General features: G+C 49.4%; 1 protein-coding gene across 4 annotated transcripts; it reads right to left on the bottom strand.

Annotated features, from left to right (window-relative positions):
- Positions 1-1,284: 1,284 nt before the first annotated feature.
- Positions 1,285-89,730, bottom strand: PTP4A3 (protein tyrosine phosphatase 4A3). 4 transcript variants are annotated; one of them, XM_066578731.1, is made up of 7 exons: positions 89,637-89,730; positions 55,144-55,176; positions 19,896-20,518; positions 13,363-13,455; positions 8,280-8,410; positions 4,518-4,592; positions 1,285-2,887 (listed from the first exon to the last, which is right to left on the bottom strand). In XM_066578731.1, the coding sequence occupies exons 3-7, from the start codon at positions 19,998-20,000 to the stop codon at positions 2,770-2,772; spliced, it is 522 nt and encodes a 173-aa protein (XP_066434828.1). In that variant the 5' UTR covers positions 20,001-20,518; positions 55,144-55,176; positions 89,637-89,730; the 3' UTR covers positions 1,285-2,769. The 4 variants fall into 4 exon arrangements, with proteins under 4 accessions (XP_066434828.1, XP_066434831.1, XP_066434830.1 ...); XM_066578734.1 differs by lacking the exon at positions 55,144-55,176 and having other exon boundaries at positions 89,637-89,658; XM_066578733.1 differs by lacking the exons at positions 55,144-55,176; positions 89,637-89,730 and adding an exon at positions 33,930-34,069.
- Positions 89,731-121,896: the final 32,166 nt, after the last annotated feature.

Raw genomic sequence — 121,896 nt, 5'->3', positions numbered from 1 at the left:
ACCCCAGCGATGGCGGCTGCACAAACTCTACAACAAGCTGATGGCTACGCTGTTGTGGAAATCTGTTTACAACCAAATCCTGCCTGTTTATGGCGTCCTCCGTGGGGAAAAAGGAAACAAAAACACAAGTCGCCCCTCCGTCAGATAAGATGTTTTTGCAGCAAACAGATTCAAGGTGGTAATTTGTATGTTGTAAATGTGTGATGAGAACGTATCGAACCCCCCGCCCTCCGCGATGTCAGACATGTGACCGCGCTATTGGGAGTTTTTTTCCCAATATGTACATTTTTTCGTCTCAGTTTAAAATATTTAAAGAATTAGTCAAACAAAATGATTTTTACCGAAATTCTCATCCAGGTCTTATTACCACTGAACGGCCCCCTTTATTAGACCCCGACCCTCTCACGATTGGCGCTTCCCTGTATGGGAATTCTCCCCGTGACCCTGGAGCATAAAATCAGTGACAAGTTTTCCGTGGATCAGTTTCAAAGTGAAATTAGATGGGAAAATCCAGCGATCGGAGCGACTTCCAACGAGGCCGGACATCGGTGCTGGACTAGCCGGGGCTTCACTGCCAACCGCGGGGGGGTTCTCTCATGTAACAGTGTGAAGAGTATACAGGGAATGGCGTGATCAAGGAAAACATCCAGTGAAAGGAGATCCTGTGGATTGGATCAACTTGTCACTGAAAGGGGTCAGAGGAGGATGTCAGGAATCGTTCTGCCCAACAGGCTGCACAGTCAGGAGCAGCCAAATATAATGCTAGAGCTCCAACTGACGTGTCCAAATGCACAACTCGCCGTTCCTCCGCACATATGGGCTATAACAGCGGACGACCAGTTCCAGCGCCATTGTGTCTAAGAGAAACAAAGACGAGACTCCAGCGGGCAAAAGAGCGCAAAACTTGTGTCACTGAGAAGCAGAAATCTTGCTCCACCTGACCAGGAGATGTTTTTCTGTTGCATCATGCTGATGGGAGGGCAGAATTTGGTGCAGCAGCATGAATCGCTGACCCCTTCCTGTCAGCTGGTCAGAACATGTCAGCACCTCCATCTAAACTGTGGCAACAAGGAGCGTCCTGTCCGCAGGAGCCGATATTCCAGCAGAACGGTTTCATCATCTAGTGGAATCTACACCACGACGAACTGCTGCGGACCTGAAGTCCAACGCCACCAGATAGGGGCCGATACAGGGGCGGTCGGGGGCCGATACAGGGGCGGTCGGCGTCCTGTTAGTCACATCCTCACACACAAGAAATTGCTAAATAAAGACAAAACGCGGCGGTTCAGTTTAATAATAAACTCCAGTGCCATTTATTTTATTCCGAAATCTTCCATATACGGGCATAATTCAACAAGGTAAAGACATAAACTCCATGATTGGACTGAGCCGCCTGGTAACGCCCGCCCACCACACCTCCGCTCCGCCATCGCTTCAGAATAAACCTGTCAGCCATCTTTGTGGAACACGTGACGTGTATAAAAGCGATTCCGTTACATACGGCTTCACGACTACTTGACTTATTTATAACTCAACGCTAAAAATAAAAAGATTCAGCGCCGAGCTCTCCGACACGCCTGCGAATCGCGTGCGCGGTGCTCAGACCTGCGTGCGCTGACGGCTGCTGCATAACCCTCTGCAGGAAGAGGTAGATTCGTCAAGTGCTATAAAAGCAGGTGCTGCAGACGTTACAGCTATGGAACCGCCGTCAGAAGAGCTTTTTTTTTTTTTTTTTTTTTATACTTTCGTAAGAAAAGAGATCGCTTTAAGTTAACCCTTCGAGTTCATACAGTCATTAAGAATTCATATTTCAAAAAAGTAGTTCAATAAGAGACACGAAAAAACCCAAAAATAATTCTGTAACAGACATTTGTACATCTGAGTCACAATCGCATCATTTTGTTTTTCGTGTTTTTTTTCCTTCCTTTATACTCTCCGGAGAGGTCATCACAGATATTTAAAAAAAAAATCAGACCTTCCACCGTTCGCCCCTTCCCGCCTGTGACTTCAAGGCTACTGTGACCCACTAAAAAAAACAAAAAACCAAACGTGTACCAATAAAACGCTCCGTCAGCTAGCACAGATACTTGTACATGATGTGAGAAGACAAAAAGAAAATGAGAAAAAAAAACGTGAAAAACCCAAAAATCTGCTCTTATTTTACAAGTAACTTGTTGGAAATCCCAAGTCTTCTAGAAACGGTTACATGATACCAGAGACGCGGGTTGAGCAGACGCCAGATCCACATTCTCGTCTCCCCGCTGTGGTTGCTGGCGGCACTTACAAAAATTCTTAAATGAAGCTTATGAAATGATCGTCCGGTGATAATCGAAGCGGCAGAGTAAGGCTTGTATGTGTCGTTATACGCTTCCTATATGTGTCGCGCACACTGTCCTATGTGCAGATGGGAAGCGCTTATTAACAAACGCACCCCTTTTTTTTCCCACAAGGGGGCAGCAAAAACAAAAAACCACACCTATATAAATGTACCAGAAGTCAAAAAAAATAATCTGAATGTCGTAACGGTTACTCTTCATATAGTCCTAGTCTCCCATCTGCGGCGGGCGGTCTCCGGTAGCCTAATCTGGCCCTTCTCTGCCCGCTGTAACCCGCCTGTTATTGCTGGAACTTCTAGTACAGATTAGGTTTCTGTAGACGAGAAAAATAATAAACAAGGATATAGTCGGTGTCTGTGGGAGAAGCTGCTGACTTCATATAGAAGCTTGTGTTACGGAGGGGGGCGCTGTGCTTTGGCAAGAGGTCTCGGCATTACATGATGCAGCACTTGTTCTTGTGGTTATGGGGGTCTTTGAATCGTAGTCTCTGCTTTGGCCGGTATTTCTCCAAGTAGGTCAGCTGTTTGCTGTTGATGGCGCCCCGGCGTTTCCTGCAAGTGAAACACAGAAGAGGTCAGCAGATGCGGGTTAGGAATATCGCACACGAGAGCGAAGATGGAGATTGTGCGCATAATGTACGAGGCCGGAGGCTCCTGACGAGCCATGCATTGGTGGACAGAGGCCCCCCCCACCCCCCTCGGCAGGAAAGGGGAACCGCCAGAGGGCCCCCCCGGGCCCCCCCCCCCCACCCCCCTCGGCAGGAAAGGGGAACCGCCAGAGGGCCCCCCCCCTGGGCCCCCCCCCACCCCCCTCGGCAGGAAAGGGGAACCGCCAGAGGGCCCCCCCCCCACCCCCCTCGGCAGGAAAGGGGAACCGCCAGAGGGCCCCCCCCCCCCCCCCTCGGCAGGAAAGGGGAACCGCCAGAGGGCCCACCCCCCTCGGCAGGAAAGGGGAACCGCCAGAGGGCCCCCCCCACCCCCCTCGGCAGGAAAGGGGAACCGCCAGAGGGCCCCCCCCACCCCCCTCGGCAGGAAAGGGGAACCGCCAGAGGGCCCACCCCCCTCGGCAGGAAAGGGGAACCGCCAGAGGGCCCCCCCCCCTCCCCCTCGGCAGGGAAGGGGAACCGCCAGAGGGCCCCCCCCCCACCCCCCTCGGCAGGGAAGGGGAACCGCCAGAGGCCCCCCCCCCCCCCCCCTCGGCAGGGAAGGGGAACCGCCAGAGGGCCCCCCCCCCACCCCCCTCGGCAGGGAAGGGGAACCGCCAGAGGCCCCCCCCCCCCACCCCCCTCGGCAGGGAAGGGGAACCGCCAGAGGGCCCCCCCCCCACCCCCCTCGGCAGGGAAGGGGAACCGCCAGAGGGCCCCCCCCCCCCACCCCCCTCGGCAGGAAAGGGGAACCGCCAGAGGGCCCCCCCCCCCACCCCCCTCGGCAGGAAAGGGGAACCGCCAGAGGGCCCCCCCCCCCACCCCCCTCGGCAGGAAAGGGGAACCGCCAGAGGGCCCCCCCCCCCACCCCCCTCGGCAGGAAAGGGGAACCGCCAGAGGGCCCACCCCCCACCCCCCTCGGCAGGAAAGGGGAACCGCCAGAGGGCCCACCCCCCACCCCCCTCGGCAGGAAAGGGGAACCGCCAGAGGGCCCCCCCCCACCCCCCTCGGCAGGAAAGGGGAACCGCCAGAGGGCCCCCCCCCCACCCCCCTCGGCAGGAAAGGGGAACCGCCAGAGGGCCCACCCCCCTCGGCAGGAAAGGGGAACCGCCAGAGGGCCCCCCCCCCCCACCCCCCTCGGCAGGGAAGGGGAACCGCCAGAGGGCCCCCCCCCCACCCCCCTCGGCAGGGAAGGGGAACCGCCAGAGGGCCCCCCCCCCCTGGGCCCCCCCCCACCCCCCTCGGCAGGGAAGGGGAACCGCCAGAGGCCCCCCCCCCCCACCCCCCTCGGCAGGGAAGGGGAACCGCCAAAGGCCCCCCCCCCCCACCCCCCTCGGCAGGGAAGGGGAACCGCCAAAGGCCCCCCCCCCCCTCGGGAGGGAAAGGGAACCGACAAAGGGCCCCCCCCCCTCGGGAGGGAAGGGGAACCGACAAAGGGCCCCCCCCCCCTCGGGAGGGAAAGTGGACGGATGAACAGAGGCAAGTTCAGCAGGGAGAAAAAGCATAGTGCAAGAAAAAAAATAAGGAAAATCACTTACTGTCGAATAAACTGAATGGCATCTTCATATTTCATCCCGCTCTCAATGAGTGCCAGCGCAACGAGGACGGGAGCCCTGGGGAGAAAAGGACGCATCATAATGTGACTTGTGCCGGGCGAGGTCATCCATGCTTCCAGCCTAAAGCTACTATTGTTAGCGATATCGCCACATCTGATCACCAGCACAGATCATTATTATATCCTTACTAAAGGCCCCTTTACACCAGCCGATGAGCGCTAAAAGTGAAAAAAAAATTGCTAATCGCCGATCGTTTTAGCGATAATCGGTGCGTGTAAATGTGCGCCCATCGTGTGCTTTTCAGGCACTGCTGGCTGATCGTTAAATTCAGTCCAACCTAAAAATCGTCCTTCAGCCTCATCAGCAGTTCCCCGCGGGTAGTGCTGATAGCATTGTTTCCCTGTGGAAAACAAAGGAACTGAAAGCAGATAAGAGCCTAGGGCGTTCAGGGACGGCTTCATTTGCACACTTGATTGGTGCTTAAGAAGCTGCGTAGCTACCTAATAGTTTATGCAAAATGATGGCTCAAACGACAGTTTATTGACAGCTTTGAGCGATCATTGGCCCGTGTAAATGGGTCTAAAGCGTTTGTCCATTCTACACAACTTACTGTACTTGGTCCTACAGCCTGCAACCAATTTAGGTGGAAAGACCCCATTTCAGTATGAAAGCAGTAGGATGGCCTATAAGACCCTGCTAGTAAGTCCCACTTCGAGGTGTATTCACTTTGGCCCACAAGCCCGGTGTGGATGGAGCCGGAGGATCTCCGCGGGGAGCACCGTGACCTCATCTACGCTATCCGGCTCTAATTCCCAGATGTTGTGGCACAGCGCCCAAGTATCGCAGTCCTCTGCCGGCCGGAGCGCCACACCCCATAGGAGAATCCCCTCTGCCGAGCCCCAGGCTTGAAAAATGGACCCCAAAGGGATCATTCATTATCCTCTCACGCTGATCTCCGGTCCGACGTGTCGCTGAGTACAGTCTGGATAATGGAGGTTTGTGGGTCAGTAGATAAGCCCTTCTTCTGGCAAGCCTCCACACCACACAGTACTTTCCCACATCCTACACGCTGGCAGGGCCGCGGGCGATGCTCAGACGGGAGGCACAGGTCAACTTCCTCAAATATTTTTACATAAAAGTCTCAATGACCTGCTTCCTAGATTTCCACCCAAAACAAAAATGTTAAAAAAACAGCAAGCAAAAAGTGAAGGAAATCACAAAGCTGCCAAAAACTTCTGCTAAGTGTACTGATAGATGCTAAGGGGTTAAAGTCAAATACGACAACCAATATGGCTGCACCTCCACTGCAGCTTCCAAAAAAACCACAAACGTTTCACACTAACAGATGCAAAAGACTGACAGATCGGCCAACATCTGCCTGCTTGCTGATGGGGTCCAGGTCGGAATAAATGAGCAAAACCCTCACAGAAGACGGTTCCAGCAACTGCACAGCAGGCGTGTATATTGTATATATTCTCCAGGCTGGACACCATCAGCAAGCAGGGAGAGGTTGGCAGATCTATTATTTTCTTCAGTCTGTTACAGTACATATACATAGTCCAAAAAAAACACACGTCTGAAGAAGTTGTCGTTCTGCTGCAAAACTCGGTATGTCGTTCCATCTCAGGCAGATATTCCAATGATGCGCAGTACAACAGGGTACTAGAACCTCCATACCCCTCGTATCACATCTTGTATCCAAGCTAGAGGAGGTACAACAGGGTACTAGAGCCTCCATACCCCTCGTATCACATCTTGTATACAAGCTAGAGGTGGTACAACAGGGTACTAGAGCCTCCATACCCCTCGTATCACATCTTGTATACAAGCTAGAGGTGGTACAACAGGGTACTAGAGCCTCCATACCCCTCGTATCACATCTTGTATCCAAGCTAGAGGCGGTACAACAGGGTACTAGAGCCTCCATACCCCTCGTATCACATCTTGTATACAAGCTAGAGGTGGTACAACAGGGTACTAGAGCCTCCATACCCCTCGTATCACATCTTGTATACAAGCTAGAGGTGGTACAACAGGGTACTAGAGCCTCCATACCCCTCGTATCACATCTTGTATCCAAGCTAGAGGCGGTACAACAGGGTACTAGAGCCTCCATACCCCTCGTATCACATCTTGTATCCAAGCTAGAGGTGACAAAACTGGGTACTAGAGCCTCCATTGCTAACCCGTGTCACATCTTGTATCCAAGCTAGAGGCGGTACAACAGGGTACTAGAGCCTCCATGCCCCCCGTATCACATCTTGTATCCAAGCTAGAGGCGGTACAACAGGGTAATAGAACCTCCATGCCCCCCGTATCACATCTTGTATCCAAGCTAAAGGTGGTACAACAGGGTACTAGAGCCTCCATGTCTGCTAGCATCACATCTTGTATCCAAGCTAAAGGTGGTACAACAGGGTACTAGAGCCTCCATGTCTGCTAGCATCACATCTTGTATCCAAGCTAAAGGCGGTACAACAGGGTACTAGAGCCTCCATGCCCACCTGTATCACATCTTGTATCCAAGCTAGAGGTCATACAACAGGGTACTAGAGCCTCCATGCCCACCCGTATCACATCTTGTATCCAAGCTAGAGGCGGTACAACAGGGTACTAGAGCCTCCATGCCCCCCGTATCACATCTTGTATCCAAGCTAGAGGCGGTACAACAGGGTACTAGAACCTCCATGCCCCCCGTATCACATCTTGTATCCAAGCTAAAGGTGGTACAACAGGGTACTAGAGCCTCCATGTCTGCTAGCATCACATCTTGTATCCAAGCTAAAGGTGGTACAACAGGGTACTAGAGCCTCCATGTCTGCTAGCATCACATCTTGTATCCAAGCTAAAGGCGGTACAACAGGGTACTAGAGCCTCCATGCCCACCTGTATCACATCTTGTATCCAAGCTAGAGGTCATACAACAGGGTACTAGAGCCTCCATGCCCACCCGTATCACATCTTGTATCCAAGCTAGAGGTGGTACAACAGGGTACTAGAGCCTCTATGCCCACCCGTATCACATCTTGTACCCAAGCTAGAGGCGGTACAACAGGGTACTAGAGCCTCCATGCCCGTCCGTATTACATCTTGTACCCAAGCTAGAGGCGGTACAACAGGGTACTAGAGCCTCCATGCCCACCCGTATCACATCTTGTATCCAAGCTAGAGGTGGTACAACAGGGTACTAGAGCCTCTATGCCCACCCGTATCACATCTTGTATGTACCCAAGCTAGAGGCGGTACAACAGGGTACTAGAGCCTCTAGGCCCACCCGTATCACATCTTGTACCCAAGCTAGAGGCGGTACAACAGGGTACTAGAGCCTCCATGCCCACCCGTATCACATCTTGTATCCAAGCTAGAGGTGGTACAACAGGGTACTAGAGCCTCTATGCCCACCCGTATCACATCTTGTATCCAAGCTAGAGGCGGTACAACAGGGTACTAGAGCCTCCATGCTGCCCGTATCAGATCTTGTATCCAAGCTAGAGATGGTACAACAGGGTACTAGAGCCTCCCTACAAGGGGTCGGTTCTCCACAATAAATGATGCTTTTGCTCTGATATTGGAATCACGGTTCAATCACACAGAGAAAGTGTCATCCGATCCGACAACTTCTAAGGGAGGGGCGCTACGGACGATGAGTGTATAATATGTATAGCACACACTCCTGGCTGCATTTCCCTAACTGCCAGGAATGTTTGTCAGAGTGATCCCCCACAATCCCACGCTGCCCCTCACCTGCCCAGTCCGGCCACGCAGTGCACGGCCACGCAGCAACCTGGATCTTCACAGAACTTGGCTTTCAGCAAGTTGAGCCAATCGTCCACAATCTTGTTGGGAGGTGGGGCGCCATCATCGAAAGGCCAATCCTGGAAAGCAGAAGAAACGGTCAGTGCAAGAGATCATCTCCGGCGACGAGACTCGGTCTGCGACAAGCTGGAGGTACGGCTGAAAAGATGGATTGACTGCGTTATACAGGCGGTGCTATTTGTACGACGGACGTATCTAGGCGGCACTAAAGAAAATAACGTTATGCACCGCATTGTCTTCAACCTATTGATACTATCTGACAGCAGGCCATTACCTCTTAATTCTATCCATATGGCTACGGAGAAAGGGGCTTCTGGGTAAGAGCTGCCACAGACACATTATATCGCATCTACTGATTAGGCGGCTCGTCCAACTGCGGGGTCAGCTGTGCGACCAAATATCTACCAAGAGCGCTTTCTCCCCTCTCACAGCATGCAGTCTCAGAAAGCAAAAAACCGACTGCATCCCCATCCATGTCTTCAAATTTAGCGCAGTATTCTAGGAGGCGGCGGCTCTGAACATTTATAGAAAGCCAGTAAACTGGAAAGAGGATCCAGATGACGAACACAATGGGCACCAACGCGTTTAGGGTTTTGTAGATTTTTCAGCCTTGTTTCCATTTCCATTGCCGCACTGCGTGACTTAAAAGAAAAACTCTTTGCATCTAGCAGATGTGCGATTGCTAGGTATGTCAGCTAGATGGAGCCCCGCCTCTGACGCACGCTGCCCCGCCTAGAGCAGGAGCGCGCTAGTTGCCCTATGACACTGCTCTGTTCGTTAATATGAGCCGAGTCCACAGCGGCTCCTGTCCGTGTGATTGTGGGGCTCCTTACATTTTAAGATGGGTTTCTCACAAAAAACGTTTAGGAGGAAGAAAAATTTAACCCCCCTTTTCTGGCGGCTCGCTGTCCAGCACTGAAGAACCCGGAAGAAGTGGTGGGCGGTCATGTGACATACATTGTGCATGTGATCGCTCGGTAGTCACTCACAGGCTTTACCAGCCGTAGAAGAATCACCAATGAGGCCTGTGAGTGGCTGAAGGGTCTCGGGCACAACTTACGGCACGTGACCGCCAGCAGCTTCTTACAGGTTTCATGCGGCAGGCACTGGGGCTGCAGCGCTGGACGGGGGAGCTGCCGGAATAGAAGAGGATTTTTTTTAATGTCCCGTAAGATCCCTTTAAGGGAGTTCTCCAGGAGAGGAGAAAAGTGGCAGTGGAACTAGCCCCACAATTACATGGACAAGAGCCGCTGGCGAGGTCTTCTACAGCCTACATGTCAAGCAAAAAGAGCCTCTTGGACTAGACCCCCCCCCCCCCCCCCCCACCTCCCTCTAATTTATCGGAGTACTGTCACTTTAAATATATGATTTCTGATAAGGCCAATCTCCCGATAGAGCACATCTGGTTAAGACTGCCGATAAAAAGCCATCATCGATGGGTGCACCTCAAAGGGGTGAGCAAAGCTGAAAGGGGTGTGAGGGATTAGAAGAGTCTTGCAAAGACAGCGCCACAGTTGTTCATGGGTTGTGTGTGGTACTGCAGCTGAGCCCCATTCACGTCAATACTACTAAGCTGCAATACCAAACCACCCAATGACAGCTGGGGTCCAAGAGGGGAAAATAAGTGGCTCACGAGAAAATGTATTTTTCTTGTTTGCATTGGAGATTTAGAAGCGAAATGAGACGTCCGGCCGATGCGGAGATTACGGGTTAAATTGAGCCAACCGAACCGGCGCAAATGTCAGAAGCAGAGTTCTACAGAACAGCAAAAGGAACTTTGGATTCTGCACGTGGCCCTGAAGTTAGCATTTATAGTGCAGCACAAATGTATGCGGAAGCAGCGAGACACGGCGCAGCCGGCGCAGCGAGACACGGCGCAGGGAGGAGGCGAAAGCTGAAAGAAACATTACTGCAATTCTACCCGCATACCCGGACCGCCCCTTTATCAGCCCCGTCTAGGAGCGTTTGACCTCTCGTGGCCTTCAGATCCGCAGCAGATCATCGTGGTGTAGATTCCACTCAGTGATGAGAATGTTCTGCAGGAATATCGGCCCCTGCGGACAGGAAGCTTCTTCTAGTTGCCGCAGATTAGATGGCGATGCTGACATGTTCTGACCAGCTGACAGGAAGGGGTCAGCGATTCATGCTGCTTGTGCCAAATTCTGACCTCCCATCGGCACGCGGCATCAGAAATCTGGATCCATCTGACCAGGAGATTTCTCCGCTGCTCAGTGATACAATTGCACTCTCTTGCCCGCTGGAGTCTCGCCTTTCTGTTTCTCAAGGACGCTGAAACTAGTCATCTGCTGTTCTAGCCATCTGTGTTAAGTAACGGTGAGTTGTGCGTTCGGACACGTTAGTTAGAGCTCCATCGTTGTATTCAGCTGACTATGCAGCCTGTTGGTCAGAAAGATTCCGGACATCCTCCTCCGACCCCTTTCAGAACGATTCCGGACATCCTCCTCCGACCCCTTTCAGTGACAAGTTGATCCAATCCACAGAGCCCCTTTCACTGGATGTTTTCCTTGATCGCGCCATTCTCAGTATACCCTCCACACCGTTACATGAGAAACCCCCCCGCGATTGGCAGTGAAGCCCCGGCTAGTCCAGCACCGATGTCCGGCCTCGTTGGAAGTCGCTCCAATCGCTGGATTTCCCCATCTTATTTCACGCTGTAACTGAACCACGGGAAACTTGTTTTTTTTTGTGATTTTATGCTCCGGTGTCACGGTGGTAATTACCATACAGGGAAGCGCCAATCGTGAGAGCGACGGGGGTCTAATAAAGGGGCCGTTCCGTGTACTATGAAACATGCGGACTCTCCTGGATTACAGGTCAGCCTTTACATTTGTTCATGTGGATAATCCATCCATCTACACGCACACGTATGTACAGAAGCGTCCCCCTCACGGGTCCCATGCAGAGCCTTGCTGACAGCCCCCAGGCCTCTGCACCCTCCTTGTGTACTAGCGCCTGCAGGCTGGGTGCACCCAGTATAATGGCCCCCACTGTGCAGCGCTCTCATTAGCACGACAAATATAGCCGGGATATCAGGCGCCGCGGCACGGTCGGCTATTTATAGCACGCTGTAAACACGAGCGGCTGAGGAGGAGATAAGCCATCTTATGCAGAGCTGACAGCCGCCTCGTCAGACGCACAAACGGGTTTTCTTTTCGCCCGATGAGGTTTTTTTGGGCTTCATCGGAATATTTGATGTTCTGGGACAGTTTGTCGGTAAAGAGAAGATCTGGAGGATTAACGAGCGACGGCGAAAAACCAACAAAGGCTCACAGAGCGCCCGCTCCACTCCGCCTGGAACTCTGAGAGGCAACAGACTGGAAAATCGCCCATCAGCACACAGGCTGGCACTGCCAAGTATGCCATCCAGGAATTCCTGCGGAGCATGGTACTGGTGGATTCAGCTGCTCTAACTTAATAAACCGGCACAAGGACATCAGTCTCTGTCCTTCATCCCAGCGCTAGTTGGCACAGGCACCCAGCTTTTCTAGGGCCCTGAAAGGCTAATCTACCGAGGAATAGATATGGGAATGGGGGTGGGGGTGAACTGTTAATGCCAAACTGTGACAAACCTTGAGAGCAAAGCCCAAGCAATTGCTATGGGGCCCTTGGAGTCAGGGGCCCAGCGCTCTTTCCTACTAGCTGGCAAGAAGTTGTTCGGAGCAGTATTGTGGCGTTGGGAATGGGCACGAGGGTGAAGGGAATGAAGGAGTAAAGGCTTCTGACCTGGATGGCAAAGATCAGCAGTGTACGTGGGTCACACTTGGAGCTTGGCTATGGCGCCCCCTCTGTCACCCAGAAACAATATATACAGACACCAGAGCAGTTCATACGTGTATTAATGGCGCCATTTCTTGCTACAATTATATAACTTAAAGCGTAATGACTTTTAGCAAGATTTCTACAAGTTCTCCTCACTCTCACTCGCTGCTTTTTGAACGCGGTTTCACGTCTAAGTTCTGATTTTCAGACGGTCTCCCACATTTTCTTCTGTTTGCTATTCACTTTCATGAAGGGGGAGGGTAGCAAGCCTAGCATTCTGCCAGAAGTTCACTGTCCTGCACTTCCTTGCCCTGTCTCGTACTGCAGTCTGTGGTCCAATCCGCAGGGGGGGGGGGGGCAGTACCTGAATGCCCACCCCTCTGCTTTCCCATGAAAATTCAGGCATTCTGGACAAAAGGTAAGTGAGCCCAATATAATGTGTTCTCACCCCCACGAGTAGAGGCAGAGATTGTGGAGATCATGATCACAGTGTCTGCAGATCTGTCAGCCTGCAGCCTCTGAGTGAAGGGTATCAGTCTATGAAGATGGCCTCTGTTGCTAAGGAAAAGGTCAACGTGTCCTTGGTACTACAGAAGCTCTGTACCCAACGACAAACAGTGGATTGCAAAGAAGCTAGAAGAGCTATTTACATGTTTATTGTAATTATATTGCAGAAATGATGAGACTAACGAGCCAGTAGAGGAGCAGACGTGAGGGAGAGACACTGAGGGAGAGCGGTATATCTGCACGGCGATGTCCTTCAGGACTCTAAGAACAAGTTATCTGAGCTCTGATACAACCGCTAGAAAGTACAGAAATACTGGTGCTTGTGCGCAGTGTGACTTATGAACGCCATTCACCGCGTATCACGTGGCTGTGCATCGCACAGATAAGACGCAGTGAAAAAAAAAAACACGAGCACGAGGCCTAAAAAGGGGGAAAACCTAATATTTCTAGGTTAAAAAAAAAAAAAAAAAAAAAAAGGAAAAAAAAATTATAAAAAAACAGATGCATAAAATATAAAGAAGAGATAAAATAAAAAGTATAAAAAAAAATAAAATGTATACAACAAAAAAGTAAACAAAAAACAAACAAGGAGTTTCCCGCGTTCCTTGGACATCCTCCACCGCTCAGTTGGTACTTGAGTTTATGTCCTACATCTCCAGTGCAGAAAGCATGTGCCTATCTGATTTTAAGGTTACTGTCCCTTTAAGACATAGGATGCTCTTACCATGACAGTGATTCCATCTTTCTCCAGAGGGGTCTTGTCGTAGGTCACTTCGCACACTCTCACCACCGTGGTGGCGCCGTACTTCTTCAGATCCTAGGAGGAACGCAGAAAGAGGGTGAGAAGAAAGGAGGCGGCAGGAACATTCTCTGCACGGACTCCTCGCAGGCGCCGATCGGCACTCGGTACCTAAAACCACCCATAGCACATTCCTTCTATTACAAGCTGATACAGATGTAGCAGAGCCGAGCCGGTCATGCAGCTCCATGATGTTTTATGTGGAGTGTTACATAGGACTGCATGTAAATAATGACATTTAAGGGTCCAGGCGCCTTCTAACATCTTGTATAAGGACATTGAGACTCCGTGTCAGCGAGGGTAAAGACTGTCATGAAGTAATCCGGGTGCTCCGCCGCCCCCTACATGCAGCACAGAGGAAGCGGCTGACGGGTCCCATTATATTTACTATCCAGAACATTATAGCTATCAGCACAAGTCCCACAACATTCACCAGCAGAATAGTGAGTGCAGCTCTGGAGTATAATACAGGATGTAACTCAGCATCAGTACAGGATAAGTAATGTATGTACACAGTGACTCCAGCAGCAGAATAGTGAGTGCAGCTCTGGGGTATAATACAGGATGTAACTCAGGATCAGTACAGGATAAGTAATGTATGTACACAGTGACTCCACCAGCAGAATAGTGAGTGCAGCTCTGGAGTATAATACTGGATGTATCTCAGGAGCAGTACAGGATAAATAATGTATGTACACAGTGACTTCCCCAGCAGAATAGTGAGTGCAGCTCTGGAGTATAATACCAGATGTAACTCAGGATCAGTACAGGATAAGTAATGTATGTACACAGTGACTCCACCAGCAGAATAGTGACCGCAGCTCTGGAGTATAATACTGGATGTAACTCAGGATCAGTACAGGATAAGTAATGTATGTACACAGTGACTCCACCAGCAGAATAGTGAGTGCAGCTCTGGAGTATTATACATGATATAACTCAGGATCAGTACAGGATAAATAATGCATGTACACAGTGATTCCACCAGCAGAATAGTGAGTGCAGCTCTGGAGTATAATACAGGATGTAACAGGAGCAGTACAGGATAAGTAATGTATGTACACAGTGACTTCACCTGCAGAATAGTGAGTGCAGCTCTGGAGTATAATACAGGATGTAACTCAGGATCAGTACAGGATAAGTAATGCATGTACACAGTGACTCCACCAGCAGAATAGTGAGTGCAGCTCTGGAGTATAATACAGGATGTAACTCAGTATCAGTACAGGATAAGTAATGTATGTACACAGTGACTCCACCAGCAGAATAGGGAGCACAGCTCTGGAGTATAATACAGGACATTATTCTGTAGGCTGTTGATAGGGGGTAACCCCCCCCCCCCAGGGGGTGAACCCCCCCTCCCCCTTCCCCAAAATCATCTTTGATCCCATGCATCTTTCTGTATCTGCCCTTCACAGGACATGATTGTTCTATACCTTCTAACATGCACTCTATAGACGCCTATATGATGCTCATTAGGTCCCGAGACGGAATACCCTTCCCTGGCGCACATCCTATTGGTTCAGCCATTCTGCGCTTGCTTGACTTTGTCATATGCACCTTAGTAAATCCCCAACAGGGAAGGGGATCTCCGGCGCCCGTCGCCTTCATTCCCTGAACATATCCCTCTTGTGTATAGGCACATAAATGCTGGGGCAGCGGTCGTGTCTAGAAAGACCCCAAGTTACCCTTGAACCCTAACCTTTCCCTCCCGTCCCCAAGACTTCTCTGGAGCTGCACCAGCTCTCCGGCCTGCGATACCCAGACGATCGGCTTCATCTCCAACGTCCGCAGTTTTAAATTCCCTTAAAAACACATTTCTTCAGGGAGGCCGATGCAGTGCTTGTTCTAGGTCTCTTTATACTCCTCCTCAAAACATCGCACGATATCCCCCACACCCCATAAGATGTACATATGGTGTTTACATACAAGACGGCTGACCATTGTACAGAACGTGCACTCCGATGTCCTCGTAGATCGTAAGCTCTTGTGAGCAAGCCCTCACCCCCGTTAGTCTCCCAGCAGCGTTTTACCCATTTTGCAGCCAGGCGCTGCCAGCAAAGACCGCATATGGCTGCGTGTGCACTGCGCCTGACGGCGAATCCCAGGCACGCGGTCCTGTGCAGCGGGACTTATCTTTGTTTCAGAGCAGGATGTGTCTGAGAACGCCGGCCGTATGTGATGCATCGTGTACTGCCAGCGTATACCAGTATATAGGGCTCAGAGACAGAGCGCACTGCCATTCGTTTCTACTGCGTATCGATACGCAGCGTCTACACGCCGGTGAGCAGGGATCAGTCACTGCCCACTGACTGCATACGCCGCCTACGACGTCCGTGCAACGCACGCGTAATACGCTGTGAAGCTATAGTGGCGGGTGTGAGCTTCCCGTATGAGCAGACGAATGCTAGCGGTAGTCCTGCACGCCGCGTGTGACGGGATCGGACCGGAGTCAGCTCCATCACGTGTTCAAACTATAAATTTGGATTCACGGTTCTCTGAAGTTACAAGACTAATGGCAGACTGGAGGAAACGACTGCGGCGCCGTCACACGGGCTGCGATCCATCTACTGCGCAGGGAAGGACAGGACGGGCGCGCAATATTTGCATGTACAAAAAACAAAAACTACATATGCAAATCACCGATACCGCCTGGCAGCGCAGTGACTGAGCCATCCTGTTGGCATCCTGAAGACACGGGGGGAGGGGCTGGTATATACGCTCCCTCCATAAGGGGTCTTGTGGTACCCCTGCAGTAAGTGCCCTGCAGACTCTCTCTCCTGTGCCGGTAGTCAGGGATCGGAGGTGCAGCACACCGAGTCTCCTCCGGCCTCCCGTCTCCATTCACTGCCAACAGGCAGTCCCTAGATTATCGGCCGTGTAAACAGGCAGTTGTCGCTTGGTTCTCCGTAACGCCAAGACACTCCGACAAGTGAGCGATTTGTCGTTGTGTGCGCCGGCGGGATGGTCGTCCTCCTTCCAGGGGTAATCGCCGTGTAAAGGGGTAATAGCCGTGTAAAGGGGCCGCTTCAGGAGGATGGAGCTAAAGAAACATTCGGCAACTTTCTAGTAGATCTAGAGTTTGAATTCATCATTTTCACAACCTCTGCTTGCTGTCAGTGATTATATACAGACACACTAGCGCAGACATGAGGGCTGTTTCACGCCGGCGTTTCCGTCCCGTTTTACAGCGGAACACAAGTGCAGACTGACGCCATTTTGTTTCCAGTTTAAAAAAAAAAAAACGACAAAAAGGGAAAATTTTTTCTAGCCAACAATAGAGGGAAAATAACGGAAAGCGTTCTGCTCACCCATTTTCGTACCGGTTCCATTTCTGAGCGCGCCGAGGGGAGGAGACAACGCAGACCAAAACGGATGCGTCGAAATGCTGAAACAGAAGTCAGGAGAAAGCGCTTTATATAATCGGATCGGTTTCATCGAGCCGCTAAAAACGGAAACACTCAGCTCTGTAAGAGCAGGATCCGCGAAGGCGCCAACACACGGGCGAGACGCACAAATATGAACCCACTCTTGTTAATGGGGTCACATACATGAGCGATTGTTGTCCACAGGTCTGTGTTTGGGCGATCCCTCGGAACGCATCGCCCATTGCGCAAAAACAAACCCCTCAAGGTGGTCTCATTCATTTCTCTGCCTTCTTCTGCGACTATCATGCATCGCGTGTGTTCACCGCATCTATACGATATCCCGCAGACTATGATGGCGACACGGAGCAAATCGGAGACGCTGCGAGGTTTTACACGCTTAAAATACACACATGAAAACCACGTCCGAATCCCCCAACGCCCGGCGATGCGGTTTATTCTGACCGGATTACATGCTTCATACGGAGAGCACATCTGCCCGTGTGATAACGGCCGAACGCACGGAGAGGACTGGATGGTAGATACAATTGTAGCAAATCACAGGTCTGCACAAGTCTCCGCCGCGGCGGCTGCAGAGATCTTGATACATTGTTTCCATCTCTCACAATGTAAGAACACAGAAAGCGGCAGAACTTCAGGAACCGCTGGAGAGGAAGCAGAAGCCCGGGGTGTCGCCGCCGCGTACACAGCACCTCCCGCGGTTCTGCACTTGTACAAAACTAACGGCAGCTCCGTCTCCCGCGCTTCGGACTGCAAGAGCCGCGCTGAACTTTACCAACATGGTGCAGACCGCTTAATCTGCGGCAGCACTGCGAAGGAAGCTTTGGCGTTCGGCCGCGAGCTCTAAGGCGAATCCACCCGAAGGAACCGGATGTGGATTTTGCGTAAAAAAAACTGCGCTCAGAACGGACAGCATGAACTATGGCGCGGATTTCCAATAGAATGCTAAAGCGGTGCGGATTGGGGCACATAACGCTTGTATAATGTCACCGTGTGAACGAGGGGCAACCAGTTCAGGACCACCGACCGCACAAACATTCTGCGGGAGCCAAGTCCGCTCCACTACAAGCGATCACAGGATGAATGGTTCAAGCCCCCCGTGGGGAAGAAATTCAAGTTGTCACTCCACCACGGGAACCGCCACATGACGAACACTAATGGTGCCCCCGACTTATAATGATAATTGGGAAATCAGACGGCCTCTGCGCTGGACCTCGAGCGGCCCGTCTGCTGTTGGGTTTCCTTTGTCCGTGCGCTGGGCTGCGCAGGGTTAATATGACCGATTGATTGCCCAACGTCCCGCCACGGTCGGATGACTCCGGCTCTCCTTGCGCTCTCCAAATCCAGGTTATTTTTAGTCCTCATCAGTTTAGGTTCCCAAACATCCAATAAAGAGGAGCGCGGCGCTTGGCCGGCGTCCACCGCTGGTGACTGCTGCTCGGGGATTTCACATGATGGCGGTTTACGCAGGTTCACCAAAAATAGCACAACGCTGCCCGCTGCCAAGTCCCCGGCCGTACACATGGCGACAAGTGCTTGGAGCAGCGCGGTAAACAATAGCGCTCGCAGGACCGCGCTTACCTCCGCTACTAGGAATCTCACAGCATTTACCTACCTATGTAGAAGCCTTACACTCCAGTCACAGCCAGAGCTGCATTCTAAAACCCGCTGGCTGCTACATAATGGTCTGGCGGTCAGCACAGAATCTAACAGCTCAGCTGGGAGCCTATAAATACATCTGCAGCCTGGAGACATACTGTAGCACGTTCTGTTTTAGAGTACTGAGGAAAGCTCGTACCACAGGGGCGCCCCCCAGTCCCCAAACCAGCAAGGGCAGCAGTGATGCACAAGACAGAGGTAACTAATCAAATTCAGAACGCAGCTCAGGATGTGACTGGAGCATAAGCCTGATATAGCTCCAGAGAATCACTGTGTACATACATTATTATCCTGTACTGATCCTGAGTTACATCCTGTATTATACCCCAGAGCTGCACTCACTATTCTGCTGCTGGAGTCACTGTGTACATACATTACTTATCCTGTACTGATCCTGAGTTACATCCTGTATTATACTCCAGAGCTGCACTCACTATTCTGCTGGTGGAGTCACTGTGTACATATATTACTTATCCTGTACTGATCCTGAGTTACATCCTGTATTATACTCCAGAGCTGCACTCACTATTCTGCTGGTGGAGTCACTGTGTACATACATTACTTATCCTGTACTGATCCTGAGCTACATCCTGTATTATACTCCAGAGCAGCACTCACTATTCTGCTGGTGGAGTCACTGTGTACATACATTACTTATCCTGTACTGCTCCTGAGTTATATCCTGTATTATATTCCAGAGCTGCACTCACTATTCTGCTGGTGGGGTCACTGTGTACATACATTACTTATCCTGTACTGATCCTGAGCTACATCCTGTATTATACCCCAGAGCTGCACTCACTATTCTGCTGGTGGGGTCACTGTATACATACATTACTTATCCTGTACTGATCCGGAGTTACATCCAGTATTATACTCCAGAGCTGCACTCACTATTCTGCTGGTGGAGTCACTGTGTACATACATTACTTATCCTATACTGATCCTGAGTTACATCCTGTATTATACCTCAGAGCTGTACTCACTATTCTGCTGGTGGGGTCACTGTGTACATACATTACTTATCCTGTACTGCTCCTCAGTTACATCCTGTATTATACTCCAGAGCTGCACTCACTATTCTGCTGGTGGAGTCACTGTGTACATACATTACTTATCCTGTACTGATCCTGAGTTATATCCTGTATTATGCTCCAGAGCTGCACTCACTATTCTGCTGGTGGAGTCACTGTGTACATACATTACTTATCCTGTACTGATCCTAAGTTACATCCTGTATTATACTCCAGAGCTGCACTCACTTTTCTGTTGGTGGAGTCAGATACGTAAACCATTCACTCATCGGCCTCATTGATGCCGAATTAAAGGCGTTTCCCTGTAGTCCACCCCATCCACCACACACGACACCACAGCCTGCTATACAACAAGGTGCGGCCTCCGGTCTCCACTCACCTCTATGAAGGTGTTCATCGTAGCGTTTGTTGGGTTGTGGGTGATCAGGAAGCGCATGTTTTTATAGCAGACTTCGACTGGAGCTGGGCGATTAATCCGAGCCATGGCGAGACGCTCACGAGATACAAAGATAAAAACGTACAAAAAACTCAACACAAATATTGTGCAAAATATGTAAAAAACCCAAACCAGTAAAGGGGTCGGGAGGCTGTACGGCAGCGGGTCGGTATCCAAAAGGACGCGGACAGAAACTTCCAAATGTTCTTAACACTTAAAGTTGCAAGACTTTTCCTTCCATATAGTAGAAAAAAAATCTCCTTGTGAAGAGTCCTGGCAGCTCAGAGGTTAAACCGATGATCCTATTGGACCAATCACGTTACCCCATCTGGATAAACTGTGAATTTTCCAGCCGGGACGGACTGCGACAGGAGAACAGGGCTCCGTGGACACAAGAGTCTCTTGCTGGAGGAGATGTGCACACAGAGGCGTCTAATGGTGTGCGCTGACCGCGAGCCGGCTCCGGAGCGACGGGCAAAGTGTGCAATTCATGCGGAGAGATGGTGTTGGGCGTGACAGTATTCAAAGGTGTTTTTCAGCAGCTCCATATATCTCCGACGTCAGAACTGCAGGAGAGAAGAGAAAACATACGTTAGGGACGCATCATTGTAACTAGTGGGAAAACTTTACAGCAGCCTGGAAAGTGAGATGCAAAATAAGAGCATGTTTGTTATACTGACATCTAGTGGTCAATACAGAAAGTCAAGTTAAAGTGGTATTCCAGGTGCATGGTCGCACAGCGCTGAGTGGTAAGGAATATTAGGCAGCATGACCCCCTTGTGTCACCCTCCGTAGTCACCTGATCTCGTTCTGGGCAATTTTTTCCCCCCCCAAGACCTTTGAACAGTAGAAAAGGAAACGAAATCTCACAGCGGCACGTTACTGGAGAAAACCGGAGCCGAACGCAACCTTGCCGATGGCTGGCGTACCGCCGCAGAAGGGTTCTGCATACATTCACCTAGCAACAGAAGCCGGTAGTAGTAACACCCCGCCCACCGGTAGAAGAGTCCCGTTTCTTTTGGGTCCCCCTTCGTATGTATCCACTTCTGTATCACAGCGAGGTTTCAGGTGTAACAAGACCCTTTTCAAGCTCTTTTGGGCACAGTTGAAACTGAAAGCGACAATCTCCATGGCACTCTATGGCGGTACAGTACTGATGTAATACGTGAACCCCTATAGCCACGCCCTAAAATAGGTCTTCCCAGTATAATGGGGGCTATCCTAGTGATAAAGTAGTCGATCACCTCCATATTAGTGTCTGCGGCGTTGGTATGTACGACTAAAGGCTGATTTACGATGGCTTTTGAGCCATAGCCGTTGCGTGTAAACGTGCGCCCATCGTGCGCTCTTCGTTTATCGCCGAGTTCAGCTCAGCATAAAAGCCATCGCCCCTGATAAGAACAAAAGTGATGTATTTAGAGAACAGGCCACCCGATGTTCTCTAAATACGTCCAAGTGAAGCTCGTTAGCTACTAGTGGGCTGAATAACCTATTAGGACCTAACGATCGCTCAGAACTGTCCGTTTCTGATGAATTTTGAGCGATCATCTTTGCGTGTAAATGGAACTGAAGGCGCATGTAGTGTGTTTGGTCACATGACATGAAGACTGCAGGGAGCTTGAAGTAGGTGAGAGAAGACTTCTAGGACCCTCGTCTGGTAATTGGGTATGTGAACGGTGCGATACCTTTGCAGCGCCACTTACTGGAAAGGAGCCTTCTTACAAGCGGACAGGCCTCCGCCGCTGCATCTAATGACTCTCATGCAGTCGTGTCGCCACCTGATGCAACCCTTACAGTTCAAAAACAAGTCCCAAACTGGTGGATTTTTGGTTGCCAGCGGCGCGCAAATTTGGCATCACTGACAGCGATATAAATTGCGCGTGACTGCGCCCTGTCCGAAATGTAGGCATTTACCAGCCGAACTGCTGCGCTAAGGCATTCCAGGACGCAGAACATTTACGTCTGCCCGGCGGCGGCGCTCTGCGGGGCTTGTTTTTATGGCGACCGTTTGCAGCACGTGAAATCTGGCAATCGTTTTCTCAAATTATTTTTACGGCGTTCACCATGCAAACCCCCCAAACTAATCGCAGTCCGGGGCGCTCTGCACGCGGTCACACATTAGGGGCGGCTTTTGTTTTTTTTTAAATTGTTTTGGTAACTTTTCTATTTAAAAAAAGGGTTTTGTGAAGAAAATGCGTCTCATTTAACGGGACTTTGTTTCACTTTTAAATTAAATTTCCCTGAACTTTGATGCCATTTGTTAGTCCCTGAAGGGACTCAAAGACGTGATGGTTTGATCACAAGGATAGTACACTGCATTACTTATGTAGTGCATTCTACTAAGCCTATGGCTGCAGCCTATTAGACCCTGCCGGAGGTGGGGTGTAATAGGCTGTTACATGGCAGACATGGAGGCCTTTGGAGCCCACTCATTCCATATAGTCGCACTGTGGGATGCCCATCGGTGACAGGAGCCCCCTCCTCCTGCCATCTGCTCACAGGCTGCAGTTGCTATTGATTGCAGCATGTAAGGGGTTAAACAGCCAGCATCTGAGGATTCTCTACCCCTGGCAGTTAGAGCAGGAGCCGGGCTGTCAGTCAGCCGAGATGCTGTGCAGGTTTGAAGCCCCTTAGTGAGGCCAGTATTAAAGCGTATTGGCTGTCATTAAGGGGTTAAAAGCTACGGGATTGAAAAGCCATTGGGGCGGCAGGTGAGCTGAAGGCTGCGCCGCATAGAGCGCTGCGCCCCATAGAGCGCTGCGCCCCATAGAGCGCTGCGCCCCATAGAGCGCTGCGCCCCATAGAGCGCTGCGCCCCATAGAGCGCTGCGCCCCATAGAGCGCTGCGCCCCATAGAGCGCTGCGCCCCATAGAGCGCTGCGCCCCATAGAGCGCTGCGCCCCATAGAGCGCTGCGCCCCATAGAGCGCTGCGCCCCATAGAGCGCTGCGCCCCATAGAGCGCTGCGCCCCTTGTGGCCAAAAGTCCAGTATTTTGTGACAATCTGATGAAAGGTCCTCAAAGTCACCGTATACCGCCGGCGCTAATCCCGCTCTCCGGAGCGGCTCAGGCCTGCAGCGGCCTCCGTCACGCCGTGCGATCAGCGCCTCTATATTTAGCCGTGTATCGATCACACGGAGGCCTCGGGGCGAGACGCACAAAGCACATGCTTAGCAAATGACTGACAATACGAGGACACCGAGGGGACGACATTCTGCAAACAAGCGGTCCTCGTGGCGGGCTATTCCTATACAAGGACCACCGAGTGATCCCGGGACGGTTACGCAGCACCCAGGGGTTTGTGTGACCGATTAGTCAGCTCCGCTTGTGGGAGGCGAGGAGACACGACAGCGGCATTGCAAGGGTGGGCAAACATGCAGTCCTACGCAACACTACAGATACCACAGCGATAGCTCGTTGGGCAGAGATAATGTAGTAGATGTGACCTGCAGTCCTATGTAACACCACAGCTAACAGTGATACCTCGTTGGGCAGAGATAATGTAGTAGATGCGACAAGCAGTCCTATGTAACACCACAGCTAACAGTGATACCTCGCTGAGGACAGATAATGTAGATGTGACCTGCAGTCCTATGTAACACCACAGCCAACAGTGATACCTCGCTGAGGACAGATAATGTAGATGTGACCTGCAGTCCTATGTAACACCACAGCTAACAGTGATACCTCGCTGAGTACAGATAATGTAGTAGATGTGACCAGCAGTCCTATGTTACAGCACAGCTTAAAGTGATACCTCGCTGAGGACAGATAATGTAGTAGATGTGACCAGCAGTCCTATGTTACAGCATAGATAATGTAGATGTGACCTGCAGTCCTATGTAACACCACAGCTAAGAGCGATACCTTGCTGAGGACAGATAATGTAGATGTGACCTGCAGTCTTATGTAACACCACAGCTAACAGCGATACCTCGCTGAGGACAGATAATGTAGATGTGACCTGCAGTCCTATGTAACACCACAGCTAACAGCGATACCTCGCTGAGGACAGATAATGTAGATGTGACCTGCAGTCCTATGTAACACCACAGCTAACAGCGATACCTCGCTGAGGACAGATAATGTAGATGTGACCTGCAGTCCTATGTAACACCACAGCTAACAGCGATACCTCGCTGAGGACAGATAATGTAGATGTGACCTGCAGTCCTATGTAACACCACAGCTAACAGTGATACCTCGCTGAGGACAGATAATGTAGATGTAACCTGCAGTCCTATGTAACACCACAGCTAACAGCGATACCTCGCTGAGGACAGATAATGTAGATGTGACCTGCAGTCCTATGTAACACCACAGCTAACAGCGATACCTCGCTGAGGACAGATAATGTAGATGTGACCTGCAGTCCTATGTAACACTCGTGGCAGCTTTGCTCCGGGACAGATTCCTTCAGGTTACATCCTGTATAAAAGCCAAATCCACCGCGGCGACTTTTCTGCTTTCATCGCATCAAATCTAAAGAACGGGAAGAGAACCAAGAGCTGCGCCCGTCTGCGGGCGACCAGCGGCGCTCAGATGCGCAGCTTCAGGCGCCGCCGCGGTTACTGTACGAGGTCCGAGGCTACCTGCCAGTCACCAGAGAGATGTACACGTGGCCCCCGGGGATGGAGCCTCAGGGGGCCGCACACCGCCTTGTAATGGCCAATATCCTGTCTCTTATGAAGGAAGCCCCCGCTGAGCGCTCATCTGTCCGCCGGCGGTCCGACCTGAAGAGTCGGGAGGGATGACCCCCAACTCATACGGAAGTAGGACTTCATACTTCACGGTCAGATCCTCATCTAGGGTCAATCTGACAAAGTGGCCGCTCTTCTGTCACATTTCCCGGACACCAACCTGACGGCCCCTCTGGGGGTCTCGGATGCGGTTAAAGGGCCAGGCGCGTTCTAATGCACTACGGATCGCTCAGACTGCTCAGTACAGGAGGGCTAAATACTTGCACAAGCAGGGAAAGAGATGGACGCGGCAGTCATGTGATGCATCATGTGACCATCACCGCGGGGGCCATCTGCAGACCTTGTGTTACTCATTGCCGGAACGTCTGATTTCATGACCAAGCGGTATCTACTAGAAATGGACCCCCTTTAAGAAATGGCTTGTGCAACAAATGTATCCAGCAAAGTGGAAAATTCCTTTAAAATGCCAACGCACCAATATCCTTCCTGCTCAACAATCACAAGTGGTCTTTAGGGTCTTGTGAAGAAGTTGGAGAAGCTACAAAAAGCCCTGAAAGTCCTCGAGAGCCCAGGGGCCCCCAGAACGCTTACACGGAAGAACGACCCAGACTCTTCCTAGAGCCGCCGACCAAACTAAGGAGGAGAAGTACCTTTGTAAGAGAGGTGACCAAGAGCCCAGCGGCCCACAGAACGCTTACATGGAAAAACAACCTGGACTCCTCCTAGAGCCGCCGACCCACCAAACTAAGGAGGAGAAGGACCTTCGCAAGAGAGGTGACCAAGAGGCAAGCCGGCCCCCAGAACGCTTACATGGAACAACAACCCGGACTCTTCCTAGAGCCGCCAACCCACCAAACTAAGGAGGAGAAGGACCTTCGCAAGATAGGTGACCAAGAGCCCAGCGGCCCCCAGAACGCTTACACGGAAGAACAACCCGGACTCTTCCTAGAGCCGCCGACCAAACTAAGGAGGAGAAGGACCTCCGTAAGAGAGGAGGCCAAGAGCCCAACAATAACTCTGGCTGAGCTCCAAAGATCCTGTGGGCAGATGAGAGACACTTCCAGAAGGTCAACCATCACTGCAGCCTCCTCCAATCTGGGCTTTATGGCAGAGCGGCCAGAAAGAAGCCTCCTCAGTAAGATACATGGAAGCCCCCGGGAGTTACCAAAAAGCATCTAAAGGCTCTCAGACAGCGAGAAACAAGATTCTCTGCTCTGATGAAGCCAAGATGGAACTTTTTGGCCTAAATTCTAGGCGTTCTGTCTGGAGGAGACCAGGCGCTGCTGAATACCTGCCCAATACCGCGCCGAACACGCAGCCGACCCCTCGCTGTCCGCCGCGCCGAACACGCAGCCGACCCCTCGCTGTCCGCCGCGCCGAACACGCAGCCGACCCCTCGCTGTCCGCCGCGCCGAACACGCAGCCGACCCCTCGCTGTCCGCCGCGCCGAACACGCAGCCGACCCCTCGCTGTCCGCCGCGCCGAACACGCAGCCGACCCCTCGCTGTCCGCCGCGCCGAACACGCAGCCGACCCCTCGCTGTCCGCCGCGCCGAACACGCAGCCGACCCCTCGCTGTCCGCCGCGCCGAACACGCAGCCGACCCCTCGCTGTCCGCCGCGCCGAACACGCAGCCGACCCCTCGCTGTCCGCCGCGCCGAACACGCAGCCGACCCCACGCTGTCCGCCGCGCCGAACACGCAGCCGACCCCTCGCTGTCCGCCGCGCCGAACACGCAGCCGACCCCTCGCTGTCCGCCGCGCCGAACACGCAGCCGACCCCTCGCTGTCCGCCGCGCCGAACACGCAGCCGACCCCTCGCTGTCCGCCGCGCCGAACACGCAGCCGACCCCTCGCTGTCCGCCGCGCCGAACACGCAGCCGACCCCTCGCTGTCCGCCGCGCCGAACACGCAGCCGACCCCTCGCTGTCCGCCGCGCCGAACACGCAGCCGACCCCTCGCTGTCCGCCGCGCCGAACACGCAGCCGACCCCTCGCTGTCCGCCGCGCCGAACACGCAGCCGACCCCTCGCTGTCCGCCGCGCCGAACATATTAGTCACGCTGACCCCTCGCTGCACCGCGGTTACATGTATACAGCGCCTATACAAACACCAGAGACCTGCAACAAAGAGCAAGATCCCTCGGTACAAAGTAACAAATCCCCCCAGTGTGCAGCGTATACGGGACCACAGAGGTTTAGTGGTCATATACGAGTGTGTGAGGGAAGATACACTAATATACCCGCTGCTGTGATTGGTGGAGAAAGGCTATAACCGCTATACGTGACTCTACACATCGCCACTAAACCTCTGTGGTTTTCGACATTCCCAGGCCAGTATATGCTGCATATTATATACTACGCACACCTAGCTGCCAATATCCAGTAGATGCAATGTAACATCTCACTATATATAGGGGGTGCCCATATAGACCTGGGACCGTCAGGGATCACAGAGGACTCCATGTCACCATACATAGGATACAATGTAACATCTCACTATATATAGGGGGTGCCCATATAGACCTGGGACCGTCAGGGATCACAGAGGACTCCATGTCACCATACATAGGATACAATGTAACATCTCACTATATATAGGGGGTGCCCATATAGACCTGGGACCGTCAGGGATCACAGAGGACTCCATGTCACCATACATAGGATACAATGTAACATCTCACTACACAGAATCTTCCATACACACCCGGGACCGGCGGGGATCCCGGAGGATCCCATATCATTATATATCAGATACAATGTGAAATCTCAGTATATTTAGGGGGACCCATATAGACCTGGGACCGGCAGTGCCAACAGAGGACCCTATGTCATCAAATATAGGATACAATGTAACATCTCTATATATAGTCATGTATACAGACCTGGGACCGACAGGGCATCACATAGGATCCGATGTCATATATCAGATACATTATAGCATATCAGCATATATATGGGGTGCCCATATAGACCGGCAGGGATCACAGAGGATCCATAACATTATATATCAGATACATTGTAACATCTCAGCATACATAGGCGGTGCCCATATAGACCGACGGGGATCACAAAGGATCCATAACATTATAGGATACAATGCAACATCTCAGCATATATAGGGGGTTGCCTATATAGACCGGTGGGTATCACAGAGGATCCATAACATATCAGATACAATGTAACATCTCAGCATACATAGGGGGTGCCCATATAGACCAGCAGGGATCACAAAGGATCCATAACATTACATCTCAGCATATATATAGGGGGTGCCCATATAGACATTCTGGGATCACAGAGGATCCATAACATTACATCTCAGCATATATATATAGGGGGGATGGGGCGCCTTATAGACCATCAGGGATCACAGAGGATCCATAACATCATATATCAGATGCACTGTAACATCTCAGCATATATAGGGGGTACCCATATAGACCAGCAGGGATCACAAAGGATCCATAACATTACATTACATCTCAGCATATATATGGGGGTGCCCATATAGACATTCTGGGATCACAGAGGATCCATAACATTATATAACATCACAGCATATATATATAGGGGGTGCCCATATAGACTGGCGGGGATCACAGATGATCCATAACATTACATCACTTCTCAGCATATATATCGGGGGGCTTATAGTCCACCTGGGATCACAGAGGATCCATAACATCATATATCAGATGCATTGTAACATCTCAGCATATATAGGGGGTGCCCATATAGACATTCTGGGATCACAGAGGATCCATAACATTATATATCACAGCATATATATATAGGGGGTGCCCATATAGACTGGCAGGGATCACAGATTATCCATAACATTACATCACTTCTCAGCATATAAATGGGGGGGGGGGGGCTTATAGTCCATCTGGGATCACAGAGGATCCATAACATTATATAACATTTCAGTATATATTTTATAATTATATATATATATATATATATATATATATGGTGCCCGTATAGACTGGCGGGGATCACAGATGATCCATTACATTACATCTCAGCATACATACGGGGGGGGGGGGGGGTGCCTTATAGACCATCAGGGATCACAGAGGATCCATGACATTATATATAGGAGATGCCCATATAGACCGGCAGGGATCACAGAGGATCCACAACATAACATTACATCTCAGCATATATATAGGGGGACCCTTATAGACCATCAGGGATCACAGAGGATCCATGACATTATATATAGGATACAATGTAACATCTCAGTATATACAGGAGATGCCCGTATAGACCGGCAGGGATCACAGAGGATCCACAACATAACATAACATCTCAGCATATATATAGGGGGACCCTTATAGACCGGCAGGGATCACAGAGGATCCATGACATTATATATAGGATACAATGTAACATCTCAGTCTATACAGGAGATGCCCATATAGACCATCAGGGATCACAGAGGATCCATAACATTACATTTCAGCATATATAGGATCAGATACAGACCTGGGACAGGCGCTGCCTGGCGTGTACAGGGCTCGGCACAGAACCAGTCTCAGCTGCCCGCTCCGAGCACATGATCCGCTCCTGTCACACACTACATGCACTTCTAAGACTCTTACAGGAACTAATCCCCGCACAAATACGCTTTTCTTCCTCCTCCTCCTCCTTCTCAGGGCTGAATGCCGGTTCTGAGATGACTCAGGGGAGAGCGCTCCCCGCAGCCACACAGCAGCGCTGCAGGAATCCTGTGGGCACCGACGGGCGAGGGAATTCCTAGCAGCGGCGAAGCAACCAGCGTCCCAAAATAGCCACAACACGGGGGGTTAAAGGGGCACGGCGGCAAATCATACAGGTCAATGCAAGCTATTGTTCCCTGCTATCAGCCAGTGGTTGATTGTAGGACAGGTGGATGCAAGCTATTGTTCCCTGCTATCAGCCAGTGGTTGATTGTAGGACAGGTGGATGCAAGCTATTGTTCCCAGCTATCAGCCAGTGGTTGATTGTAGGACAGGTGGATGCAAGCTATTGTTCCCAGCTATCAGCCAGTGGTTGATTGTAGGACAGGTGGATGCAAGCTATTGTTCCCAGCTATCAGCCAGTGGTTGATTGTAGGACAGGTGGATGCAAGCTATTGTTCCCTGCTATCAGCCAGTGGAGAATTAAGATTGGCCGATTATAGGGCACTGATTAATATGTAAATTGACAGGTGTAAACACACGCGGGGATCGGTCGCTCAGCGATAGATCATTCATGCAGACCTACAAATCATCGTTCACCTGCTGCACGCCATGGAACGACCTGCTGACTGGAGAGCAGCGGCCACAAGGACTGACTAGCGGCGCCGTGACGAGTCAACGAACTACCCAATTATTGCTCAGTGCAAATGTGCGCCTGGCGAACAATATACAATCGCTGTGTCACCGCTGGTCGCCGTGTAAAAGGGCCTTGGATGTAATCTATTGTTCCCTGCTATCAGCCACTAGAGAATGAAGACAGATGAATCCTCGGATGCTCTCCACTAGGCTGGACCCCCACAATCTACGCCGGGGAACAAGCGACAGAAAAACCATTTCATTGCAGATTCACCCCCCTAAATTGAAGAGGTGGAATCTGCACCCCAGTTGGCGCCGCGGGTCACAAATCCTCTCCCCTCTGCTGCTCCTGCAAATGAAGGAGGGTCCGCACGGAAAATCCGCCCCATGTGGGCATAGCCCTAGGATGCATCCAAACTTTGTGGGTGAGACGCAGTTAAACATGGCACAAAACCGCGTCTGAAAGATGGCACAATGCAGCGTTTTCGCACTGTGATGCATCCGTCCGCAGTTTATACCGCGCCTCGGCCGCCATGTCTGAATGGAGGCGGATTGTAACATTGTCCGGTGGGATGAACAACGGGAACCCCAAGAGTCGCCCCCATTATCAGTACATCACCTCTCCGTGCAGCAAAGACCCTGCAGAGACGCCCCCCGTACGTGAGGATACGAACCGCGCCATTCTACTCTGGCTAGAAGCGGCACCTGGACTGTGCAGGTGCGGCGATCCCCGATGGAGCCGGATGACTGATACGTATGCTTATCGTCAGCCTCGTGCTAATCGTGCCATTCAGGAACGCTCTGCTGCCATGGCAACAGTCAGGCCGTATGGTGGGGGGTTTCATACGAAAACCCTGCAGACGCGATCATGGTGGAAAATATCGCTATTGAAAGGGGCAACGAGTCGCATCTGCCACCAGCGCCCCCCGCGGCCGCCTGCGGGCCCCCGCCATTCACTACAGCACTTATTATACGTTCACACGGCGGTAACTGGCGTGAAATCCGCACCCAAAGCCCCCCGTAGTCCTGGGAATCTGCACTGTAGTATATATGGTGCTGATACAAACCTGAAAGTGGGGGAGGGGAGCGGCGCCATTCTGATGGGAAGATCAGAAAACGGACATCGACTGGACTAAATTCATACGCAGATTGTCCGCTCAAAAATAGAAATCTGTAAGATTGGCGCAGAATTATGTGGAGTTTAGTTGACATCCACACCCAAAAAAAATCACGCCGCAGATTTCCTCCGTGTGCGGATGGCGCCCGTTCGCCTGTGGGGTCACCTCTGCAGCGGAAAATCTGCATTTACCGCCTGAATCATGGCGACCGTCACCCCTCGTTTCATGGCGATTCTGCACCACATGATGCAAGTTTTGCGCAGCAAACCCACCGCGTGCGAACAAACACTTCAGCCGCGTTCTCACGCAACGCTGGGATTGTCTTTACCGCGTTTCTCTACCATTTTGAGGTTTCTGTTAACTGCGCAGCAAAACGGCCAGAAAACTACGTTTTACGGTGAAAGGCGGCGGTTTTGTGACTCAGTTTGGGGTAACGTGCCCGTAGATGCCAACCGGGCGCAAAGCGGCAGCGCTTCACGGTCCGTCAGAAAATACCGCAGAAACACGGAACAAAAAGTAAAAACTCAGCCTAGAGGGCCCCAAATGGCGCAGGGGCCACAATACAACATGCTGTTGTCAACGTGACTTCAACCTCCACCTAAAGCAGAGTTATTACTCGCTGGTATCTGCCATTGAGTGCAAAAAAAACCCACAAACCACCAACTATCCCCCTGGATAGTGGACAATTAAGGGATTTTCCCATTTCATGCACATGACCCTCAATCCCTGTGCAGCTACTGGTGGGGTCTGCCAAACATAACCAGGGTGCTTGCTGTCAGTGAATGGAAGCATTTAGAGGGTGAAGCAAATCCTGATCACTGCCACCCCTCAACAAGCGGCCAACGAGGACTGCGCTGCTCAGAAGCTCTTCTAGGCGGTGGATGCGTGCCAGATGTCCTACCACCCATGCGGAGCCCCCCGCTGGTCTCCAGAATGGGGGTCCCGTATTCCCCTCTGCCTGTCACTGCAGGTGACACGACCTCCATCCTCAGGATCGGTGGGAGTCTCGGCGGTGAGACCCCCACTAATCAGCCGGTTGCCCCCTATCCTGGGGGAGGGGGGTGAGAAGCCAGAGAGCCGGCAGTGCAGAAGCGAGGGAACGGGTTACATAAGCGGGAGCCGCCTGAACACGCCGGCTGCACTAGAGAGATCATCCCACGGTGACAACAGCTTCCCGGTCGCCATGACAGCAGTAACCTTGTTTTGATTTATGTAAAGTGGCGACTACTCGCTGTCAAGTTTCAGAGGTTACATCAAACAAAGCGTGCGCCGACATCCCGCGGACCGCCGCAAGACTGAACGAAGGTCAACATGGCCTAAACCCACCTGCGCTCTCCCACAACAGCGCCACACCTGTCCATCGGTTGTGTCAGGTACTGCAGTTCCGCTCAAAAGCAGTGACTAGGGGCTAAGGTGCAATACTAGACACAACCTGCGGCTCAGGGTGGCGCTGTTTTTTGGAAGAAAATAGCCATGTTTTTTTTAATCTTGGACTTCCCCTTTATTATTCACTGGAACAGCAAACTATAAGGTCACAAGGGGGCGCCAGCGCCGCAGAGTCCCCACGCGGGAGATCCATGGGAAATCTTTAGGTACCCTAAACAAACAATTCTCTCATATTTATCTTTTTTTCCCTTTTTTAGGGATAATGCCCCCAGATGGATTTTACTGCGGTTCCCGCGGCGTACCTCCGCACGTGAGCGCCGCTGCTATTAGGTTCTATTGAGCCTAGTAGCTTTTCTGCCAGCCAATGCTCCCACGCCTTATTTTACACGGCATGTTCTAATTTCCATGGAATCACGCTGCAGGGGGTCTCCAATAATATAGCCGTGATGGAGACCGCGGAAAAACACGCAATATTTTGTGATCAGCAGCAGATGCGGTTTACAATCGCGGTCAGCATTAGCTGCATCATCCAAGGGGTTAAATGGGCGCGATTGGCGTTCTAACTCTGATCATAGGTGGCTGGCAGCTGTATGCAAAAGCTGATCACGCTCGACTCACGGACCCCCTCCATCCTCTCCGCACCCCCGGACCCCCTCCACCCTCTCCGCACCCCCGGACCCCCTCCACCCTCTCCTCACCCCCGGACCCCCTCCACCCTCTCCGCACCCCCGGACCCCCCCCCCCCCTCCACCCTCTCCTCACCCCCGGACCCCCTCCACCCTCTCCTCACCCCCGGACCCCCTCCACCCTCTCCTCACCCCCGGACCCCCTCCACCCTCTCCTCACCCCCGGACCCCCTCCACCCTCTCCTCACCCCCGGACCCCCTCCACCCTCTCCTCACCCCCGGACCCCCTCCATCCTCTCCTCACCCCCGGACCCCCTCCATCCTCTCCTCACCCCCGGACCCCCTCCATCCTCTCCTCACCCCCGGACCCCCTCCATCCTCTCCTCACCCCCACCACCATGACACATCAAGGTGGTCAGAAAAAGGTTAAAAAAAAAAAAAAAAAAGTGGTGTCGTTTGTTGCTGAGAAACTACAAGGAGCATCTTTTGCTCTGGAGGACCCGACACAATCATAGATTACAGACAACCCACTGCAATGCTTCATTTGCCCTGCGGGGGTGCTATAGCTGAATTGAACACTAGCTGTCAACTCTTCAACGTATTTGCAGGCACTTTTTTGAAAGATTCTTCATTGTGCAAAATAGACAACCCCTAATTCAGAAGTGACAACCAATATGGCTTCACGCCTGGAAACAAAAAACTAACAAAAAGTTCCCTCTGATTGAATAAACTATATAATACAGCGATCTGGTAGTAGAGGGACATGAGTTACGGAGAGGCGACTGCGCCACCCGATATGGCGGCAGAACTGCAAACAATATCCCTACATTGGAATGAAGACGGTCATTACCTCCGCGAGGCGTAAGCAGCGGCCGACCTGCTGCTGCCGGGGGATGCGGCTCGGTGAAGACGGTCTCTGGGCTACTTATTGTCTGCGGAGAAGGTCTTGGCTCCTGTCTTCTAAGGGTGTTCCAGCCAAATATAGGCTGGGCCAGCCGCCCGGCAGCCCCGTGTTGGCATGTCTTGTGTAACCCGAGCTCACATCACACGTACACCAGGTTACATGGGACTGACCTCCGTGTTCTCCAGGAGGATATTTCAAGTTTTTTGCCATATATGCTGTGTCTGCAGAGCCAATGGCACGATTTACCCCCCACCCCGCCCCCGCTATTATCGCTCCCTCATCCGCAGTATAACCGGACCCAAAAGACACGAAAATAATAAATAACACTTTAATTTTAGAACAAAGACGTAAATCCCCAGGAAATCCCATGATGAGAATCCCGTACAAGGCAGCGGCGCTCAACGACTGCGCTCAACTCGGAAAGGGCCAAAAGGCTGACCTGGAAACGCGACTTCCTGCCACATCCCCTCCGGTGGAGACCATCCAGCCGCTTCCATAATGATTAACACGTGCAGCTTCTTCCCCCAGAGGCGGCCAGTCAGGTGACCTCCGTGTAGCGGTCGCCGACCGGGGTCGAACAGCTGCAGTAAGACTACAACTCCCTCCAGGGTGTGAACTGAAGGACCCGTTGGCATAACATGGCCCTGATGACCGGCCTCGCTGGAAGTCGCTCCGATCGCAGGATTTTCCCATCTGATGTGGATTCACACAAACTGATCCACGGAAAACTTGTCACGTGATTTTATGCTCCGGGGTCAGGGGGTAATTTCCATCCAGGGAAGCGCCAATCGTGAGAGCGCCGAGGTCTAATAAAGGGGCCACTCAGTGTTTTGTCCATTTGCAATTTACAGCTGAGTAAAACTTGTACCCAGTTAGCTCCCTCTAGTGGTGGCAGCAGGCAGCCAGGTGGTCATCATTTATCCCTGCAGGCAGGAAGTTTACGCTCTGCTCTCTATAAGGATATGTTAATCCAAATACAAAAACCTAAGAATAAAGCGGGGTACAAATGCGGGCAATTTGATTCGAACATGTCTGTGGATGATTAGCAGGTCAAGTGGCAGAGCGCCCCCTATTGGCCATTCCCTCCCCCAGGGTGGACACGAAGCAGCAGCACACGACTACTGGTTTGGGCAGACCTGGCGCCTGTGCTATATTAGGCCGCTCATCCGTGGTTTTCACGGGCCGGGCAGTACAGCGTGTAATTTAGGCTCAATAACAAGAAAAAGATGAATTAAACCCCAGAAAGTGGAGCCGCCTGATGTGCAGCGACCGCACCAGTGAGCTGGATCTGTGCGCTGGCACCGCCAACAGGCTTACAATGACAGAGCGCTGGGTGCCAGCCGCGTGGGCAAGAATGTCCAGATCTAATCTGGTTCAGTCTACTGGCTCTGTGATGCCCGCTGCCAGCTCTGCTGCTGACCAGTGACAGTTAATGGGTTACAGACGGAAGCGATGGGCAAACGGAGGCGACCTCTAGCTTTACGGAACTAAAAACTCACCCATCTTTAAAAAGGGCCGTCTTCCAACAATGAGCCAACTTGACGACTGCGGGGTCCAGCCTAAGGGACTCCCACCAATCCAAAAAAATGGGGGTCCAGAGCAACGAAGGCGGCAATAGTCGCACATGTGCAGCTGAAGGTAACCCAAAACTGGAAGTTCTCCCCAATCCACAGGATAAGGGATAATCTGCAGATTGGTGGGGGGGGTCACTGCTGAGACCCCGACAAATCTCCAGAATGGGGGTCCTGTGTCCCCCATCCTCCTCACTGTGGGGTTACGGAGGAGGCTGCTCCATTCACCATCGGCCCATTGAGGTGAGCGCATGTGCTCCGTGACGTCACTGCGAGGGGTGAACCCCCTCAACTACATGGGACTCCTGTCTGTATATTGATGGGGGAGCTTACTGGTAAGACCCCCACCTGTGGAGAGGGGATAACCTTTATTGCAGGATGCCACGGACCCCCGCTTTCAGGGTCAGTGGGGGCTTTGGGTTTTTTTAACGACAGCAAAAACTGCATGTGGTTTCCAGAATAAAAAGCATGTCTGCAGTTTATAAGGAGGCTTGTTTGATGCACTTAAAGGGCCACTCTGACAAAAACACATTTTCCCACCCCCGCCCCGTCACACTGCGTATTCTGCAGCCCCCCACACCGATCAGACGCCAACTTGATGGAAAGATTTCTCACTTTCTATTTCAACCAATCCCATGATGCATCAGCCCAACATTAGTTAGGGCTATACCATTCTTATCTGTGGGGGGGGGGGGGGGGCTGTTTGACTCTCATTACCTTCTGAATTCACTTAAATAAGCAGAGTATAAGCATACAGTCAGGAGGAGGAGCTGTGATCTCCTCTAGTATACCTGCGTGATCCTCATCAGTAACTATGACAGGAGCGTCTGTGTCCCCCACAACACAGTTTCAGTGGTAGGTCCATGTAACTGCATCACACAGACTGAGAATCTGACTAGTATATGAATACATAACCCAAGTAGATGTGAGCCGGTCAGAACTGAGATCACATGACCATCCGAGGAGAAGGAGGCCGGGAGCTTCTGACAGAAATAACAAATCAAAGTAACATCGGCTCATATATATATATATATACACACACATATATACATATATATATATATATATATACATATGTACATATATATACATACACACACACACACACACACACGGGCGATAGCTACATAGTAAATGAATAAAAAAAATAAAAACCCAGCAAATACCCCGGAGTCTGCATGCAGCCCTTGCAGGTGGCACAATCAGCAAGAGCACGGCAGCGGCTCAGCGGTAGTCACGGAGTTTGTATGTTCTCCCCGTGTTTGTGGGGTTCCCTCCAGGTACTCAGATTTCCTCCCACACTCCGAAAACATAGTAATATGTGAATGTAGATTGTGGCCCCCGTGGGGCCGGGGTGCGGTGCAGGGGCCAGCAATCTGTGTAAACCATGCAGGGTACAAGTCCTGCAGCGGCCATGTATGCGGTTACTCCTCATGCACACAGCAGCCTCTGCTGAGTCACCCGGATTGGGGTTTAAATCCAAAATGAACCCAAGAATGTTTCCATCCACCGACAGCAAGCAGAGATCTTACATGGAGATCAGTCAGAAAGCTGCAGAAGTTTAGTATTTCTGCTTCGTTTAGCGACGTCTGTACATGGGAGCTCAGAGCAGCAATTAATGTTTGCAGATTCCACCAGACGCACAAGACGGGCCCCAAGATCCACTCTACACCCCGGGGGCCACGAGACACCAGCAGTAAACATCACTGCCGACAAGAGATTTACCAGAGCGCAGCATGCAAGGGCTCTACAGCGTCATCCGAAGGGGGAACCGTTGCTGCGCATCCCAGGATCTGAGGGAGCGTGCCAGCAAGTGTGCAGCGCCTCTACAGGAGCAGCCAAGCATTACACGCCTCCCATTAAAGTCAATGGGCTGCCGGTGTGAAGCATGGACATAATGGGGACTCTAGAGAGATGCCCTCCATTCTGGCTGATAGGGGGTGCTGAACGGCTGCCCCCCTCTTCAGTATTTGTGTTACACTTAACCCATTAAGGCCCTGCGCCATTGTAAGAACACTTTGCAGGTTTAAAGCTCCTGCGGTCTAGCCGGGGTCGGTCAGGTTCACGGTCGTGCCTTCTCTTTTACAGGCTACATAGTGAGGCCGCGCAGTTTCCCGCATGAGACCCGGTGATCACATGATCGCCCGCGACCTATCAGAAGAGGTTTATAGAAAAAAAACGCTTCAGTGGTAAAAATCGTATCGCACTCACATGCAAATTGCGTAGCACGCGAGCGCGGCGCGATTCGGTAAGATCCTACAGGAAATAGGCGATTCACTGCGAGGAATCATCCCAAAAATAGGACAGCGAATCCCGCAGCGCTGGGAGAGGGAAACCGCTCAGGTGCGGAAATACACCGAAGTCAATGGGTCACTGTCACACGGAATAGCGAGGAACCCGGCCGTGTGCCAGAAACACAAGTCTCACGCTCGTTACAATGTAGCAGCGCAGATAAAATCCAGCCAGCCATCATATTAGATGCGGGTGAGCCTTGGTACAGCTGGGAGAGGCACGGCAGCGCCCCGTCCCTGGCGGGGTCCAGCACGGCAGCGCCCCGGCCCTGGCGGGGTCCAGCACGGCAGCGCCCCGGCCCTGGCGGGGTCCAGCACGGCAGCGCCCCGGCCCTGGCGGGGTCCAGCACGGCAGGGGTCCGGCTTCAGAGGCAAATAACTCGCCAACACAACAGCAGGGGTCTTGGAGCTCACATACGGTGCAAACATCCCCCAAAACTGCATCAGCAAAACAGTGCGCCATTTTTGGTGTGGCTTTACCCCGTGAGCGGGTCTCATTACACATTGCCTATTTCCATATGACGATGTCTTTGGCGCTACAAGTTGTTATTCTCTATCAGAAGATGTAAAGCAGATCCAACACCGGCCAATGAGAGGAATCGACGGATCCAGCAGCGGCGCTGCTTTGCATATATTTGCATATTTTTGGCAATAGTAATAAAACCAATTCCCCCATCTGCCTGACATGCTGCAAGTATCCAGCGGCCTCCTATCACCCCCCTGCGCAGCCACAGAGCAACATTACTGCCCCCTCCTGGATTTGTAGCGTGTGCGGTCGCAGTCATGCGAGGACAGGGAGGCGGCGGGCACGAAGGTCTTTACCGGGTTACTCTGACCACCGACTATTGGTATTCACATGGCTGAGCAGCCCGACATCCGCCAGGTGGGCACTGCGTGCTTCATGGCGGGCGCCGCTGATCTCCTGCATTGTCATTTTTTGCACAGCTGGAAAGGTCTTTATTTTCTGTGTATGACATTAGGCGGAGAGCGGACCCCACAACAATCCTCAGTGGTCTCGTAGCTAGGAGTACAAGAGGAAATACAGACAGTGCAGGGAGAAGTATAAACAGCAGTGTAAAGAACGGCGAGCGCAGTTAACTATTTACTGACCGTTCCATAACAAGGCTCGATATATAATGGAGAATAAAGAATTCAGGAGTGCCAGGGGCTTAACTACTACGCCCCCCTCAGGACAGGACATGAGTGGTCCTACCAGAAGTACAGGTCATCCCCCTTCCGTGATCCTGTGATAACCTGAGACCCCCACCGATCCAGAGAACGAAACTCCCGTTCTGACTGTCCCTGCAGAGGGCAGGGCGGCTTCTCCTTCTGGCATCGGCGATGGCATGCTGATTGGCGGTCACCTGGCTTCTGGCGACGGCCGCAGCACCGGATCCCAGCGGCAGTGTAACTACAGACAGGCCTATTAAAGGGATGTTGTGCTGTAACTGAACCGGCCCTTTAAATCAACTATTGTACAGTTGCAATGTTATGCCGACAGCCAACAACGCCGGGAGGACGACTAGAAGAGCGGCTGGGGGGCCACACTGCAGTAGTGAATACTCTGGATGACACCAGAGAACAAATGAGGCACCACAGACCCCACACAATATCCTGATTACATCATGGGAAAACATTGGACGGAACACCTGGGACTCATTAACGCTCAAAACGCTACAAAGTATCATGTAGGAAACACTGCGCTATTATGTAACAGGATGACAGAGCCCCGCGAGGAGCTTCACGCTGGAAGGGCAGCAGGACCCCCCCTCCCCAAATCCTTAAAGGGGCCATTCAGCTATTTAGAGCGAAGTCCCATAGAACAAACGGATATTTACCCTCCGGTTCAGATAGATATACCCTGCGATTCAGCCGGTCCCTGTTGACAGAGGAAGTCAGGTGATCGTTGCCTGCCAATCAGAAGTCCGAACTCCTGGCAGCATGTGATCGCTGATACCAGGAGAACGAGCAGCAGTGCTGCGGCCTCCGATTGGCAGGCGGTGGTCACCTGCCTTCCGCTGTCAAGAGATCGGGGGAATCGCAGCGCTGGATCGCTGGGGTTGAGGGAGGTCAGCGGGTCTCCAACCCCTTTATAATGATGGTTTTCTTCAAGGGCCTCGCAGGAGCGGGAGGTAAACCCCGCTGATCAGGGCGGTCGGGCACGGGAAAACCAGCGCACTGACAAAACCGTATGCGGTCGTATTGCGGCTGCACATTGTACAGCGCGCGCGGCCCGACCGACCGTGTGAATACAGCCCGAGTCTTGGTCACATGATTTTGCTGTGGACTTTAACAAACCCTTTCGGAACGCGAATACGCGCAAAAATGGGACCTGCTGTGATTGGTTTATGCAACCCGAAGTCGTGTGAAAAATACGCCAAAGCCAATCAACGGGTTCATTCTTCTCGTAATACAAGACGGAAGTGCGCCGTGAGAATGACGCCATTCTGAGAGCGGCGCAGCAGGCGGAGCCCCCACTACGTGACTGAAGTAAATGGGTGCCGGGAAATACAGCCGGAGATGAGGCAGATACCGGCGCTTCCCACGGCAACCATATCAGATCGCGCCATTGTGCTGCAGCCATCTAGGTCAGATCCGTATAAAGCCGCGCTCTGTGCCGCGACTCCATGTAACCGACACCGGACTGCGCCGATAACAGGGACAGCGCTGCGACAATAAGACGTCAATGACCCAAAAAGCAGCGGCTCCAGTCCTGACATCTCTCTCCATCTGCTGTGCCCTGGAATTCATCCTATTGTTCTCTGTTATCAGCCGCTGTACACAAGGAAGAGGATGGAGCCTTGTCTGATGTCAGGGGAAGCTGAGACCCGGTAGGTTGAATGCCTACCTGTCACCTGCGGAGACGACGGGCACCAGAGATGTGGCAGACGCTCCTCGCCCCGCACTCACCATGAAGGCCATCTTCTGTTACTGTGCAGATGAATACAATCTATTGGTCCCTGTTATCAGCCATTTCCAGCAGTCTACTCGCTATCAGAGAGGTTGGCGGCAGGATTAGCGAGGTCAGCCTCCCCCCCATGATCCCTACTTGATCTCCCGTATCTCACTTACATTTACCTCCGCGGAAAGGAAGTGAACGCACCGCCAGACCGTTGCTTTCAATGGGTTTTCAAGCGAACGGAGGAAAGAAGAAGCGGAAACGTTTAATTCGATTTTTCTGCTCCCAAAACGGTCAGAGAAGGAATAATGCTGGAAACGCCCAACGCAGATGTGAGCCGCCCGAGACCGCCAGTCCAGCCGTAGGAGCAGCCACTGTTTATGTTCTATAGTTGGGACAGATCGATTATTTATCAGTGGAAAACCACAAATTCTGCACATTTTTTTCCCAACTTTTCCAGAAAAAAATGTCTTTGGGGGAAAAAAAAAAAAAAAGAAAAAACAACTTTATGATTTTTCAGTTTTTTTTCCAGGTCTTCCCATCTGTAACCGAGAGCGGACCACCCACAGCAGATACCCCGTAAGCGGCGCGTCACTGGGGCGCTGGGCTGCGGCTGTTAACCCTTCTATCTCCAGGGTTGAGTTTCGCTGCAGATTTACAATTCATGGATTTTTCCAGAAACGCTGCAGATTCATTGCAGAAAATTTTTGCACCGCGAGAAGATTTTAGACGTTGGCAGAAACGCTGCAGATTTGGTGCTCACCTTGTAACTTCTTACATGGTCGGCGCAGCCCTTCAGCCGGCAGCCTCTAGCGAGCGCAGCACCGCTGGTCAGCTGATGCCGCTGGGCGAAGGGGTTGTGCTGACAGCATAAATAACCGCGAGTTTAGGGGGAGCGCCGTAGCTGCGAAAATCAGCTAAAAATCCACAGCCGGGGTCGCCGATTCTGAACGCACCCTCTGGCTGCAGTTTCTACACGCAGCGAGATGTAGAAGCTGCAGAAGAAAAACCCTGCAACTTTTTTAATGAAAAACTGATAGGCGGCCTAAAATACATGGATTCAAGTGTAAAAAAGTGGCCCCCGAAATGCATCCAGTCGTTAAAGGGGTCGTCTGAGTTATTTCACTATTATTTAAGCTGTCTACCCCTGTATAAATATAACCGCTCTTATGCTCCCCGCGCCGCAGCCGTCTGCCTCCCCTGAGATATACTGGTTACACGCGGCTTTAGCCTGTGTACAGAACGGGGCTGCTGCAGCCAATCACAGACCTCAGTGCCCAAATGGCTCCAGCAGCCTGTTACATCCAGCAGGTGGGCTGCTGCAGCCTGTATACCACAGGTCACAGGATACAGCGAGAGGCGAGGATACGATTCGTTTTACACATGAGCCGCCTATTTAAACTAAATTGTGTCTGGTTGGCATCAGTGCGGGGGCTTGGGCGCAGGACCCCACTGGCTGAACACATCCGTCTTATGGGGGCCGGAGATAGGACCGCACTGACTAACGGGATCTGCTCATCCGGTAATAAGCCAGATCGCCCGCTGGGAACTGAAGTAGCGCAGCACGAAGAGACATTTTATTCTGCTTGGATTATGTGTGGAGAATCAGTGATGGAGGTTGCAAGCGGATCGTCCGGCGCGGAGAGCCCCCGGGGCGAACTCGGACGCGCGTATGCAGATCTGGTCCGTGAAATACGCAGTGTTTTCCCAGACCACACCGGCCGGTCCTTGCACACTGATCCAGTAATATTGTTCATGCATACAAGAATGCCATAAACACACCTAATACATATATCACACGGCGCAGAGGAGCGAGCAGCGGCGCCGGGTGCAACAGGGAGAGGCGATATATGCAGATATACACACATACCAAAATGTCATTAAAGGCAAATAATGCATATTCTTTTCAGCCAAGATCTCCAGGTGTTGCAGAACCGCCCCGCGCTCAGAGCCCATCGCCCCCCCCCCGCTTAGAGGCCACCGCCCCCAGAGCCCATCGCCCCCCCCACCCGCTTAGAGGCCACCGCCCCCGCGCTCAGAGCGCATCGCCCCCCCACCCGCTTAGAGGCCACCGCCCCCCGCGCTCAGAGCCCATCACCCCCCCACCCGCTTAGAGGCCACCGCCCCCACGCTCAGAGCCCATCGCCCCCCCACCCGCTTAGAGGCCACCGCCCCCGCGCTCAGAGCCCATCGCCCCCCCCACCCGCTTAGAGGCCACCGCCCCCGCGCTCAGAGCCCATCGCCCCCCCACCCGCTTAGAGGCCACCGCCCCCGCGCTCAGAGCCCATCGCCCCCCCCCCCCCCGCTTAGAGGCCACCGCCCCACGCTCAGAGCCCATCGCCCCCCCCCCCCCCCGCTTAGAGGCCACCGCCCCGCGCTCAGAGCCCATCGCCCCCCCCCCCGCTTAGAGGCCACCGCCCCGCGCTCATCCGCAGGCGCCTTTCACTCAGCACGCCGACTTCCGCGCTAACCACGGTACAACGCCCCCACTGATTACAATGTGGCTTTGTAGACCTGCGCTCGGATGCAGTGTATCTAACACCGCGGTTGCTGAGCGCTGTCTGTTCTAGTTTCACTCGTTTTATCGCACCTCGCGCCCATCACTACGAAGCGCTGTCAAACGTATTCAAAACCGCCGAACGCCTTTGTGCGAGAGCGGCCTTATAGCGACAAGACCGTTATCCCGTGCTAATGACCCGCCAGAGTCCAGAGAAGCCGCCCAGCACGCCCCCGGGGTCTACCCCCATCAGCAGCTGGGGACTGGAGATCTGCAAGCTCCCCTACAGGAGATCAGCGGCGCCTCATACAGGCAGGAAGGAGAGCTACCATATAAGCAGGGCAGAGGATGCAACACGTACTGATGTAGCAGAGCTCAACACGCCACTAAACTATCACACTACATCATGGTTCGGCTTCGCTGCAGTCCTGTGTAAAACCACCAAATCTTTCCGGCACCCAACAACAGACTCAGCAATTTTTCTGCATTTTAGTGATTTTCATCTGTTTTGTATCAGATTTTCACACAAGAAAAAAAATATTTGACTTCCTGTTTTTTTTATGGTTCCCATGGTTACACACGTTAAAAACAGATCAGACTCGCACCAGGCGGGGGCCATCCGTTTTTTATACACCCATAGACTTGAGTGGGCGATTCTTGTATGATAATCGCCCCATAACAGGCCGCGCTGAAGGGTTTTTCCGTGGTAAACGCGTAGAAACGTTTTTTTCTCTGTCCCATTTTTAGACTGACAGATGGGTGCGAAGATCAGATGGGAATGGCGCCCGCTCACACCAACAAGAAGAGAAATCGCGATGCATCCGGTTTTTAGGCCAATGCCGGCCCCAGAAGCAGTTGAAATGTCCCTTAAGAGATGGGCTTGGCGAACGGCCAGCGTTCCTGTGTCAGTCTCCACTGCAGCTCTAGCATTACTGCAGGATCAGGATGAGCAGCGCATCTGTGGGCTACAGAACCTCCCAGAATCCTCCACTACATCCGCCCACCGACGGACCAACAAGAAACCTACAGAAACTTTCCCTTCCTTCCAGGGTCCGCAGCGAGCGCGGCACTGCTGGCATTTCCTGCTCTCCATCTCTGGTCTGTGTTCAATCAGTGATGTCACTGCCAGGGGGGCATCCCCAGGGGAGCCCAGCGCTACAGCTGCTCTGTGTTACCGAGAAGTGCGCACTACTGCGTAACAGCGCCGGCCATTACTGGCAATGATCAGCGTCACCGAAGAAGGTCCTTCCATCCGTCACCATATACACCCAGTGTCAAACCCTCCGGCCACAGAAGTAGTTGTGGACCCCGTCCTGCAGATCTGTAAACGATGGGAGTTGTGGTGATTAGATGAACGGTCTTGTCACCGGAGGCCCAATAAGTGGTTCCCCCCTTGGCCTATAAGAGGCTCTTGGAGGCCCCTTGTGTGCAGTGACCTCTTCTTCCGCTTGTGTAGAGCTTGTTGACCACTAGACGCCTCTACGACGCAGAGAAGATGTTACACCCCGTTACCAGAGTCTGAGAGGGGCGCATTATTGGGATGTGAGAAGCTGGAGGGTCGTATCGATGAAATGTGGCCCAACATCTTGTATCCAAGCTAGAGGCGGTACTACAACCCCCATTCCCGTATCACACCTTGTATCCAAGCTAGAGGCAGTACAACAGAGTACTAGAGCCTCCACTCCCCCCGTATCACATCTTGTATCTAAGCTAAAGGCGGTACAACAGGGCACTAGAGCCTCCATGCCCGCCCGTATCACATGTATCCAAGCTAGAGGCAGGACAACAGGGTACTAGAGCCTCCATGCCCGTATCATATCTTGTATCCAAGCTAAAGGCGGTACAACAGAGTACTAGAGCCTCCATGCCCGCCCGTATCACATTTTGTATCCAAGCTAAAGGCGGTACAACAGGGTACTAGAGCCTCCATGCCCACCCGTATCACATTTTGTATCCAAGCTAAAGGTGGTACAACAGGGTACTAGAGCCTCCATGCCCGTATCACATTTTGTATCCAAGCTAAAGGTGGTACAACAGGGTACTAGAGCCTCCATGCCCGCCCGTATCACATTTTGTATCCAAGCTAAAGGTGGTACAACAGGGTACTAGAGCCTCCATGCCCACCCGTATCACATTTTGTATCCAAGCTAAAGGTGGTACAACAGGGTACTAGAGCCTCCATGCCCACCTGTATCACATCTTGTATCCAAGCTAGAGGCAGGACAACAGGGTACTAGAGCCTCCATGCCCGCCCGTATCACATTTTGTATCCAAGCTAAAGGCGGTACAACAGGGCACTAGAGCCTCCATGCCCGTATCACATTTTGTATCTAAGCTAAAGGTGGTACAACAGGGTACTAGAGCCTCCATGCCCGCCCGTATCACATTTTGTATCCAAGCTAAAGGCGGTACAACAGGGTACTAGAGCCTCCATGCCCGCCAGTATCACATTTTGTATCCAAGCTAAAGGCGGTACAACAGGGTACTAGAGCCTCCATGTAGGGAAATTCTCCCCGTGATCCCGGAGCATAAAGTCACGCATCAAATTTCCGTGGATCAGTTTCAGTGTGAATCCACATGAGATGGGAAATCCAGCGATCGGAGCAATGAGGCCGGGTCATGGTGCCAGACTAACTCGTAAACAACTTGTTACGGAAAGGGGTCGGAGGAGGATGTCAGGAATCATTCTGATGAACAGGCTGCACAGTGAGGAGCAGCAGAAAACAAGGCTGGAGCGCCAATCAATGTGCCTGAACGCACAGTTCGCAGTTCTTCCGCACGGATGGGACATATAAGACGACCGGTTCCAGCACCATTGTGTCTAAGAGAAACAGAAAGACGAGACTCCAGCGGGCAAAAGAGCGCAAAACTTGTATCACTGAGCAGCGGGAAAAACATCTCCTGGTCAGATGGGTCCAGATGTCTGTTGCTGATGGGAGGGCAGAATTTGGTGCAAGCAGCATGAATCGCTGACCCCTTCCTTTCAGCCGTTCAGAACATGTTAGACCACCATCTAATCTGCAGCATATACAAGCAGCTTCCTGTCCGCAGGGGCCGATATTCCTGCAGGATGATTTCATCAAATTGCTGCTGTTCTGATGGCCGAAGGAGTCCAACGCTACTGGATGGGGGTCCCTAATAAAGGGGCCATTCAGAGATCTGGATAACCGTACTGCGCTGTATACATCTGCCACGGCTGTAACTGCGGTCCGTATTCCGCTGATGGCGACTATTAGAGCGGGAAGGTTTCCGAGAACATTCTAGAAGGAACTTGCTAGTAATTCATGAATCAGTTCTACATTTATATAAAACCTATCTTTGCAGAGAAAAGTTCCGGGACTTTCTAGCAGAATCTGTACTTCTATGTTCTTCCTGTCTGCGGATGGGAAATTAGGCTGAAAACCCTGTAACCAGAATACTTCTCAGAGCTGAGGGTTTGTTACAGTACAAGGCAGCCTACACCATGCTCTGAGAGGATACATTGTATCAAGAGCTGAGAGCTGCAGATGTCTGCGCTGGATACATTGTAATCACCCCCACTAATGGATACATTGTATCAAGAGCTGGGAGCTGCAGATGTCTGCGCTGGATACATTGTAATCACCCCCACTAATGGATACATTGTATCAAGAGCTGGGAGCTGCAGAGGTCTGCGCTGGATACATTGTAATCACCCCCACTAATCAGCGGTGATCCCACGTACGGGTTGAACGTGGCCGGGTCCATCCGATCAGCAGACCTCAGCAATGGGTCTTCTGGTGGGTGGATTTTTGCGCGGATTTATGAGAGCACGTTCAGCAGAGACCGCGCACCCATCCCACAACACACGGGCACCCGTCTCGTGCGCTGCGCGGGTCACTGAACAAGGCACGTTCCATTCGCATGAAAATGGGGCATGCAGCGATTTTTCAATCTCAGATCGCGGCACGCACGCTTACGGACGGAGTCACGCGTGGAGCCGCTTCACACCACAGACTGAGGGATTGTAGCGAATTGTAAAGGGGGCGAATTTGGAGCAAAATCCAAATGCAAGACGTGGATTTGGCGACGGATTTAGCGGCACCCGCGCAATACTGCATGACTGTTAGGATAAATTCACAAAAGGATTTCTGCGACTGCGCCATTCAGCCGATTGCAGAAACCCAGAAGCTTGCGGCAGAAAAACGCCCCTCAGATACACGGAAGAACGGTCAGAAATGTCTGCAACAAATGTGGTGCGCGAATATACCAGAAACAAGAAACATGGCCCAATCCCCCGGACCCCAGGCAGCAGACCCCGCAGGACGTGTTCCTGGCTCCCAGCGGCGGCCGCCATGTCAGCGGAGCAGCGCATTCAAAACCTCCACAGAGAGTCATTGTTATGCTTGTCAAGAATGTGCGGAGAAGGTTTTAATCAGAGGACCACCCTGCAGTACTGGCCGGGGAGCGCAGGCCGTCCTTCCGGCACATGGAACAGTAGAGGAGGGCGGGGGGCTGCAGACGAGGGGAGTCACAGCCTAAGGCCGGCAGGGCCCCAATCTATAGACACACCAGAGATCCTACTACATCCCCACAGATGACCATCTGACCGCCGCCGGCCGCAGCCCAAATGACACCTACTCTCTAAGGAAGTGTGGCCCCTGCTAAATAATGCAGCAGAAATGGCCAAGCGGAGCGGGGAAAGGGAAGCGACAACAGCGCCGCGCAGGCTGTAGGGAATGAACTCTAGGAGGAGGAGCCAGGAGACGCCGCCGGACCCCTCCGATGGCCATGGATGCAGTCATTTCAATCTACAAGACCCCCTCCGCATTGCTTCAGGACAGCCGATTCCTGGTCACATCAGAAAAGTTGTCCTGGAGTGTTTTTTTTTTTTTTCCCCCACCAATGGAAACTTGACCTGTAATAAACAAAACTGGCCCCAGTCTACATCCAGCAGACCATGGAGTGCAGGGGCCCGGTGAACAGCCCATCGGCAGGGGTCCCAAGGGGTAGACTCCCAATCATCTGCCATTAATCTAAACTGAGAAAATGCCACCCTGGGCTGGCGTCAGACCTGGCACCCCTGGGTGAGTGCTGGAGCCCACCGAGCCTGGGGGCGGCCCACTCAGGGTTGGGATCAATCTGTCCTCATTCTTTGATGTATCTGCATCTTTAAGAAAATCGATACAATTGACAGCGGCATAGCAGGAAGCCGAGCTCCTCCTCTTCCGCTACTTGGGCGCCTCTCTCAGTCATGAAGGTAATAGAGCCATATGAATTGCGGGTGCAGCAGTGCGGGCCTATAAATAATTCGAGGGGGGGGGGGGGGTGTCAGCGCAGGGGGTCTATAAAATTACTCGAAGGTGGGGCAGCGCAGAGCCTATAAATGACTCAAGGTGGGTGGGGGCAGTGCAGATCCTATAAATGACTCGGGGAGGGGGGGACAGAGCCTATAAATGCCTCAAGGTGGGGGGGGGGGCAGCGCAGATCCTATAAATGACTCGGGGGGAGGGGGGCGAACAGAGCCTATAAATGACTCGGGGGGGGGGGGGGGGGGGAGGGGAGAAGCACGGAGCCTATAAACGACCCAAGGGGGGGGGGGGGGGAGAGCAGCACTGAGCCTATAAACGACTCGGGGGGGGGGGGGGGGCAGCACAGAGCCTATAAATGACTCAGGGGGGGAGGGGGGCAGCGGAGAGCCTATAAATGACTCAAGGTTGGGGGGGGCAGCACAGAGCCTATAAATGACAGGGGGAAGGGGGACAGCACAGAGCCTATAAATGACTCAAGGCTGGGGGGGGGGGGGCAGAGCCTATAAATGACTCGGGGGGGGGGGGCAGCACAGAGCCTATAAATGACTCAAGGTTGGGGGGGGGGGGGGCAGAGCCTATAAATGAGTTGGGGGGGACGGGGACGAGAACATCGCCTATGAATGACTCTGGGATGGGGGCCAGCACAGAGCCTGTAAATGACTCGGGGGGGGGGGGATGGGGCAGCGCAGAGCCTATAAATGACTCGGGGGGGGGGGGGGGGACAGCGCAGAGCCTATAAATGACTCGGGGGGGGGGGGGGGCAGCGCAGAGCCTATAAATGACTCGGGGGGGGGGGGGCAGCGCAGAGCCTATAAATGACTCGGGGGGGGGGGGGGGGGCAGCGCAGAGCCTATAAATGACTCGGGGGGGGGGGGGGGGGCAGCGCAGAGCCTATAAATGACTCGGGGGGGGGGGGCAGCGCAGAGCCTATAAATGACTCGGGGGGGGGGGGGGCAGCGCAGAGCCTATAAATGACTCGGGGGGGGGGCAGCGCAGAGCCTATAAATGACTCGGGGGGGGGGGGGGGGCAGCGCAGAGCCTATAAATGACTCGGGGGGGGGGGGGGCAGCGCAGAGCCTATAAATGACTCGGGGGGGCAGCGCAGAGCCTATAAATGACTCGGGGGGGCAGCGCAGAGCCTATAAATGACTCGGGGGGGCAGCGCAGAGCCTATAAATGACTCGGGGGGGCAGCGCAGAGCCTATAAATGACTCGGGGGGGCAGCGCAGAGCCTATAAATGACTCGGGGGGGGGGGGGGGCAGAGCCTATAAATGACTCGGGGGGGGGGGGGGGGGCAGCGCAGAGCCTATAAATGACTCGGGGGGGGGGGGCAGCGCAGAGCCTATAAATGACTGGGGGGGGGGGCAGCGCAGAGCCTATAAATGACTCGGGGGGTCCAGCGCAGAGCCTATAAATGACTCGGGGGGGGGGGGGGCAGCGCAGAGCCTATAAATGACTCGGGGGGGGCAGCGCAGAGCCTATAAATGACTCGGGGGGGTCCAGCGCAGAGCCTATAAATGACTCGGGGGGTCCAGCGCAGAGCCTATAAATGACTCAGGGGGGGGGCAGCGCAGAGCCTATAAATGACTCAGGGGGGGGCAGCGCAGAGCCTATAAATGACTCGGGGGGGGGGGGGGGCAGCGCAGAGCCTATAAATGACTCGGGGGGGGGGGGGGGCCCAGCGCAGAGCCTATAAATGACTCGAGGGGGGGGGGCCCAGCGCAGAGCCTATAAATGACTCGAGGGGGGGGGCCCAGCGCAGAGCCTATAAATGACTCGGGGGGGGGGGGGGCCCAGCGCAGAGCCTATAAATGACTCGGGGGGGGGGGGCCCAGCGCAGAGCCTATAAATGACTCGGGGGGGGGGGGGCAGAGCCTATAAATGACTCGGGGGGGGGGGGGGGGGCAGAGCCTATAAATGACTCGGGGGGGGCCAGTGCAGAGCCTATAAATGACTCGGGGGGGGGCAGTGCAGAGCCTATAAATGACTCGGGGGGGGGCCAGTGCAGAGCCTATAAATGACTCGGGGGGGCCAGTGCAGAGCCTATAAATGACTCGGGGGGGCCAGTGCAGAGCCTATAAATGACTCGGGGGGGCAGCGCAGAGCCTATAAATGACTCGGGGGGGGGGGGGCAGCGCAGAGCCTATAAATGACGGGGGGGGGGGCAGCGCAGAGCCTATAAATGACTCGGGGGGGGGGGCAGCGCAGAGCCTATAAATGACTCGGGGGGGCAGCGCAGAGCCTATAAATGACTCGGGGGGGCAGCGCAGAGCCTATAAATGACTCGGGGGGGGGGGGGGGGCAGCGCAGAGCCTATAAATGACTCGGGGGGGGGGCAGCACAGAGCCTATAAATGACTCGGGGGGGGGGGGGGGGCAGCGCAGAGCCTATAAATGACTCGGGGAGGGAGGGGGGCAGCGCAGAGCCTATAAATGACTCGGGGGGGGGGGGCAGCGCAGAGCCTATAAATGACTCGGGGGGGGGGGGGGCAGCGCAGAGCCTATAAATGACTCGGGGAGGGAGGGGGGCAGCACAGAGCCTATAAATGATTGAAGGTGAAGGGGGGGGGGGGGGAAGCAACACAGGGCCTATAAATGAGTCCTGAAGCGGTCCCTGAGGCCATCAGTCGCTCCTAATCGGACAACCCTTTTTAGTATCTGTGTTCATTTTTCTCATAAAAAACCACCGCATCAGAGATTTGCAGGAAAGGATCCAATATTTTGGTAAACTTCTCATGACCCGACGTTAATCACATTACGTATACGTGGTTTCATATAAAACTTCTAACATCTGTAGGATAATAAGTGCCCCCTGTCTGCTGCCCATGGGGCCCCCTCTTGCATCACTGCTGGATAAGGCCACACCAGGGTCATGGGAGACGGCCGTGCTTTGATGCGCCCCGCTCCGTACCCACCAGGAAGAAGCTCTGGAGGCAAAACACAACTGCAATTTCACTCACGAAAAAAAATAAAAAATAAAAAAATGACTACTCCGACCCTGGCACAAGGAAGAGAGGATTTGCATAAACACTATGCAGCAATTCACGCTCATCGGCTCCTCGGAAACACAATGTTCCAGCGTTCCTGCAAATTGATGCATTTAGCAGCGTGATGTGAAAGGGGGCAAGAACGCGCTCTACCCATCGTGGAGAACAGGAAATACATCTCGCCAAAGTTACGGGCAAGATGCAGATTATATGCTCCCATTTACATCCATCTGACCGCTCTATACAGAATGCAGGGAGTCAGTGCGGGAGCGAGACAGCGGGGGGGCAGAATGATGGCTACTAACCTGCTCTGTGCTGCGGGGATTACTGCGCCTCCGCTATGTAATGTCCCACCAGACCAGTGCAAAGCTGCCTGCAATACCCTGTGCTGCGGGGATTACTGCGCCTTCACCATGTAACATACCACCAGACCAGTGCAATCCCTCCCTGCAATACCCTGTGCTGCGGGGATTACTGCGCCTCCACCATGTAACATCCCACCAGACCAGTGCAATCCCTGCCTGCAATACCCTGTGCTGCGGGGATTACTGCGCCTCCACCATGTAACATCCCACCAGACCAGTGCAATCCCTGCCTGCAATACCCTGTGCTGCGGGGATTACTGCGCCTTCACCATGTAACATCCCACCAGACCAGTGCAATCCCTGCCTGCAATACCCTGTGCTGCGGGGATTACTGCGCCTCCACCATGTAACATCCCACCAGACCAGTGCAATCCCTGCCTGCAATACCCTGTGCTGCGGAGATTACTGCGCCTCCGCTTTGTAACATCCCACCAGCCCAGTGCAATCCCTTTCTGCAATACCCTGTGCTGCGGGGATTACTGCGTCTCCGCTATGTAACGTCCCACAAGATAAATGCAATCCCTCCCTGCAATACCCTGTGCTGCGGGGATTACTGCGCCTCCGCTTTGTAATGTCCCACCAGATCAGTGCAATCCCTGCCTGCAATACCCTGTGCTGCGGGGATTACTGCGCCTCCACCATGTAACATCCCACCAGACCAGTGCAATCCCTGCCTGCAATACCCTGTGCTGCGGAGATTACTGCGCCTCCACTATATAACGTCCCACCAGACCAGTGCAATCCCTGCCTGCAATACCCTGTGCTGCGGAGATTACTGCGCCTCCACTATATAACGTCCCACCAGACCAGTGCAATCCCTTTCTGCAATACCCTGTGCTGCGGGGATTACTGCGCCTCCGCTTTGTAACGTCCCATCGGACCAGTGCAATCCCTTTCTGCAATACCCTGTGCTGCGGGGATTACTGCGCCTCCACCATGTAACATCCCACCAGATCAGTGCAATCCCTTCCTGCAATACCCTGTGCTGCGGGGATTACTGTGCCTCCACTATGTAACGTCCCACCAGCCCAGTGCAATCCCTTCCCGCAATACCCCGCGAGGCAGGGAAACCAACTGCTTCCACTCTGCAAGCCATGTGGGGACCTCCTACTTGTCTCTATTGTCCGTCTCTGAAGAGGACTCTGGTTTGGCTTAGGCCCCACTCACATCCGCGCTCTACCATCCCTATAGATTCCCAAGGTTCGGCTCAACTACAGGAGCACCAGAATCACCAGACCCAAACAGACACCATTGACCATAGGCACTACTTTGTCTGGGATTTTGTGCCCGATGCGCTCTGAACGGAGCCTCCGGCCCAGATATGAATGGGCCCTTATATACTTTGTCATGTTACAAGGCCTAGTAGGTGGTCAAATATTGACTTCTAGAGAAACTCCATTCCAATAGGGGGCGCTGAAGAGGCACTGTAGCATATTCTATTTGCATACCAAAATTTACAGACAGCCGTTTTGTAGTTCTTGCCCCTCATGAGTGCACAGTAGGGCTCTGGTTGGTTGGGCGAGAGGCCATCAACACAAGTCTAAGAGGAGCAACATTTCTCCTTGTGGAGGACCATGAGGGTGTTGGGAGTCTTACAGGCCATGCAATGCTCTTGGGGGAAAAATCTATGCAAATGAGATGGAATTCTCCACAGCACCACCCATCGGAAGGTAGTTACCCTACGAGTCACCATCCGACCGCCTGACAAGCCTTACAACAGGACTAGGCATGTGAGCCAAACCAGAACATCCATGTAGAGACAGCTGTTTCAGGGTTTTGGTTGGCTTGGTGAGAGGCTACAAATGTTAGTCTGGGAGCCGGTAACGTTTCTCCTTGTGGAGAGTGCTACGAGCGTGTAGGGAGTCTTATAGGCCATGCAATGCTCCCTGGGAAAAGGTCTCTTATGCTGCTCTCCACATGGAGAAACATTATCCCACACGCTAACTCAACGTTAAGTGCAAGAGGCATGATGGGACCAAGTAGGCAGACTAGTGGGCATTCCTGGCACCAGGGTCTTATCTTGCAGTACAATTATCTAAAGAGGGGGGTATTACATTGGTAAAAGGCTGCAGTACCAAAGACGGAACAAGAACAAGCGTGGCGACAACAGTTTACGTGTAACGAGCCTCCAGCAGACTGCATGCAGAAAAGCAGTACCGAGCTTTAGACCGCTAGGATCCTGTTCACGTCTCCTTTCAAAGGTTCCATCAAGATGCTGGAAAAAAACAGTGTGGCATACAGCGCTACCTTCTGGTGAAACGATGGACACAATGATGGAACCCGTTAGAATCAATGGGGTCCATCAGGGTGTTCAATGACAGAACAGAAAAATGCAAATCCTAAACCTCCTCGCCACCGCCCACAGTAAGTTTACATCGCTGCTGCCTGGGCTCTGTGCAGCAGCAACCTAAATGTAAGTTCTGGGTCAGTGGGCAATCACGGCCCCCACATTAGATAAAACACCCGAAACAGGCTGTTACCAACACAACATGTTCAGGTGCCGTCATTGGGACCTGATTAATTTGGGTCCTGATGACATCATCAGTGCCAGCCAATCACAGCGCTCGCTGTGAATTTTGATGCATCAAAATCTACATAATTAGTGTGGATTTTGCCACAGATCCACATGCGGATTTCACCCTTTCAAACGCAGTGGTGACGTCTGGTGCAGATCCACGCCGACCGCTACACCAGAGCTGTAATGAGGAACGTGATGTGGATATTCCATAAAAGAAAATGATACTACATGCGGATGAACCCTTACATTATTACAGTTATTACACCAATTAACCATCGATACCTTGTATATACATTAAAAACTTCATTAAAAAATCCGAAATTCAAAAATTACTGTTAAATTAGTAATTCTTCTAGATTAGTTTGAAACATCCAAGAGTTTTTAAAAGTGCTTCCAAAATAAAGTGGAAATGTACATCTGACAAAATTTGATATTATATATATATATATTTTTTTTTTTTTCTTCGCATATCTGATACGCCAGTTCAAAAAAAAAAAAAAATTTGAAAAAAGTTTCCACAATTTAGTCATTTGTAATAAATATACGCATGTTGTATCGCTCTACTTTTACCACCTCAATACAGTACAAGCTCAGCATCACTTGGATGTGTAAGACCTCTACTTGTTCTCTCTTAAAAAGGGACATGCCAAATTTCCAAAATTAAGACAAACAGGCTTGCTCTTGAAGGGGTTAATGGCCGTGTGAACAGAGCCTCATACACGCAAGCAAACCTAGGTAGATCCATCAGTGATTGGCACTTACCTCCCACTGTTCCGTCGTAATGCTCTGAACTCCCTGCAAGACATAAAATACGGTTACTGCTTAAAGGGATATTCTGGGATGGCACCAATCAACCGCCTCCGCCCAATCATACTTGGTTTACTAATATTTGGGATTTGTGACCAGTTCTCTCACATGATCCACCAGCGCTACTGCGTTCCGTCAACACTGACATTGTGTCTGCAGGTCAGCTGGTTTCATCTACGGATCAGCAATGGCACGGCGTGGACAGGGCAGAGCCCAGCGGCGCGGACAGGGCGGAGCCCAGCGGCAGACTTATTTTGCACAAGGAATGGCGTATACAGATTTAGGCTGGGCTCACACAGGCGGATTCCAATTGCAGAATCCGCTATTGGTGCCCGAGTGGCGGATCTGCAACATTGAAAAGCATGTACTTTCACTTTTTCGTTTACATTCGTGGATATGAATTGCGTATGCCACGAGCGGAAGAAAAAAACTAAACAAAAAACACAGTATGCTCTATTATGCCACGGATGGACTCCATTGACGTCAATAGAGGCGTCCGAGCCACATCCCTTACACAATTAACATTGCATACGGGCCGCGGGCAGCTGCATCATCACTTAGCGACGGCGAGGAAATTACAGACATTGGGGGGGGGGGGGGGAAACACAAACAAAAAACCAAAAACTGTACCGTGCATGACCGAAAGTGAGCCGCCGCGGTCACCTGCAATACAGAAACAGTCACCATCCGGGCTCACAGATAGAATCCACTGCGGGCCCCACATGCGGAATCTGGTTCGCTCATGAGAGTCCGGCCTTCCCCAACTCAGAGGCCAATGAAGGGCGTTCTGCTGCTCAAGATGAGCCGATGCGCCAATTTCTCGCTCAGTGCGCTGTCAGCGGCCACATATATACGGGACAGTAATTGCCTGACTGTTGTTTCCAGATGAATTCGGGTGATCATCGCCCCTCTTAAAAGGTACTTTTAGACTACCAATTCACCAGCAATGCTTAGCGTGCCTCTGGTAGCCCAAGCGTGTGTTCACATCGGCGCACACCGCAACAGATTTTTCTGCGGAGATCCACATTTAAAAAAAAAAAAAAAGCATCAATTTGCGGCCGGGACGCAGCTATGCACTTAACTGCCGGCGGATCCACATCCCTTTTCAGTGGGTTTACGAGTATGGATTTCCCGACGTGGATTCGCTCCGGTCCCGGCGTCCTACAGCGACGAGTCACTTTTTATTCCGTGAGCAAATCTGAAATCATGGTGCGGACTACAGAGCGGCTTCACGTGGACCGCAGCGCAACACGGCGAAGGAGGACCGGCAGTGGATTGGATGAGAATCCACATCAAATTTCCACCGTGTGAACTTAACCTAAGAAAAGCCCTGGAAGACGGGCAACGGAAACTGGTGGATTATGGGGACAACGGCACAAAGAAAGTGCCAGGTCATGTGACCCAGGACCGCCTTAATTATTACAGGTATTAGAGAAAGCGAACTTGAACTTATAACTAGAACCGATCATGGACTGGAAACTTCGCGGCGGCACAATAGGAGTAACAACAAAAACAAAAGGTCTTATCTGCCATCAGCGGTATTTATAAAGCAGACACGTGGTGCTCCCAGGTTACATAGTGACATGCAGCTCAGCCTGATCCGGAATCACAGGGGACAACCTTGAGATTGCCAACAAAGCCTTATGTAGAGATCTACATTGTAGGCCATCTCCAGCCTTCCGCTCCCGCACCTCTCGTAAACTTATACACCTTGCAACGTGCTTGGCAGGAAGCGCGGGCAGCCATCCGGAGGGAGGGACAAACCAAAACCCTTGTTTGGGCTGTAGCCAAGGCATTCTTGGCTCCCACTCTCTGGAGAACATGCCAGGCCTGTGTACCGGCTCAGAACTGGAATGCATTATATTTCCACTTGTGGGGAGGTTTAGAAAACATGAGATTTGACTTGAGGAAACCCCCCGGGGCCCGGAGTGTTGGGGGCCATTTACTTTATTCATCTGAACGAATGTTGCAGAAACCCAGGCATAGAGCGTTTCCAACGGCACCGCATCTACCGAAACCACCTTGACCAAAGTCACTAATAATCTACCAAACTGGGCTGTGCAGTTAGCAAGCCAAACCTCCAACCTCCGACTCCACAGCCCTGGAGAGGACAAACCTTCAAGAAAATCAGTAGTTCAGTGTACTGGAAGTTTAGGTAAGCTTTGACCTTCCTCAATACTGTCTTCCTGTTCTCGCTAGCAGTTCTGAGATGAGTGCCGCATGCCCACCGACCAATGCCGCCTTCCTCTGGGCAGTAGGGGAGGAGCTTCACTGAGCATGTGCAGACAGTGCCGCACCAATTCATATCAACTAAAAGCCTTGAGGACGCAGCACAAGGATACTTAGTCTAATGGGGAGGAAAGGCAATCACTGATTTTCTATGGCTGTTTCCACATCTCTAGTTCTCAAGGTCTTTGATAAACAGGGGCTTAGATGAACAGAACATATTTATAGGATATTTCTAAACTTTTCTAAACTCCTATTAAAAGGAAAACCACAACAAATTCTGCATTTAGTTAGTAAAACCGTATTTATAATATTTTATTATAGGCCGGAGTCGGTACATTTCTGCCAACTCCACAGCCCCGCTACCAAAGCCTCACGACACTACTCTGCGCTCCTTGTTATAGACTGGTCCCCCTCTACATTACTGTGTACTACTCCTTGTAGACCAGTCGGCCTCCACCTTCTACGTTCCTGTGTACTCCTAGACCCGTCATCTTCCGCCCTCCAAATTACTGTGTGTTCCTTATACACCCATCCTCCTCCACCTTCTACATTACTACCGTATGTACTCTTCCTCTGACCCCTATCCATTGTGTACTACTCCTTCTAGACCAACCGTCCTCCATCTTCTACATTACTGTGTACTCCTAGACCAGACCTCCTCCACCCTCTCCATTACTGTGTACTCCTAGACTCGTCCTCCTCCATATTCTACATTACTGTGTACTCCTAGACCCATCCTTCTCCACTTTCTACATTACTGTGTACTCCTAGACCAGGCCTCCTCCACCCTCTCCATTACGGTGTACTCCTAGACTCGTCCTCCTCCATATTCTACATTACTGTGTACTCCTAGACCCATCCTTCTCCACCTTCTACATTACTGTGTACTCCTAGACCAGGCCTCCTCCACCCTCTCCATTACTGTGTACTCCTAGACTCGTCCTCCTCCACCTTCTATATTACTGTGTACTTCTAGACTCATCCTCCTCCAACCTCAACATTACCGCGTACTTGATGCTCCTCCTCCTAGATCTGTCCCCTTCTAACTTCTATATTACTGTGCGTTCTCCTTTCTAGACCCGTCCTCTTTCGCCTTGTACAGTCCTTGTGCTCCTCCTTCTAGACCTTCTCTGCCTTCTGCATAACTCTGGACTCCTCCTTCCAGACCTGTCCTCTGCCTTCTACAGTACTCTGTTCTCCTTCTAGGCCTGCTCTGCAATTTCTACATTACTGCATGCTTCTTCTAGATCTTTTCCCTGCGAACCACTCACTCATATTACAAATCCTCTTGTGCCTTGGCATCACAGACGTTGCCCTCCCCTTGATAGTCTCATACCTTACCAACAGAATATTTTGTGTCTCCAACTCGTCTTGACCGCTCTTCGTTGGCGTCCCTCAAGGCTCTTATGTCCCGGGACCCTTAGTCTTTCCCATCTATACATTTGGTCTAGAACAGATCATAGAATCCTATGAGTGTAGATACTAATTGTATGCTGACAACACTCAAACTTACATCTTCAACCCAGACTTTATCGCTCTGCTATACAAAGTTGCAGATCAGTCAGTCATATGCACCTTCTCCTTCCACTTTCTGAAACTTTTTCCCATCTCACTCAGCCCCACTCCCACCCTAATAGTCTCAAACAGTTTATGGCTACTCCCTCCACCCCCATGTCCCAAGTCCATTGCCTCGGACAACCTTTTATTCCACAGCATTTAAAACTGCAAATCCAAGCCCTCGGCCCTTCCCGCTGCCTCCAACTCAAAAACATCAATGTGATCTACTCTTTCTTTAACCCAGAGTCAATGATAAATCCATGTACATGCCATTATCTTCCATCCAGGCACGTGCCACATTCTTGTGGCTACCCATCTAACTCTTGCACCCCTCAACTCCATCCTAGACATCTACCTGTTCCCTTGTTCCATCTCCACCGATCCCTACACGGGCTTCTGATTGTCCAGACAACTTACCCTTATACATCATTGTGAATACTGTGGACTAGGTTCACACCGAGGAACCCAATGGGGAATTTTCCATGCGAATTCCACCTCTAAAACCCCATCTAAGCCGCGAATTGCACCAGGAGTCGCATGTGGATTTAGCCATGTCAATTAGCAAAGCTCTGCATGTGGAATTTCCCACCCAATGCCACGCGGATCCGTGTGATGTAGTGGCGCAACGTGTCAGACGTTTTACACATCGACAAGACTTCATCCACAGACAGATCCGCGACAGAACAGCCATAGATTTTTCAATGGTTTTACAGGTGGAATCCATGGAGAAAAATCCATCATGTGAACACCATGTGATCACCCAGCGGATTCTGCCACCATTTTTGCCAAAGATCCGCAAAAGGGGTTAGTCCTGTAAAAGGGACAAAATTCACACCTGGAATTCCAAAATGTATCCTGCGCAGCCCCCATAATGGGGAGGTCCCCACCCAACAAGGCACCTGATGCCCAAACTTGGAAGCCTGAAAACTCACCTTTTTAGAAAGGCTCACCCTAGAATAACCCTGCTGCCGTCCCCGCAGCTCCTGCTCTTAGATAGGGTCTCCTCCACCCGTCGCAGTCCTGTGGTCCTCGCCCGCTCCACCAACCTGTCACTCACATATCAGGAAGTCAATCTGGGTGCAATTCTATGTTTGCTACTGTAGCAGAATGTAACCCGCACATAACGAGGCATCTTAGCTTTAAGCCTTGTTTCTGTAAGCTCAGTCATTGCTTCCCCAAGGTTAGATACAAAGTAAAAATGTTCAGGAACCATTTAGGTCTTCAGTAATATTCAGATGCCTCGAAGCGCATTTTATATTCCCACAGAAATGTGTAAACAAGCGCTGCGAATCTCCTCCAACGCAGCAAATACTGCAAGTATTTATATGTTCACAAAAGCTAAAACTGCAGCCCGAAATAATCTGATCACAACCCGCTACCCCCTGATGGCATAAATGATCAGTCATAAAGCTCAACTCTACAGAAAAATACTTCCTATGTAAATCTATAGGGGCAGTATTATAGTAGTTATATTCTTGTACATAGGGGGCAGTATTATAGTAGTTATATTCTTGTACATAGGTGGCATTATTATAGTAGTTATATTCTTGTATATAGGGGGCAGTATTATAGTAGTTATATTCATGTACATAGGAGACAGTATTATAGTAGTTATATTCTTGTACATAGGAACAGTATTATAGTAGTTATATTCTTGTACATAGGAACAGTATTATAGTAGTTATATTCTTGTACATAGGAACAGTATTATAGTAGTTATATTCTTGTACATAGGAACAGTATTATAGTAGTTATATTCTTGTACATAGGAGGCAGTATTATAGTAGTCATATTCTTGTACATTGGGACGGTATTATAGTAGTTGTATTCTTGTACACAGGGGGCAGTATTATAGTAGTTATATTCTTGTACATAGGAGCAGTATTATAGTAGTTATATTCTTGTACACAGGGGGCAGTATTATAGTAGTTATATTCCTGTACATAGGAGCAGTATTATAGTAGTTATATTCTTGTACATAGGGGCAGTATTATAGTAGTTATATTCTTGTACATAGGAGTCAGTATTATAGTAGTTATATTCTTGTACATAGGAGTCAGTATTATAGTAGTTATATTCTTGTACATAGGAGTCAGTATTATAGTAGTTATATTCTTGTACATAGGGGGCATTATTATAGTAGTTATATTCTTGTATATAGGGGGCAGTATTATAGTAGTTATATTCTTGTACATAGGAACAGTATTATAGTAGTTATATTCTTGTACACAGGGGGCAGTATTATAGTAGTTATATTCTTGTACATAGGGAGGAGTATTATAGTAGTTATATTCTTGTACATAGGAGCAGTATTATAGTAGTTATATTCTTGTACACAGGGGGCAGTATTATAGTAGTTATACTCTTGTACATAGGGGGCAGTATTATAGTAGTTATATTCCTGTACATAGGAGCAGTATTATAGTAGTTATATTCTTGTACATAGGGGCAGTATTATAGTAGTTATATTCTTGTACATAGGAGTCAGTATTATAGTAGTTATATTCTTGTACATAGGGGGCATTATTATAGTAGTTATATTCTTGTATATAGGGGGCAGTATTATAGTAGTTATATTCTTGTACATAGGAACAGTATTATAGTAGTTATATTCTTGTACACAGGGGGCAGTATTATAGTAGTTATATTCTTGTACATAGGGAGGAGTATTATAGTAGTTATATTCTTGTACATAGGAGCAGTATTATAGTAGTTATATTCTTGTACACAGGGGGCAGTATTATAGTAGTTATACTCTTGTACATAGGGGGCAGTATTATAGTAGTTATATTCCTGTACATAGGAGCAGTATTATAGTAGTTATATTCTTGTACATAGGGGGCAGTATTATAGTAGTTATATTCTTGTACATAGGAGCAGTATTATAGTAGTTATATTCTTGTACATAGGGGCAGTATTATAGTAGTTATATTCTTGTACATAGCCGCAGTATTATAGTAGTTATATTCTTGTACATAGGGGGCAGTATTATAGTAGTTATATTCTTGTACATAGGAGGCAGTATTATAGTAGTTATATTCTTGTACATAGGAGGCAGTATTATAGTAGTTATATTCTTGTACATAGGAGGCAGTATTATAGTAGTTATATTCTTGTACATAGGGGCAGTATTATAGTAGTTATATTCTTGTACATAGGATGCAGTATTATAGTAGTTATATTCCTGTACATAGGGAGCAGTATTATAGTAGTTATATTCTTGTACTTAAGGGGCAGTATTATAGTAGTTATATTCTTGTACATAGGGAGCAGTATTATAGTAGTTATATTCTTGTACTTAAGGGGCAGTATTATAGTAGTTATATTCTTGTACATAGGCGGCAGTATTATAGTAGTTATATTCTTGTACATAGGATGCAGTATTATAGTAGTTATATTCTTGTACATAGGGAGCAGTATTATAGTAGTTATATTCTTGTACATAGGAGGCAGTATAATAGTAGTTATATTCTTGTACATAGGAGGCAGCATTATAGTAGTTATATTCTTGTACATAGGGGCAGTATTATAGTAGCTATATTCTTGTACATAGGATGCAGTATTATAGTAGTTATATACTTGTACATAGGAGGCAGTATTATAGTAGTTATATTCCTGTACATAGAGGGCAGTATTATAGTAGTTATATTCTTGTACATAGGAGGCAGTATTATAGTAGTTATATTCTTGTACATAGGGGGCAGTATTATAGTAGTTATATTCTTGTACATAGGGAGGAGTATTATGCTAGTTATATTCTTGTACATAGGGGGCAGTATTATGCTAGTTATATTCTTGTACATAGGGAGGAGTATTATACTATTTATATTCTTGTACATAGGGGGCAGTATTATATATTCTTGTACACAACACATGTAGTAGTGCAGTGATGCTACACTAAAGAGATTAGTCTGGAGACCAGTAAAATAAATTTGGAGAACGACAACCACTTTTGTGTTCTGTACAGTTGCCATTTTCCTCTAATATTAGCAGCTCTTATAAAGTTATCTACTCCGGGAGGAGACATGGAGCACAGGGGTAACCTTCTCCTAGAAAGAGCAGCTTATGAAATTTGTTCTTTACTCAGATTACAAGGAAGCGATAAATACAAAAAAAAAAAAAAAAAAGTTGAAGTGATGAGATACTGGGAATATACACACAAGATTGCAGAATGGAGTAGGCAGTGAACCTTGGGAGGAATCTTACATTCATATGTCAGGAATCAGCTATCAGCACTTGTGAAGAGATGACATCCTACCCCCCTTTACTGGGAATCCAGATGGTGCGCGCCTGAAAGAGGAGTTGCGTCAGCAGGGCTACAGATACCCACACCGTGCTCCTCCCCGCACTGCGCTCCTCCGCTTGGGCACATGTATTTTTAAGTCAAAATAAAAAATAGACAAGGTCTTGTCTCGGTCATTGCTGTGGAGACCCAAAGCGGTTTTTGGCAATCTCAAAAGGCAGCAAGAAAAGACTTTCAGTACACAAGCCAATTCACCAGCCTTCTGATTAGGACAGAGTGACCCGGGGTTTAAAGCTCGAGGCGGCCCCGGAGTCTCTCAGAGTTCCTGTGTGAACCATGAAAAAAAGTTCTGCTGCCAAGCGAGCAGCTCAGGATTTCCCAGGAATCACGAAGCTGATAGATTTTACTGCTCATTAAAAACTCACACAAAATGGTCCAACAGCAGATTTAAGTCCTTTGTGAGCCACATACTAGTGGTCTTCACTACGTGGCCCTGCAAACGATGGGAAACTACAACGCCACTTGTGATGGTGTCAACAGCAAGAAAGTTCAGGCCTCCGAAAAAGACAAAAGTAATCTAGTAAATAGAGGCAATATATAAGTTATATTATGGCTGCCCACCCACTGCAGAACTAAATTTAAACTCCTCTACCTCACCCACAAAAGCTCTGCATGGCGCTGTGCCACCATACATCGCCTCCCTCCTGTCCGTACACCACCCAGCCCGCTCACTCCAATCGGCTAACACACTCAGACTAAACACCCCTGTAATACGAACCTCACATGCTCACCTACAGGACTTCACTAGAGCAGCACCCATCCTCTGGAACGCTCTACCCCAAGGCATCCGCACAATCCCCGATGCACGAAACTTCAGACATGCCTTAAAAACGCACCTCTTCAGGGAAGCATACCAAATCCCCTGACTTAGTCCCCTGCGTATATTAACTTTTTTCACAACACTTCTGCCCTATTCAGCAATTCCAGCACCCTGATTGGTGAATTAGTCAACCCAAACAACCAATCAGGGTGCTGGAATTGCTGAATAGGGCAGAAGTGTTGTGGAAAAAGTAATTATTCTTGTACATAGGGGTAGTATTATAGTAGTTATATTCTTGTACATAGTGAGCAGTATTATAGTAGTTATATTCTTGTACATAGGGGGCAGTATTATAGTAGTTACATTCTTGTACATAGGGGCAGTATTATAGTAGTTATATTCTTGTACATAGGGGCAGTATTATAGTAGTTATATTCTTGTACATAGGGGACAGTATTATAGTAGTTATATTCTTGTACATAGGGGACAGTATTATAGTAGTTATATTCTTGTACATAGTGAGCAGTATTATAGTAGTTATATTCTTGTACATAGGGGGCAGTATTATAGTAGTTATATTCTTGTACATAGGAGCAGTATTATAGTAGTTATATTCTTGTACATAGGGGGCAGTATTATAGTAGTTACATTCTTGTACATAGGGGGCAGTATTATAGTAGTTACATTCTTGTACATAGGGGGCAGTATTATAGTAGTTACATTCTTGTACATAGGGGGCAGTATTATAGTAGTTATATTCTTGTACATAGGGGGCAGTATTATAGTAGTTATATTCTTGTACATAGGGGGCAGTATTATAGTAGTTATATTCTTGTACATAGGGGGCAGTATTATAGTAGTTATATTCTTGTACATAGGGGGCAGTATTATAGTAGTTATATTCTTGTACATAGGAGGCATTATTATAGTAATTCTATTGTACATAGGAGGCAGTATTATAGTAGTTATATTGTTGTGCTTTGGGGGCAGTATTATAGTAGTTATCTTCTTGTACATAGGGGGCAGTATTATGGTAGTTATATTCTTGTACATAGGGGGCAGTATTATGGTAATTCTATTCTTGTACATAGGGGGCAGTATTATAGTAGTTATATGTTTGTGCATAGGGGGACAGTATTATAGCAGTTATATTCTTGTACTTAGGGACACTATTATAGTAATTATATTTTTGTACATAGGGGACAGTATTATAGTAGTTATATTCTTGTACATAGGAGGCAGTATTCTAGTAGTTATATTCTTGTACATAGGGGGCACTATTATAGTAGTTATGTTCTTGTACATAGGGGGCAGTATTATAGTAGTTATTTTCTTGTAGGGGGGTAGTATTATAGTAGTTATTTTCTTATACATATGGGGCAGTATTATAGTAGTTATATTCTTATACATATGGGGCAGTATTATAGTAGTTATATTCTTATACATATGGGGCAGTATTATAGTAGTTATATTCTTATACATATGGGGCAGTATTATAGTAGTTATATTCTTATACATATGGGGCAGTATTATAGTAGTTATATTCTTGTATATAGCATGCAGTATTATAGTAGTTATATTCTTGTACATAGGGGGCACTATTATAGTAGTTCTATTCTTGTACATAGGGGGCAGTATTATAGTAGTTATATTCTTGTACATAGGGGGCACTAGTATAGTAGTTATGTTCTTGTACATAGGGGCCACTAGTATAGTAGTTATGTTCTTGTACATAGGGGCACTATTATAGTAGTTATTTTCTTGTAGGGGGGCAGTATTATAGTAGTTATATTCTTATACATATGGGGCAGTATTATAGTAGTTATATTCTTGTACATAGGGGGCAATATTATAGTAGCTATATTCTTGTACATAGTGGGCAGTATTATAGTAGCTATATTCTTGTACATAGGGGGCAGTATTATAGTAGTTATATTCTTGTACATAGGGGGCAGTATTATAGTAGTTATATTCTTGTACATAGGGGGCAGTATTATAGTAGTTATATTCTTGTACATAGGGGGCAGTATTATAGTAGTTATATTCTTGTACATAGGGGCAGTATTATAGTAGTTATATTCTTGTACATAGGGGGCAGTATTATAGTAGTTATATTCTTGTACATAGGAGCAGTATTATAGTAGTTATATTCTTGTACATAGGGGGCAGTATTATAGTAATTATATTCTTGTACATAGGGGGAATGCTAGTCGCCATTGAAATAAATGGGATTGTTTTACAGCACTCAGCGTGGCATCTGAGACGTCGTCCTATAGGTTGAGTGAGAGAAGCTTAAGGGCTGTAACACTGCAAGGTCTGGCCACATCTATTGTTTGCCAATCTATGGTTAGCTTATGTAAAATACCAAATTTATCAGAAAATAGAAGACGTTACTAGACAAATGAAACTTTTTTCCCCCTTCTCATTTCTAACATCTACTGAAAAAAATAAAATCTGATTTTTGGACAATGTGCCTGCAGCCGGATCCATTGCCGCTTGAAATTATACAGATCAGCTTTTTGCTGCATAAGCAGACTGAATGGTGGGGGCTGGGAGAACTTCAAAGGCATTCCAAGTATCTGGTGAGGATGAAGAGAGAATCACAAGCACAATGCCGACCCCACAAAGCCCAGTCCTGGCCGGCAAACACTGGCCCACATTCCAAGCACAAGCCTTTCTCTGCTTCAAAGACGTTCCTCATCCTCGCTCTATTCACCAACACGCCGACACTTAAATACATAGAATGACTGTGGCACTGGGGAAACAAAGACATTAAAGCGGAGATGTGCCAACCCGCCGCAGTAAGGACGCATTCACACCCTGTAGCAACAAGCTGGCGCCTTCAGAGAGGTTAATGCATTCTCATGAGTACAATGAATTCTAGCTGTGCCTTCATGCCACCAAGCATGGTGGTCTACGGTTGGGCGTGAAGGTCAATTTTCTCTTTTGATGGTTTTCCAAACCAAATACTTACGGCCGACTGACCTTGTACCCCGGTGAAGCCCCTCAGCAGAATGCAGGCTCAATAAAGTCTAACATTAGAGAAGTTTAATAATTCATGTTTCTCCTTGTGGAGAGCACCAAGCTGGAATGGGGAGTCATATATAGGCAATGCAAAGCTCCCTGGGAAGAAAGTATGCAAATAGGGGAGAGAAAAGTACTTCCACAGCAATGCCGATTGGAAGGCGACTTCCCTAAATATCAGTGCCCAACTTCTCTACAGGCTTGACTTCTATCATTTAGAGGTGATCTCCAAATATCCTCTAGGTTCCTGAAGAGCGTTCGGCAAACTGCCCTTCACTAGCTGGAGGCACTTCTAGTAGGAGAGAACCGATATACAATGCATAGAATGATAATCTCTCAACCCAATGCTGAAAACTCAGCAGCCAAAGTGCCTATTCAATGCTGCGTGTCCCAGTGGTTGGGAGAATGACAGCAAACATCCGCATGGAAAGATCGTCAGATTGAAAGAATGGCGCATAGTGATCCATTCTACACTGTGGGTGAAATTGGACGTCACATCCCAAGCCATCAGAAGGCGCTTGCAGGATATTGGGCCAGAAGTCCAGCGAGAGGTGATCCATTGACCTCACTCCACCACTCTCATAGGCTAGCGTGGTACAGAGAGAGACGGCAATGGAGGTCTATGTTCCTCAGCAAGGAGTCACGCTTGTGGATAGATGGAGATTGGTCTGGAAACCATATGGGCAGAGCCATGAAGAAACCTTCATGGGGGAACCTCACACCGGTCCTACTCCCAGGCTTTTGGTGTGGGGTGGCGTAATGTATGGTAGTCGGATCCTCTAGTCTTCGTTCCACGCACACTAACAAGCTCGGTGTTACGTTTCGGTCGTGGGACCAGCAGTTTGGCCATTTCTCCAAAGTGTTTCTGGAACCGTTTTTCAACACAACAAAGATAGGCCTCGTGTTGCCCTTCACCTTTAGCATCTCTGGACTTGTCTCTTATAGATCACATCTTGGATATCATTGGTCTGCAATTGCAAAGGTAGCTGTCAGCAGCGCGTCCTGGTGATCGGCACGCCCAAGAGCTTCCAGTGTGGCAGAATATTCCTTAACCAACCATTAATAACCTCATTGATGGTATGTAAGGGCCTGCAGGTGTGTATTCACATGGTGCTCATACTCCATACTGAGGTAATCGAATGCTTTGAATATTTTGTTTCCATTTTTTCATCATTTGCATATCATTAGCATGCCTACCGATTCGACAATTTCCATAAATTCATGGACTACTTTTGCTTTGTGCTGTAATCTGAATGTTGAGGAGGGCATTATTGATGTCCTACGGGAACTCTTAAGCTGCCCAAAACACCCTCAACATGTGTTGGATGAATGATCGCTCATCTGACAGACGTTTCCCACAGGCTAGGCCGAACGGTAAAGGTATTCGAGAAATGAAGCCCCAGCCAGACCACTCTGGTACGGGCTTATCTCCCTAGGCAACAACAGGACCAGACATGAAATTTAACATTCACGATCCTTCTTTCTCCTGGGTAAAAAGTAGAGTGTCCCCCATACACATTAGACAGTCGTGTCCTGCGGTCACTGGCCGGCTCGGAGACCAACAGAACTGTATCCTAAATTCTACTTATCCCTAAACCAGATGCAGACCTCCCCTCTTGTGATTATCCCCTGCACAAGCCGCCAACAGACTTGTCAACTAGAAGAAAACCCAAACAACATACTTCATGTAGCCAAGCATGGACCAGGAGACCAGAGGACACTTCTGCCCGGTTGTCCATCACAATCTGCCCTTTGCTGGTTTAGGAAGGTCTCCATGTAACTTGCAAGGTAAGGAATGTTCCATGGGAGAAGTCAATAACATTAACTAAATTTACCATCTGATGTGGCCTTTCCTGCGCTGCCCCCCCGCTAGGTAGAGTCGTATCAACGTACTTGCTCTAGCCCGATATTTGGGGAGCGTCCAGCAGCGAGGAGAAGGACAGCGGCAGCTGGATATGTGCGTGCGCGGGTATTCCTGCCCTTATCGGTCTCGGATATTCTCAGGAATCCAAGGTCACAGCCAGGGCTCAGAGATCAGTGAAATCATTAAGCTATAAAGGAAGAGATAGGTCTTCAGCAAAAATAAACAGCATGTGGTGAAGAAATGGCAACGAGGAAAGAGCCCTGGAGCGTGGCGCACTACGGCTCGCCCGTGTAAATATACCCCAAGGCTGTGCCAATACATCTTACGGCGATTGCTAGCGGCGTCTTTCAACGCATTGTACAGAATTTGACAGGGTCATTGGTTTTTTTTTTCACTAAAAAGCGTGAAAATAGAGCAGGCAGCGCTTGGAAATCGCGGTGTTCGAGCACAGGTTTGCGAAGGCCCATTGAAACCAATGGGAGTTGTATCGTGGCATTCAGAATGCTGCACGAATCGTGGTAAAGCGCGTGCGGCGAGACGCACGGGTATGTGCACATGGCAACGACTGCCTCGAAAAACTACAGAAAAAATATGCGGTTCTCGGCACGGATCTGCATTGGAATTTGCCGTCAATGGACAAAATAAACACGTGGAAACAATGCATAAAAGTAGTGACGCCATTTTAACCATTCTTTTTAGTCTCCGCATCGGACTTCTGCACACAGATTTTGCCCACTGACTGCTAATTCCGCATGCGGATCGGCGCCATAAACCGTGGATTTTGACCCAGTTTTTGAGGCAGAATTCCTGCAAAAAATTACACCGTGTGAACATACCATTAGGCCCGCTACATTGGGGGGACACGCACAAGATTTGTGCGTTGTGAGATGCACAAATACGAACCCCATTTTTTTGACTGTGGTCATAAACATGAGACATTTTCCCGAATGGCACCATGATGCAATGCAATGCAGGAAACAAATTGCGGAATGTCCCATCTTGCTGCGTGATCTCGCATCGTAGCGCCCATTATTTTCAACGGGGCTGGTGGCAGCATCGTTGGCCCCATTAAGAAAAAAATGGGAGAGACTCTGCGATTCGGCGCCGCGGCTCTTCCCCGCATTAAAGCAAGGCTGTTTTGCCATGAAGCGCCTCACATCCCTAGGGATTTCAAATGATGAGGGGCGTGATATGGCAGAGTTCAGGGCCCCATATCGCGCTCATCCGTGTGAGGTTATGCCAAGTGTTCGAGGTTTGTCCCAGCAGGGTAGTTTGGTGCAAAATTGGAAGGGTGTAGTAGAAAGCTTCCCCTTGTCCCAAGTCCGGCATGCGACGCTCCGCTTCCTGCGGTACAGAACCCCTTTAAGATGGAAAGTCTTCAAGTCAACGTGAAATACTGTATTCAATAAAACACAATCTCCTGAGTCCGTCTGTCCGACCGCCGTAACCGCCAACGCTCAGAGCAGAAACCTGCAAGAGCCAATACAATCCCAAAAAGGATATTAAAAATGTATTAAGCTGTATCCTTCCAATAAAACTAAATCTGGATATTTCATGGTCTGCGCCCAACGTAAACCATCCCGTGCCAAGGCCCTTTTACCCCCGCTGCAACCGACGATCCAATGTCAATAAGCAAACCTCCAGTAAAACAGGATGGTCCGGGCCGCGGGGCGACCCACATTAACACGGCATTCCAGCTGTGGCACGGCATGTTAGAAAGTTACACAAACACAGCTTTCAGAATGGCCATGGGAATAGTAAACCTCCGGGGCCTGTGAGAACCCTCCGCCGCGCACAACATGCACAACAGTCACACAGCAACAGAACCCAAGAGATCCCGGGTTATGTGCCCCACGTACCGGGCACAGGGGCATCACAGAGGATGGGCCCCCAAGCCATATCTGAGAGTCAGTTTGAATTGTCCTTCTATGGCAAGTAGGTTTCATGCATGTGAACGGCCGCCACGTAATCTTACATTTCCCACCGATGCAGAAATTCCCAGCTGGCCGCCAATTCCCCGGCAAACTGAGCCGCTTGCATGGGGCGCTGGAAACATCAGCCGGAGAGGAAGAATGCGAAATGGGTCATCCCCCATAAGAAGACCCCTTCAAAGAGGTTTTCAGGGACTTTGGCTGCCTTCGCACTGGCGAGAAATCTCACACAAGGTTTGTGCGTTGCGAGAGGCACAAATATGAACCCATTGTTTTACGCATTAGTGAAGTCCCCGCGTGGCACCGCGATGCAGGAAACAAATTGCAGCACCTTCTATCTTTCTGCAATATCACCCATTTGTTTCAGTGGGTCCAGTGCCAGCCCAATTGAAAGCAATGGGAGAAACCGCGATCCTCTACTTGGTGTGACAGCCGCAGCGGGGATTCCCCTCATCCCTGCAGTGATGCGAGGCTGTTTACACAAGGATTTCACATTGTGGATAGTGCGATATCGGGCGGTGAATCACAGCCTATCGCCCCGTGTGAGGGCAGCCTTTAAGAATAGCTGCACTTTTACGGAACTCTGGAGATGTTAGAGCGACATCTTCAAAAGTTTAGATTGGTGCGGTTCCAGGTGCCGAGACCCTCACTGACCACAGAAAGGGCAGAACAGCTCCCCCCTCCAGCTACCGTCATCCGGCGTTGGCTCTTCTCAGCGCTCGCAGATGTCTGTAGACTTCAGATGTCTCTTCAACTGCCAAGAGGAGACGAGGAGCGATAACCGAAGGCAGGCGGTGCCCAGGTGAAAGCTGCTGCCCTTTCATCAGCGTGATCGCGGGGGTCTCAGCACCCGGAACCACATTCATCTAAACTTTTGACACGTGGAAAGTTCTTAAAAAGTGCAGCTAAACTCCGATAGCCCGTCACCAAAAGTGTTGGATTGGTAGGAGGGCAGACGCGGGCACGCCTGGCACTCTGAAGGCTAACACCAGCTGGTCCGCGCAGGCATCTGTGCGCCCGATACTGCAGCCCAGTTACATATTAATCTTAGAGAGGACTAGAGATGAGCGAGCGTACTCGGAAAAGCACTACTCGCTCGAGTAATTTGCTTTATCCGAGTATCGCTGTGCTCGTCCCTGAAGATTCGGGTGCCGGCACGGAGCGGGGAGCTGCAGGGGAGAGCGGGGAGGAACGGAGGTAAGATCTTTCTCTCCCTCTCTCCCGCCCGCTCTCCCCTGCTCCCCGCTGCGACTCACCTGTCAGCCGCAGCGGCACCCGAATCTTCAGGGACGAGCGCAGCGATACTCGGATAAAGCACATTACTCGAGCGAGTAGTGCTTATCCGAGTACGCTCGCTCATCTCTAGAGAGGACCCATTACGGGAATTTCTATATTCGTTTTTTACATAGAGACAAACTTTTTTCTTTTTTAAACGGCATACTTAAACTAAGTGCCATACCTCCACGCACAGCGCCCGCCACCCTGCAGGAGTCGGCCATGAAAGTCCGGGTTTTGCAATCCTGGCACACACAGCGCCTCCCCCACAAGCTCCTGCGGCACAACATGTTCTCACAGCACAAGATCTCACAGCTTTCACTAAACCAGCACCGTCTGCGCTTTAACCCCGCAGCTGCCGTTATATTACCGACCGGCAGCTTCTGGGCTGCAGCGCCCTTTACCCATCACGGCGCGTCCGATTCAAGTCAATGGGGGCATTACAAAAAAAAAAAGAGGGCAAACCGATCCCATCCTCGGCGCTTTGCTTTTTCATGGATCCTGGCTGTGCAGCGCTACGAAAAAAAGGTAAGAAAAAAAAAACAAAAAACTAAATATGGAAGTAAAAGTACAAACGTGAACTGCAATGGGTCCGTAGTTTGTGGCGCCCCTCGTCTGACTAAGGCCTGACAATGGGGATGTAACTTGCGAATCCTCACTGCTGGGGAATCTGCTGCTTCCATCACGTAAAGCCGCCGCTTACACCGTCAGTAGCTGTCAGATGACCGCCCGTTGGCCGAGCGCTGCGCTCACTGATGCCCCCACACACACAGGTTTGGGTCAGTCTGACAATGGCTTAAAGGTGTTGGAGTGGCAAACTCCTGATGGTCAGAATAGGCCATCGATAGGAAATCATGAAGGTCAGTAGCCCAGGACCATCATTGATGAGCTGTTGGCTGAGCCAGCATGCTTGTACAATGTGCCTTCTGCCGAACTCAGATGACAGCTCCGTTCTGACTGCAGTGGACTGCCTCAGTATTACAGGCCGCGTTTACATTGAAATGAATAGGAATTTGGCCCGCAATACATCACCTGGCCACTGCAGTAGGAACGGAGCTGTGTGCTTCCTGCAGAAATTATCTCAGTGCACCAACCCAACAGCCAGCTGATGGGCAGGGGTTCTGGATCAATTGATCTACTATAGATGGCTATCCTGGGGATAGACAATCAAGAGCATACAACTACACAATCCCTTCAATTCTTTTCAAGCTTGTTGAAAAGTCAACATGTGCAATCATTCCCCCTCGCAAATATCTGCCGCGGGGTGACGAGTCAGGATGCTCCTAGTCGCTTGACTTTCTTCTAATGTATATGAGCACGCAAAAAGGGGTTGTCCAGTTGCAAACTATTAATGACCGATCAGCAGGGTAGGTCATTAATAGTAGATCGACGGGTTGTCCGTTGCCAAGGACCCCTACCCATCACCTGTTCACTGGCGCTTGTGCACTGAACACATTTCTGCAGGAAGCAGATGGCTCCGTTCCACTGCAGTGGCCAGGCTTGGTATTGCAGGCAAAGTTCCCATTCATTTCACTGGGAACTTGTCCTGCAATGCCAAGCCTGGCCACTGCAGTCAGAACGGAGCTGTCTGCTTCCTACAGAAATGAGTTCATTGTATGAGCATATAGCCCAGCAAACAACTGATCAGTGGGGGTCCCTAGTGGCAGACCCCTGCCAATATATAACTGATGGACTATCAGCAGGACAGCCCGTCAGTAGTTTAGAAGTGAACAACCTCTAACTCCGTTGGGGACATGTAGCTCAGTCCTCACCGATGCGACGGGACAATCACGGACCCCAAATTTGTCAAACATAAAAGGAATTGGTTTTCAGGACAACACAACAGTTCGGGCGTGCAATGCATCATGGGAAGATGGGCGGCAGACGGCGGCACTTCTCACCCCGTGAAAGAAGACAGTCAGCAGGTTGTCCCTGGTTATTAGGACGGCGCACATCACTTATTACAGAGGGCAGCCGGCGCTTCTGCAAAAACACACATTTGTGTTAATTAACAGATACACGAGATGCGAAACAAGACGACGCGCGTCCACAACGTATAATCACCTAATCCCTGCGTCTTAATTACACTAGCGGGAGGACACCGCAACCGGAGCGCCTCGGCTAATCAGCAAGCGCTCTCAGGAGCTTCACTATGCCAAGGCCGGCGCGGCCAGCTTCACCCTAGTGTTTGCACTTGCCACTCTCCTGTGACTGGTGTACGACGCAACGTAACCGCCAAACCTGAGACGTTACATGCAAATACAAGAGCGCCCCCACAGGGGGCTTCACGCCGCAACAGCAGTCCGCTTCCTGCAGAAATCCGCTCATAACCCAGATGTATCAGAAGCCCCCCCCATTCACCCCAAGGAGACCAAAAGTATTCTATTAACCCCTGCCAGGCTGCTAGACAGCAAAAAGTGTAGAATGGTGGCGGAAAAAAAAAAAAACACAACACGCAAAGTCCCCCGCAGTATGTTTTATAATTTTTAAAAATGGGCGACAGATGCCACTGAATGCCAACCATACAGCGGTATCCTTCGAGATCTTCCCGACATATACCTGTCGCAGTACCCCAATATGTGCACTATAACGCCCTTCGTTATTATGGATGCGGCTGTACCAAACAGATCGCTGTTCCCATTTTATAAACAAAGAAAAAAGTGCTCAAACACAGGATTTTAATTATTTTTTGTGTTATTTTTTCTCTTTTTCTTATGTCCCTGTGGGGGACTTGAACCTACGATGATCTGATCACTCAGATAATACACTGCAGTACTTGTGTATGACAAATATATCATTTTGCGCAAAACTCTTCCCTTCCAGGACATCCATATACATCCAGGGGTGGTAAGGGGTTAATAGGACGGCATCCATGGCTGCGCTGGTAACTAAACGGCCAATCATGAACTCTTTGGGGGGAGACGACATTCAGGATATAGAAGGAGCCCCCTTTAGTAATGGTAGGTGTCTAAATCAGTCATCTCCATACAGACAGCGGAGGGTAAGGGCGCGATAGACGTGGATTTTGCCGCTACAGATATGTGCGGCGGGTGAGATGAATCAAATACTGCAAACCACAAAGGGTTAAACCAGCAAAGCATTCTAAATCTGCGGCGGACATCGAATCCGCATCATATGGCTGAAATGTGTTAATCTCGTTGGCACGACTTGTACGCCAAAGGTACCTTTACACGCGGCAACCATCGCCCGAATAACTGGTGAAAACAACGAATTTGGTCAGTAGTCATCCTGCGTACACGCGGCCCCCGCGGCCCCGAGCGAGGAGGAAGGGACAAACCTCAGCTGTCGGAGTCTCACCTAAACGCCGAGCGGCTGCCGGCCGTATGCATACGGGCGCTCTTCTATAAGGGACCACCTGTTTTACAGTGAATGTTGGCAGGCGGGTGGCAGGAAGAGCCCGCCGTCCACTCGCTCCGCCTCCACTCTCCAAATGACTATTGCTCCGGGGTGATACTCCGCGGGAAGTCACGCGCCGCGGCAGCTTTAGGCCGTGTTCACGTCGGGCGGATTTGCTGCAGATCTTCCACATGAAAAAAGAAAAAAAAAAAAAAAGTGTTTTACGCGGGCAAACCATGCTTCAACAAATCCGTGGCGACTGGCGTATTTATATTTTTTTGCATATTTTCTGCACAGTTGCGGATTTGGCGCACATTCGCTGCGGATTTTGGCCTTTACTGAAGTCCATGGCACAAATATGCAGCGTTTCCGCCCCAAATCCAGCGCTATAGCTGATACGTTGCGGCTCCCAAGTCAGTTTTCCACTGTATTAAGATTTTTCCGCAGCGTGTAATTGAGATTTTTTAAATCACCCTTTTCTGCAACAGTAAATTCAGCGTTCTTTTCTGCAGACAGACCGCGCAGCAAATCCACCCGTTGCGAACGGACCCCAAACAGGACGTTTCATTCCCCGACAGCCTGAGATCTCTGCTGGTCGCACTGAACTGACACAAGACGACCCGTCGGACATGGATGCCCCAGTCAGAATAGTCCTCCGCTTTCACACAGTGAATGGAGGTGGAGCCGCCGGGGATCGTTCCAGCCGCCCGCCTCCATGCACAGTAAACAGGTAGTCCTAAGTGAGCGACTGCCTGTTTACACGGCCGATGCATCGTTCAGGTTTCTGCATGCAAACTGGATGATGAACAAGAAGCGCATGAATTCTTGCTAGTGATTCAGCCGGGGTGTGCCTTTACACTGCACGGTAACAGTTCAGATTCTCGCTGTGTGCTCTTAGAGTCAGATACGGTGTCCCGCTACCTGGTGAGCGCGGCTTGTACTGCAGTAAGCAGACAAGTGCATCGTCCTCCTCCAATTGCTGATCTTTGCTTCCTTCTACACAGCGGAATCTCAGAGCCGTTTACACGGGGGAGCGCCGCCATGGTGGAAGGAAGCAGAGCATTCCTACAAAGCCGCAGCTCGCACGGCTCGTGACCACAAGTCATTTATCTCCTCACTTCAAAGGCCACGCTGCAGCTCTGTAAAACTTAATGAGTAACAGAGAGGAAGGCCAACACAGAGGAGAGCAACGCCGATCCGCCATGATGGAGGGGAATCCCCGAGCGGCACACGGGAGGGAAGAAGCCGGCAGATATCAAGGTGCCGCCGCAGAACAGATATCATTGAACAAAGGAGTCCTGGGTGATAAGACTGGCACGTGGCAGAAAAAAAAATGAACGCAGAACCTTTAAATTGGCGGCGCGCCCCACACACGCTGCCGGCGGTGCGCCCCACACACACTGCGAGTCTGAAGGCCACTAGATGGGGGTCTCTAATAAAGGGGTACACAATCAAGAAAATAAAAATGTTACAAAGATAAATAAAGCCCCCTGTACGCTTTCTACGTGCGCCCCCCCCCCCTGGATGACGGGCAGAGACGCCGATACGTTGTAGCAGTTATGGGCAGATACTGTATCTCTACAAAAAGGTCATATGGCAACTGCCAAACTGCCTCCCCCCCAGCGGCAGCACGTGACCGCGGGTACTTATCAGGCATACACTAATCACCTTGGCCAGTGAAGAGTTGTCATGGCAACAGCAGAATACCACCGGGGGAGAGAACACCAGAAGAAGGGCGCCGAGGGCTCGCTGCTCCACGTGGACACGGGGAGATTACCATTATATAAAGGCTGTTTCTGGGACAAGACGCCCCACGTATGTCAGACAACAGAGAGCTACAAAGGTAAAGGCCGTTTAACCCCTCGCCGGCCGCATAAATATACATCATGCAGTTGTGAAGGGTGTACAGCGAGTCCGCTCCACACCCAGCAGGTGCCTGCTGTTGGCAACATGGTGGCACAGTGGTTAGCGTTTCCAAAATCGGCCAAGTGAAGCATCTGCATGGAGTTTGTAGGTTCTCTCAGTATTTGCCAGGGCCTCACCCCACTCCAAAAACAGCGTATATTGGCCTATCCTGCCAAAAGTAATTGAACCCCTGAACAAAAAAAAAAAAAAAATCACAAGTAGTATTTATTTCTCTATGTTAATCATTAGTGGGGCTCCTTTGGCCCTAATGACATCAGATGCTCTCCGTTGTAAACTCTCTACTGATATCGGATACACTTCAGCTGGTGTTTCCCTCCATTCATCCTGCAAATGTCAGTTCTCTCAAAGAAGATGGACACTGTTCACGTTTCCTGACCAGACATTTCAGTTCGCCCCAGAGATGTTCAGTAGGGTTCAGGCTGGGCCTCTGTGCAGCCGCTCCAATCATGGAACATCTATATAATCAAACCAACATAAAACAGCATGGGATGTGTGACAAGGTATGTTGTCTTGTTGGAAGTATGGCCGACCATTCCCGGAGTATTACCACATTGCTGGCAGCACATTATTGTGTAGAGGGTCAGGGTCACCTGTGTTCATGGTTCCTGTCACTGCCACCTACGGACCGAGTCCGACCTCCTGTGCCTCGCAAGACATCCCAGACCATAACAGAACCTCTGCCGTACTTACCTGCTGGCACAGCACACTCTGGCAGAGGAGGTCTCCCAGCACCCTCCACACCGGGTACGTCCGTCTGATGTGAAAATGGAGTAACACAATTCAACACTCCGTAAAACGTTCTTCCATTGCTCAATTGCCCAATAACGATGCCCTGTGCGCCATTGTAGACGGGGTGATGCATAACGCTTCATGATGGGATGACTTATGTGCAGCAGCATAACCCGTATATCCAATGGCGAACAGTTCCATCACAAACTATGGTGACCCCTCCGAGGGTCTCATCTTATGTAGCGTGGATTAGGACACGTGACACACTAACAACACACGATCCATCCTACTGATCGGGGGTCCAAATACTCCTGGTGGGATAGTGCAGACTGTGTGCCCCCCCAGGACAAGGCCCGCTGTAAGTGTGTGCAGCGCTGCAGCAGATGTATGCGCTATGGAAGAGGAGTAAACCCAAGTTCCAGCCCTCCGGTCATGAAGGTGTTACATTCGCGGCATCTCCCTCCCGCCGGGGTATAATAGTCCGCTGCTCACTATATAACACTGCACGCTTCTCCTATTCCAGCTCCTCGGTCGCCGGATGATGTGAAGAAGCTGCGCTGTAATCAGCGATGAGTAATACACAAAGGCTTAGCCAAATGGCAGACAACGCAGCGTGAGTCAACGGCAAACTAGGTTACTATGTATGTGGAGCGCCCCGCCAAGACACGGATTACAGAGCGCTACGCCCGCAGCTCCCCGCTTACTCCGGCGGCACCAGGAAACTTCTGGCACAGTCATCAAAAGTTTCTATAAGCGCCCATTCATCTGACGGAGGCCGAACCAGCGACTGCCCAACGCAGCGCCTTCTTGGCTAATAAGTACAAGCCCAGCGGGAATTGGGCACTTGGAGTACCAGATCGGGTTTTTAGGAATGGAGGGGGGGGGGGGGGGGGGGTCCAAGATAAAATGTGGACAACTATCACCATCAACTTGACATCTAAAAACTTCCAATTTCTCTTGCTGCAGATTCGCCGATCTAGACACGGATTTGGAAGATTTTGATGCATCTGAAGAGGCGAAATCTAGAAACGTTGAAGCAGCTCGGCCGCCCCTGTAATACAGAAAACCGGTACGGTCCTGGCCACGTATGAACATCCCGACATGACACCAGCCCGATATGTACATACTGAGTGACTGACGCCAAGAACAAGTGACGCCCGAGGCTAGGGCGACGCGGGCGACACGTGCAACAGTGCATTTCTTTGGACATACTCAGACTTTATGAAGAAAGCCGGCATCTCGTGGGTTTGACTGGAGAGCGAACGCATCAGACGGTCACACGTCAACCAACGGCGCACCCCATGCCTATACCACCACGAGGTCTGCTAGATGCCCTATAGGGTGCTTATGTGCCCAACATGATCCCATGTAAAGGTACCTCTACACATAGATTATGTCGCGGATTTCGCCTTTTGCAAATACACATAAAAAAAAAAAAAGAAGTATTTTGATGCGGGTTGTTAGCTCGCGGGACCGCCATCCTTCCTCCCCCAGGTGGGCGGCAACACGTCAGTCACGTCCGGGTCAGAACCTCAGTGCCACCGGGTATGCCAGCCCATTTATTACCGGCAAACATACTGTCCTGTAATTTGCTGTGCGTCGCCCACAAGACACATCGTGAGCGGCACGCAGCAAGGACGCAATGACCCTACATACCGCCAACAACCGCCACACACGGCTCTGGCCTGTATAAGCGTCGAGAGAGAACATCCTGAGGTTTCTGCCTATGGCGGATGGGTACAGCGCACTCCGCTGTGACACTGTGTGAGAGCACCCTCACATGCGCACGGTATATTACGCAGACAACATACGCCTTTGTGAGCCCTTACAGACAGTTTCCTGAATGAGTGGAATCAACCCTTTCCCTGCCGGATATATCCCTATGTCGTCTGCTCTCAAGCCCCCTAATGGCCACTTTTGGTACAGCATTCCTGCAGGGGTTAAATGCGCTGCACAGCAGTCCCTTGACCATAAGCTGCAGCTGTGGAGAAACATTGAGTGTTCCATTTCCCTGCAGCGCCCCCACAGGAGAAGTAAAGTATTACACAGTGTCCAGTCATATCAATGGGTAGTATCGAAGGCAGGATAAGAAGGGTCCTCCAGAGAGAGACGCTCATTATAACCACTCTCCACTATGAGCGAGAGCTGTGGACCCCGAAGAGGACCCCCACCCCTACTAACTCAAACGTCTCTAATAGGGGACATGGAAACGGGCTTCCTAAGCTGGGCGGCCCCTTTACGCTGACTGAATCAGATAAACATCACTCAAGGTCTACAGAAAGCCGACAACCGCAGGCTACAACGCTATATCGGACCGCGGTCATCGGACCTTCACACGGGACGCCGCTTGTGACTTCTAGAACAGGTCGTTTTTACTGTATTACTTGAAGACGCTCTATAAGTGATGAAACCTCACAGAACCCGCTGCAAAGTCTGAAGATGGCGAGAACAATCCGACCCCACAGAACGCCGAGTGTCATCAGCGGAAGGAGCGCCACTAGGTGGTCAGGACCAGTAGGACGCACGGAACATGTGAGAAGTGCGCCCCCACAGGGTGTCCTGCTGCTAGCACTGGTGGAAAAACACTACAGCAGATGTTCAATTTGCCCACAGTGCCACTAGAGGAGAGACACAGTATTACACAGACATCCCTGAAATCAGTGGAGGTTCAGACATTCCAGCTACTGAAGAGGCTGCTCTCTACTTGAGGGGCCTGAATAGGAAACCCCCTCTATTATTGGGGTGTTTCGGGCCCAGGATATTCGTGACCTATGCTGAGCAGAGGTCCACAATATCTGATCAGTGGAGGTCCGCCTCTAATACGTTGTTTGGACGAGACCGCGGTACACGGGCCTCCTCTTAGGCCAGTAACGTGATAACAGCTCGGTCCCATTCAAGTTGGGGTTTGTTTACACAGGTGATTTTTGTGCATTTTGAGAAGCACTAAAACTGCACGGAAATAGAACCTTTTGCTATGAGTCCAATTACAAAACGCATCGCTTTCACAGTGGAGAAAGGAAATCGCAGGATTACAATCACGAGTTTCTATGACTGTAAATACAGCCCGAACTGCAATGCGCCGCTATACCTGTCACCGCCACTATGAAACGTATGGCGCTGTACCCAATATGCAGTGTCAATGAACATAACCCGCATGCGTAATATGTGATGAGTTTCCCTCTTGGATCCGTGTGCAGTAGTGATATGTTAATTTTTCGCACAGAAGCGCGCTGATAATTCCACAGGTAGATTCTGTCTATTGACGGGACTAAACCCGCATGTGGATCAGCGGCTACATTTGCATCAAATCTGCAGCAAGCCCTGTAGATATACAGGGAGCGGAACCCGCCGCCAGCGCCGCCCGCCTTCACCTGGATTGCTCTGCAAACGGTAGCATTAAAGTCACAAGTCAAAAATGTTAAGTGCTGGGAGACGAGTCACTAACCATGAGGTTACGTCCCCGCGGGCGGATTGGCCGGATGGCATTTACACTACAAGCACACGGGCGCAGTGTCGGGGTGCGATGCGAGTCGCGTTCAAGGATCTTGGGTGCTCCTCGCCTGAGTAAATCCGGCTTCAGGCTGAATTCTTATCTGCGTTGTCATTTGTTGCTTTCACTTCCATCATAGGAGCGGAAAATTGTAAAATGACAAAGGGGCGGATCTGACTGACTTATAACATCGGCGCCATTTTTTACAAAATAAAGTGGGTGAAACCAAAGCATTCAAGATGCGCCAAGTTAATTAAGCGGTGGGAACCTTTGGTGCGAATTGTAGCATCTCTTTCTACTCGCACCTCGTTGGGCGCTCGCAGGTTCCCCCGCCCTACGACAGAGTTACCAGCTGCACCCCAAATCAGTCAAACACTTGCAGAATATAGCGTCCAACCCGAACCCCATTCTGTCCCACTGCAACTGTGCTGGAGAACAGGCTGATATATATGCCCGTATATATACACACCAGGGAGAGTCAAAAATTACCCGCACCGGCTGTAGGATGTATTTTAATGAGCTTTCAGGACAGACATATAATCTGGCGGCTCTCCGATACATTTTGTCTGTCAACAAGCTTCTGTATTCCCTCATTTAATGTTTTAGGCTCAGCTGCGAGCCACGAATGCCCCGCTGTCGTCACCTCTTCATCAGACGGGAATCTTCATCCTCTTAGGGCTTCTTTCAGAGGACCAAACAGGGGACAGTCCAATGGGGCAGATCAGGACAGAAAGGAGGATGCTTTAACATCTCCAAACCAAGGTCTATACGGGCAGCGGCGTCATGCAGCCCCACAACCCCCTCGGATAGCGTCCTCTGCGTCCTGTTGGAATGTTCAGCTTCGGCTCCTCAGCGAAGATCTCACTAACGGGCACCGATGATTTGGCTTTCCGATGCCCTATCGCTTCTGTTCGTCGTCCTCTTCCATCACTTGTTTCGGTACCCATTTTGCACAAATGTTTCGAAACCCAAGTCTGTCGTGGATTATCGTGTAGGCAGAGCCGTGGCTGATCTGCAAACGATTTGCAACATAATCCACTGTCACTCGTCTGTCCAACAGAATGAGTTCGCGCACGCGCTCAATGTTGTCATCAGTGGTGGACGTGGACGGGCGCCCGGCTCCTTCTTCGTGCCGGACACTTGTGCGACCTTGTTTGAACTTCTCTATCCATTCATACACACTTCTTCGGGACAAAACGTTTTCTCCATACTGCGCACAAAGCCTTCGATAAATATCGGCACCGCACATACCCTCGGACCACAAAAAGCGAATCACCGCACGCTGCTCTTCTTTCGTGCCAATCACAGGTGGGGCAGCCATTTTTTCTTGCACCGCAGTCACAAATTAACCGACGTAACACGTTCAAATCTGCACCGCAGCGACTGGGGAGACAGCGACCTACAACGGAAAGCGTTAATAAGACAGTGCGGCCAACAGAGGTTGTAATATAACTGGAGTGCGGATAATTATTGACTCACCCTCGTACGTTCTACTTCAACTTTTAGACTCATTCAAATAGGTGTATGTGGTCCTTGGTCCATGAATACCCAGAGCACACCCCTGCGTGTCCCCAGGTATGCGGACCGCGTCACGGTTTTACTATTCATTTCATGCAGTCCGATTTAGGAGCTTTCACTCCGGAGCGCTCGTGTCGCCGGCCGTTCTTGGCAGCTGAAGACGGCCCCATATAGCGCTATATAAGCGCTTCACGGGGTCATTTGCTGGAAGGAGCCAAAACCGTCCGACGGGGACCGAGCGCCCCAGAATGAAAGGGCAGCTACTCTTTAATGCGTCAATGAGCTGGCATCGCGAGGCCCCTGCATCTGTACGGGGGCCACTGACTATTTTGGTCCATAACAGGACATGCTACGGCATTTCAAGCGCGCACTATGGAGCATAAACACACTCATTGTCAAAACCCACCCCCAGGAGAAGTAGTTGTCATTTTGCTGCAGAACCTGGCATGCGGTTCCATCTAAGGCAGATCTGTAAATGATGAGAGTTGTGGTGATTAGATGGACGGTCTTGTCACCGGAGGCCCTAAAAGTGGTTCCCCCTTGGCCTATAAGAGGCTCTCGGAGGCTCCTTGTATGTTCTGACCTCTTCTTCCGCTTGTAGAGCTTGTTGGCCACTAGACGCATCTACGACGCAGAGAAGAGATTTCACCCCGTTACCAGAGTCTGAGAGGGGCGCATTATTGGGATGTGAGAAGCTGGATGGTCGTATCAGTGAATTGTTCCCCACCGACCATTCTGACCAGACTGTTAGGAGGTGTTGGGACCAGTGGATGGGGGCACACAAGGTGACCGGGCTCAGGACCCCCGACAGACCACCAGTAGAGAGGAGGGTCTGATCGTCCGACAAGGATCAGCAGCTCCAACTTTTCCGTTGTCCGCCATCCTTACACCCCGATGACTGTTGGAACCATTTTCAGGCACTTGGCTGAAGGACATTTAGTCTGGCGGCCCCCATTACATGCACGGCCTCCGACACCCACCGTCACCTCCGTTTGCAGCAATGAAACTGGACGCTACAGTTCCTACTGGATTGTCTTCAGTGATGAATCCAGTTTTGGTTTGGGCGCTGATGACGGCCGAGTTCGTGTCTGTAGACCTCGGGATGAGCGCCTCAATCCAGTCTTTGCTGTGGAGCGGCACACTGCCCCCTGCTGGTGTGATGGTCTGAGTGGCCATTGCATATGAAAGTCTGTCCCCTAATAGTGGTACGAGGGCCAATGACCGCTCAGCGATATGTTCAGGACATCCTGCAGCCACGTGTTCCTCTCATGGCGGCTTCCAGCAGGATAATGCTCGGCCGCACACACAAGGGGGTCCCAGGAGCCCCCACAACACTGTCACTTCTGTGGCTGCCCAGTCGCCAGATTTATCGCAAATAGAACATGCATGGGATGCCAAATGCCACGGTCTACGAGTGTACATGATCTAGACGCTCAGGTACAGCAAATGTGGAGCGATATGTCATAGGATACCATATACTGTATGCCCCTCCGTATCCAAGCTAGAGGTGGTACAACAGGGTGCTAGAGCCTCCATGCCCCCCATATCACATCTTGTATCTAAGCTAGAGACGGTACAACAGGGTACTGGAGCCTCCATGCCCCCCATATCACATCTTGTATCTAAGCTAGAGACGGTACAACAGGGTACTGGAGCCTCCATGCCCCCCATATCACATCTTGTATCTAAGCTAGAGACGGTACAACAGGGTACTGGAGCCTCCATGCCCCCCATATCACATCTTGTATCTAAGCTAGAGACGGTACAACAGGGTACTGGAGCCTCCATGCCCCCCATATTACATCTTGTATCTAAGCTAGAGACGGTACAACAGGGTACTGGAGCCTCCATGCCCACCCGTATTACATCTTGTATCTAAGCTAGAGACGGTACAACAGGGTACTGGAGCCTCCATGCCCACCCGTATTACATCTTGTATCTAAGCTAGAGATGGTACAACAGGGTACTAGAGCCTTCATGCCTGCCAGTATCATATCTTGTATCCAAGCTAGAGGCGGTACAACAGGGTGCTAGAGCCTCCATGCTCCCCATATCACATCTTGTATCTAAGCTAGAGATGGTACAACAGGGTACTAGAGCCTCCATGCCCCCCGTATCACATCTTGTATCTAAGCTAGAGACGGTACAACAGGGTACTAGAGCCTCCATGCCCCCGGTATCACATCTTGTATCTAAGCTAGAGACGGTACAACAGGGTACTAGAGCCTCCATGCCCCCCGTATCACATCTTGTATCTAAGCTAGAGACGGTACAACAGGGTACTAGAGCCTCCATGCCCCCCATATCACATCTTGTATCCAAGCTAGAGGCGGTACAACAGGGTACTAGAGCCTCCATGCTCACCCGTATTACATCTTGTATCTAAGCTAGAGATGGTACAACAGGGTACTAGAGCCTTCATGCCTGCCAGTATCATATCTTGTATCCAAGCTAGAGGCGGTACAACAGGGTGCTAGAGCCTCCATGCTCCCTATATCACATCTTGTATCTAAGCTAGAGGCGGTACAACAGGGTGCTAGAGCCTCCATGCTCCCTATATCACATCTTGTATCTAAGCTAGAGATGGTACAACAGGGTACTAGAGCCTCCATGCCCACCTGTAGTATATCTTGTATCCAAGCTAGAGACGGTACAACAGGGTACTAGAGCCTCGATGCCCACCCGTATCACATCTTGTATCTAAGCTAGAGACGGTACAACAGGGTACTAGAGCCTCCATGCCTGCCCGTATCACATTTTGTATCCAAGCGTTCCCCGGCCCCTTCCTCTTCCCCGGGGCCCCCACATCTCCAGCTGTTTTCAGAGTTCCTGGTACTGTATAAATATATTCCTGCATCTACTGCAGTCCGAACGCCGTGTTCCTCCTGCTGGGAACATATTACATCAGGATGATATAACAGGGCAGAGGTCAGTGCCCGTGATGAGGGCACAGGGAACATGAGTCACCCGCTTATAGGAAGAGGTGAGTGAGTCAGGGGTGATGTCACTTGTACATCGTCACCCTCCGGGGACGCACCATTGTTGTGGAGGGGCCACCATCTGTTACATTGTGGTAATCCCTCTCCACAGCCTGCCGGTAACAATGTATCCACCAGATATCATACAATGTATCCAGGAAGGGGGCCGCTGCTGCGTGTCCTATACTATATAGTGGGGAACACGGATAGTGTGTGAGTGGACACAGCGGGTCATACATGTGGCATGTATGTGGAATATAATCCCCAGAGGTTTCATATAAACACGGAGCCAGCTATAAGGGGCAGTACACGGACAGATATGTTGTGGTTACATGTAGGTAGTATGCTACATATACATAGTGCTGAATGCATATGGAGATAACACGTGTACATGTCATCTACACACAGAGCTGTAGGAGTGTAGTCACATAAGTAACTTGAAAATATACATGTATGTATGACGGTGCATATGTAATGTTTGTGTCAAGTTGCACACACGTGTAACAGTGTACACATGACCTGTGTGCAGTCATTATGCTGCATGGATACCCCAAACATACATGTACTATTACACAATTGTGCTATGTTACATATGTATAGCGTAATGCGGCTGCTTGTGAGGGACGACAGAGATATATAGGTGCTACGGGTATGTACCCAGGTAACGTATGTGGAGTAGCCGTGCGGCCCATTCGCAATTGGCATGTACTACATACATGTAGCGTGCGCCGAACCCACACTTGTGGTACATGTATGCAATACATTACATTTGTGCTACAATACGTGTGTGATACACTAATACTTGTGGTCCAGCACTCGCTACATGTATGTTGTACCCTAGACTTGTAGCGTGTGCCGAACCACATGTCTAGAGTTTGACATACATGTAGCGTGTGCTGAACCACAAGTATTAGTGTATCACACACATGTATTGTAGCACAAATTTAATGTATTGCATACATGTACCCGAGACTTGCGGGTTCGGCGCACGCTACATGTACGTAGTGCCCGAGACTTGCGGGTTCGGCGCACGCTACATGTACGTAGTGCCCGAGACTTGCGGGTTCGGCGCACGCTACATGTACGTAGTGCCCGAGACTTGCGGGTTCGGCGCACGCTACATGTACGTAGTGCCCGAGACTTGCGGGTTCGGCGCACGCTACATGTACGTAGTGCCCGAGACTTGCGGGTTCGGCGCACGCTACATGTACGTAGTGCCCGAGACTTGCGGGTTCGGCGCACGCTACATGTACGTAGTGCCCGAGACTTGCGGGTTCGGCGCACGCTACATGTACGTAGTGCCCGAGACTTGCGGGTTCGGCGCACGCTACATGTACGTAGTGCCCGAGACTTGCGGGTTCGGCGCACGCTACATGTACGTAGTGCCCGAGACTTTCGGGTTCGGCGCACGCTACATGTACGTAGTGCCCTAGACTTGCGGTACCGCGCACGCTACATGTACGTAGTGCCCGAGACTTGCGGGTTCGGCGCACGCTACATGTACGTAGTGCCCGAGACTTGCGGGTTCGGCGCACGCTACATGTACGTAGTGCCCGAGACTTGCGGGTTCGGCGCACGCTACATGTACGTAGTGCCCGAGACTTGCGGGTTCGGCGCACGCTACATGTACGTAGTGCCCGAGACTTGCGGGTTCGGCGCACGCTACATGTACGTAGTGCCCGAGACTTGCGGGTTCGGCGCACGCTACATGTACGTAGTGCCCGAGACTTGCGGGTTCGGCGCACGCTACATGTACGTAGTGCCCGAGACTTGCGGGTTCGGCGCACGCTACATGTACGTAGTGCCCGAGACTTGCGGGTTCGGCGCACGCTACATGTACGTAGTGCCCGAGACTTGCGGGTTCGGCGCACGCTACATGTACGTAGTGCCCGAGACTTGCGGTACCGGCGCACGCTACATGTACGTAGTGCCCTAGACTTGCGGTACCGGCGCACGCTACATGTACGTAGTGCCCTAGACTTGCGGTACCGGCGCACGCTACATGTACGTAGTGCCCTAGACTTGCGGTACTGGCGCACGCTACATGTACGTAGTGCCCTAGACTTGCGGTACCGCGCACGCTACATGTACGTAGTGCCCTAGACTTGCGGGTTCGGCGCACGCTACATGTACGTAGTGCCCTAGACTTGCGGTACCGCGCACGCTACATGTACGTAGTGCCCTAGACTTGCGGTACCGCGCACGCTACATGTACGTAGTGCCCTAGACTTGCGGTACCGCGCACGCTACATGTATGTAGTGCCCTAGACTTGTGGTTCAGCACGCAATACATGTATGTAGCGCCCTAGACTTGTGGGTTCGGCACACAATACATGTATGCAGTGCCCTAGACCTGCGGTACCACACACACTACATGTATGTAGCGCCCTAGACTTGTGGGTTCGGCACACGCTACATGTATGTAGCGCCCTAGACTTGTGGTTCAGCACACACTACATGTATGTAGCGCCCTAGACTTGTGGTTCAGCACACACTACATGTATGTAGCGCCCTAGACATGTGGTTCAGCACACACTACATGTATGTAGCGCCCTAGACTTGTGGTTCAGCACACACTACATGTATGTAGCGCCCTAGACTTGTGGTTCAGCACACACTACATGTATGTAGCGCCCTAGACTTGTGGTTCAGCACACAATACATGTATGTAGCACCCTAGACTTGTGGTTCAGCACACATTACATGTATGTAGCGCCCTAGACTTGTGGTTCAGCACACATTACATGTATGTAGCGCCCTAGACTTGTGGTTCAGCACACATTACATGTATGTAGTACCCTAGACTTGTGGTTCAGCACACATTACATGTATGTAGCACCCTAGACTTGTGGTTCAGCACACATTACATGTATGTAGTACCCTAGACTTGTGGTTCAGCACACATTACATGTATGTAGTACCCTAGACTTGTGGTTCAGCACACATTACATGTATGTAGTACCCTAGACTTGTGGTTCAGCACACATTACATGTATGTAGTACCCTAGACTTGTGGTTCAGCACACATTACATGTATGTAGTACCCTAGACTTGTGGTTCAGCACACATTACATGTATGTAGTACCCTAGACTTGTGGGTTCGGCACACAATACATGTATGTAGTGCCCTAGACTTGTGGGTTCGGCACACGCTACATGTATGTAGCGCCCTAGACTTGTGGGTTCGGCACACGCTACATGTATGTAGCGCCCTAGACTTGTGGGTTCGGCACACGCTACATGTATGTAGTACCCTAGACTTGTGGTTCAGCACACGCTACATGTATGTAGTACCCTAGACTTGTGGTACAGCACACACTACATGTATGTAGCTCGGCACAGCAGGGGATGCGGCGGGTGACGTGTTGTATGTGGCATGTACTGACTACGTGAGGAGATAACGGAGCTCTTTGTGGAGGGAGCGGCGCCTCCAGCTCCGGCGTTGCCCAGCAACTGTGCAGTGATTCCTCCCCACTCCCGCGGCCAGCCGCCGCCATCGCTACTTACCGATCACCCTGCCGGTTCTCCAACCCGCTGCTCCACCGAGGCCGTGCGTGCCGATACTGCCACCCCCGCCACCGAGCAGCCCGCCTCCCGCTGGACGCCCCGCCTCATCCTAAACCACGCCCCCGATCTCTAAAACTCCCCCGTTTTACTATGACCACGCCCTTTCGTACGTCACTTGGTAATCCTGGGCGCGCTGGTTGGGCGGGGCTTCAATGAATACAGCCGTGCGTCACGTGACCTGGCGTACAGGAGACCCCCGACTGTCCTGAGGTGACCCGGACGCGGGGGAGAAAGGGCGGGAAACCCCCCAGAGCCGGGACCCCCGCCATACTGCCTCCTCGGCACTCGTGTTGTATTAAGCGGGTTCTTCGTTGGTACCTCTGAGGCTCCAGTAACCGTGATGGAGCTGGCGAGAACTAGAGTCTGTTGCCCATAGCAACCCATCACTGCGCAGCTGCCTCGCATAGTGCTCTGTGACTGATTGCTACGGGTAACAAGGAGAATTTAATACATTTGCTGCTAATGTTTTACCAAGTTCTCACCCATCCACAGGAGACAGACAGGTGGGGGTCCGACTGCTGGGCCCCCCGCGGACAGCGCAGTGTCCATGAGGGAGCGGGAGGGGTTGTGTGGGCTCCGACTAATGATTGCTGGCAGGACAAGGGTTAATATAAAAAAGTATGTACACCCCTACCCAGGACACTGCGAACCAACTCCGTCCTCCAACCTCGGCCAATCAGAGGCTTCGTAGCACCCAGGACACCGCGAACCGTCTCCGTCCTCCAACCGCGGCCAATCGGAGGCTTCATAGCACCTAGGACACCGCGAACCGGCTCCGCAGCTCCGTCCTCCAACTGCGGCCAATCAGAGGCTTCGTAGCGCCCAGGACACCGTGAATCAGCTCCGTCCTCCAACCGCGGCCAATCAGAGGCTTCGTAGCACCCAGGACACCGTGAACCGGCTCCGCAGCTCCGTCCTCCAACCGTGGCCAATCAGAGGCTTCGTAGCGCCCAGGACAGCGTGAATCGACTCCGCAGCTCTGTCCTCTAACTGCGGCCAATCAGAGGCTTCATAGCACCTAGGACAGCGTGAATCGGCTCCGCAGCTCCGTCCTCCAACTGCAGCCAATCAGAGGCTTCGTAGCGCCCAGGACACCGCGAACCGGCTCCACAGCTCCGTCCTCCAACCGCGGCCAATCAGAGGCTTCGTAGCACCCAGGACACCGTGAACCGGCTCCGCAGCCCTGTCCTCCAACTGCGGCCAATCAAAAGCTTTCTAGCACCCAGGACATCATGAATCGGCTCTGCATCTCCGTCCTCCAACCGCGGCCAATCGGAGGCTTCGTAGCGCCCAGGACAGAGTGAATCGACTCCGCAGCTCTGTCCTCCAACTGCGGCCAATCAGAGGATTCATTGCACCTAGGAAACTATGAATCGGCTCCGTCCTCCAACTGCAGCCAATCGGAGGCTTCATAGCACGTAGGACACCGCGAACCGGCTCCACAGCTCCTTCCTCCAACTGCAGCCAATCAGAGGCCTCGTAGTGCCCAGGACACCGCAAACTGGCTCAGCGGCCCTGTCCTCCAACTGCGGCCAATCAAAAGCTTTGTAGCACCCAGGACATCGTGAATCGGCTCCGCAGCTCTGTCCTCCAACCGCGGCCAATCAAAAGCTTTGTAGCACCCAGGACAGCGTGAATCGGCTCCGCAGCTCCGTCCTCCAACCTCGGCCAATCAGGCTTTGTAGCACCGAGGACACCGCGAACCAGCTCCGCTGCTCCGTCCTCCAACTGCGGCCAATCAGAGGATTCATAGCACCTAGGACACTACGAATCGGCTCTGTCCTCCAACTGCGGCCAATCAGAGGCTTCATAGCACCTAGGACACCGCGAACCTGCTCCGCAGCTCCGTCCTCCAACTGCGGCCAATCAGAGGCTTCGTAGCGCCCAGGACACCGCAAACTGGCTCAGCAGCTCCATCCTCTAACCGGACAGCGCAGTGTCTATGAGGGAGCGGGAGGGGTTGTGTGGGCTCCGACTAATGATTGCTGGCAGGACAAGGGTTAATATAAAAAAGTATGTACACCCCTACCCAGGACACTGCGAACCAACTCCGTCCTCCAACCTCGGCCAATCAGAGGCTTCGTAGCACCCAGGACACCACGAACCGGCTCCGTCCTCCAACCGCGGCCAATCGGAGGCTTCGTAGCAACCAGGACACCGCGAACCGACTCTGCAGCTCCGTCCTCCAACTGCGGCCAATCAGAGGATTCATAGCACCTAGCACACCACAAACCGGCTCCGCAGCTCCGTCCTCCAACTGCAGCCAATCAGAGGCTTCGTAGCGCCCAGGACACCGTAAATCGGCTCCGCAGCTCCGTCCTCCAACCGTGGCCAATCAGAGGCTTCGTAGCGCCCAGGACAGCGTGAATCGACTCCGCAGCTCTGTCCTCTAACTGTGTCCAATCAGAGGCTTCATAGCACCTAGGACACCGCGAACCGGCTCCGCAGCTCCGTCCTCCAACTGCAGCCAATCAGAGGCTTCGTAGCGCCCAGGACACCGCGAACCGGCTCCACAGCTCCGTCCTCCAACCGCGGCCAATCAAAAGCTTTGTAGCACCCAGGACATCGTGAATCGGCTCCGCATCTCCGTCCTCCAACCGCGGCCAATCGGAGGCTTCGTAGCGCCCAGGACAGCGTGAATCGACTCCGCAGCTCTGTCCTCCAACTGCGGCCAATCAGAGGATTCATTGCACCTAGGACACTACGAATCAGCTCCGTCCTCCAACTGCAGCCAATCGGAGGCTTCATAGCACCTAGGACACCGCGAACCGACTCCACGGCTCCTTCCTCCAACTGCAGCCAATCAGAGGCTTCGTAGCGCCCAGGACATCGTGAATCGGCTCCGCATCTCCGTCCTCCAACCGCGGCCAATCGGAGGCTTCGTAGCGCCCAGGACAGCGTGAATCGACTCCGCAGCTCCGTCCTCCAACTGCAGCCAATCAGAGGCTTCGTAGCGCCCAGGACACCGTGAACCGGATCCGCAGCTCCGTCCTCCAACCGCAGCCAATCAGAGGCTTCGTAGCACCCAGGACACCACGAACCAGCTCCGCAGCCCTGTCCTCCAACTACGGCCAATCAAAAGCTTTGTAGAACCCAGGACAGCGTGAATCGGCTCTGCAGCTCCGTCCTCCAACCTCGGCCAATCAGGCTTTGTAGCACCGAGGACACCGCGAACCAGCTCCGCTGCTCCGTCCTCCAACTGCGGCCAATCAGAGGATTCATAGCACCTAGGACACTACGAATCGGCTCCATCCTCCAACTGCGGCCAATCAGAGGCTTCATAGCACCTAGGACACCGCGAACCTGCTCCGCAGCTCCGTCCTCCAACTGCGGCCAATCAGAGGCTTCGTAGTGCCCAGGACACCGCAAACTGGCTCAGCAGCTCTGTCCTCTAACCGCGGCCAATCGGAGGCTTCGTAGCACTCAGGGCACCGTGAATCGGCTCCGCAGCTCAGTCCTCAAACTGCGGCCAATCAGAGGCTTCGTAGCACCCAGGACACCGTGAACCGGCTCCGTCCTCCAACCGCGGCCAATCGGAGGCTTCGTAGCGCCCAGGACAGCGTGAATCGGCTCCGCAGCTCTGTCCTCCAACCGCGGCCAATCAGAGGCTTCGTAGTGCCCAGGACACCGCGAACCAGCTCCGCAGCTTCATCCTCCAACTGCGGCGAATCAGAGGCTTCATAGCGCCCAGGACACCGTGAATCGGCATCGCAGCTCAGTCCTCAAACTGCGGCCAATCAGAAGCTTTGTAGCGCCCAGGAAACCGCGAACCGGCTCCGCATCTCCGTCTTCCCACCGTGGCCAATCAGAGGCTTCGTAGCACCCAGGACACACCGCAAACCGGCTCCACAGCCCTGTGCTCCAACTGCGGCCAATCAAAAGCTTTGTAGCACCCAGGACATCGTGAATCGGCTCCGCAGCTCTGTCCTCCAACCGCGGCCAATCAAAAGCAGATAATAATACTGAGTGTTATGGGAACAGCCGCACAGAGAAGTCGGAGCGCAGGCTCGTGGGTTTGGAGAGGAAGCGGAAGGAGCCACAGCCACAAGTGAGGAGGGCAGGCAAAATCCATCTATGTGGCTTTATTGGTGGACAAAGTGGTGGCGGAAGCGGTTTTTAAGATATTCTCTTGGAGGTCAGAAAACACTTGGAGGCGGCGGCGCTCACACCTGGAGGCGGCGGCTCTCACACCTGGAGGCGGCGGCTCACACCCGGTGGCAGCGGCGCTCACACCTGGAGGCGGTGGCGATGCTCACACCTGGAAGTGGTGGTGATGCTCACACCTGGAGGCGGTGGCGATGCTCACACCTGGCGGCGGTGGCGGCGCTCACACCTGGAGGCGGCGCCTCTTACACCTGCACCGGGGGTTCTGTTTTTCTGCTCTGTTCAGGGAGCAGGAAAGGGGTTATCCCCTGGCCGAATGTGATCCGTCTTATGACGGAATGGAACGGCGCTGAATGGACTCCATTGACTAGAATGGCGTCTGTTTGGTTTCTGCTCAGCTGCCTGTCATTTTACCGGACAAAAAAGCGCTGCATTTTCTTCCGTTATTTTGTGCCAGATCTGCGACAGAACTCCAAAGGAGGCTCCAGTGCAGAAGTGGAAGCGACTTTAATTAGTTGCCATGGCTGCACCACACAGACCGCCTTTAATTAATGCAGGCAGTATCACGTATGACCGGATTAGGCCACATTTACATGTGCACTTTCATCCCGTTGCGAGATGCACAGACATGGAGCCCATTATTTGCGTTACCCATGGTGATAATCCAGTGAAGGCTTCCCATAGCGAATCTCCGCTCGTGGGATCTAAATCGCGGGATGCCGCGATTCTCCACGGTGAGCCTATCTGTCAGATAGGCTCACCGCAGAGAACTGACAAGGACCCCCCTGCTCCCCCGCGGCAGAATATCGCTGGCGATATTCCGCAATGGCTGTGGACTTTACAATTAAGGAATAGGTGGCCGAACTAAATCCCTACTGAGTCCATAAAAGAATTAAACGCAGGAGGCTATAACCATTAGGTAGGATCTCTTTGCCTTCTTGCCGCAGACTGTACTTGGCTCGACTCTCAGCCTTTGGGGTCCATTTGAATCACCGAAAATAGTATTCAAATTGAAGGACTAACTTTAAAGGGTTCGTCCCACCAAAACCATTTATCACACGGCATCCACGTGTGTGATGGGCAGTAGCCGGTTAACATGAAATGCCCTATACGTACAACATGGCGCACGCTCAGAAGCTCTACCAATTTTTTTGCTCACTTTCCCCTCTTTCATTTAAAAAAACAGGTTTGGTGTTTCTCATCCGCAGTGACCTGCGCAATAGATGGAACACACTTTTTATCCCGCACTGCAAAAAAAAACTGAGCCGCAATGCTTTTTAAGTTTTTTTTGCCTCCCAAAAAACGCAATAAAAGTGATCAAAACTACAACCTGTCACACAAACATAAAGCCCTCACACAGGTCCGTCCATGAAGAAGATAAGTTCTGGGACTTTAAACGCAGCAGCGCAAAAAAAAAATACAATCCCTCCCCAAAAGGGTTTTACTGTGAAAAAGAAGCAAAACAATATATATATATACTGTCGGTATTGTAATCGCACAAACCCGCAGAAAAACAATAACGTCTTATGTATTTATGCTGCATGATTAAGGTCGGTTTCACGCGGCCGAGAAAATCACGCAGGATTTGTGCATTGCGAGGTGTACAAACCTTCCACGAAGACGAACCCTATTCTTCCGGCCATTTATTTATTATTTTCCCCGTATTGCACGGCGATGAGATGAAGGGGAAAAAAAATCCCAGCACGTCGGATCTTTTGGCGCGCCCTTGCATTGCATTTCCCATTGTTTTCAATAGGCCGGCGGAAGCATCGCACTTGGTGCTAGCTGCGAGGTCTCCTTATTGAAAACAATGGGAGACGCTCCACAATCCTTCCCCGAAGTGATGCGATTTTCATATAAAAACACCTCGCATCCGCGGGGAAATCGCATGTTGGCGAGCGCGATATTGGGCCGTGATTCACCACCCAATATTACACTCGCCCGTGTGAAGTTAGCCTAACACTGTAAGAAAAAATGGCAGAATTGGTGTTTTTGGTTTTTTTCTCCCTGCCCTCCCAAAAAATTGCCCACCGCTGCATTCTCTTTTAGTGGACTGCGGGAGATAAATTAGCGCATTGTTAGGCTATTTCCATAGACGGTGAATGGGGCGGTGGTCCTGCATGGCTGCACTACGGGGTACACAGGCCGTGCCGTTCTCGTGATCGGGGGATGTACCAGCACTCACACATTTATCACCTATCCTACGGCAATACGTTGCGACAACTTTGGTCTACGTTTCTGTTTGTTTCCGTCTGGACGGCCACAACACCGTAAGACTGGGTCACTGGGAGCAGTTTGTCTGCACTCCGTAGTCGGATGTCCGCTTCTCCAACAGCGTGAAGAATCCCAGACTATTAAGGATATTTCGGGTCCATTTACACAGTAAGACAAATCGGAGCGATCCTGCAAGCAGCGGTGATGTGGTGATCGTATAGTATTCGCTTGGCATACTTCACACCGACCAATAGTTTGGCAGCGTCTATCGTTCATTGATTGTCAGCTCTTCTGTCACCGCGTTCTACACAGCAAATTGTTACGACACCTGTTTACACGAAAGGATTTACAGCAGACGACCGAGACTTGAAGATGGAATCCACCTAAGATCCTCATCATGGTCCCCTCAGGAGGTGAAAGTATTGGCGTCTGGGAAGACGCAGTCAGGCAGGGGTGCCCCTATCACGAGGCGACCTGAGTCTATTGCCTCAGGCCGCAGTCTGCAGGACCTCAAAACAGTAGCAGGTTGCCACCAGGCCGGTAATTCTTTTTTCCAGCCAATAATATAATGTATTGCTGGCTGCGCAGGTATCCGCTGTGGCCAATCAGAAGCAGCGGTGTCACCGTACATACTTCTGTGCTTTAACCCTTTGCAATCCAATTTTGGATTCAGGGTTTCCTAGGTTTTTCTCTTTCTGCCATTATACAATACCACCTGCTGGCTAGAGCCAGTACTGCAGTATGCGACATGCTGGAGAGGCCTCCATCAACAGAACGGCCATTAATATACAGTAAGAATACCCTGCTGGATGTCTTCCGACATCGGAAGCTGTACAGCCTTCAATCAGAATGTCGTCAGACAGTGAATTGGAAAGGGTTAATCATACAGTCTATATTCTCTTAAGCTTGTGAAATATATTTTACTGACTCTAGTCTTTGTCTAGTCTTTGCATAGAAGAAGGGTAAAGGCGAGCTAGGATGCTGCTACGAGGACGCACCCCATTACTTGCCCTCCCGGCACTTGGGTACCATTATTCCTATAGTCTTCCTCCCTTGTACGCTCGTTCTTATATAATTTTACTTCAGCATATAATACATTTAATGGATGACAATTATTGCATGAAAATCAATCAACTAGAGTTCCATTTACACGCAACGATTATCGCTCAAAACTTGTTCAAACGATGGTATATGAGCGATAACCGTTGCGTGTAAATGCTACCATCGTTTACTTTTCGGCTGAAGCATGATTTTAAGGTGAGCTTAAAATCCATCATTCAGCCGGAGAAAAGATAGCAGGGACCGCACACTGTGTTCTCCAAGGTGGCGGACAGCCAATGCAAGAACAAAGGAGCTGATTGCAGAATAATCGCTAGAATTGTCAATCTTTCAATCGTGTGAAAGACTATCTTTGAGTGTAAATGAGCCTTTAGAATGTTTGATATCTGATTATCTAATCCTTTCCCAAGCTTTCTCCCTAGGGCCTCATGTTCACTGGCAGATTGGATTCCGCATGCAGGAGCCCGCAGCAAAATCCGACCCCACCTACGGCTGAGGACACTGTGGGTCTTCTACTTACCCGTCTGGGTCTTCATTTTCTTCACTACGGACGTGTGCGGAAGTGCTGGCTTTTCCACAGAATCCGCGACCCGTCCACAATAAAAATTGCGGACGGGCAGCGGATCGGACAGATTCCATTGACTTCAATGGAAGCCGGTCGTGCGGGATCTGCTCTGACATGGAGCCTGCTGCAAATTTTTTTATCCCCATCAGAAGACATTAGGACAGTCCAATGGGAAGCATAATTGAGCTGGGTGATGTACAGGATTAGCGAGGGAACACAGAAGTGAGGGGAGGTCGGAGCGCCATCGCACATGTGAAGAGGTTAATGTCTTTTGCAGCTGAAACCCCCGACGCGCCCAACCGTCCACGTGCACTTTTTGAGTATGTCTGGTAGATTTTTGGCAGAAATTGAGCAAGAAATGTCGCATTAAAGGGGTTATCCCAAAATCTAAAGATATCAATGGGATAGTGGATAACTTTATTATTGGTTGGGGTCTGAGAGCTCTACTGATTCTGAGGATGTGGTTTCCGTGTCCCCTCTCCCTGTGGGGACATTTCACTCCCCGCAGTGACATCGGAATGATTGGAGCAGTGGTCGAGCTTGCCCACCCACCGCTCCGTTCATTTCAATGGGGCTGACGGAAACGGGCAAGCACTTGCACTCAGCTATTTCTGTTAGTCCCATTGAAAGTGAATGGAACAACATCCTACATGTGCAACCGGTAGTCGTTCAATTTGGGAAGGTGGGTGGTGGGGGATCAGTGAGCCCAAAGTGCAGAGGAACACAGGAGAACATCTACAAAGAACATCTCTCTGGAGATCCCAGCATGTCTGTGCATTACATAGAAAGCCTATGGATTTGATTGAAAACAGTGTAATACCTAACCTTTCCTGCGGGCGCACTGTAGGGAAATTAACACTTCCACTGCACACATAACAGCTGATCACTGGGCGTCCATGCTGCAGGGTACCTTGTAGTCAGCATATCAACTGAAGACAATTTGTACAGAAATGGAATGTCCGAACCGAACAATATCTTTAAAGGTGTTCTATCAGAATTAACTTTTATCACCTATTCATACTACAGGTAATAAAAGTCTCCTCAGTGGGGTCTCACCTCTGAGACCCTCACTGATCCCAAGAGGACCCAGGTTCCCTCTCCTTGTCACTGTGGGGATGCTTCTCCCACCTGCAGTGGCATCACATTGACTGAAGCAATGCCCATATGTGCACGGCCGCTACTCCATTCATTTCAATGGGGCTGACAGAAATCGCCAAGCGCTGGTACCTGCTATCTCTCCCATTAAAATGAGTGGCACTGTGCATGCTTGACCGCCACTACCCCATTCAGTCTCCTTGGGGGGAGGATTGGACCCCTGTTCTCAGGTGTGGTGAGACCGCACTGTTCAGGAAGTTATCCCCTACCCTGTGGATAGGGAATAAATGAGAAAATCAGCGGACTAGCGCTCCAATCTAAGGATTCCTTCAAGAAGGTGGCTAAGCAAAAATCGGTAGATGGGTAGAGATGTAAAAGGTGGTGTGAAGCACCCATCCGATGACAGGCGACCTCACCGTCAGTCCGGAGAGAGGCTAGTATCCAGAAGAGCAGAATCCCTAGTCCTTAGGGAGAGTGTCTGGGGAGGGACCTCGGTCAGAAACACCGTGGACAATGGGGAAAAGAACCCCGCGCTCCTATGCACTTTGGATAAGCAATATAGGTCTAATGATGGGGGTAACTTACTTCGTAGAGGAGCCCTATAAGAATACAGGACTCCTCTAAATCCAGGAACGTCCTGAGCCAGAGGGAGTCCTCGAAGGTCTCAATGTTGACTGGTTTATTGACAAGAAAACATGCAGACACAGGCAACAATAGGGGGAAAAACAAACCATGCAACACGTTTAGAAGCAAGTATAGCTCCTTTTTCAAGCAACCTAAACCAAGACCGCATTACAAGCAACCTAGACCACCAGATTTGTGTTTGAAAAAGGAGCTATACTTTCTCCAAAACGCGTTTCACTCCATTGGTGGTCAGGACCGGTAAGACACAGAGAACACGTGAGGAGAGAAACGCGTCAGTGAGAGAAGACAGACCATCACTTCCCAAGTGAACGGAGCAGCAGTGTGCTTACACAACCAGCACTCCATTCGGTGGGGTGCAGTAAGCTCGCAGTGAGGAGGCCAGGGGACATGGGACCTCCGTTTTAAGATCCATTGAGGTCTTAGCGGTGAGACCTCTACCGATCAGCAAGCTATTTCTTATTCTGTATCCCCTGTCCTCCTCACTGTGGGCTTACTGCAGCCCCCCACAATTAGAAGAAGACTGAATGGAGCTCTGGTGGACCATTCACTTTTAATCTGACGGCCTAACAGCAAGCGTTTTCATTAGACCCCTTAAAATGAATGGAGTGGCGGCCATGCAGCACTCCGTTCGTGCTGACGTTATTGTGGGCGGGAGAAGTGACCCTCGTAGTGACAGGCAGAGAGGAACATAAGACCCCTCTCCTCGAGAGGTCTCAGTGGTGAGACCCCCACTGATCAGCAAGTTATCCTGTGGATATCTTGTGAACAGGGGAGACGTTGTGACCCCGGTACAACTCCTTTAAAGGGTTAAGACGCAATGCATTAGTTGTCGCACCCGCAGTTCTCCGTAAAGGAGGGTTGTGTATTGGACTTCTTGCATCTACCTAACGACTGTTACATTATACCTTTTTGACATTCTATAGGCAAGGCATAAATACGTAGCTGACATTTAAGGTCCCCTCCGTCTGGCTGTTTACAAATCAAGCGCGCAGGTTGTGTCCTCGGGGAAACCTAATCATGGATGTAGCTGAAGAGCTATTCACACCACGCGGGTGCTGACGCCAGCCGAGCGGAGGTGGGCATGCTTCTGTAAGGTCACATCAAGATGAATTAAATTATTACTGGTATTAGCGAGTGGATAAACATCTACATTTCCCACTCATCGCCAGTGCGTTTCTTGGAAAGGGCGAATGACCCGTCTGAGCCGCCCGTGTACACAAGGCGGTATTTCTAGATCGCCATAAATTCTCAGGGTGACACAGTGTTTATCCCAACTTTATATGTCAGACTGTAAGTAATATAGACCCACCAGATGGTTAACCGACCCAAGTAGTGGTGACACCCGGCGCCACATTCACTCTGGCTGGGTTCACAGGGGGCGGAATTGCTGCGCAAGTTCCGTCTGCAGTCTTAAGCCTGAGACTAAACAGCAAAGTGGTCGAGATTTGCAAAAATCTCATCCACACGCTGCAGACAGTTCGTTTTCAGACAAGCCGCGCGGAATTCAAAGCCTCGGCATGTCAATGGTATCACCGTTTCCGCTGCGGCTCTCTCCTCTCTATGGGAAGAGATTGCCGAAGCAGAATAGGCCACTTTCAAAACCTGCGCCAAATGTCTTGGGACTTCAGTTACGGAAATCTTGCAGAATTTCTGTGCGGTCCTGCTGTGGACATTCCACGAGATTTCCGCCCCATGTGAACCCAGCCCAAGGGCCTACATGGGCATTCGGCAGCCGCATATTGCATGTGTAATAGTCGGTGCTAAAAGCCCATTGATTTCTGTGAGGTCACTCACACCTGCGGGTTTTTTTTATGCACAATATGCACCAATCTAAAGGCCCATTTAGGCACAACGATTATCGCTTAAAAGATGTCTACTGAGCCATAATCGTTTTGTCCATTTACAGCGCAACGTGATCGCTAAAAAGTGGAGCAATCACCTTGCGCTCCGAGCAGGGGTTGCAGAAGACAAGCGGGGCCGCTTGTCTTCTGCATCCAGCTGTTCACCGCTCGGAGCGCCCGGGTGTTATACAGCTGAGCACTCGGAGCGGAGGAGGCAGAAGACAAGCGGGGTGTCCCCGCTTGTCTTCTGCATCCAGCTGTTCTCTTCTCGGAGCGGACTATACAGCTGGACCGCTCTGTTCTTGATAACCCGAATGTGTTCAGGGAGCGGGATACAGCTGAAACAATAGTATCAGCTGTATCCCGCTGTGAATCCCAGATAAGGCTCATCTGAAAGACAACGATGAGCGACGGCTTAACGAAAACTGTCCGATGTCAGTGAGTTACACGCAACGATTATACCTCAAAAGACGGCTTTATCATTGTGTCTAAATGGGCCTTAAGCTATGGACGTTTAACATACCTATCGAATACGCAGGTACATGTGCCCTTGCTGTATAATGCATATTGTACGTGTGAGAACAATATTCGCATGAGATGCAGGACACATACGCCCGTGTAAGTGAGCCCGAAGGGTATGTTTGCTTCTGGCTAATCCAACCTTTCTTTTTGATAGGATTTGCAGCAGCGACTCAAGGCGGACGCTGATATTTCTACTGCAAATTCGTTAGTGGATCCACACAAGGGGTAACTTGGCTGATTCCACGGGGCCAATAAGAGTGTGCCATGGGATGCCACCAATAGAGGCAGACCACACGGATGCTACAGGGTTGAATGGCCCAGTCCCTACTGCCCCAGTCGCTGGACCCTCGCTCTATCGCTCCCCAACCACCAGTACGAATCTTCGTCACACGGACGCAGGCCGAATCGCTGTGTGCATCATCCAACTCCTTCCCCACCTGCGTTCAGAGTACAGTGTGCGCGGGGGGGAAGGGGTTGGATGATGCACACAGCACTCTGCCCGATCACTGTTTAGATGAAGGTTCTTACAGGCAGTTTAGAAAATGGGACAGGACTCTGATCCACCACTACTAGCTGGGCACCACAAAGGCGGATAGTGGTACTTACTGAGGGCCACAAAGAGCGGTATAGTTACTAAGTGGGGACCACTATTATTAAGGCGGGGGCCACAAAGAGAGACACTATTTCTAAGCAAGGCTCACGAATGAGGATACTATTATGAACCCCTTAAGGACATGGCCTATTTTGGGCTGAAGGACGCAACGATTTTTTTATTTTTCCCGTAGTATGAGGGCTTGTTTTTTGCGTGGCGAACTGTAGTTTTTATCGGCACCATTTTTGGGTACATAGACTACATTGTAAAACTTTTATTTTTTTTTATGATAGCAGGGAGAGAAAGCGTATCAATTCTGCCATAGGTTTTGTTTTTTTTTACAGAGTTAATCATGCAGCATAAATGACACAACACATTTTTGTCGGTATGATTACTACGATACCAAAATTTTTCCACTTTTCTACAATAAAAACCCTTTTTTTGGAAATCTTTTTTTTTCTAAATCGCTGCATTCAAAGTCCTGTAACTTTTTTAATTTTCTATTTACAGAGCCCTATGACGAGCTGTAGTTTTTATTGGTACCATTTTGGGGTATATACGGCTTTTTTGATCACTTTTATTGCGTTTTTAGGGAGGCAAAATGCTAAAAATTAGCATTTTGCCTCAGTTTTTTAGTGTTTTTTTAACGCTTTTTTCCCTGCATAGTCAAAAGCATGTGCAATGTATTGTACGCGTTGTTATGGACGTGACAATACCAAATATGTGGGGTTTTAATTTTTTTTATGCTAATATGAGAAAAACCATAAAAAAAGGGGGTTTTTTAAACTTTTTTTTACATTTTTCTTTTTTATTCATTTTTCTTTTCTTTCTTTTACACCGTTTGTGTCCCTCTGGGGCACTTACAGCACTTATGATCATTGTGATAAGGCATGGCAGGGCTACTGTCCTGCCATGCCTTATCGCTTATACAGCGATCACAGGCTATGGCAATACAGGACGCAGCCGGGCTCTCTGCGATTATATTGTGAGAGCCCGGTGATGTCACAGAGGGAGCGCGCTCCCTCTGTGAACCCCTCCCATGCCGCAATCCACATAGATGGCGGCAGGGAAGGGGTTAACAGCGGGGGGGGGGGGGGCGCATCTCCGATGCACCCCCGCTGTTGCAGCGGGAGGCCGGCTGTGACTGAAAGCTTGCTCCCGCTGCGGGATAGCACGAGATCATAAGGGGTTAAGCGAGGCCACAAAGGGTGACACTTCATAAAAGCTGCAGTTTTCGAGCTCAGTGGGTGTTCCCTGCTTGTGGATTTATAGGGTCAGAGATCAGTGGATATTTTCTGTGAAGCTGCTACTACCTTCTCTCAGAGCTCTACCTATGTCTCCTCCACCAACAACGAATCAACATCAAACTACTACCGCGTTTCCCCGAAAATAGGACAGGGTCTTATATTAATTCCCCCCGAAAGAGGCGATAGGGCTTATTTTCGGGGAATATCTTATTTTACTCACCCAGGATCACTTCTTAGTTAGGGGATTTATAAATCTCGCCTTCATGAAGCAATGGCTATGATTGGTTCTTCGGGCGCTGCATTAATTGGCTGAGCCACAGCACTGGAACAACCAATCACAGCTATCAAGCCGTTGAGGCAGGATTTATAAATTAGCTGAGCCACGGCTCAGTAATAGCTCTGGTTGGTTCTTCAAGCGCTGCATTGCTTGGCTGAGCCACGACTCAGCCAATCAACGCAGCGCTTAAAGAACCAATCAGAGCCATCGCTTGCTGGAGGCATAGCCAGGAAGTGATCCTGTGTGGGCGGCCAAGGACTGTGGGAAATGCGTCGGAGAAGGACCTGGACCAAGCCTGTTGAGTAAGTGACTCGGCTGACCCAAAAAAGTGCTGTAAAAATGCATAAATTGCGTTTTACGGCCCTTTTCAAGCATCAAATTCATTCCTATTGACTTTTTTATGAAATGTAACTAGGGCTTATTTTCAGGGAAACACAGTAGTTGTGACTTTCAGGACTAAATGCTGCTCCGAATTCTCTCTTGGGACTGCAGTTGTATGTGAATAACACCTGCTTTGACCAAAGATGTCTGTGTTCACCACAAATAAGATTAGTAGGAAGCAGAAGAGATATATAGTGTATAACGGCTAGATCAGACTGCTCACGGTTTACCCATAGTACCACAAGTGCATCTGCCTAGTGCACATGAGTCTGCATACAAGCCGTATAAAGAATATTGTATGAAGCTACACAACTGAGAGGAAAGTCAACTTCAGAGAGAATTAAAGGTAGCTGCAGCATCAGAGTGTTCGTGGGGCTTATGGACTGTATACATGCTACAGAATCTGCCTAATGCACAAAGCTTGGCACAGGAGCGGTGAAAATTATTGCAAATCTGCACAAAAATCTCAAAGATGAACAGTTGCAGTCTGAATGTCACATGGTATTCTTGTATCTTGTCACCACCAGAAGCTAGGGGTTTAACAGGGGATTAGCTAGATACCGATTAGCTAGATTCAAGAAGGTCCTAGGAGCAGCGTCTGGAAAGCTTTTAGCGAGCCCTGGAGGGTTAGGGATTGGTGTTCCGGACACAAATACTAATCCCTAACACAATGCACAGTTTTGTGGGGGAACATACACCCTGTCTCCGCTGCCGGACAACTCTTCCGCTCTTCATATGGCAGCCCAGCGACATTTGCGGCCAGCGAGCACATCTGGGTACCGCCGACTCTCACCTTCTTCCACGCCATCACATCGAATGTGAAGGGAGGTCTGAGAAGAAATCCGCCAGGAAGACTCATTGATGGCCTAGTTAAAAGGTAGTGCAGGCCATACCGTTCACCGCTGTTGTGCGGCCGCCGCCACCTACAGCACCTGTGAGCACCAAGAACAGGAGACAGTGCGGGAGCTCTAACACGAAGCCAGCCATGGGACATTCAGCGCTGCTGCTAAGTCACTGGCTGGAGGACCTGTTAGGGTGAGAAAGGGGACAGCATGCAGCCAATCATGAACAGGGGGCGTGAATCGCCTGTCAAAAAGCCTGCATCTTGACTCCACCTGTACTTCCGGTGGCGTCAAGATACAAGAATACCATATCACACATGATGTGAACTTTATGAGTTATTATGATGATACAAGCGCAATATAGTGCACAAGGCAACTTTTTAACATTTAATTGTAGGCAATCATGTCTTGATCATGCATGGATGGTTTGATATAAATCATCTGACAGGACATGTTCTGTGTTTGCAGAAATCTACAGTAAATAACCCCAAAATACACAAACACTTCCTAAACTTACAGTTTCCAAAAGATTTGACTTAAGCATTGTAGTTATATTGTTATTCATAGAAGCAGTTATACTCTTGTACATAGCATGCAGTATTATAGTAGTTATATTCTTGTACATAGGGGGCAGTATTATAGTAGTTATATTCTTGTACATAGGGGACAGTATTATAGTAGTTATATTCTTGTACATAGGGGGGCAGTATTATGGTAGTTATATTCTTGTACATAGGGGGGCAGTATTATAGTAGTTATATTCTTGTACATAGGGGACAGTATTATAGTAGTTATATTCTTGTACATAGGGGCAGTATTATAGTAGTTATATTCTTGTACATAGGAGGCAGTATTATAGTAGTTATATTCTTGTACATAGGGGGCAGTATTATAGTAGTTATATTCTTGTACATAGGGGCAGTATTATAGTAGTTATATTCTTGTACATAGGGGGCAGTATTATAGTAGTTATATTCTTGTACATAGGAGCAGTATTATAGTAGTTATATTCTTGTACACAGGGGGCAATATTATAGTAGTTATATTCTTGTATATAGGGGGCAGTATAATAGTAGTTATATTCTTGTACATAGGAGGAAGTATTATAGTAGTTATATTCTTGTACATAGGGAGCAGTATTATAGTAGTTATATTCTTGTACATAGGGGCAGTATAATAGTAGTTATATTCTTGTACATAGGAGCAGTATTATAGTAGTTATATTCTTGTACATAGGGGGCAGTATTATAGTAGTTATATTCTTGTACATAGGAGGCAGTATTATAGTAGTTATATTCTTGTACATAGGAGCAGTATTATAGTAGTTATGTTCTTGTACATAGGGGGCAGTATTATAGTAGTTATATTCTTGTACATAGGAGCAGTATTATAGTAGTTATATTCTTGTACATAGGGGGCAGTATTATAGTAGTTATATTCTTGTACATAGGGGGCAGTATTATAGTAGTTATATTCTTGTACATAGGAGGCAGTATTATAGTAGTTATATTCTTGTACATAGGAGCAGTATTATAGTAGTTATGTTCTTGTACATAGGAGGCAGTATTATAGTAGTTATATTCTTGTACATAGGAGGCAGTATTATATTAGTTATATTCTTGTACATAGGAGGAAGTATTATAGTAGTTATATTCTTGTACATAGGAGCAGTATTATAGTAGTTATATTCTTGTACATAGGAGCAGTATTATAGTAGTTATATTCTTGTACATAGGGGGCAGTATTATAGTAGTTATATTCTTGTACATAGGGGGCAGTATTATAGTAGTTATATTCTTGTCCATAGAGGGCAGTATAATAGTAGTTATATTCTTGTACATAGGGGGCAGTATTATAGTAGTTATATTCTTGTACATAGGGGCAGTATTATAGTAGTTATATTCTTGTACAAAGGAGGCAGTAGTATAGTAGTTATATTCTTGTACATAGGGGGCAGTATTATAGTAGTTATATTCTTGTACATAGGGGGCAGTATTATAGTAGTTATATTCTTGTACACAGGGGGCAGTATTATACTAGTTATATTCTTGTACATAGGGGGCAGTATTATAGTAGTTATATTCTTGTACATAGGAGCAGTATTATAGTAGTTACATTCTTGTACATAGGGGGCAGTATTAGAGTAGTTATATTCTTGTACATAGGGGGACGTATTATAGCAGTTATATTCTTGTACATAGGAGGCAGTATTATAGTAGTTATATTCTTGTACATAGGGGGCAGTATTATAGTAGTTATATTCTTGTATATAGGAGACTGTATTATAGTAGTTATATTCTTGTACATAGGGGGCAGTATTATAGTAGTTATATTCTTGTACATAGGAGACTGTATTATAGTAGTTATATTCTTGTACATAGGAGGCAGTATTATAGTAGTTATATTCTTGTATATAGGAGACTGTATTATAGTAGTTATATTCTTGTACATAGGAGCAGTATTATAGTAGTTATATTCTTGTACATAGGAGCAGTATTATAGTAGTTATATTCTGTACATAGGGGGCAGTATTAGAGTAGTTATATTCTTGTACATAGGGGGCAGTATTATAGTAGTTATATTCTTGTCCATAGAGGGCAGTATAATAGTAGTTATATTCTTGTACATAGGGGGCAGTATTATAGTAGTTATATTCTTGCACATAGGGGCAGTATTATAGTAGTTATATTCTTGTACAAAGGAGGCAGTATTATAGTAGTTATATTCTTGTACATAGGGGGCAGTATTATAGTAGTTATATTCTTGTACATAGGGGGCAGTATTATAGTAGTTATATTCTTGTACACAGGGGGCAGTATTATACTAGTTATATTCTTGTACATAGGGGGCAGTATTATAGTAGTTATATTCTTGTACATAGGAGCAGTATTATAGTAGTTACATTCTTGTACATAGGGGGCAGTATTAGAGTAGTTATATTCTTGTACATAGGGGGACGTATTATAGCAGTTATATTCTTGTACATAGGAGGCAGTATTATAGTAGTTATATTCTTGTACATAGGGGGCAGTATTATAGTAGTTATATTCTTGTATATAGGAGACTGTATTATAGTAGTTATATTCTTGTACATAGGGGGCAGTATTATAGTAGTTATATTCTTGTACATAGGAGACTGTATTATAGTAGTTATATTCTTGTACATAGGGGGCAGTATTATAGCAGTTATATTCTTGTACATAGGGGCAGTATTATAGCAGTTATATTCTTGTACATAGGGAGCAGTATTATAGTTGTTATATTCTTGTACATAGGGGGCAGTATTATAGTAGTTATATTCTTGTACATAGGGGGACATATTATAGCAGTTATATTCTTGCACATAGGGGCAGTATTATAGTAGTTATATTCTTGTACATAGGGGGCAGTATTATAGTAGTTATATTCTTGCAAATAGGGAGCAGTATTATAGTAGTTATATTCTTGTACATAGGGGCCAGTATTAGAGTAGTTATATTCTTGTACATAGGGGGACGTATTATAGCAGTTATATTATTGTACATAGGGACAGTATTATAGTAGTTATATTCATGTACATAGGATGCAGTATTATAGTAGTTATATTCTTGTGCATAGGAGGCAGTACTATAGTAGTTATATTCTTGTACATAGGATGCAGTATTATAGTAGTTATACTCTTGTACATAGGGGCAGTATTATAGTAGTTATATTCTTGTACATAGGGAGCAGTATTATAGCAGTTATATTCTTGTACATAGGAGGCAGTATTATAGTAGTTATATTCTTGTACATAGGGAGCAGTATTATAGTAGCTATATTCTTGTACATAGGGGGACGTATTATAGCAGCTATATTCTTGTACGTAGGAGGCAGAATTATAGTAGTTATATTCTTGTACATAGGGGAAGTATTATAGCAGTTATATTCTTGTACATAGGGGGCAGTATTATAGTAGTTATATTTTTGTACATAGGGGGCAGTATTATAGTAGTTATATTCTTGTACATAGGGGGACGTATTATAGCAGTTATATTCTTGTACATAGGGGGCAGTATTATAGTAGTTATATTCTTGTACATAGGGGCAGTATTATAGTAGTTATATTCTTGTACATAGGGGGCAGTATTATAGTAGTTATATTCTTGTACATAGGGAGCAGTATTATAGTAGTTATATTCTTGTACATAGGGGGCAGTATTAGAGTAGTTATATTCTTGTACATAGGGGGACGTATTATAGCAGTTATATTCTTGTACATAGGATGCAGTATTATAGTAGTTATATTCTTGTGCATAGGAGGCAGTACTATAGTAGTTATATTCTTGTACATAGGATGCAGTATTATAGTAGTTATATTCTTGTACATAGGGGGCAGCATTATAGTAGTTATATTCTTGTACATAGGAGCAGTATTATAGTAGTTATACTCTTGTACATAGGGGGCAGTATTATAGTAGTTATATTCTTGTACATAGGGAGCAGTATTATAGTTGTTATATTCTTGTACACAGGGGGAAGTATTATAGCAGTTATATTCTTGTACATAGGAGGCAGTATTATAGTAGTTATAGTTTTGTACATAGGGGGAAGTATTATAGCAGTTATATTCTTGTACATAGGGGACAGTATTATAGTAGGTATATTCTTGTACATAGAGGAAGTATTATAGTAGTTATATTCTTGTACATAGAATGCAGTATGATAGTAGTTATATTCTTGTACATAGGGGACAGTATTATAGTAGGTATATTCTTGTACATAGTTGATAGTATTATAGTAGCTATATTCTTGTACATAGGGGGCAGTATTACAGTAGTTATATTCTTGTACATAGGGGCAGTATTATAGTAGTTATATTCATGTACATATGGGGCAGAATTATAGTGGTTATATTCTTGTACATAGGGGACAATATTATAGTAGGTATATTCTTGTACATAGTTGATAGTATTATAGTAGTTATATTCTTGTACATAGGGGGCAGTATTATAGTAGTTATATTCTTGTACATAGGGGGCAGTATTATAGTAGTTATATTCTTGTACATAGGGGGCAGTATTATAGTAGATTTATTCTTGTACACAGGAGCAGTGTTATAGTAGTTATATTCTTGTACATAGGGGGCAGTATTATAGTAGATTTATTCTTGTACATAGGGGGCAGTATTATAGTAGATTTATTCTTGTACATAAGAGGCAGTATTATAGTAGTTATATTCTTGTACATAGGAGGCAGTATTATAGTAGTTATATTCTTGTACATAGGAGGCAGTATTATAGTAGTTATATTCTTGTACATAGGAGGCAGTATTATAGTAGTTATATTCTTGTACATAGGAGCAGTATTATAGTAGGTATATTCTTGTACATACGGGACAGTATTATAGTAGGTATATTCTTGTACATAGGGGGAAGTATTATAGTAGTTATATTCATGTACATAGGGGGCAGTATTATAGTGGTTATATGCTTGTACATAGGGGACAATATTACTGTAGGTATATTCTTGCACATAGGGGGCAGTATTATAGTGGTTATATTCTTGTACATAGGAGGGTAGCATTATAGTAGTTATATTCTTTCACATAGAAGGCAGTAATATATTAGTTATATTCTTATACATAGGAGGTAGTATTATAGTAGATATATTCTTGTACATAGGGCGCAGTATTATAGTAGTTATATTCTTGTACATAGGAGGCAGTATTATAGTAGTTATATTCTTGTACATAGGAGGCAGGATTATAGTAGTTATATCCTTGTATATAGCGGGCAGTATTATAGTAGTTATATTCTTGTACATAGCAGGCAGCATTATAGTAGTTATATTCCTGTACATAGGGCGCAGTATTATACTAGTTATATTCTTGTACATAGGGGGCAGTATTGTAGCAGTTATATTCTTGTTCATAGGATGCAGTATTATAGTGGTTATATTCTTGTACATAGGATGCAGTATTATAGTAGTTATATTCTTGTACATAGGATGCAGTATCAGGCCTTAGTCACACGGGCGCATCGGCACCCGTACACCGGCGCCGATGCGCCCGTCTGACTGTCAGTGAGAAGACGGACGTACCTGCAGACGGCCGTCTCTCTGAAGCGCTGGAGGAAAGAACACGTGACCGGCAATGGAGCCGGTCACATGTTCTTTCCTCCAGGGCTGCAGAGAGACGGCCGTCTGCAGGTACGTCCGTCTTCTCACTGACAGTCAGACGGGCGCATCGGCGCCGGTGTACGGGTGCCGATGCGCCCGTGTGACTAAGGCCTCATAGTAGTTATATTCTTGTACATAGGATGCAGTATTATAGTAGTTATACACTTGTACATAGGGGGCAGTATTATAGTAGTTATATTCTTGTACATAGGAGCAGTATTATAGTAGTTATATTCTTGTACATAGGATGCAGTATTATAGTAGTTATACACTTGTACATAGGGGGCAGTATTATAGTAGTTATATTCTTGTACATAGGAGCAGTATTATAGTAGTTATACTCATGTACATAGGGGACAGTATTATAGTAGTTATATTCTTGTACATAGAATGCAGTATTATAGTAGTTATATTCTTGTATATAGGGGACAGTATTATAGTCGGTATATTCTTGTACATAGGGGGAAGTATTATAGTAGTTATATTTTTGTACATAGGAGGCAGTATTATAGTAGTTATATTCTTGTACATAGTGGCAGTATTATAGTAGTTATATTCTTGTACATAGGGGCAGTATTATAGTAGTTATATTCTTGTACATAGGAGGCAGTATTATAGTAGTTATATTCTTGTACATAGGAGCAGTATTATAGTAGTTATATTCTTGTACATAGGAGCAGTATTATAGTAGTTATATTCTTGTACATAGGAGCAGTATTATAATAGTTATATTCTTGTACATAGGGGTAGTATTATAGTAGTTATATTCTTGTACATAGGAGCAGTATTATAGTAGTTATATTCTTGTACATAGGCGGCAGTATTATAATAGTTATATTCTTGTACATAGGGGTAGTTTATAGTAGTTGTATTCTTGTACATAGGGGGCAGTATTATAGTAGTTGTATTCTTGTACATAGGGGGCAGTATTATAATAGTTATATTCTTGTACATAGGAGGCAGTATTATAGTAGTTATATTCTTGTACATAGGAGCAGTATTATAGTAGTTATATTCTTGTACATAGGAGCAGTATTATAATAGTTATATTCTTGTACATAGGGGTAGTATTATAGTAGTTATATTCTTGTACATAGGAGCAGTATTATAGTAGTTATATTCTTGTACATAGGCGGCAGTATTATAATAGTTATATTCTTGTACATAGGAGCAGTATTATAATAGTTATATTCTTGTACATAGGTGTAGTATTATAGTAGTTATATTCTTGTACATAGGAGCAGTATTATAGTAGTTATATTCTTGTACATAGGAGCAGTATTATAGTAGTTATATTCTTGTACATAGGGGGCAGTATTATAGTAGTTATATTCTTGTACATAGGGGGTAGTATTATAGTAGTTATATTCTTGTACATAGGGGGCAGTATTATAGTATATTCTTGTACATAGGGGGCAGTATTATAGTAGTTATATACTTATACATAGGGCACAGTATTATAGTAGTTGTATTCTTGTACATAGGAGGCAGTATTATAGTAGTTATATTCTTGTACATAGCAGGCAGCATTATAGTAGTTATAGTCCTGTACATAGGCAGCAGTATTATAGTAGTTATATTCTTGTACATAGGAGGCAGTATTATAGTAGTTATATTCTTGTACATAGGGGGCAGTATTATAGTAGTTACAGCGTTTCCCCGAAAATAAGACACTGTCTTATATTAATTTATGCCCCAAAAAGGACACAGTGTCTTATTTTCAGGGGGAACGACTTATATTCATGTAGTCCGCGGCGTCCCGATGCCTCCTGATTGTCTTTAGTGGTTGCACTGAGGTAAACTGTGTCCTACTTGTCTCACAGCTGAGCTTCTGCTGGTAACGGGACTTTGAATACCCTGCCTACAGCAAAGCATGTGCTGTGACTGGCTAATCGATCGCCAGCAGCCAATCATAGCCGGCACTCGATGAGCCATGCATAGCCATTCAGTGATGCCATTCGAGTTAAAGGGACGCTGAATATGAATTCATTCATCGTTTCAGGATTTAAAGCTGCATAAAATCCTGAATGATGATTGTTTAGTGTAAACAGCAGCTGTTCAGTACTGAACAGCCACTGTGTTAAGTGAATGGGGAGAGCGGGGAGTGAAATCTCCTCCAGCCGCCCCGCCTCCCTTGCTGGCCACTCTGTGAGCGAGCCAGCGATACATACTCCTGTTTGCCTGACGTTTGTCCCGTGTAAATGGGCCTTTGGTTTGTCAAGATAAGAAGTAAATAAGATTAAATTTGACAACCATTCAGTGATCCAGAACTGTGCTGAGGTCAGTTGTCACTTCTTCAGCCCTACCTTACTCGGTATCTCATATGCATTACTAACCAGCAGCCAACATTCAGTATTCTGATGGCTGTGTGCGAGTTGTGCCCGAAATTCAGAACACAAACTGGCACAGTTCTCTCCAATGTGGTGATGCAGCAGTGCCGCCCGTATCAGTAATAAGCGGATCTGCTCTTTTGTGTTTATTATTCAATTTTTTTAAATACTTCTTCCCTCAAAACACCGTTTTCAGAGTTACTTCCTTGCTGGACTTGAACGGATGTTTTTGTGTTACAATTTCCCTTGCGGCTGAAGTCTTCTAGCAGTGTCAGTACCCACACAGAGGAAGTATCACAACCGCAGTATCTCAGCAGGAAAGTCCACGTGCACATTGAGTACAGTTCACAGTATCTTCCCCAGCTGCGGAGTCATATATACAGTTGTCTGGGAATATAACTGTTGAAGCTTGGACTGGTCCTCAGCGGAACAGGTGAACCCTCCGGTGGGCCATAGCAAGGAGTGGGCCCCCACAAGTGATGTCTGACACAGTAAACTTGCAGAACTATATACTGATAGAACAGCATCTTGGATAATCTACAATCCCATGTAATAAACTGAGTAGTTTACTTATACAGACACATATCCTGGTGAGGTTACGTCTAGGTGCTGTTGCATTTTCAGGTGTATCCTCCCTCCCTGGGCCCCATCTTCATAGTGAACAATAACTCCCAGCATGCCCCGATACCTGCAGATGTTCAGGTTCCTGCATGGACTTAGAGTTTTCACCACAGATTGCATTCCACAAGGAACCTCGTAAAGGGTGTAGGTACACAAGAACCACACTAACACACAGTTGTGCAGAGAAAAGCGCTGTTCATCTGCAAAACCGCAAAACAATTAAAAATCAATTTAGAAACTGTTCGGTTTTGCAATAAAACTGATTCGGTGCACTTTTTGCCCATACTGTGGCCATTGCTTCTGATCTCTCACTCTGCAGGATATGCTATAAATGCCACCTCTGACATCTGCACCTGTAAGGTAAAGGAGTCCACTAATTCCCACCAAGCACATTCTCTATATACAGGGGCGAATGCAGAATGCCCGAGGGCCCCCGTGCAAGGACTGTGCCCATCCCCCCCCCCCCCCCAGAAAACTGTATACATTCTTTGTCAAAAACAATTTCGCCCCCCAGTTGTCATTTTGCTCTAAGACCCGACATGCAGTTCTATCTCAGGCAGATCTGTAAATGATGAGAGTTGTGGTGATTAGATGGACGGTCTTGTCACTGGAGGCCCTAAAAGTGGTTCCCCCCTTGGCCTATAAGAGGCTCTTGGAGGCCCGTTGTGTGTAGTGACCTCTTCTTCCGCTTGTGTAGAGCTTGTTGACCACTAGACGCCTCTACGACACAGAAAAGAGGTTTCACCCCGTTACCAGAGTCTGAGAGGGGCTCATTATTGGGGTGTGAGAAGCTGGATGGTCGTATCGATGAATTGTCCCCACCGGCCGTTCTGACAAGACTGTTAGGAGGTGTTGGGACCAGTGGATGTGGGCACACAATGTGACAGGGCTAGGGACCCCCCGACAGACCACCAGTAGAAATGATCCTCAGACAAGCACAAGCAGCTCCGACTATTTTGTTGTCCGCCGTCCAGCGACAGGTGGCGCCATTGTTCCTGTGTCAATTGGAACCATTTCCAGGCGCTTGGTGGAAGGACATTTGGTCTAACGGTGCCCATTATGTGTACAATCTTTAGGACCCATCATCACCTCCATTTGCAGTGATGTCGTGAATGACGAAACTGGATGCTACAGAGGGGAATTGGGTTGTCTTCAGCGACGAATCCGGGTTTAGTTTGGGCACTGACGATGGACGTATTCGTGTCTGGAGACCTCAGGGGTGAGCGCCTCAATCCTGCCTCTGCTGTGGAGCGGCACACTGCCCCCTGCTGGTGTGATGGTCTGGGGGGGCCATCACATACGACAGTTTGCCCCCCCTAGTACTAGTACGAGGGACAATGCTAGCTCAGCGATATGTTCAGGACATCCTGCAACCACATGTGTTCCTCTCATGGTGGCTTCCAAGAGGCTTCCAGCAGCATAATGCTCGGCCGCACACAAGGGGGTCACAGGAAGCCCCCACAACATTGTCACACTTCTGTGGCTGCCTGGTCACCAGATTTTTTACCAATAGAACATGTACAAGGACATCTGGGATGCAAATTTGACTGTACAAGCTCGTAGGCTATCTAGAGGCTCAGTTACAGCAAATGTGAAGCAATATGCCACAAGAAATCATACTGAACCTAAATGCCTCCATGCCCATCTGCATCACATCTTGTACCCAAGCTAGAGGCGGTACAACAGGGTACTAGAGCCTCTATGCCCTCCCGTATCACATCTTGTATCCAAGCTACAGGTGGGCCAACAAGGTACTAGAACTGCCATGCTGCCCATATTACATCTTGTATCCAAGCTAGAGGCAATACAACAGGATACTAGTGCCTTCATGCCCCCCGTATCACATCTTCTATCCAAGCCAGAGGCGGTACAACAGGGTACTGGAGCCTCCATGCCCTCCCGTATCACATCTTGTATCTAAGCTACAGGTGGCCAAACAAGGTACTAGAACTGCCATGCTGTCCATATCACATCTTGTATCCAAGCTAGAGGCGGTATAACAGGGTACTAGAGCCTCCATGCCTGCCTGTATCACATCTTGTATCCAAGCTAGAGGCGGTATAACAGGGTGCTAGAGCCTCCATGCTCCCTGTATCACATCTTGTATCCAAGCTAGAGGCAGTATAACAGGATACTAGAGCCTCCATGCTCCCCGTACACATCTTGTATCCAAGCTAGAGGTTGTACAACAGGGTACTAGAGCCTCCATGCTCCTGTATCACATCTTGTATCCAAGCTAGAGGTGGTACATTAGGGTACTAGAGCCTCCATGCCCCCCGTATCACATCTTGTATCCAAGCTAGAGATGGTACAACAGGGTACTAGAGCCTCCATGCCCACCTGTATCACATCTTGTACCCAAGCTAGAGGTGGTACAACAGGGTACTAGAGCCTCCATGCCCATCCGTATCACATCTTGTATCCAAGCTAGAGGTGGTACAACAGGGTAATAGAGCCTCCATCGTAACCTGTATCACATCTTGTATCCAATCTAGAGGTGGTACAACAGGGTACTAGAGCCTCCATGCCCGCCTGCGTCACATCTTGTATCCAAGCTAGAGGCAGTACAACAGGGTACTAGAGCCTCCATGCTTGCCCGTGTTACATCTTGTACCACCTCTAGCTTGGATACAAGATGTAACACGGGCAAGCATTGAGGCTCTAGTACCCTGTTGTACCGCCTCTAGCTTGGATACAACAGGGTACTAGAGCCTCAATGCTTTCCCGTGTCACATCTTGTATCCAAGCTAGAGGTGGTACAACAGGGCACTAGAGCCTCCATGCCTGCCTGTATCACATCTTGTATCCAATCTAGAGGTGGTACAACAGGGTACTAGAGCCTCCATGCCTGCCTGTATCACATCTTGTATCCAAGCTAGAGGCGGTATAACAGGATACTAAAGCCTCCATGCTCCCCGTACACATCTTGTATCCAAGCTAGAGGTGGTACAACAGGGTACTAGAGCCTCCATGCTTGCCCGTGTCACATCTTGTATCCAAGCTAGAGGTGGTACAACAGGGCACTAGAGCCTCCATGCCTGCCTGTATCACATCTTGTAGCCAAGCTAGAGGCGGTACAACAGGGTACTAGAGCCTCCATGCCCTCCCGTATCACATCTTGTATCCAAATTCAAAGTAATGATCCGCGCCACCAAGGAATAAGTAGTAAAAAGGACTCACCTGGTGCTCAGCGGGGTTCCCATAGACCGTGAGATCCTACGGGAGCTACCCGCTGGCACCTGTAGTCCAGGTAGGCCCGTAGTAAATGAAGAGACTTCCAATATCCTTCGATGAGGAAGGAGAGTCGCCAGGAAAGAAACAAACCCCAAAGGGAGAGAATCCCCTCAATGGGTAAAAAATAAAATTCAAAGACAAAAAGGTCTTTCCGCGCTACTGTCGGAGCTCCTCTTGCCACGACAGTTTATATTCATTTCTTCTCTAAGAGGAGCTCCGACAGTAGCGCGGAAAGACCTTTTTGTCTTTGAATTTTATCTTGTATCCAAGCTACAGGTGGGCCAACAAGGTACTAGAACTGCCATGCTGCCCATATTACATCTTGTATCCAAGCTAGAGGCAATACAACAGGATACTAGTGCCTTCATGCCCCCCGTATCACATCTTCTATCCAAGTCAGAGGCGGTACAACAGGGTACTGGAGCCTCCATGCCCTCCCGTATCACATCTTGTATCTAAGCTACAGGTGGCCAAACAAGGTACTAGAACTGCCATGCTGCCCATATCACATCTTGTATCCAAGCTAGAGGCGGTATAACAGGATACTAGAGCCTCCATGCCTGCCTGTATCACATCTTGTATCCAAGCTAGAGGCGGTATAACAGGGTGCTAGAGCCTCCATGCTCCCTGTATCACATCTTGTATCCAAGCTAGAGGCAGTATAACAGGATACTAGAGCCTCCATGCTCCCCGTACACATCTTGTATCCAAGCTAGAGGTTGTACAACAGGGTACTAGAGCCTCCATGCTCCTGTATCACATCTTGTATCCAAGCTAGAGGTGGTACAACAGGGTACTAGAGCCTCCATGCCCCCCGTATCACATCTTGTATCCAAGCTAGAGATGGTACAACAGGGTACTAGAGCCTCCATGCCCACCTGTATCACATCTTGTATCCAAGCTAGAGATGGTACAACAGGGTACCAGAGCCTCCATGCCCGCCTGCATCACATCTTGTATCCAAGCTAGAGGCGGTACAACAGGGTACTAGAGCCTCCTTGCTCATATCACTGTCTGACATGATGACGTCATTCCCCATTCCGGTGCTCGTTTTTTCCGTTAATAGAAACTTTATCACCCACACATCTGACATATTGACCGCTTGCATGTGGCCTTTTATTCAATATCTTCTTTGGCATTTGGAATAATAAAAAAAGAGTATTCACTCTATTCTTGTGAGGACCTGGATAATCCGAGGATTTTCTGAGTAGCCATCCTGGGACATCAAGGGTGGAATCACCCCGCAGTTTCCAATAAGGGGAACCTCCCCCTCCGGCTGGAGCTCCCATCTTTCTTCTTTTCTGATCCTCCTACTTGAGTGTATAGATGCATATTCTAACAATGCTTATAATATGCCTCCTTAAACACAGATATGCCCTATTTTACATATATATGCCCCGTTTTGACCTTACACATATATATGCCCCGTTTTGACCTTACACATATATATGCCCCGTTCTAAAATAAATAAGCAATACTCCCCTTTCCTGTCGATCTCGGCCGCTGTAGTCGGTGCCGCTGCCGCGCTCACTTCTGAGTTGTGCCATGATCGCTGCAGACATTCTCAGTAGCACTGAGATCGGTGACTAACTGCAGTAGTTATGTGTATCACATGTCCGCACAAACTAGAAGTGAGTGGAGGCAGCGGCGCCGACTCCAGCCGCCGGGGAGCGACAAGGGAGGTGAGTAGTATGTATTGTGTTTATTTTATTAAACAAACTTTAAAAATGAACTAAAATCAGAAGGGCCCGAATGCTGCGTCTGACCCAGCAGCTCGGGCCCCCTTCCTCTTCTGGGCCCCTATGCAGCCAAACTGACAACACAGGCAGTACGCCCACCCCTGTCTATATACTTCAGTGAGACAGCGCCGCGAATCAGATCATTGCGTGTACTGTACTTGTACATTGGGCCCCCAGAAAGACTTATTGGTGGTTCCGAGACATCCCAGTCCGACGCTGTAACCGGTTCCTGTTTTATTGACGTAGTGGTGTCTCCTGTATTTAGAACTCATCCACGGCTGTTCTTACATGGACGCTGTCTGATTATAGAGCACGGACAGACAATTGTGTTTCTCCCCATCCCAGTAATTTCATATCTTGTTTAGCACTGTGTTATTTGTAGAGCCTCCGTCAGCTTCAGAATAAATGCAGATGATACCTGTCAGCACAGAAAACTTTTTAAGGAAGGAACTTTTTTAAAATACCAAACTACAGTGGGTTCTTTACACTTTTTTACATTTTGTTATGTTGTGGCCTTGTGCAAATTAAAAAAAAATCCAGTTCTCCTCGTCATTCTGCACTCAATGCCCCATAAAGACAAAGTGACAACAGAATGGAAGAAATCTGTATACATATTTTAAAAATGAAAAACTGACATAAGTATTCACACCCTGTACTCGGTATTTAGGTGAAGCATCAGACCAGAGGATCTTGTTTCTCGCAGTCTGAAAGCCTTTAGGTGCTTCTGGTAACTCCAGGCAGCTTTCATGTGCCTTTTCCTGAGGAAAGGCATCTTTCTGCCGCTCCGCCATAAAGCCCAGATTGGTGGAGGCTGCAGTGATCGTTGACCTACTGGAAGTTTCTCCCATCTGCCCACAGAATCTTTGGAGTTTAGTCAGAGTGACCATTGGGTTGTTGTTCACCTGTCTTACCAAGGCCCTTCTCCCCCGATGACTTAGTTTGGCTCTAGGAAGAGTCCTGGTTGTTCCAAACTTCTTCCATGTAAGAATTCTGGAGGTCGCTGGGCTCTCAGGAACTTTCAGGGCAGCAGAAATGTTTTTGTAGCTTCTCCAGATCTCTGTCTCCACACAATCCTGTCTCTGAGCTCTACATGCAGTTCTTTCCTCCTCATGGCTTGGTTTTGGCTCTGATATGCATTGTGAGCAGTGAGACCTTATATAGACAGGAGTGTCTTTTATGTCCAATCAACTGAATTTCCCACAGTTGACCCGAATCAAGGTGTAGAAACATCTCAGATGATGGAGAGAAATGGGAGACCCCCAGAGCTTTATTTCAAGTGTCATAGCAAAGGGTGTGAATACTTATGTAAATGCAAAATGTTAGTTTTTCATTTTTAAAACAATTACAAAGATTTCTAACATTCTGTTGTCACTTTGTCATTACGGGGTATTGAGTGCAGAATGATGGGGAAAAACTTACACAAGGCCACAACTTAACAAATTATAAGGAAGTGAAGCCTTTCTAGACCCACTGTCTTACTACATATAGGAACTCCTCCTTTTGTCATCAAAATAGCTTGAAATCTCCATAGCATGTATACAAACTGATGCTGGACATTCCTTAGAGCAGCGGACTACAAAATGACAACTCGCTGCTCCATTTATTTTAATGGGGCTGATGGCAATAGGCAGATACAAGTATTTGGTTATCTCCAGCAGTCCCATTGAAAACAAATAGAATGTCACTATGCATGCACAACTGCCGATTAGAGATGAGCGAACGTACTCGGTAAGGGCGATTTCGCAATCGAGCACCGCGATTTTCGAGTACTTCGCTACTCGGGTGAAAAGTACTCGGGTGCGCTGTGGGGCGGGGAGTTGCAGAGGGGAGTGGGGGGTAGCAGCGGGGAACAGGGGGGAGTCCTCTCACTCTCCCTCTCCCCCCACTCCCCGCTGCAACCCCCCGCTCACCCACAGCGCACCCGAGTACTTTTCACCCGAGTACTTTACTGCTGATCCATTACATATCCTCCTCATCACTCAGAAGCAAACTGTTGAAACATTCTGTTTGGCCAATTTGACGAACTTTTGCAAGGGGCTCAGTTCAAAGCAAATCTTAAAGGGGTTGTCCTGCGCCGAAACGGGTTTTTTTTTTTTTCAACAGCCCCCCCGTTCGGCGCGAGACAAACCCGATGCAGGGACCTAAAAAAAAATCCGCATAGCGCTTACCTGAATCCCCGCGCTCCGGTGACTTCTTACTTACCGGTTGAAGATGGCCGCCGGGATCTTCTCCCTCCGTGGACCGCAGCTCTTCTGTGCGGTCCATTGCCGATTCCAGCCTCCTGATTGGCTGGAATCGGCACGTGATGGGGCGGAGCTACCAGGAGCCGCTCTTTGGCACGAGCGGCCCCATTGAGAAAAGCAGAAGACCTGGACTGCGCAAGCGCGTCTAATCTGGAGATTAGACGCCGGAAATTAGACGGCACCATGGAGACGAGGACGCTAGCAGCGGAACAGGTAAGTGAATAACTTCTTATAACTTCTGTATGGCTCATAATTAATGCACAATGTACATTACAAAGTGCATTAATATGGCCATACAGAAGTGTATAGACCCACTTGCTTTCGCGGGACAACCCCTTTAAGTTCCCCAAAACCCCTAAAACTTGTGTACAACACTGTCTAAGAGCCATAAAAACTCACTATGAGAGTGTTATACAGGGCTTTAATGGCTCTTAGACAGAGTTATACACCGTTGTACAGGACTAGTGTTGAGTAAACTGAACCAATAGAAACCTGCTTCGGCTGGAGCTTT

The sequence above is a fragment of the Eleutherodactylus coqui genome, chromosome 9, assembly GCF_035609145.1.
Source record: "Eleutherodactylus coqui strain aEleCoq1 chromosome 9, aEleCoq1.hap1, whole genome shotgun sequence".
NCBI classification, from domain to species: Eukaryota; Metazoa; Chordata; class Amphibia; order Anura; family Eleutherodactylidae; genus Eleutherodactylus; species Eleutherodactylus coqui.
The sequence above is the reverse complement of the archived record's forward strand: the minus strand, read 5'-3'. Positions and strand labels throughout refer to the sequence as shown.

What these genes read in the sequence shown, in the direction of transcription:
- PTP4A3 (XM_066578731.1), bottom strand. Translation starts at nt 20,000, where the DNA reads ATGGCTCGGATTAATCGCCCAGCTCCAGTCGAAGTCTGCTATAAAAAC. An exon ending in TGCGTGGCCGGACTGGGCAG is followed by an intron (nt 4,593 to 8,279) that starts GTGAGGGGCAGC and finishes TTTTCTCCCCAG; the next exon opens with GGCTCCCGTCCTCGTTGCGC. An exon ending in GCCATTCAGTTTATTCGACA is followed by an intron (nt 2,888 to 4,517) that starts GTAAGTGATTTT and finishes TTTCACTTGCAG; the next exon opens with GAAACGCCGGGGCGCCATCA.